General features: G+C 46.8%; 1 protein-coding gene across 1 annotated transcript; it reads left to right on the forward strand.

The window, feature by feature from the left end:
• Positions 1–6,976: 6,976 nt before the first annotated feature.
• LOC135918261 (uncharacterized) lies at positions 6,977–110,255 on the forward strand. The gene is made up of 11 exons (XM_065451929.2): positions 6,977–7,029; positions 7,302–7,402; positions 9,446–9,724; positions 19,159–19,644; positions 43,852–44,059; positions 45,164–45,311; positions 51,299–51,420; positions 56,288–56,408; positions 75,398–75,571; positions 79,697–79,834; positions 109,927–110,255. The coding sequence occupies exons 1-11, from the start codon at positions 6,992–6,994 to the stop codon at positions 110,086–110,088; spliced, it is 1,977 nt and encodes a 658-aa protein (XP_065308001.2). The 5' UTR covers positions 6,977–6,991; the 3' UTR covers positions 110,089–110,255.
• The last annotated feature ends 20,953 nt before the right edge of the window (positions 110,256–131,208 follow it).

The raw sequence follows: 131,208 nt of genomic DNA on the forward strand, positions 1-131,208 counted from the left end.
ATGACCAGATACAGGTAGACTTGGCCACTTTATACCAGGAGCACTGAAGTCGCCCATGAATTTAACATTAGCAGAAAAGCTCATTCATGAAATCGCTTAATGTATGAAGATCTGTATCGGGTGATCCTGGAGGGCGATATACAACACCATTTAAAAGGGTTTTGTTATGAAGAATAACCTTATACTAGACGGCCTCGAGCTCATCAGGTCCTTCAAGCACAGTAAATTTGAGGTCAGACCACAGGTACAGTGCCACACCACCGCCCTCTTCTTTCATCTTCGGGGTCATTCCCATATACAGTAAAAGCGGGTGGTGATATTTATGAGTCACAGACTTCTTCGTGTAGCCACGTTTTGGTGACTCCGACTGTATGAGGCGAGTAAGCTGTTGTTAAGGATACGAAATCAAAAAAAATATGTAACAAACTTCTGGCATTAGTATTCAAAAGCAATAGGTTATCACAAGAATCTTGAAATAGTCAGTATCAACCAGCTCATTGAGCAGCAGGGTGCTTTTTCGAAATAGTAGGAGTATTGATCAAAGTTGCGGCACCATCATCTCAGGTGTATTTCACGTAGTCAATGAAGGCATGACCATAGCGCAAACGGATTCTTTCACCATTCTTCGTGTAACATTTAGTAGCTCCCCACAGACTTCTACTGATCGAATGTAGGTGAGCCGATAAATGTTCAGTTATATGAATATTAGTGCCCTTCAGTTTAAATATATTTCAAGAACAACGAATTTGCTACGGTAATCCAGAAGTCTAATAATGATGGGACGCGGTCGATTGCCATTTCTTGTGCCAACCCTGTGGTATTGTTCCATTTGGGGCATTCAATCCTTAATTGTCCTGTAAATAATTGTGACACCTGAGTGCGGAAAGCTTTGTTCGCTTCTTCTGTAGGTTGAGAAACTACATGCAAAATAAGCTTCTGTATGATCAGTATTCGAGGTAGTCGTTCCAAGACACAATTTTGTTTACTATATCTTTCAAAAAACGGATTTGAACACCAATAGTATTAGTACTATCACCGGAAGTACTGGCTTTAGAAGCGGAAGAGAGGGACTGAAGATCGGATACTCATTTCTCAAGTGCATCAAAGTGATATTGGCCTGTTGTCCATAGGGCGCCATTGTCCAATACTGTGCGGGTGCCTCGGCTGAACGAAGTGAGAAGCTGGACGCGTGGCACGGCTGATGGGAATGGCGGAACGGGTATAGGCTCTGGCCGCGCTGTAGCCTCTCCATAGATGAGAGGTGCATTTACCTCGGTATCGGGAACGGGAGGCGGAACCGGCGGAGTGTCGAGGGCAGAAGACAGGGCTGCGCAAATTTGCTGTCATATGACCTGGCGAAGGTTGGCAGGCAAATGCGAGGGTGGTGGAGAGGCTCAGGGTAGCAGCAAAAGCTGACGAGCGACTTCAGCACGAACGAACACCTTTACCTGGCAAAAGAGCGGGTCCATGTCAGGAACGGTGGTCATGCACGCCAGGGTGTCGTAGGAAACAGGTGGGGGCGGCGTGAGAAGACGCTGTCTGCGGAGCTCCTCGAAACTCTGGCAAAGCTCAATGACCTGCAAAATGTACCAGGGTTTTTTGACCGCAGCATATGAACTGCATCGTCGGAAATGCCCTTCATGATGTGACCTACCTTGCCCGCTTCTGCCATCGTCGGTTTGAGACGCCTACCGAGTTCGACGACGTTCCCTATATAACTGCTGAACGTTTCATCACCTTGCTGGAATCGGCTTCGTACGCGTTCTTCAGCACGAGGCTTGCGCACGCCAGGGCAGCCAAAAACCTGCGCAATGATGCATTTGAGGGCAGCCACGTGCGGAGATCCGTTTTGTGGGTTTTTAACGCACACCTGGCGACGGTCGCTCGATAAATAGAAGTTCGCGTTGCTGAGCTTTAGGAGATTGTCCCATTTGTTGGTGGCGCTCGCTCACATACGATTGGAGCCAATCTTCAACGTCTTTCTCATCGTTGCCGCTGAAGATGTCAGGATTGCGCAAACATTGGGCACCGTCGCATACCATGGCTGGTGAAACCGGCGGGGATGCCTGGCTAGCGTCGTCAGACATAACGGTCGGGACAGTTCGGTTGCGCAAATCCATGGTGGGGTAAATTACAGTGCGCACTCGACCAAAATTTTATACGAAGAAAGGATAGAACAAGATAGCAGCAAGCAGCGCTAGCAGTGCCTCAACCAGAGCAGTCGGGGCAATCTCGAGCTTGCGCCTCCAGGACGACTGGCGATGTGGCTGGAGCACCAGGCATTGCTCTTTATTACAAGATTAATTATCCATAATCAGTGTGTACATGCCATATAAGGCGAGTGGTGTTCGTGTTTTCGTGATATAGTGTGACAGATAGGCAAAATGGAGCTGACCCGCATAATATTTCACCAATCACTGAGGGCTGATCGCAGAAATGAAATACAACCGCTTCAGAGTAAACTTGCATTATAGCGCCTCAGTGTGTCTGAGAAAACACTGGTAGAAAATGCTAACTGATGTCCACAGCGCAGGCGTAGAAATAATGAAAAAACGTAAGGTCGTACCTTTGGGCATGTTGGTATTGCAAAACTTTTACGTTTTTAGCGCACGAAAAGGGACGAGAGACAAGTGCGACGCGTACGCAACGCTGTGTGCGCGCTGCAGTTCTGTCTCTCATCCCTTTTCGTGCGCTAAAAACGTAAATGTAATGAAAAATGAATCGAACATGTTTTTTAGCCTGTCGCAGTATTAACCCAAACATAAATGGCCCTCTCCTAGGCCTTCGCCTGAGGATAGTAAAATGTGTAGCCAAGGCAATAAACACAGAGAAAATTGAAGCATATTTAGGGCAATAATTGTTTTATTGTTAGGTTGTTTGTTTTGGAGAGCATGAAATCAATGACCGATAATATACGCAGACAATATTAAAAATTATTAGCTTGGTGTGGCCACACGCAACCCCATTTCGAATGCGATGCTCATAAAATCCATCCAATCATAAAAGGTACTTATGGAGCGGTGCGGAGTGGTAGCATCAGTGAGTTGTTGGGAAAAGCGTGTGATGTTGTCCAAGCTGAAGCTAATTTCGTGTTCAGCAGTTCACTATTTTATCAATTGCAGACATTACCTTGAACGTCACGGAAAGTCGGTTGCTTATTAGTACGGTGGTGACGCTAATTCTAAGCACACTGCGGTTACACGCAAGCCGGCATCAATGCCTCAATTAAATGCTCTCCTCGTTTATAAGGGGTAACTTTTCATTGGTTTGAAAGCAAATAGTATTTCCTACCGCGACGGGTTTTCTTTATCGAATTGCCTGGGAAGAGGCGAGTGGCACGCCGGTTTCGATGGGGCCGAGCTAGCGCAGTGAACGTAGGGTACCTACGTCCAGAGCGGTCAGGCTAGTGCAGCCGGAGTCTCTGAATGGACGCTTCCCCTTTCTTCGCGTGGGGTGGCTCGTCGACGACTACGGCGTCGTGCAACGGGCGTGAAACATACGGGCATACGGATTGTCAGTGAAGGAGATTGGCCAACAGAATGTCGTATGCCTACCTAAAAGGCTCCACAATGTTACATTCCCGCGGAAAAGTTTTATTATACGAAGAAAAATCAATTCGCGCCGGCAGCTGTGGGTAGGTTGCGCGAGCGCGATCAGTGGGCAGCCATCTTATTCCTTTCGGAACGGGAAAGTCCCCTGCTATAACAAGTGCAGTTTTTTTTTGCGTAATAATGCACCTTTAGTGCGGACACGTCACTGACATAACGCGTTTCCGCGGTATTGCGACGTCGCGTGACAAACTGGCGAAGTAGGCGTCACGCACAACCATTTTCACCAACAGCCGAAAACTAATGGTGTCAAATGTGCAGGATTGGAATTAAACGATTTACGCTTCTTCAGCCTAATCAGTCATCATCAATGCGTGCGTTTTCTCGTGAAGGGGAGTAGTCGCGGTCTTTGTGACGTGTGTGTGGGCTTGGCGCCAAATACGTTTGACCAATCGGGAAGTCCTAACCAAGACATTAGAATAGAAATTGTTCGGAATAGCTGTACCGTATAGCGCACCCTGTTTTCTGCCTGTTGTTTGTTATCACCCCTATGTAAAACAATGTTAATATTTGTCAAGTTTTGTATTTTCTAGGATTTTGTCATTTTTTGTTAATTTATAACGTTTCTATTTTCCAAATTGTTCTTGTTTTTTTTTTCTTTTCCTGTTCTGGTAACATGTTTCTGCGCTTGCTGCTGTAGGTTACAGCGTGTTCCTGCTTGTCTGTATACTTATCCACTTTTCATGCAAAACCTCTCGCTGACAGGGAGGCTTTTTAAGGTATTGTAAGTAAATAAATAGACCTGCTCTCGGAAAAAATTATTCACTCTAGCTCTAATCTGTCACAGCAGCTTAACCTGATAATGTATAGTGGCCTTCTAATTATTTCCCCTGAGATGCGTTCGTCAACATCCTGTTTCTTCATGCAAGTAAAGTGGACAAGTGTGGCTTTAAATAGGTGATGCGAAAGGGTGTGTTTTCAGGCGAGCATTTCACTGTTTTGCGCAGTAAATAATTCACCCAAATACGTCAACCTTTTCGCACTTCTATTTTTCAGCTTCTCAAGTCAAGTAAGTTGAGCTTCGTCTGCTGATCCACGTTTCGCGACTATCATGCATCTGCTACGGCCCTATGAACTGTCTTTGACGATACCGTGGGGACCCTGTTTCCTTATACACTGCGACAACTTCTCTCGCTTGTTGGCACTGCATCGTTAGCATTTCATAAATGTGAAGACTGTGCACAAGAGGTACTTTTCGACACAATTGTGTTAGACACGTCGCACGTCTGGCGCAACAAACCCTTCAAGTTCATAGGGGGGGGGGGAGCAGTCATGGCTGCCTCTGTATTCTGTCAGGAATAACAAAAAATAAAACGCATCATGTGTGCGTATGCGACATTTTCGCCAACGTACCAATGGGCGATTCTCACAGCCAATGTACCAATACAAAGAGTGTGTGTGCGGGGGCGGGTGAGGTGGGGGGTTAGAAACAATTATTGTTTGACGGCGGTGCAAACCGACGCCGTTGTGCGGAGGCAAGGTGGGCATCAAGTGCCATCGTACAGCCAGAAACTATGCTTGCATTATGAACTGTGACTTTTCTTTCAGACATAATTATCAAGAGGTATGAAAGTCAGCCTTGCTTATAGCTCACTCATGTGGAAGCGTAGTTTGAGTACGCTGTCCAAGCCTGTGTAATCCATAATGTTTGTTACGCCGTGTTCCACCTGCTCCCTCCACGCATGCTGTGCCAGAAGGAGAAACAGTCAACAAACACTTTGGGGGTTTCGAGTGTGGGCCTTTTGGCTGGACCAATTTGAGTATTCGTACGCTCGTGCCACACTGTTCATTTCTGATTTTAAGGAAACAAAAATGCAGGTCTCTCCACGATGCTCCAATCAAGTAAAGCGTTTGGAAAGTCTCGGGTAGATTTTGGGCAGTTGCAAAACTGCGCCGTGGGACTTGCGGAATATGTGAGAACACCCCTGTTGAGCGTCAATTTCTGTGATGTGTGAATTTCTCTGATAGACATACATGTGCACAAGGTTATTTTTTCTGTGTCGTATCGAAAATTCTAAGAGCGGCTGTAGGTGCGTTCTACCATTCGCTTCTACCTCGTGGACATTAATAACGTAGCTGTGTGCTAAAAGCGATTCCTGGGACTCAATCGCTTATGAATAGAGTGCCCAACACTTTTGAAATAGCTTTTGAGTACTAAACAACATTATCACCTTTATTATAGAAAAGCGTTGAAATAGTATTATCTCTTGTTACGCTTAACAGTACGAAGCACGGTATATTAAAGCAGAATCGTAGCAGTCGGAATCAATTGGGATATTTATATACTCGGCATATAGTCGTGCACTGCCATAACGAAGTTCTGAAGGTTAGCAGTGGTCAAGACCGGGCTAGTTAGTGTTCCATGTGGCCGTGACCTGCAGCGGAAACCGGGACAAGGGCAAGAAGGCACGTCGCATCTCGTCGTGTCTTCCCTGTCCTTGTACCCGTGCGCGCTGTAATTCACACTTGAAAAGGTCAACATGTGACTTATTCAGGATCTGTGTATTTCTTCGACACTAAACCGGAAATACGTGTTGACTCCTGCGATAGCTAAGCGAAGAAAATAAAATTCATCTCTGTGAAATGTTCGCGAAAGAAGATGCCACTATCATAATAGATAATGTTGCAATCATCCGTATCCAGATTTATTCGGAAGCGAACACAGAGGCGCAGCATGATAGTGATAAAGTGTACACGCAGTAGAAGAAAATTTATTAGGAGAACACGAATAAAAATTGCCGCATATTATCAGGTAACGTATTAGATTGAACGACTCTGCGCGTTCTGCGTAACTCTTACTCAACGCAGGATGGAATGCATTGCATTGTTGGTTTCTTATATTTTTATTTGGGAACAACTGACGATGTGAAGTATTCGTAATGTATTCGAAAAAACATTCGCATTTCTGGATACGGGCCATACAAAATCGAGGAACGAATGCAGTAGAACACTATTTTAATAGGTATTCGAAAGTTTGAAATATTCGCGCACTCTTATTCAAATTGTGTCATATGATGGAGTGCACGTCGTTGCTGTACAACAATGACAGCACGTGCGCGCTCTGCGTGTCGCTCGCAGAAGCGATGATTCGGCATGTCCGAGAGCAGAAAGGGCTGCTGACGCCCTCAAGTGGGATTCACGACCGCGAGTGTCTCGGTAGCAGGTGTTAAAGATGGAATCCGAAGATGGTGACGAATCTAGGGCGAGATCTTGCTGATCAGCCGTGGTTACTTAGGAGCTGCAGTGCTGTGCTGCCAAGCACGACGCCTCGGCACGAAATCCCGGTCGCCGCGGCGGCATTTCAATGGGCAACACATCGCGAAAATGCCGTTGTTCCGCACATTGGGTGGACGGTCAAGAACCCAGGTGGTCAAAATTGATTCATGGAACCTCCCTGCGGCGTGCCTCAATCAGATGGCGGGTAAGGCGCGCAAACCCACCGAACTTAATTTTTCATTTGAACATCTAGCAGATCAGTCTGTAAGATGTTTTATGCTCGAGTTTACGTGGAATAAGAGTGCGCAAGGTATGTCACGGCAATCCTATGACGTCGTATGCAGGTTCCTACACGACGTTTTGTGTTGTTAGACGCCCCTAATGAAGGGGTTTTGAAATGTCTGCAATACCTAATACGCGTCCTTGCTCTGCTCAGAAATTGCCGCATTATTAACCCATGTACAATTCACATTCCAGTGAGGCGTTTGGTTGGAGCACTGTTGCAATGTTCGTGATCTGCCTCGGGTTCCTCTGCATAGCTGCTGTGTTATCCTTCCTCTTATCAGATCTTGGCGCTGGTGAGTGCCCTGCACGTCTAGCCACATCAAAGCTTTTTTTTTTCATTTGCCCGCGCGCCAAGCTGACGCAGCGCCCCTACGCAGCTATATATACGTCTGTGTATAAGCTCAGAGTAACCCGGCTTTACATACAGCAAAATTAGTCATTGAAAATGGTACAAAACGCGCATTCGAAAAGCACCCAAACCTCGCTGGAAGTTGTCCTGGAAAAATGTTTAAACTATCGCGCATTATATTTCAAAGAGGTGTTGAACTTATCACGAACGAATTATAGCTGGACTTGTTTGTGTGTGGTGCAATTAGGCGCATTTACAGAAATTATTCAAATTGCCATAATTGCAGACGTTTCGGGTATTTGTGGCTCTTTCAACAGCTCGTCCAATCAGTACAGTCAGGCATATCGAAATGAGGCCTCTTTGGAACAGCTACTCACGTGACTGCGTAAACTAACCAGCTTCTGTGCCATATAATAATATCGGTATAACGCAATGACTGTACGCTTTTCGTTTCAAATACCTTCTGCTAAATACAGTTCTGTTCTGTACCAACCAGAATATTACACAGTTTCTCATTTGCCAACATTTAGACGTCATACTTATCAGGCTTGCATATGTTCACTGAACGACTAGGGTCCTTCAGTGAACCAATATCCAAAAGCCAATATGTTTCGCAACCTTTAAGATACGGATTGCATAATTTGTGATGTAAGGAAACGTCTGAATAATTCTGCTTGAAACAAAGCACACTTGTATTAGAAGCCATGATGTTTAAAATAAGAATGAAAACAGGAACAGCGCAACACAGGACGAGCGAGTAAAGAGCACAGGACAGAACTCGGAGTAGACACCAAATGATTTATTTGCAAAAGCAGCGTATAAAACCATCATTGAATGTGATATAAAGAACAACAAAAGAAGAAGAAGCGATAAGGAGCGATAAGAAGGATAAGATTCTTTATGTCACTTGGTGGTACTTCTGCAAATAAAGCATTTCGTTTCTAGCCAGCGCACTGTCTTGTTCTCTTTACTCGCTCGTCCTGTGTTGCGCTGTTCCTGCTTTTATCTTAAAGATAAAGCAACCAGCCCCATTGAACACACTGTTAATGATGTTTAATATGACACGCTATTAGAAGAAGGGTGCAAATTAACATACACGTGCAGATGAAATAGAGTTATACTTTAATCATCAGTGTATGCATGTTAATTTTTGTCTCTTTTCTAACAGCTAGATTTGGTCAGTGAGCTCTACACGAGTACGCTTAATGTAACTAATTGAACATGTCTTACAGGCGCTTATTTATTTTCGGCGTGCGCGCGATCAAGGTTGAAGGAACCGAAATTATATACAGTTACGGCTCAGCGCCACGTGCGAAGGGAATGAAGAGGATGAACTGCAATCGGCTCTTGTGTCGGAGAATACTCCTCGACCAACCTTTACGGCGTCTCCACGCTTTGTCCCGGATAACTTTGCTTGACTGATATTTGTGGTGTCGTTGTTTTTTTCTCCTAACTGGCATAAGCCCACGGGATAATATTTTGTTGAGAAACATTTACTGAACACTTTTTCTTTATATCACTGCTTGTTTCCCCTCCAATCTCTTGATAATTTTACGAGTATCATTAAAAGGAACTTCCCAATTGCCTTTAAGAGATCTTGGTGGTTGCACAAGGAACCCCTTCACAAAATGTCGCACAGAGATTAAACGTTCTACCAAAAAGCTGGGGGCTGCAGATTCGTATGTCAGGTTTAAGCTAACAAATACCGAGTAAACATCGCCTAATCACGAATTCTGTGGCCCCTTTTGACTCATCGCTAGACACCACCTGTTCAAGCCTGAAATATTGTTTCATCGGAACGCCAGTAATATTGCCATATACGCAGTTGTTCCCCGTAAAATTGCGTAACTACGCCCTGTGACCAAGTCACATACTGACTTGGTCAGTACTAATACTGACTCATTAGCGCTCGTCCTGTCATCTTCTCTGTCTTTGTCCCTGCTATTTTGCGCTAGTCTTTTTAATAATGTGACTTGGTACCATGCAGATGACGACGATGATAACGTCGGCGGTGGTGGGGACGTTGCCAAGGGAGATACCAAGGGCAAGAACAGCAGTCATCTGGCGGTGCCGGTCAAGATCATTGTCCCAGAAGGCCCGCCTCCGCCCTCCACATCCGTACCACCTGTGTCAGCACCGGGAGGCATTCCTCCGGCACCAGAAATAATGCCTCGGGTGCCAGAAACCATTCCTCCAAAACAGCGAACCACTTCGCCTGGTCTGCCGACAGCAACACCGCGAACTACGCAACCGCAGTCATCTACAGGTAAGTACCAGTTCAAGGACCTCCGAGCCGATAGCATGATTAAAGAAAGCCCAGTCATTGAATTCGCCGCACCTTTACCTCCCTGGCTAGCACGCTCGCTGCCTAGGACCAGATGTTTGGATTTATTCCCCATAGCTGCGGCCGCATTCCTAGGGAGGCTGAAGGCAAAAGCGTTTTTATACGTAGACCAGCGTTTTCGCATGCGAGTCACTAACGCAGTACAGTACCCCAGCTGGTACCTGGCAGCGCAGGCGCTTCGTCTGGTTTGGTGCGTGGAACAAAGTCGAGCGATGAATCGGTCAATTCTGTTCAAAACATGTCAGCTTCGGAAAGGCTGCTCAGCCAGAATGGAATCCTCCGTTTATGAACTAATTTCGCTCCGCCTGCTGTCGTGTTCACAGCCAGGCACGTGTCTGGAGAAGACCAACCAAAGACCGAATTATAGGGGACCCTGACCCTGGCGCCCGATTATTGGACACGAGACTGCATTGCTGTGCATGTAACATGTGTTTTTCTTATAAGCCGCGATACAAAAAGATATTATTAGGCTACCACAGTGCCAACACCAGTTCCTACACCCAAATATTACAACCTTAGGAAATAGGTGCATTTGTCAGTGACATTGGTGAAACGCCCCCGGCACGTCCTACTTTTGCAACATGAAATGCGTCACAGTAACTCTTTTGTATACATTGAAAACAATGAATCACAGGCCCATCTACTTACAGGAGTCACAATACACCGTTTATATGCGGGCGGAAGCAATTGCTTGGAGTGTACGTAAACTGATTTCCGACATTTGGCGTCCGCCCAAGGGTGTTTTTACCTTCTGTTGCATATGTAAACATGGTACTTTGCATGAGACAATCTGACTTGCTTTAGCGTTATATACCATGGCGGCAGTCGTTTCTGCAGTTGTTTCAACAGTGGTTCTTCCACCAATGAAATTGCCAGGACGATATTTGCTGCTACTCCGTAGGAGAGGTGCCCCCTTTTTTTCAAAAAAGGTGAACTGGTCACTACGGACACAGAACAGTGTCAAACCAATATTTACAAATATATCAGAAATATTACGTTTATATCCGCGCAAAAGAGTTCGGGAAGGGAAAGGTACGGGGTGAATTAATATCTTTCCCACATTTGGCACACCGCAACAGCCCATGCAGTATAGTGCATTCACAATAGGTATGCACCGCTACATACATAAGAGCACGGTTGATGTTTTAGTGTCACAGAATCGGAACAAGGGGGAGGGACTTAGCATGGCTGTCGGGCGCTGGCTAGGACTTCGTTGGGTGATAGTGGGAGCGCGCCTTGAATACTTTCCGTCCCACTGACTTGATGAACATAAATGATGAACAGGAAAACTTTATGAATCCATAAAGTAACCTCTCTTCCACTTGGTTCGCCATCATGCCTCGAAACACTATTTAGTACTGTACCTCTAACTAGAGGTATAGTACAAAAGGGCGCACGGTACTAACTTTCGCCCTGCGTGCCCTTTTGGGGCTATACCTCCAATTGCGCACTGCCAACTAGCCAACCAGTCCGTTATCTTGAACTGCACTTTCACGATACCAATAACGCCGCCGCCACTGCACGAGACATGTCATGGACACCCGTGCGCCTGAAATATTAAGAGCCGCACAAGGAGCGGGGAAGATTTGAGCTCGGAGCATTTTCATGAGAATCGATAATGCCCATGATAAGACAGGTGCTGATGCGCAAATGTAAACCAATCAACTAACCAAAGGTGCGCAATGAGCCCACGTGAAGCAAAGTTCCTCAGAACGCTGGTCTCATTAAGATACTTTGCTGATAGTTATGGTGTGTTTGGTGTATCGCCACGTTTGGTGCCCGAACTTAAGCGTGGTTACTCGCGTCATTGAAGTGAGGCTTGAACAGCTTTCCACTAAGCCAAAGCAAGCGCTGAAATGCTGAAAAATGCGCAACTCCTACAGCAGTGTGCGCCACTGTTTTACACATGCGACTCGGCCGCGACGTCATTGGGAAGCCGTAAGCCGGGGCATGTGTTTTTTAGGGATTTTGGCTCTTTTCGTAGCGGAGTAATTGGGGAAATACGAGTGCTATTTATGAAGCCATCTTACAGTGCTGGCATGTTTCCGTTGACATCGTCCCGATGGGTGCAATCTAGTGTGCTCTGAGAACGATGTAGCTACATGCCATGATGTAACATGTACCCTGCATGCCAATCCCGAAAATACGAATTCACATTTACCAGTAAATAATCTCAGGTTACTTTTCCTATGCAAATAAATCCATATTATATGCCCCCAAGCTTTCGTTGCCAGCAGCCGTAGCCACGCAACCAACTCTCGTCATGAAATTAAGCACCACGACATTGGCCCGCTTGCCCTCCACATGACAAAGTTGAGCGATCTTGGTAGCGTAGGCCAGCTGCCTGTTTTCGAGATGCACCGGCGGGGCAGGCTAACGGCGCGGGCCTCTGTCTGACGTCCGACTGTAAAACGAGGGGACTCAAACCCTGCGTTATATTGTGTATCTCCGTCGTGTAATGTGCATATCATATTATTTTAGGTCATACTGATCTGGTAGGAGCATGCTAGGCATTCTTCCAGACAAACATCTCCAGGATTCATTTAGGAGCTTCTCTTTGACTGTGAAATGACAGGGCTGCAATAATACTTCGAAACTGAAGTCAACAGGCGATTTCCCTGATGGACAGTACGTTTGTATATACTGCATATTTTATGCCTGTCGACCTCACAGGTTATGCAAAACAGGTCGTTCTGCTTCAGGGTGCGACCTGTTGCCCTAAGGATGTTCTCTTAATGAGAACTTTACCCATTGTATGGAACATATCTCACGTAATTTTCACGTTTCTTTTTCTATGGTAATCTCTTGTAAAGGGACCCTGAAACAATTTAGACAAATATGTGCGAATGTACGTACACAGTCGTTAGGGTACCTCCTTGTGATCATTAAGTGACGCATTTAAGCGCTCCGCCTAAAGAATGTAATTCAGTATAAGGTTTTAAAAATGTACATCGCTACCAATCGCAGGGACGCTGCTCCCCTGAGTTTTCTACCGCCTCTTAAAGTTGACACAGTTAAACCAACTGACGTCACTAGGCCGAGCAGTCAATTTGGGTACCCGGGTTGCGTTATCGATAAGTTTTTCAAGCTTATGGCGAAGAAATCTTGTTTATTTGTTTAATAAAATAGTAACAGAAAAAGAATAGGGAATGCATGACGACAATTTATCACTACGTTCACGCACTTCCTCCACAGAGCGAGTGTCGTCGACTGTGTTACAGTTCTCAGTGTTCACGCAAGCTGCGCGGTCAGTGTTGGTCTCGAGCAATCTTTCCGTGAGCACCATGGATCGCCCATGCAATGTTAATGGCTGCAATTATTGTGATCCGCCATGTGTCAAGCTACCATATCGTGTCCCTGTGCCATACAACAAGCCAGAGGAGTGGGTGCGGCGAATCGTGCTGTTGGTATCCGATTGACGCAAGCCAATACACGTTCCAGGCTGTCAATTGACGCCGGAGGAGTACTACCCCAACAGAGAGTTCTTGCGCGCCAGGTCAGCTGTGCATGGGCCGTATTTCAGGGCCCTAGGTCAGCCTGTGGCCGCTGCTAGCACCAAAAGCCCGCCCAAGCCCGACAATGAACAACGAGCCCACCCGGCCCGACCCGGTTTAAAAAAAAGCAGAGGCCCGAACCAGACCGGCCCGGCCAGACATCTTCAGGGCTTTATTGCGGGGCTGTATTGTAAAACTTTATTTGTCCAACAGATGTATGGAAGGCTTTAAGCAATCCCACCTAGACGACGGCCAGGAGTCCTTGGACCCTAGCGGCGGTTTAGGCCAGTCGGACGGTCTTGAGTTGAATCTCCGGATCGGAGCTGAGTAATAAGGTCTCCCACTGTTCTAAAGACTTTATTATATTAAGACGAGAGCCTTAAGTGACTTGTTACAATGACTCATACCCCAAAGGGAGAGAGAGTGAAACAACTTTCTTCGTCAGAGTGGAGATGGGCTCGTCAGGAAGGCCAGATGGCCACCAGGCGATGCGTGACGGCGACTTCGTCGGCTCGCTCAATGGCTCAGATTTGCACGCCCGGGCTGGAGCTAAGGAGTACTTCCTCCCACGATGAAGCTGATGGAGAGGCCAGGTCATTCGCGGGGAGGGAGGTTCGCCTCAGAGTCCTAGAGGATGTCACTGAGAGTAGCTAGCTCGCCGTACACACTGAAAATGTGATGTCTATTCGAGTGATGCAAAAAATCAGTGACCTAAAAAATATCATCATCAGGGATGGCTCTACCAGCGTAAGCAAGCAAAGATGCGATGGCTAAATATGAATGAAGAAAGAAATAACGAACGCAAGAGAGAGAAGGAACAAAAGGAATATAAGGAAAGAACAAAGAAAGAAGGAACGAATGAAAGAAAGAGAAACGAAAGAAAAAACGAAATAACCTTTAGGTAGTGCATTAGGTGCCCCTATGGGTCCTTCAGGAGGTGAAACTACACCCGCATTCGTTTAGTTCACACTGCGACTCGTTATGTCTTGCAAGGAGTCTAACACATCCGGTCGTATAACTTAATGCGTTACCACGTGTGCAGCAGGCTTTTGCATTCACGTGTTACACGAGTGTACCATGCTGCAGAACTTTTCTGATGCAATGACATTTTGTTGAACATGTTCAAATAAAACATAAATAAGCTTCCGGCACTTACGACAGTGGCAATGCAAAACAAACACATTACAAGTTATGTACAAACAAGTTTTCCAATGGTTTGAGCTTTCAACAAGTACTGTGCTCACAAATCCCGCGAACTGAAGTTCCGCTCACTGCTAGCTCTGATAGCCGGGATCGCCAAGATCTTCCTGGCAAGTAAGGCAAACTTTGACTAAATTGAATGCTTGATTTTCCAAGTCTTCAGCACGTTAGATGTGGAGCAACGCAAACACTCCATTGTCAAATATTCACGGCGCTCATCTCGCATCACGGACATGGTCCTGTCATTGTGACACCACATCATAGCTTTTTTTGTGACGAGCTGTTCTGGAGCAGTACCGCACACACCTCAGAAACCAAAAGACCACGTCGTCTTACGAGCGTGTGTATTTCATCGCGCTCCTTGGATGTCAGCATTCGAAGATGCTGAGACGGAGGGAAGGGAAGTGCGGATGTCTTGTGCTCAAGGCTGGGACTCACAATTGTTTTCAAGAAGGGAGCTCGTGTTCTTGAATATTTTTACGCAGCCTTTGACGGAAGCCGGAGATGTGTATAAAGGTCTTTTTGAAACCTATCGAAATGCAGGAGAACCAGATAGAACGTTGGACGTTTCACTTCTTCTAGTACCCTCGTAGCTTCACGAAATGGCTTCAGACGTGTAATGAGCTCTTATAATGTGTTTTACCTATTTCTTCTGCGATTGCAGGATTTCTAGGTTCAATGTTTAAATATCCCCCAGCTGACCAAATGCTGACTTTATCGTAGAAACGTTTGTGTTCCAACATGTCCGAACCTGTTGACAAACGTCTTGGTTGATTTGGCTGGCTAATCCACTTTGCTTTAGAAATTTCACTACGGATTTCATGTTCTGTGGTGTCTCGGAATTGGCAAGGCTTCGTTCTAATGAACTATGCGCAAATTATGTTGCGAAGAACCCTATTGAGAAAGTGGGCGCAACAGTTCGGCCTGCTGTAGGGCTACAAAGCAGCAGTGTTCGTCCCCTGGTCGTTAATAAATCTCTTGCGTCAACTGGGGAAGCCACACGTGAAAAGATCATGAGTGAAAGCACCAATCGCCATCAATGTAATGTGCTGCAGCAGTTATGCAGGCAATTTTTCTGTAGTCATCCGTCAACGTGTCTGTGGTGACTGTACAGTGTTGTTTCGGAATGGCTGCCGAAACTTCCGAAATTAGGACCTTACGGACCTGCTCGGCTAGTTCCGTTACTTTTGTTGACACAGCTGTGTGATGGAGAAGAATGTCTCGGAGATTAACATTGCCATGACGAGCGCAGTGTGAATGAGGTGTTGAGATACTTTAGCAAATTCGCTGCCAGTGAATATGTCTTAACTTCGCATATCCTTGGCAGAAAAATGTACATGAGAGAGAGTCGGTTGTTTCTTTACAACTGCCGGCAGTTACGTACTTGTTGGCGTCCAGAAAGTAATCATAATTGCATTTTCAGGACTGGTCTTGCATCAGTGTCTTTGCAGATGCGATGTTCTCTTTCTTGAAGACTCATATGCGAGAAGTGGATCCCAGAACGTGCATTAAGAGGAAGCTTTAGCTCGGGTGCTCCTATCTAAATACATGTAAAAGGAGAATTCGTTTTTCTAGGCAACCACTGCACCAAATTTGACGGGGTTTGCTGCATTTAAAAGAAAAACTTAAAATCTAGTGACTGTTGGTTTAGAAGTTTCGATTTAGGTCGTCAATTTTTAATAAAAATTTGGCAAAAATCGCAAATTTTCAGAAAACGAAACTATCAAGTTTACAACTCCGTAACTCAGCAAGAAAAAATGATATCGCAATTCTGTCAATTGTACCTGATAGCACATCTAAAGCGGACAAAATTGATATGTTATACATGAACCTCGACAAATGGGGAAATGTGTAATTACAACTTTTGCAGAACCCTCGGAAACAACGTAACAAATTCACGTAAGATGTAAACTGACATAACAAATTTGACCGCTTTGAATGGTCTAATGGATGCCGTTTACAGAATCGCGATATCTGTTCTTGATGCAGAGCTATTAGTTTGTAAACTTCGTGCTTCTATTTTTTTCAAACGTCTAAATTTTTGAAAATCCTTTTGGCAAAATTCAAGCCCTAAATCAAAATTCCACTTCCAACAGGCACTAGAATTTAACTTTTTCTCTCAAATGCAACAAATTTTATTAAAATCGGCCCAGGGGTTATCTCAGAAAAACGTTTTTGCGTTTTTACATGTATTTGAATAGGCCGCATCGGAGTTGGGCCCGAGCTAAAGCTTCCTCTTAAACTTCCAAAAGCGAGGACGTTTTACTCTCTACCAACAGAAGAAACTAATCCAACACCGCACTCTTTGCATACGTTTTTGGTGGCAACTTGTAGCAGCCAGTGGCATGCCGTTTCTAATGGAAACAGCACTGTTGGTTGCCGTAATGAATGCCGCTTTATTCGATCTCGAGAACGGTCGAGGTTCTGAGGCATGAAAGCTTCTTACTGACAGGCCACAATACAGGGACGCAGGGCCAAAAGTAATGGCGCATGTTACGTTTAATGACCTGCCCTTACGCTCTGCCAAAACGTTTCTTTATGCATACAAGCCCGGAGAATATGCTCATTATCGGCTAGAACAACAGACGACTCGCCGGCAATATCGGAAGTCGACGTGCCAATTGTCATGTTTACCCTCCCTGTATAAAGCTTGAGCCGAACAACTGCTGGAGACGCTTTAAATTCCACAGAGTTCCATCCCTGCAAACCCGTCACCTGTCATCTGACAGCGACAGTACCATTGCACCGTACCGCCACCACATGGATGTTGTTAATTTCCCAGTCAAACGCTATCATTGCCTATAAAGGCGCCGTGGAAACTGGACAAAGGCTACAAAGGTGGCGCCTCCAGTGATCCTGTCGAAGCATGGGGGCGCATTGCTTAAGTAAATGCAATCTTTTTCACAAGGGATAGGGGAGCCATCTACAGCAAACACTTACACTGCATATTTACGAACGTACCGATTGCTTGTGATTGCACGAGTCTGGGTAAGGTACCGATGCCAATAACCAAAGGGAAATCCTACGTTTCCTTGCTTGTATTTGCGTATTTTGTTGTTATGGTTTGTTAGTCGGTATGTTTTGATTTCCTCGAAGGGAGGCTACAACGTGAGCAGTGGCCAAAAGCAAGCAGAAACGTACAAAGAAGACCCTCAGAGGGATCGTAGAGAGAAACTCATTTGCCATGCCATGATGTATCAACTCGCCCAAACCGCTACATTGGTTTCAGCGAGACAGGCCTTTCAATCCTGGATGTTGTGCCCGAAAACCAGTTTGCCATAGCGTCCATGTTTCGGGCTCGAGTCGCGCTCTGCACGTGACCCGGCCCACCCGACCAAAAAAATTTGGTGGCCTAAGCCTTGCCCGCCTCCGAGTCAAGGTGCAATTGGGCTACCCGAGTCCAGCCCGCGGGCCGCACCGCGCATTGGCTTTCGGGTCGCCTGGCGCCCGCGCACACCTCTAGTCCAGTATTCATGTAAGCACAAGCAGACTTCGCGTTTTACCGGATGAGCGGAGGCTCGTGCATGAACGGCCTTCATGGTACCATGCACCTGATGGCTCAGAGCACAACCAGACGAACACAGAGCTAATATAGCAGTAACCAATTGTAATCTAATTTGCTGCTGGTGTAAACTTTCGGCAGGAGCCTAATCAGGAACATGCCGTCTTTTAAGTGTATAGAATATTTCCAATTGGTTGCAGCAATATTAGCTCTGTGTTTGGCTCGTTAAGCTCTGCGTCACCAAGGGGTTGCACCACGCAACCTGCTCAGGCCACTCCAGTTCACGCTAAAGCCTCTTCATCACCGCGATGGTAGTATGGATAAACTTCAGTTCACGCCTCTGCCCATCCGTTAAAACGTCTATCTCGCCTACGTTTATCGGAATAGAGGGTACGTTCAGCGCTGCGACGGAACGCTCGCACGACACCATGCCACATCATGACGAAGAGCCAGTGAAGGCAGGTCTTAGTCCTGATCACTCGGGGAACGAGTTGAGGAGAAAAAGCACGACTACGGAGGAGTATAACTAGTAATCACCGCTCCACTTAAATTGTGGCGTGAATGTTTTACTGTAGCAGTAACCTACGCATCTACAAAATTTGACCAAACCGCTTCAGGATTCCTTTAGGATTGATTTCATTCACTCATAATACGGCTTTTATGAAATTAGCAGTTGCCAATATTGCAGCTAAGATGTGACCTGACAGTCGGCGAAATACATCCTTCTCTCCGTAAATAATGCGTTCCTGACGTGGAAAAGCTTTCTATTATAAAAAGTTTCATTTCGGTAGTTGTAGATTACACGGCGCTACCCTGGAGGGCAGTTTGGTGCCCCCTTAAAGGGCAGCAGAGCGCTGTGCTGCTTGAGCATCGCTCATAACGTACACCCGTGAGCAAAAGTATACGGACCACAGAATCGCCGAAAGAATTGAATTCCTTCCCAATTAGCATGCGTAAACTGAAATTAACCTGTGCACTGGAAAGTTCGCAATCCCAAGCTTAGAATGCAGTTCTCTTTTTTGAGTATTCACAGGCAAAGTAGGCAATCATCTTTATCGTGCAATCCCTGGTTTTTTGCTCACGGGTGTGTCAAGCGAGAATAGTGTCATATGTCGAAAGAGCAACGGAGCATTCACGGCTGTCTTTGCGTGTTGTCTTAGGTGTGCCGCCGCCGGTGCTGACGTCGGGGATATCGAGTACTCGAGGATACTCGAGGATATATGACGTCGAGGATATCGGGGGTTCGACAAATGGCACGAGCAGAAGTCCTACGATGAGGAGTACTACGACCACCAAGACCAAGACTGCAAGGACCACGACGAGCACTACTACGACTACTACAACCAAGACGACGACTACCAGGACTACTACGGCCAGGACTACTGCGACCAGGACTACTACGACCAGGACTTCTACGACTACCATGACTACTACGACTACCACGACTAGTACGACCACCACGACTACTTCGACCACCACGACTACTTCGACTACCACGACTACGACTACCACGACTACGACTACCACGACTACGACTACTACGACTACGACTACCACGACCACGACTACAACTATCCCAATTATGACCATCCCGACCTTGCCGACCATCGCGACCAACGCGACTATCGCGACCTCCTTGCCAAACTGTAAGTTGAGCCGTGGTTTCCATAGTGCGAGAAACGCTCCGATGCTCTTGAGCTGATCGGTGTATCTTAACAAGGGGCATTGCCCTATGGTTACAATGGTATAAAAGGCTTGCACACAAATGTTTTGTCATTTTCAGCAGTTCTTAGGGCTGCTTGCAGAATAAACCACATTTGAGTAGTGCCAGTCTAATCGATATCGTGGACTACAGGTGCAGTTTTTATTATGTTACCCTTAGAGCTGGAGTTGCCCTTCCGAATGGCTCGTGCTTTCATGTGAATAAGCAAGCAGTACCTGTGTAAAATATAGGACAAATCTTTTTGTGAGTCAGCGTCTGTCTTAGCATCCGCTAACTGTATTTCATTTAAGACACCTCCTCGTGCCTGCACTGAAGACAGTCATAGCACAAGGCAATAGCCTTGTGCCAAGATAGTAACCTTCCGAAAATGCATTTAGAGTTCCCTTAGGATTCGCAGTGAATTTATATAGAGTCTCAAGGGACTCAGTAGGAACTTGCGATCTATAGAGCCATGTGAACAGAATCTCTATACGAAGTCTAAAGCAGCCTGCCTATAGAAACGTCGTAGTATAAAGAACATGTGCAATAAAGGACTTGACATCAGGTGCACTGAACTCTATGAAGCAATTAGTATAGAACGTATTTATTTATGTCTATAAAATGGCTCTACATTCGCCCTCTATAAGGATTCAATAGAGGCTGCATTCGCATTATATGTACTAAATTGTATTGCGGAATGTTTCGGGACCATTTTTAGCAATTCTAATGCCGCCTCTGTCTTTATTGGCTCTCCACTGCGAACCTATATACGTTAAATATTGGGTGCATTGGCATAATATGCACTAAGTTCAATAGAGCAATGTTTATAGGACGTCGTGATAATTTAAAGTACGGCCTGGCTATAGAATTACTCGCCATTTTCACCCTATAAATATTCAGTAAAATGAGTTGAATACTGTTCAACAAAATATATAAACCTATTCTTTACTCAAAATATCAACAGTGCACCCACTGAAAATTTTCTACCTGGAATAAATGATATGATCATTAGTACAAACTGATTCAGAGCGAAGTAGACAATTGCACTTGCCTTTAACGTGGTGCGAGACCCTCAGTACTGACCACATACTGACATATTGACACATTATAGTAAGCTTCGCGTAATGTACCACGTTTAGATATCTTGCTTTTAGCTCGATGTACAGAGCTAAATCGCTAAGATCTAAACCACTCAGGCCAATTTCCAAGGAATAAAAAGCCTCATTATGTCAACCCCATTACAGACCTTTCTATCATCAAGCAAGAACATCTTTAAAGAGGCACTCATTCAATGAAGCAAACGAGTTACAAAACAAAAGGAGACAAACCAAAGTAACGTCAATGAACTGCGTATTAGTACATTTTGTCGCAAATACAGGTAAATCACTAAGATGACCAAGAAATACTAAACAAGATGGCGCGTAAGAAGCCACGTCTGTTTCCTAGAATGCACTGACACAAGCACTTGGGCTAAAACACATCGAACGTCATCGTACATTTCTAGCCCACACGACTCAAATGTGACGCATGCACGCTGCAGAGACATAGGGCTTTCTCGAGGAATATTCCTGGGTAGCACGATACACACTGAAGGCGTGTACGATATGAGCGTATACTGCGTGCGATAAACTCACCGACACGAAAGCAAGATACGGACGACATATGTGTAGCCTGCGCCACACGAGCAAAATGAACCATGGTAGATTTTTTTTCTTTGCGATGAACACAGTTACAAAACGCGCGAAAACATCGCACACTGCACATGTGTGCCTGGGAGATCGTGTTATAAATTTCTGAAGTTGCGTTTGATGTTGACGACAGCAGGAAGATAAGCCGAATTGACAGTGCAGGTCGCCTAGGTAACGGCTACAGTAAACGTCATGTAGGTGCTTTAAGACAGATTACCGAAGTCCGAATCGTTTAAATCACGCCGCAGCGACGGCTTTCCCAGGGTAATGGGACTAGATATCAAAGGCGGTGCTTTTTTCTGGCTGGCATCAGGCATAAGCCATTTAAACGCAAAATTACATCATAGAAATTCTTTCTGCGCCAAACTATAGCGTACAATATAAGCTGCTCAATGTTATTTTTTTTTTGCCTCGCAACGTAGTCGGGCACAAAATGGCACAAAACGTGTTGTAGTGGTTCTCATTGCAGGCATCACGGAGGCCGCAATGCTCCACAGAGTTTCTCACTGTAATGCATAGAACAAAGAAAAAACTGAGAAGAGTTCCTACCCACTGCAGGCGCGAGGAGAAAAGTGTTGAGGAAGTCGCGGGGTATTTTTCGCTGTAGCGGCCATGTTGTCGGGCCACAATTGCAGTTTTGTTATGGTTTTGTGTGCTCATGCGTGTGCTGCCCCGTAGATCTCACACCGTGGCGAACGTGTTGTGTGCAGAATTACATTAGCCTCCGTGCATTCTTCCGCTGTGCTCTTTAGGCCGTTCTATACCTGTTGTTGTGGCTAGGATGGACCAGAAGAAATAAAAAGTGTGAAGCGAGCGTGCAAAGTTGTGTAGCAAGTAGAACAGCACAGGCGAAGAAAGATTTGGAAATTTACTTGCCGTCTTCGGTGGAGTCATGCCAGCGTGACATCAGAGTATGAAACCGCTGTGCTTCACAATACGTAGATAAACGCCTTCCAGGTCAATTAAAGCCGTGCAGTGTTGCTGCAATTGACAGCGGAGGATGCATTTGTGACAGCTAAAATAGACATGTGAAAGGATGTGAAAGAAGCGGCTGCTCTGAATAAATAAGGGACGAGCCCTTCTTACGGCAGATATGCTATCTGTGTGCTCGAGGGGCGCAGCGAAGTGAAGGTTTGCAGATGTGGAGCAAGAGTGAGCAAGGCTCGTCAGAAGAACTCATGCCTGCGCGCACATCGAACGGCTGGTGCTGGCACGTAGGCCCTGTCGGCGAATTACGCGTACGCGTGCGCGCTTCCTATGCGGTGCCGCGCAAAGGAAACCACACAACTTTGTTCCCGTAACGCTTCACTTACCGTGAGAGCAACGCACCTCAGGCCGCAGTAGGTACATTTACACGCGTAACGACATACTCAGCTGGTACCTTGGTGCGCTGTGGCTAGTCACATCTCCGCGGAGCGTGGCCGCCCAAAACTTGTTCCATAAAGCAAAACGATTCCTGTAAAGGCACGACAAACATACGCGTTTGTCGTCAGAAACTGCAGATGGGCTAGGCATAGGTCGTGACGTGTGTAAAACGTGTGTTGCAGGTCATCGCTTGTGTATTCTTGCGACGCAGTGAGAATGCACAAATGTATTTTCAGAAAAGCCGGCAAAGGTTGCGGGGGATGGGCCTGGCAGTCGGCCTGACAGATTACTTAGGCAAGGGTGTCGCGATGGTATGCACCAAGATTAGACCAGTAAAGTGGAAAGTTGGGCTAGTTGGTGAGTGATCATCATACCTTAATTGCTGGTGAAACAGCGCACTGACACGGACACAGTGAAGACAAACAGGAAAAGACAACACTCGCTGCACTCGCAACTATTTTGCGAGTGCAGCGAGCGTCGTCTTTTCCTGTTTGTCTTCACTGTGTCCGTATCAGTGCACTGCTTCACCAGCAAGGTATGAAGATGAGACCCGCTGGTCGGGACACTACGGCGAACGCACTGCCGCGCAGCCTGGCACGCCGAAGGTGAGAAATGTAAAGAGAGCAGAATCGGCCCCGACAAGCTGGCGGAGTAACGCCAACTTCTGGCGTAACCGTTAATGAACTTCAATGGCATATTCGGAGTGGCCGAAGAACTCTAAGCCGGAGCACTCCGCTACGGTGGAGGGCAACAGAATGAAAATCTGCGATTGAGACACAGCCGCTCCCAAAATTCGCAAGGGGCGCTAGCGTACATCAGCTTTCAAAAGCACCCAGCATTCCTCGCGTTCTTCGCTGTTTTCGGTCTTTTCGGCTTGAACTCGTGCACGCGTTGTGTTTAGAAGTTTCGTGTTTCTTTTTTTTTTAGCCAACTGCGCTCCAATGCAAGTCATAACGCATGTCAGTCGGCTTCCCTCGTCCGGATTGGAGATGAAGCGAGGCCTGCCGTCAGTTCCGTGGGAAGACGTCGAGACAGCCTCAACAGCCTTCGGAACTGCGCTTAGTCAACAAAAGTAAATGTCGTTAAAATGCGAACTTCCGAAAAGGAGCCATTGTAAAATCTTTATCCGAGTACTGGTGAATGAGATCGTCGACGAAACGACCCACTTTCGGTCTCTTTTGGCCGGCGCCTTAAACATTATGTCGAAAGGTTGCTTTGTTACACTAGCTTCCGAACCTTTTTCATCGCTTGAGCCCCCCTGGTCGATTCGGAACTTGAGCTGGATGATTCATCGCTGTCCGCAAGCAGTAACAGCGCAAGTTGGCGATGCCAGGCCCCACTCAGAGAGACGGTAATCGAGAGATCGAGAGACTGCGAGATCGAGAGACCGCGATTCGCATTCACGCACGCGCGCTCCATAGCAGTAGGTTGGCTGTGGGTGGCTCGACATCGCGCGACTTCCAGTAGACTCCGTCAATTTTTGCGAAGTGTGGAGCGCTGCTCAGCGGAGTAGGTCTAGCGGCGGAGCTGCACCCAGTCCACCAGTGAAAGATTCGGGAGGCGCTCTCAATTTCCCAATGGAATAGACTTGCTTCGGAAGGAGCAGAAAAACTGCTACCGGAATGGCTCCGGATCTGCCATTGGATTTCACCATAAGCCTCACCAAGTGTGACGTCAGGGCCTCTCCTTAATGTTTCCTTGCTTCGGCGCTGGCAGCGCCGGTCTCTCGCGACCGGTAAAATAACTAACTGGCATCTTGTGGTATAAACTTTTTTAAACAGGGTTGAAGTACCTCAGACAGGCTGGCCAACGTTTCGATAGGTGGACCTATCTTCGTCAAAGGCATCTTTGTTATTTCTCCATCCTAAACGTGCGCACTGGTGGCACGAGCTGTCTTAATATGTTTCTTTGATCGTGTCTTTTTAGATTGGCTGCAATGAAATGCGGCTTAGTTCGCGTGTGCAAAAGTGCGAGAAGATAGCCTCTGTTTTACTGCAAACTCGCCGAATGCGTGGCGAGACAGGCAACTGCGGACAACGATTTTCATGTCTTGGATTGCGCCTTTGTCTGTGGTTGTCGTTGAATGTTTGGTGGACGTCGCAAACATATACTGCTTATTATTAATGTGCCTCAGCTCGTCCGATAAAGAACGGCATGTATGCTGGGATTAACATCATTTACACAGCACTGGTAACTTGGGAAGCGTTTTTGGACCGCGTCGTCTTAAAAAGGTGAGCACTCGTACCTGCTAACTACACGCATGTTTGCGCTCGTTGTGCGTGCCTGTCGTGCGTGCCTGTCGTGCGTGCATATAGTTTCTTGCGAACGTAAGCAATAAAGCACTCACACCCGTCGTGGCTACTCAATGGCTATGGTGTTGGGCTGCTGAGCCCGAGATCGCGGGTTCGAATCCCGGCCACGGCGGCCGCATTTCGATGGGAGCGAAATGTGGAAGCACCCGTTTGCTTAGATTTAGGTGCACGTTAAAGAAGCCCAGGTGGTCGCAATTTCCGGAGTCCTCCACAACGCCATGCCTCATAATCAGTAAGTGGTTATTGTGCGTAAAACTTCATAATTTAATTAAATAGAGCACTCACGACAACAGTAAAACCTGTGCGGATGCTTGCTGCGCGCTGGTTGTCAGTATCAGCTACGCCAATATATTGCTGCAATGCGCAATTGATAATTGCAATAAGCGTTCTCTTCTGCGGAGAAGATTACGTTTGGAAGTAATCGTGTTAATCTTGTGCGCTTGTGTGTGAGCTTCTGCTTGTTTGCTAACGTTGCATAGTAATGACCGATCTGCCCGTTCATCGATTCTTTTTTGAATGAGGTTGCTTCACTGTTAAATGCGTCTGACCATGTGCCTAATCTCTGCTTACATGGTTGTAGGTTTACGAGCACTTTTAGGGAAAAAATGTAAGCCACTCATATATTACTACTAGTACAGGGGCCGTATAACGTAAAACTATTCCAATGTGTTTTTATTCGAATCTCCTAACGTCAAATTTGCGTAACCGCCGACGCAAGCACCGGGCGGTCATCCGCAGGGTTGCCTGAGCCAATCAATCAAATGGTCCCCTCGTTCATAGGATGTCACTTTTGTTTGCTCGAAAAACGAATAACATTACCTGCACTGAGCGGCTTGTCTTATCTGATTGGCTGACAAGAGGCGAGGAGCATACTCAAGTGGAGAGGGATTCGATTGGGCCGAGCCACTACACTGAATATCGATAACTGGATGAAGAGGGTGGTGCCGGCGTCTGCGATTTCTCCGCTTTCTGTTAGCTTGCGGTGGCTCGTCGACAATCGCGGCGGCATGCAATTGAAGCTTAAGAATGACGCTAAAACGGATCCTCAGCAAAGAATAATTGGCAGAACGAGGTTTTAAACGTGCCGAAAGTTCTCAAAAACGTTTCACAGCCACACAAAAAAATTTATTTCACGCAAATAAACCCATGCTCTCCGGCAGGGCTGAGTAGCCAGTGCCTTAGCGATTGGCGGCAGCCATCTTTTATTCCCCTCGGACGAAGGAGCAGCCAGCAGCTATTCAAAAGAAAATTCATTTTGTTCGGCATATTAATGCATCTTCGGCATTAATGCATATTAATGCATCTTTCCGCGTCAATTTGACGCGGAAAGTTTTTGCGGTTTGGTGACGTCGCGTCAGAGGCAGGTAAAGTGGGTGCAGCCCGAAAACGTCTGACGAATAGCCGAGGGTTAATGGCAAAGAGTCGTCGAATCAGAAATAACTATTTTTGTTTTGTTCGGTCAAATTATGCATAATCAGTGTGTGCACGTCATATCAGATGGGGAGTATCTCGGTTTTCGTGATGTCGCGTGGCAGACAGGTGAAGTGGGGGTAGTCCAAAAAAGTTTTTCACCAATCACGGTGGGCTGATTGCAGAATTGAAATAGAATAGTTTGGAATAGTTTTACGTTATAGGGCCCTGGAACTATTCCAAGACAAAGTGCGTTTACATAACTTTGACATAACTCAACATGTCAGCGGAACGTTCCTGAAATTAAGTAATGAAAAAAAAAAACTGGAACTCTCAAATTGAAAAAAGAACATAACTTTGTATTGTGCTACTGTGGCGTTTCCAAAGTTTTACTTTAATGAGGAGGTCCCCACTATCGCGACATCCAATGATTTCGACCTTGTGCTCTCTTGTCACGAAGCACAAGTAAATGTTTTAGTGACAATATTTATATGCTTTGTGCACGTGTTCACGATATGACTGCTTTATTGTGCCACTGTTATAGGTTAACGCGTAATAATTTTTGTAGTGATGAGGCCGTGACCCACAGCAGTATCCGCAAATTGAAGGAGCCCAAGGAATGCAGACCGCATATATAGGTACCGCTGCAGCAGCACGGTATGTTATCTGGATCGTTATGTCACGTAAGTATCAACTTCCAAAATAGGATCTGGACATCATTCCTTGTTATGTTTATCGACACATTACTCAATCCAGCCGACCAACGAGGTTAGATATTTGTGCAACTTTATTCAACTTACTGATTACTTGTGTGCGTAGATATTATGTACAGATTATCGTGTTCTGTATAAAACAAGGCCTAACATGTCCTGACGTTTAGTGTTTTTTTTTCTTTCGCACATCACTTGCCTGCATGCTAAAATTTATTTTTGCTTAATACACGGTAAATTGACCTTATTTTATTCCAGCTTTCTTGTTTAAAATCTGTTTCCTATGCAGTATATTTTATTTCCGTATTTTTTTTGTGCTACGAGCTTGGGAAGTTTTCTTTCCGTGTAATAGTTCGAAGTGCAGTGCTTCAAATAAGTGACAGATCTAAGCATGCAGCGTGCACACCATCGTTTATCATTGATGTCTTAACAGGTATTTGTGTTGCTCCCAAATAGCTGCCACTGGCAAATGCACATTCGGTGAGCCTGAATATCTTGAATATAAATGTGATTGTATGTATTCACGGCACTGCAGTCACTTAAGTAGTAGATAGGCACAAACGAATGTCGATACCTTGTGATCTAAAGAAAGGTAATTTTATTCATGCATTGATAATGACCACTCTTTCACACATACCGTGCTATTTATGTGGCACGCCTCACTGATTCCTCTGGTGAACGTTTTACTGTAGGTGAAAACAGAGGAAGGATTTTAACCGGTTAGCGCCCAGGGTACATTTAAAAGTGCGGTACCATTTTCATTTGTAAAAAATTAAAGACAAAACCAACATTCTTCATTTGTACGCCACTTTGCTAAAAATGGTCTTGCAAGGACGACCGCATTGTAGTTTTTTTGTCAGCTGCATGATGTGTTGCATCTATTCATCGCCAAACTTGGAAAGTTATGAAGATAGCAAATGCTGCTGTACATGCCGCTTGTGTATTTTTTGCCAAGAATAACATACGCTCCTCGAAGCTGAAGTTTTTGGATAAGTTTTAGTAAAAACATATTTATACCGTCGGAAGAAAATGAATGCAGGCGCATGTTACTCAATTCTCCGAATGTTGTAAGGTATGCTGGGCCTATGTGTATGCTAGAGGGGTGCACTTGATCTCGAAGCACACACGATAGTTTTTGTACCTGTATTTCGTCAATTATTATTTGCTGGCTGAAAGTGCCTCAGAGACTGTTTCAGGAAAGAAATGTATTTAGAATTAAATCGACATTGGCATTTTCCTCTTGGTTCCTTTCTTGCTGCCGACAAAAATGACGTTGCTCTTATCTTCTCAGTCAATAAAATATCTAGCTGTGTTAGAATAAATTTAGATAAATAGAAACTGTTTAGATATCATATGAAGAATATATAAAACGAAATATTATTCACGCATCCTTTATTAGAATTTACAAAATGAATGGTAGCGAACAGAAAAGAGCAAAGACTATGTATATTCCTATGCCGATCGAGATGAGTTGTGCAATAAAATTAGGGCAACCCTAACCAAACGTAGACCCCACTTCTTGAAATGACAGAAAATGGTAACGGAAATGACACCTAGTAATAATACAACAGGATTGTAATGCAGGAACCTACTGTCATTAGAAGAGATGTCGCCAGTCTCTTGAATGTTTCAAATAACACTGAACCAAGCGCTGAATGCTTATGTTTTAATGCCGGTATTCATCGCCAATTACCTCGTCTAGGTCTCTGTCAATAATATATTTGCGTTGCGTGCGCCCCTGAAAGCAACAGCAAAGCCCTTCCTTGTTACTTGATGAAGTCGCGTTACATACTTGATAAGTAAAACGCCTCCATAACAAACAACATTTCCCATAAAATGCTAATTTGGCTACCAGAATGTTGTGCGGGCTTGCGCAAAATTTTGTTCGACTATTCGCTGCAAGCCTTATTTCTTTTTGGAAGCTCCACGATATACCATACACATTTCATGACTTAGATCGGGTTTCGCTCCCATAAAGATACAGCATACGTTATAAAGTGCACTATCGTAGCGTTCAAAAGAATAAAGCTCTCCTCACAAAGGTTTCACAATGTATTTACACTGTGAAAAGGTCGTCTGATTCGAAAAATCAACGAAATGTAACTGGCAGGTTTTTCGTGCGCCTTAATGGGCTAATCCAGCATGAAGCCCCATCGTGGCAATGCATGGGCAAGTCGGACGAGCATACTGGTCTTTTGAGTGAAATATGGTGATCTCTTAGGCACATGTTGAGGCACCGGCCAGTTTGTCCTACGCACATTTGACCACATGCGAAAGGAATACACTACACTGCCTGTGACACACACTGGACAAATTTGGTGGTATACCTATGAATGAGCAAGCCTCCCTTGCCTGCTTGCATTTCTGAATTCGCTTGCAGACTGTGATGCATATCACTGGAAGTGACGATTGTACCATGCATATCATGCCTTCTTTATTTTTCGCGGGAAATATGTCTGCATAGCAGTCTATAAGCGAATTGTGAAAGGAACACTGTCAACGGAGGCTTGCTCAATTAAAGATAGCGTTAAGTTTGCCCTGTGCCTGTCAGCTGTCCATTAGTGTGATCGTTTGAATATTTGGTCAAATGTACATGGGGCAGACGGGCAGGAGCATTACCCTGCGCCTAACAGAGTGCCATAATTCACTCAAGGGACGAGGAGGTACCTCCGACTTGACCATGCTTTGATGCTAGTAGGGCTCCATGTTGAATTAGATTGTTCATCTGTTTTGCTCACTTAAGGCTAGCAATCGACAAACAAAATCAATGAGGAACACCACATAAATAAAATGGGTCACAATCTAATTACCTAATTCTCCGGAACCTCCAGTAATGACACATTTGTTTGTTGCGACTATTTCCAGGCACCTTAGTTGTTGCCAAATCTCCTGCCTGTCCAATAGACCTTCAATGCAACCAACCCCCCCAAGAAAAATACACCAGCACCAAAGCACAGTAGACGTCGTTACTGCTATAATAATTCTGTGTTTCGGTTACCTCTGTCAGCAGATGGCTATACCCTACAGGCAGCTCATTCTTGCGCCTGCGCTTTACCCATGAAACGCCCAGGTGCCGTCTAAAGCAGCCTTCTAGTCACCCTACCCAGTACGCTTACGCTTATGTTTACCCGAATACCGGACATGCAACACACTATTGGGGTAGTAATCCGCCGGCGTAGAGTGACGGCCACGAACTCGCGAATCCTGGTGCCGATCGGATACCGACGGTGCGATGCGGTGCAGCCACTCCGCTCGTCTGCTGCCTTGCAGAGGGACACGATCTCACAGCTTGAGATATTGCCAGTCGCTACGCTCCCAGCCCACAACCTAAGAAGGGCGAAAGATGGTGTGCGGTAAAACAAAGATCGGGACCAGCACTGACCGCGGAGCTTTCGTCAACACCTTCTTTTATTTAGGCTTGTAGCGCAGCTCAGAACGAGCAAAAGAAATGTGGAAGGGGTTCATGAAAGGGAACGGAGAACAGAGTGATCGGCGCTAACTTCCAACTGACGGTTTACTTCGTGACACAAAAGGCTACTTATACACTCAGCTGCCTGAGCGTATACATAGCCTTCTGTGTCACGAAATAAACCGTCAGTTGGAGGTTAGCGCCGATCACTCTGTCCTCCGTTCCCTTTCATTAACCCCTTCCACATTCCTTTTGCTCGTTCTGAGCTGCGCTACAAGCTCAAAAAAAGTCATGACATGCCAACTCGCCCAAACTGCCGCGCGATTGACTCGTCAACACCGTCGTAAGACAAGCAGACGATACTTGCTGTGTTTGAGTGTAGTGATCCTTGTAAATTCTCTTTCTGTTAATTTCTCTTTATAGAAACAAGTTATCTAACATTAGAACTATTATGAACAAAATCTGTTGGCCATTAACTTGGACAAATTATCGATGACGCACCCTGGACAGCCAATCGTATAGCTCACCTTGCTTGCGTCAAATGTCACCTCGCATCACATGGTCAGGGGCGGCTGAAAACTCAGCAGAGTGGCCTAATGCGATGGGCAGCGATGTAAATTTTTAACGCCTTATAATAAATCACACGCTCCACGCGCAGCACTTACATTCGTTAATTAATAATCAGAGATACCTACCCTAATGACTCAGTACGTTTGTACCAAGTATTCAAGATCGTTTCAGTCTCTTTAATTACAAAGCAGAATTAGGTTATTTTTTTCTCAATTGCAGATCAGATGTCTCCACATAGAGCTCAGGATGCACATCAATGTACAAATACTGATCCTAGATTACAAATTGGTAATTTTTTCTGTAGCTCAAAAAGCACAAATATATTGTGCCTGTTCTATCTGACAGTGAACTGCGATTATGGTCGAAATACCACAAATTGGTAGGTGTCCCACATATTTTTGTCAGATAAACCATAAAACAGCCTTATTGGTCCCCATCCAACGTGTACTTACTTGCATGGTTATCATGATTGCCCAAAATCTCAAGATCCACTGGAGAAATCGAATACCGACATGTTAAGCATACTACGTACCATGTATGGTCACTAGCAGATGGAATACTCCTTTTGTCACCCACTGAACAAAAGTTGGTTATGAGCATTTTTATGCGAAGCATATTACGAGAGCTCAACCCAGCTCCTCAGGCGCGCCGGTGTCGCCTTGAAACCACGTGACACCGTGACGTCACGACAGAGGAGAAGTGGCTTTGGCTCAACTCTTGCAAGACGGGCTGGGTGGGAATCGAACCAGGGTCTCCGGAGTGTGGGACGGAGACGCTACCACTGAGCCACGAGTACGATGCTTCAAAGCACTACAAAAGCGCCTCTAGTGAATGCGGTGTTGCCTTAGAAACGAGCGGTTTCTAAGGCGTGCGTCTCTTGCTCAGGCACACATTTCGTTGCCGCGCCGAACGCTGCTTTGCTCGACGCTCACCGCCTCCAATGCGGGGCGCGTAGTCGCTGCCCTGTAGCCCATTGTCTTACACCCCTTGGCGGGTCGACGGGAACGCTCTCGCGTTCCACTCTTGAAGGCGAAGCAGTAATGCATGAGTTGTTTCTTCGTCTAGCCGAACCAAATATAGCCAAGCAACAGCAGTTCACCAGGCTAAACAGTGGTTCAACAACTAAAATAAAGGCTAGTATGCTTCGCATCCTGGGCTTAACCTTACCTAAGCCACAGCCATTTTTTTCTTCCGAAAATTGGTTTGCTATGTATAGTGTGGTGTTTGTATGGAGTCTTATTTCATGGGTGTTCCTGCTTGCTTCTTCTAAACCGGAATATCTTGCCATTGCAGGCTGATATGAATCTGTGACTTGGTTGCTGTCTTTTGGTGATGCTTTTTTGTCACGCGTAATGACATTCTAGTGCCAGGCACAATGGCCCGTTGCTAATGTGACAAAATCTCGGGAAAGTGAAAGTATTCTCAAAAGTGATTGTCTAGGAACTGCCTCTCTTCGCCGCAGAGTGGTCAGGGAGGTGGGGCATTGTGTCGCTTTTTAGACTCAAGCTCTTGGGCTCCTGTTCCTGCGGCGAGCGTCGACGTCCCTAGTAACCTAGCAAAGGAGCGCAGCGAAGGAGGAACGAGCGAATTAGGAGTGCAGCGGGGGATGAAAAGCGGCGATACCGAAGCGAGCGTCAGATGAAAAGCGTAGTGCCGCACAAGACGGGCTCTTCGACGACGATGGCTGCGCGGTAATGCCAGAGTCGCGAGCGTCGTCTGTTCGTCGGTGACCGATACCACGTATCGAAACTAAGCACTACATGAAAGGAGGTCTGCCTGGGGCCGCTGAGCTCAGTCGCACCCACGCGCCACCTATGCACTGCCTCTCACGATCTCCCGATTAGCGACGCTGTCGCTCCAAACTTCGCCCCGGTTGCAACGTGCCGCACGACAAAGATTGTCCGTGCCTGCCAATATATCGCGAAAACAGCCATCGAGTGGCGCGCAAATTTCGCATTAGGGAGTACGTAATCATAGGTGAAATTGCATTATAATTTTTGCTGAAGCACTGAAATGAAACTTAGATTAGTGCTAGAACCACACACACACACACACACACAGATATATATATATATATATATATATATATATATATATATATATATATATATATATATATATATAAATTTGTGGCATGTCTGTTTCCTAGTTCATTAGGGCTGAATGGATTACACCTATTTAAAACTAATTTCAATTGTCTTTTGCAGGCTGCCCAGTCGCCGAATGCCAGGCGGAGCCAATTAGGCTAAAGTCTTGCTTTCCCACGAGGTGAAATAGCGGGTGACGATGTAACGGTGAACTTGCAACATGTGAGGAGTAGCCAAAGTTCCATAGAGCTCATGCTGCCTGTGGAAACTAGAATGTTAAAACAAACCACATTATTTATTTGTTAATTTATTGATTTCGTTATATTCATTCCTTTATTTACCATGGATGCTTTACAGTATTTCAGAAAGGAATTAGGTAAAATGGGAAAGCATTGTTACATCAAAGTAAAGGTATTATTAAAAAAAGCAAGACAAAGCGCCATTCGCATAGCACAGTAGCATGATGAATTTTTTTTCTTTTTAGCCCAGTAACTTTTTAAAACAAATTTACGAAAATTCTGAATAGCAAGAAACGAGGCTCTAAAGTTGTCAACACTAACCCATAAACAAAAAGAACATATTATAATTGTGTTATTGGCACCTAATACCCTAACTAATGTTGGCGAAATTGACGTTGAGGCGTCAATCGACGCTTTAAAAACATAATCACTAATTTGTGACTAGGATTTGGCAAACGCTCGTAAACGTAAAATTTCACGTAAGCTCTAAATCATATATAATATTTCTTGACATTTGGCGTAACAAATGCAGTCTTTACAACTGCGGTAGCTGTTTTTGATGGAGAGTTGTGGAATAAAAAACTTCGTGCTTTTATCTTTTTAAAGCTGCAAATTTTCGACAATATTTACTTCCAGGCTCTCAATCAAGAGTCTTCTTCCTACAGCTACTAGAAATCCAACAAATTTATTCCGTATAAGTCCTGTGATTGTCTCAGAAGCATTTCTGCATTTTACTTGTATTTGCAGTAGGGATATGTTAGTTGGCCGTCAACTAAAGCTCGAGGCAAAATAATATTTACGGAATTCGCATACTTCAGGTAGTTTTTTTTTGCGAGTTACAGTTCCAAACTAAATAAGTTTTTTTTATTTCGAAATTTTTAACAATTTCCAAAAACATTCATAACCTAAATGTAAAAATCACGATTTTAGCACTTTGTAATGTAACAAAGCTCATCAATTTCGATCCCCTGGATGCCGTTATTAACTATTTCACTATTCACTTGTAGTAGATAGGTGCTTCCGAGCTAAGCCTTTTTCTTGAGTATTGTGTGCGTCAGTCTGGTTTGCATTTCTCACCTTAACTTGAGAATAGTGGGTCTGATCCTAAGTTTTTTTTTCCTTAGAATTAAATTCAAGCTTTGGAGACTCAGTAAATTATTTGGCATACTTATATAAGAGGAACACTGTCGGTGTTCTTTTTACACAAGCATAAACCAAAACGCTCACTATTTTTACATTTCGTGGCGTTTTGTAAGGTTGACGCATAACATCGGGTGCACATATATTTTGTGCACATTGATATTGCACTATTTTTCGGGCTTTCCTATCCAACCATTCAATGTGCACTGCTGGAAGAAAAGGTCCTGCTGAAATTTAAGTGCGATGCTTTCTTGTCCTCGTCAAGCATAGTTTTGTCAGGTGTCAACTTCCGTAGAGTCTGTGTCTGATTTCTTTTTTTTTCCTGTTTAGTAGGTCAGCGCTATTGGTTTCACAGGAGAAGCTGGTTGGCAACCACAGTTTGTGCGATCGTTGCAAGTTCTACTCTGAAGAATGTATGCAGTGTATTGTAGTATATTGCATATATCTAACACCTTTGTACACTGATGTGCAATAAAATTTAAACAGATCACTTTGAAGTTCCAGTGACAATTTTTTTGTCAGTGCATTTACTATCGACTATAGTGCATTTACTATAGTTCTTAATGCGTACAGTGTTATTCTCTTGAACCTCACTAAATTGCAAGCACTTTACACACAAAGGCATAGGTTCTATACACATTTGCCTTTGGTTTTTGAAGAGAAACCGCAGAAATCTGCAGAAATTCCTCTTTGGGGTACATAAGGCACCTCCATAGTAAGGTTCTATGGACATTTGTGTTTAGGGTTTCAAAATCAATTGCATAAAATGTTCTATAGAAATTTGACTTTGTGATCTTAAAAGCAACGACACAATCCACCGTGGTTGCTTAGTGGCTCTGGTGTACCGCTGCTAAGCGTGAACTCGCGGGATCGAATTCCGGTCATGGCGGCCGCATTTGGACAGGCGACAAACACTCGCATATTTAGATTTAAGTCCGCGTTATAGAACTCGTGTTATTAAAATTAATCTGGTGTCCCTCACAAGTACTACTGAAAAAAATCAATATAAATTCTAAAAACACAAAAGTTATTTTGTAAGGCATTGTAACATGACCTTGTCTACCTTTGTTCCGGGCTACGATAGCCTACGTAATAAAGCCGAACCAACTAGCGCCTCCCGCCGCCTACATTAATATATATGGTAGCACGTCGCTTACAATTATCTAGTAAAATACCACCATCGAAAGAGCGGAGATAAGAGGCAGATCTTTTCAAAGCCATGTTTTTTAGGGTACTATAGGGAGAGTTGAGACTAAAAGCTCTAAAACTTGCCGGTTCTGTCTCGCATTTTGGTTATCATAACGACATCAACGAAGTAATAAATAGTTAGTGTTTTTTTTATATTTACCTTTGACTTGCCGTGTCTAACAAGTAGGTTCCAGATAAAGCATCGAAGTCGTGTAGTGGTAAGCTGACTTGGTGAATTTGACTATTTTATCCCTTCCTCCACTTTCTCTTTCTTTTTTCATGAGTCCACAAATGCGTGAACACTTTACTACCCATGTCAGTACGCCATTTGCGATATTCTTATTCAGTCTCAGAAAGAATAATTCTGCTAATGTACCAGAAAGATGCACCTAATTTATGTAGTGCATTCAATTTTCTTAATTGTATTGAAGAGCGACACTTTATTTAATTTGGCGTTGTGGAATTCATTTCTAATATTCCGTTGTTATTAGCAATTCATGTAACAACATTGAAGTCATATCATCTAGAAGCTGCTTCCAATAACTGCTGGAGTTTCACTTCGCCAATTAACATTAGCTTCCGTATTTACTCGATTCTAAACACCCCCTTTTTTCACGATCACGATGCCCAAAGTGAGGTGGGGTGCTTAGATTAGAAAAATCTAGAATGACTGCCCCCCTCACTCATTTCGCTGCGAGATCACGACGAGACGGGTGCGATAAATAACAATTTATTTTGCAAACATTCAAAAGAAATATTGGTGCACACAATGAACCCACCGCTTGTGTCGAATGCTCAGTTACTATCACTGCCACTCGAGTTGTCGCACCGCTTGAACCGCCGCTCTCGGTATCCCACAGCAGGCCGTCTTCCGTTCCGTCGAAGCGGTTTGTGATCTAGCAGTTCTTAACTGATTTGACCACAACATGCACTTGGACCCGCTTCGAAGCGTCCGAAATCCACTTTGCGATGGTTGATGGGGACGCTTTCTGTAGCTTTCACCATACATCCGTACAGACCGGCTGTACGGCGTACCGGCGCCGCAGACGCCGTGCCACCTCGGGACTGCGACGGCTCCAGCTCGATGAGAGAGTGAGCAAGCGCGCTTGGCGACCTTGGCTACGCGCGCTACCTCACAAATAAGGGGGTGCTTAGATTCACATACAAACTTTTTTCCAAATTTTTTGTGCGAAAATAGAGGGGGGGTGCTTAGAATCGCGAAAATACGGTAGGTGTTTTCACCACTTTATAAATCTTTCCAGTCTGTGTTTCCAATCCATCCGAATATCTAGCGCCCCTCAACCGGCACCTTGGAAATTTCAGGTATACAATAGAAATTCCAATACACCGTCCAGGGATGGTTTCACTTAAATAATTTTTCCTGTTGGTTCAATATTAGAGGAGAAAGAAGAAATTAACTGTCATGTTACCATACCGGCCAGAAAGCAAGCGTTACTGACAACAGCAACGCTCTTTCATTTGCCTCGAGTAGCGCCAGCAGGCGATGTTCCTTCTCCGCCGTTACGCAGGAGCCGTGAGACCGCGTCGAGTTAATGTTAGGAGGCCCACGTCCGTTTTGAGCGCAGCTCTTCGGCACACGTTCCTGCGTTCCGCGTCGCCGTCGCGCCTCGCAATTGTCCTTGGACCAGCTCCATAGCCGGGGCCAGCGTGCTGCTCTAGCTTCGTTAAAGCACCTTAAACTTCGTAAAGTAGCGACACTCTCCTCCTCCGATTTCACTCCTCCTCGCTTCTTCTCTCTTTCACGCTCCCTCCTCGACCGTGGCACCGCCTATACTGCTCGAGCGTACCAACGGCGCCAACTTGGGCTCCTCGCCACTCCGTAGACGATTCTCGAGCAAAAATGGCACTGATGCACGGCGCGAGGGCCCACGTGACGCTATTAGGCCAATAGCGACACGGTGTCGGCATCAGCCAGGGCCGCTATTTTGTAGCGATGCCTTATGCCTTATTCTATGCTATTCTTATCATCCACCACACACGGCCGCCAGATCCCGTTGATAATGTGGGCAGACCATCGCTCTGACCACTGGCCAAACGCGAAAAGCCTGGAAAAGCATAGAACCGGAAAAGGCATCGCTACAAAACACCGGTCCAGAGCGCGCGAGGAGCGGCATTCTTCAAAGCGTGTCGCTACTTTACGAAGTTTAAGGGGCTTTAAGCTGCGCGTGCTCCTGGCACCATCTCTCGCGCACGGCGCGAGCCTCGCTCTCTTCGCACCTCCTGCAATGCTATCCCTGTGCCCGCCATGGAGGAAGAAAACTCAGGAGAGGCCCTGACGTCACGCTTTGCGAAGCTAAATGAAGCCGGAAGTTGGCGCTGTTCATGGCGTTGCTCCGCCTATCGGGCCAGCTCTCCTCTCTTGTTTACGTTTCTCGCGAAACCACGCCGCGCTGCGCGCAACCGTGCTGCTTAGACGCTCGCGCTACGCAGCAATACTAAATAATCACGATGACTCATTGCGTTACCGTTGCCGAAGTCATGTTGAAAGAAGTTCTTAATGAACTTCGCAAATTGGGCCGTGAGGTCGAATCGCGTACTTTTACCAGATTTTATGAAGATAAACATGCCTTATAAAGCCAGCCAACTGAACTGTTTCCCTGAGCCGCATGTACCGGCTGCTGCCCAGTTCCTGCGTGTTTTTTTTTTAAAAAGGTCACCTTTATTGCTGCCTTCTACTTGCATTTATTTGCTTGGGCTTCCTGGGGCTCTCAGACGGTTTTACGAGCAAGACGGCTGGCGTCACTGCACTACGAGAAGCACTGGAGACACGTACGACACACCGAGTCATTTGCGATCCATTTGGAGTATATGAGCACAAACACATACATACTCGCTTGAGGAATCGTCGTCTTTTATTGAACAAACTTCGGGTGGCCGCGCATCAGTACGACAGCGCGCCGGCGAGGAGACAGAATGTCATTTCTGACTCCGCGTTTAGATTCATTGACTGCGGCCTTCCCACGGTACGTTAAGCATCACGGAACCAAAGTTTTGCGATAGCCGGCGTACGGTGCAGAACAGTACGCACGTAGATCCGGCCTACATGCGACCATGGAACAGCCGTTTGATGTGTTCGCAGGCGTGTGTGCTGTGGAGCCTTGCCGACTCTTGCAGCGCATGCGCTAACCATCACTTCCCTGCGCTTCTCGCGCGCACAGATAAGATACGCCTCCGGTAGTGAGGATTCGTTCCTTAAGTCAAAGCAGCCGCTTCTTTCCCATCTTCCAGGATAAAGCGTCGGCTGACGAGCGCACGGTTCTGAGGGCAGCAAAATGCTCATATCCTCCGTAACGCTCTATCAGCACGTGTATTGAGGTACACCTGCGCAGGTATGCATGAACGTTGAACGCGCTCTGCTTAAAAGACTTCGTGCTGTCGCGAGTACTGCGAGGAACAAGCAACTGTTAAGCAACATGTGTTTTAATATGCACAAAGGCAAGTTGTTACTGAACACGAACTATGCATTCATGACGTACGTTCTACGTGCCGCAAATGCACCATATGCACTGTCGAAAGCAGGAATCACTGACCTGCATGGCGTCCATTGTACAGATTCTGAAACGCATCGGTTACGGCCTGCGATGGCACTTTAGCATGATTCCGCCAAAGAGGGCGAACTTTCCCGCTGATATTCCTTCGATCGTCCGTTGCCATTGCCGTGGCTTGAGTACATTGCGTACAGCGTTGCAAGCGCGTTCATTTCACGAACTTTAGTTTCTCCTGTCCCACATGGCCACAGCAACGTCCGGGAGAGCGCGGTCCAGATAACGCAGCGCAACAAAACACGGAGACCAACGCAAACGTACCCACACGGTGTCCTTGGCACGGTACGAAACCTGCGGAGCAACACGTGTGAGCGCACAGAACCATAAAAAAGTCGCAGTTGCGACCCGAAAGGCGTGGCGGCTACAGCAAAGAAATCAAGAAACAGCAAAAAAAAGGAGAACCTGCCATGTCGTTCCCTCCACACTTTTCTCCTAGTGCGCGAGGGGGTAGGGCCTCAGTTTCCTTCGTCCATGGCGCCAGCAATGAGAACGCTGGCTCGGTGGCGGGTGATGTCGATGATGTGCAGCCCGAGCTGAAACGCATAGCCGCTGCCGTTCGCCACTGCGTGTACTCCTTCCCCCTCTCCCTCCCACCCTCCCCCATGCCGACGACCGCGCGAGAGCGCGCAGTGTTCTGCGGTTGCCGAAGTGCCGGCCAGGTATCAGCAGATCGCGGTGCGCACTTCCCAAGCCGAAACGCAGAGCCACCTTCAGTTGACTCGCTAGCACCGTCAGCGGCGTCAGTCAGTGGAGTCGGTCGCTGCCATCTCTTATACAGTTGCGCCAAGCTACGCTCCATTTGCGGGGGCTGGCGCGATATGTTCCGCACGAGAGGAAGTGTCCGAGGCTCGCAGACGGCTTATATTATAATATAACCTGTCTGCCTATACAAATAGTTTATTCTCAACCAGTTTCTGAGCCATGAGCGAGACAACCGGTGGAAGTCCTTCGTCTGCCCCGACGGCTGAACGAGCTGCCCGAGCAGAGACCCAGCGCCGTCGCCGCCGGAATCCAGAGGTGCACTACACCAAACCTGGCATTGGTGCAGCAAGTCGAGCATGTATCCATCTGGTTCTCCAACCACACATCTTTCTTTGTGAAAATCAAGAACTGGCAGTGCAATATACGTGCAGAATAAAAAGTTGCCTGTAACTGTACATACATGTCTTGCTCGAATGTTTCGCCTCAATGAACGGAAAAGCCGAAACAGCTGAAGAGCTGCGCTCGAATTTCGCATTAGGAAGTAACGTAATCTTCAATAATTTTTTCTTCGCCTCCTCCTTTTTTGTTTTCGAACGGTGCGTTTCCTTTTCGTTTTCCGCGGTGGAAGATTTACCAAATTACGTGTCATGGTGAGTGACGTTGCCAGGACTGCGTTTTACGTCATGGCGTTCGCGTGTGTTTCCTCGACTCTCTGGCTGTGTGCGTCGCTTTCATGAGAGAGAGTACGAAGGCGTCTGGTTTCAAATTTCAGTTGTTTTCAGCGGCGTGCAGCGCTGTTATGCTAGGCAGTGTACATGATCGTCAGCGCGTGAATATGCGCTGGGCTAGTCCGTTTAAACATGCTAAATCTGGTGTTGGACCCCTTCAAAGGACGCTAAAGAGAAAACCTTGGTCGTTTGAAACTGCTGAAGCATTTCTTCCTAGCAAAGAGTATTTAACGCACGGAGCAGGTTGGGTACCGGAGGGAAGGAAAAGTGGCGTCCAAACACCATTTCGCTTTAAATATTAAACCGCGCCACTGTTGGAGCACTTTAAGCGCATCTTTATAATTTAGACGTGGGCTCAGGCACGTACCTAGGGGGGGGGGGGGGGGCGCCACGATATGAAGTGGCAATACCCCCTCCCCCCCCATCCACACCCAAGGCACCACTCCTCGCACACATTCCTAAATCGTCGACAAATCAATTAGTCGGCGGTCAACATTTTGCTGCCTTTTACAGCGAACACAGTGTATGACTATCATCGTGTTTTTTCGCGTCAGTTAACTGAAAAAAACATTATGTGGGCCGATCCTGGTGATAGTGCAAAAAGGGTCCAAGATCAATGGGGCATATTCCTGTGGACTCGGGAACCTATACCGCGCTCTTCGGAATCTTCGGGATCTACCCACGTATGGGGAGCGCTTAACGGCTGCTTCACATCCGCCGAGGGTGGACCCGGTATTGCAATATCTTCGGGATTGGCCTACCTACCTACCTATGCGGAGTTCTTAATGCCTGCTTCACCTCCACCGCCGGTCAGCCCGGCATTGCACTACCTTCGGGATGGACCCACGTGTGGGGAGCGCATAACGCCTGCTTCACCTCCGCCGAGGGTGGAGCCGTATTGCAATATCTTAGGGACTGGACTACGTATGGGGAGTTCTTAATGGCTGCTTCACCTCCGCCGCGGGTCGGCCCGGTGTTGCACTATCTTCGGGATCGGCCCAGGTGTGGCGTGTGCTTAACGCCTGCGTCACCATTGCCGCGGGTCGGCCCACCGTTGCACTACTTTCGAGATCGGCCCACGTATGCAGGGTGTTTAAAGCCTGATTCACCTCCACCGAGGGTCGGCCGGTTTTGCGCTGTCTTCGGGAGCGGCCGACGTATGGGGGGTGCTTAACGCCTGCTTCACCTCCGCCGCGGGTCGGCCCGATATTGCACTATCTTCAGGCCGACACGCAGCGCAAGTGAAACACTTTGCTTTTCGTTTGAGGGCTTTGACTGTCGTCAGCTTTCGCTGTCATCCCATCTTCACAGAGTGGAATGGTTGTCAATTTTTTCACTCCTTTCGGACTGCGGTACTTATCGGCGTCTCCTCGGGTGTGGAGGACAGTTTTCTCATCGATTCGGCGCCTGCGCGATTAACTCAAGATGAATCTGTTGTCACCATCTATTGGAGCAGGCAGGGCGTACTTTATTGTTTTAATTGCAAATATTAGTTTAGTTATAATTCCCAACAGACATTTTATGTCACCATCAATTTAACAATAACGCGCATCCCTGTTGCTTCGTTAGTTCAACCTTCATTGATTAGACTGGTCCAGGGACCAGGAAAGAGATTCGGTTCATAGTCGGCTGGTCTGCACGCTCGTGGAACCTGTTGTGGCCGGAGGAAATGCCAGTTGCGTTTAACTTTCACTTTTGCTTCATCATTTCCTCGAGTGACAGCTCCCCGTGATGCTGGCAGATCCTCGGAGCCATATATCCGTGATATGATTGTCGTCTGGTTTTCCCTTATTGTACAGCATTTCTCGAGCAAAATTGGTAACTGGAAACAAGAGTCACAAGATGAGAAATTAAGCGATCTACTAAAGGAGAAAGCCAAGGTAACAGCCAAACAGGGAGGAGAGCGAAAATTGTTTCTGAGAATATTTATGGATCACCATATTTTATTTAAGAAGGAAGTAAAGAAAGCGCCGCAGGAAGTTGAGAATAATTCCGTGTGTCTTGAATGACGCTTCTACAGTTATCAATTGAGCCGCCTGGCGCAGCCACTTCCCTGATGTGCTAATGAGGGGGTTCTAACCTTCCGCGTTGGGCGCAGTACGTCTATAACCGCAGCGTCCTGCACTCTACGCGGTTGTACGGGACTGGTGACCACGCATCGTTACGCAACTTCCCAATAACAACACGAGTCGGTTTTGCTACTTGGTAGAGCAGTAAACGATGGATCTAAAAGAACTGTGATTGTTCCGCAAATATAAATTTCTCTACAATTCTTCCAGAGCTAATACAAAAAACGTTACTAGAAATCTTTATTTTGCACTTTCGCTTGTTAAATTGTTCTTGGCAAGGTTCTGCCTGCGCATCTTTCATGTGCAAGTCCATTTGGTGTGGTTATTTGTTTGCCAAGTAAAGAAGAGGTGTATCTCACAGGCGTACCTGTGAGATACACGCTATTTTAATTCTCTTTTGCGGCTTAACGCGTGTTTATGGGAAATGGTGGGCATTATTCAAATTTGTACTAGTAAAGGTACACTCCCCCTCATTTGATTGGAAAAGTTAGCTTGGGTTCGGCCACCTACCCCCCCTTCCCCGAAAAAAAAAACCCTGTGGACGTGCCTGCATGGAGTATTAGGCAGATTTCTTAACAAAATTGGGGCATCCGGAAAGTTACCATGGACACCATTTTCTTAGACTGTATTATATTTCATTAATGACGGGGGCTTAAATAGCCTGACAAAGCTCATATTTATGACGTCACCGGGATGTTATGTGAGCATCGCAAAATAGTTTCGCCCCTCCATCTTGATTTTCCACGCCATCTCTGGCGTTCTGAGACACGCAACCTGCTTGCGCTGGCGCACTGGCGTGTATCATTAGCTTAATTTACCACTCCATTAAACATCGAACCATTATTTTAGTTTAGTATCTTTTTCGCTAAAATCTCTGAGCTCAAAAGCCTGCATCAGAGGGGAGAAATGTTTTCGGGTTAGAAGTCGTTTAGTGTATGATCGTAATAAACGTTTCGATCTCATTGCAGTAAAGGAAATTATGTGCACCGTGGGTCACTCTGCCGTCACGACGAGCATGTACCCACCCGATGGCATCTGCAAATACCTGTTCTATGTCGACGTTGTCATCGTGGACAGGAAGATAGTAGCCTCATTAGAGCAGGCCAGCTGGGAGCTATTCCAAGTGAAAACCATGAAATATAAGAAGGTCAATTCGGGCTTTGCTTTGGACTACAGGTGAGAAGCCCAAGGTTGCAGTGAGCGCATTTTTTAAGGCACCTTCAGCGAGTTGTCGCCCGGCCTTGGCATATACCTCTCACACAGGGAGATGTACGCGCTGTTATCGTGACCTGAATGTCTGCGAATTCCAGCTGGTGTACCACAGCATCCACTTCGGCAACAAATACTATACGCGCGGTTATCGCTCAGCGTGAAATGAAACTGCCGCATCCTATATTTAAAGCCAAGTGTAGCGATTACCACTGTAGCGCACTCTGGAGCTCTTTCACTTCAATAACTAACGTAGCGCCGGCAGTTGAAAGTGTTAAAGCGCTTTGACACTTGTAAGTGCATTTTGGAGAGCTTTCGCGCTACTGTTAGAAGTGCGGTATTGCTGCTCTTGGAGCAGCGGGGTAGACGAATTCTACGTAAGAGATGCTAGATGTGCACGCGATAATTGTCGAAATTTGATACGAATACGCGATGAGCGCTGCTTTAGTCAACTGAGTTCTGAATTGCGCTTTGATGTTCAACAGTCAGGTAAACTGTAGTAAAGCATGCATTTTTTCCCTATTGTCATTGGTTTGGGAAAGCGTGTAGGGGAGCTATTGAAAATGGCGACGTAATTTCTCAACATGCCGCAGATATCGACCATACCTATTAGACGTTCGAAACCTAGTTGATAGTGAATACAGGGCTTCTGGCTCTAGAGTAGAATTAATCATTCAATTGAAAATTTCTGACTTGACCAGAGACCCTGACCATCTCAGGGAAGGGCGAATGGTTACGTTTTGTGCAGAAATTATTTTGAGGAACTAGGCAGCTGCGTTCAAAACGATTGACTGTTGCTCCTTCATCGAAAGATAGCGCTCAAACGAATGTTAACTCCATCATGACCAATTAGTATCTGCAGCGTTGGACATTGGTGATAACCATGGCACAATAAAAACAGAAAAAAGCCCCAGTCAAGGAAAATTACACGTACAGCATTTTGCTTCGCAATGTGGAATAGTGAAATGAAGTACAGACAATAGTGACAGCTGGATAAGAAAGCTGGCCAATGCTTTACACCTTTGTAGAAAGCTCTAACTTATCTCACGTGCGGTTTCTACTTCACTGCAGGTACATCACAGTGAAGCGGATATTTCGTGCACGGAACGACCTCCATAGGCTGGCACTGAAAAAGATACAGAGCTACGGCTTACTGAATATAATCAGGAAGCCCAACGAACTTCGGCGAGTTCTGCAGTCCCTGAAGTCAGTTATAGCAGTAAGTGCGAGGACCCATACATTAGGCCGCAACGTGATTTTAAGATCAAAACTTGCACTTAGTGTATTAACAGCGCACGTGAAGACGCCAGTCACTTGACAAAAGCGCGAGGAAGCGCCCTGCAATTATTTATGTTATTCTCACTTCGATTTGATCGAAAATACTTTTTTAAAACAATCTTTTTTCCTATGATCCATTTTTTAATGGAATGCACCTCCTGATACTGCACTCGAAAGTCCAATGACATCTTCATTTTTTGATGTACTGGCAAACCTATGAGCGAAACTGTTTCTCGAAGAATTCGCGGAATACCAGATAGTGTACGATATTGATAAACATCGTAGACTTGCATGTGTGCTAGGCCTATGCGCTATTTGTGATTTTAGTGCTTTGTGCTCCTTTGTAAGAAAGATTTCTACTTGCCGTCGTTGTTATACTTGCCATGGCGTTTGTACAATGCCGTTCTTTCTGCTTGGACTTTTGAATTGTTTGCCATTTCTAATTTCGATATCCTATGTAGCAGTGGCGTAGCCAGAAATTTGGTTTGGCGGGAAGGGGTTGGGGGGCGGCTCACCTTATAGCTCGACCTCCTCGTCGTAGAATTTTTCTAGGGACCAAATACATTAATAATAACTGTATTGTCATTGCCAAGGATGCTGAAAATAAGTTCTTAAGCGCTACGCACTGTCAAGACAAGTAAAATGCATATTGTTTCGTAAAAGAACATACTCGTATGTCTCAGAAATTGCGCCCGAAGTAATTGATATCAATCCCTACATGTCTTCTGTCTATTTAATAAGTAAAAAAAAATATCACACAAACTTTACAAATATGTCAGTTTGAAACCTACAATGCAGTGCATGCCATTCATATGAAAAATGTAAAGGCCATGTTATGAACAGGTTGAGGACAAATATTTTAATCAAACTTTGTCACCGATGAACCTTGTTAACATTTTCGCACATATGCAACGGCCAGGGAGAAATCTCAATGACGCTGTCCTGTGTTACAATGTATTGAGGAGGAGCATTTTTCACCGGTCGTGTAATGTAATTGCACCTAAATTATAGTCGCAACAGAGACCACATATAGAAAGCAGTAGTTCTGCAGGATATACGAGGGCGAGTCAAACGAAAGTGATCCAATACGAATATATGGCTACCGGGGTGCCTCATTTAAAAGTAGTCTCCATGTCTATTTAAACATTTGTCCCACTGACTAACGAGTGTCCCACCGACTAACGTGTGATTCCCGTCTTATAAAACTGCTTTGTTGCTGCTTCAAAATGTCTGTAACTTAAACTTTCACGTCATCGTCCGACACGAATCTGGTTCTCTTGAGCTGTTTTTTTTTTCAAATGCGCCAAGATGTGGAAGTCGCAAGGTGACAGGTCTGGGGTGTATGGAGGATGTTGCAGCGTCTCCCACTTCAACTTTGCCAGTTTTGTGTTAAACACATTCGTGACGTGGGTACGGGCATTTTTGTGGAGCAGGATGACCAGAGTCCTCAGATTTCTACCTCGTTTGTTCTTGATAAAAACGACGTACAGCGCGAAGGACAAGGACTGCGAGAGACGGCATACACTGCGTTGACCTCCAACAATTATTGGAAGTCAGCTCAGTGTATGCCGTCTCTCGCAGTCCTCGTCCTTCGCGCTGTACGTTGATTTTATCATGAATTACGTACTAGCCCAAGCAACCACCCTAGTTCACTTCGTTCGTTCTTGACTGCAACAGGCAGCCGATCGGGGTTTTTACAATAACGGAAACGGTTGATAGCCTCTCCAGGTTTAGCAAATAAGATCAATAATGGCCCTTGAAGTTCGAAAAACACGTCGACTCTTTTCCGGCAGAAATAACGGTCTTTGCTTTTTGGCGGGAGTGGTGAATTCAAATGTTTCCAATGTAAGCTTTGCCGTCGTGTTTCAGGCTCGTGGTAGTGGCACCAAGATTCGTCTCCGGTCACAATTGCAGATAGGAACTTCTTACCCTGGTTGTGATACCGGATTAGATGAGTCAAGGTGGCGCCGAACCTCTCCGCCTTCTGGCGATGGTTCGAAATCTTGGGCATCCATTGCGCACACAAAGCCAATAATCGAGGTCTTCATGAAATATGGGGTGAACCGAAGAGGTTTCCGGAATTTTCCGGAGAGGTTGCGCCCAAGCGAACGCGTTGCATTCCGTCGAGTACCCGCAGGAATGGCGGCGAGCGACAATGAATTGTTTCTTTTTGTCGTCTGCTAGCCAGAAAGCTTACAAATTTCTGCCAGGCGAAAATCCACTCTGCCAGTGAAAAACGAACGTCCATCGAAGTGCGCCATGCCGTGGTCAGGACAACATGAGAAAAACACATGCGCTCTGGCTGGCTCCGGAAGCCCGTGGGTAACGAAAACAAAACAAATTGAAGAGGCTCAATGTGTCCTCACTAATACAAGACTAAATAGAAACATAGATAAGAACATATTCACTTTGGCTGGCTTTAGCGTCTTGACATGGATACTTTGGAGCAGTTGAAAATAAATGGTGATATTATCTTCTGTGTCATCACGGCAAAAGTGAACCACCACGGAGCTTTGTCTCATCGGACCTCGCTGCGTGCTTTGTCAACTTATTTGATATTGTGTTGATTTGGCTTGTCTCGTTGTATTGTCAGATGTACGACATTAGAAAATTCAATGCACCTTTGCCGTCAAATGTTTATAAAAACGTTAAACCCACATATGTCCGGAATTGCAAGTATAAAGCATGACTTTGGATATGTGAATGCAACTTGCGCATGATAATTTTATGAGAATTTCATGCCCACAAAGTTTCACATTTGAAATCCATGCACTCCGTAGATTCCGCGGCCTCCGCGAGAGGCCGGGACGAGCCCACACGCCATCAAAACGCCCTTGAAACTTCGGGCTCGGATGGGGCTGCTTGCGTTCTGCGACTACCGCCGCATGGGCCTTGCTGCGAAATTCAGCCCGATTTCACAATTTTCGGACTGAACTTACTTGTCGAGCGTGTAAAGGACATTCTAGACAAAATTCATAATGATTGCCGGCGCCGTTGGTTGTTTCGTCGGCTGCGCATGAGAGCACGAAAAAATTTCGGGGGTGGGGGCTGCAGTCCCATAAGTCTCCCTACTCCCCCCCCCCCCCCGGCTACGCTCCAGCTATGTAGCCTTTGCTCAATTGCCTGCATGCTCATCTTTTTTCCGAAATATTTTGATACTGTATACCCTCTAATTTTGTGCTTCCTACTACGCATTACATACTTTTGCAGTACGTGCTCCTGCATAGGGCCTTCTAATTTGCCTGGCAGCGCGAAATTTATTTAAAGAATAAATAAATAAATAAATAAATAAATAAATAAATAAATAAATAAATAAATAAAAAAATCGCTCTGAAAGGCATGGTGGGGCCATAGACACAATGCTGTATAGAAAATAAGCCTTAAGCACCATTTTAGGGCTGCCTACGCAAGTTTTTCGATGCGACTTTATCTCTGCTTAGGATGGGTCTGACTTCTTTCATTGACGCTTGACACTGTGCCGACTAACGATACACGAAACACACAATAATTATACATATACTGTGACTATCTAGCGATAAATAAAGTAACGGATCTGTGTAAATCTGCTGCATAATATTTCTATACTTGGTGAATAGGTATGGGTTCATAATTGCATATGGCGCAGCGCACACATGTATACGCCACGGAAAAGCACATTAGGAACGCATTTGTGTGTCCTCTCTTGTTCGTCGTGTTGTTGTTGTGCGCCATTTACTGTTATGCAAAGAAGGGAAAAACACTGCTTGCAGACGATTGTACCGTCGCTCCTGTTCAAAGAGATTACTGCAGACGGCTGCCATTTCATGCGCACTAATTCGCTTTTGTTGAGATATTAAATAACATATTACGCATTACAACATATATTCTAGTTGTCCATTTCATGCTGCAACTGCAGGAATGAAGCCGAGTAATAATGGAGGCATCAAATAACGCGCATCTTTCTAACAGACTCCCCTAAAAAATTCAGTACCGATGCAGTTAGTCTTGAGATTGTCAACCAGAACTCACTGTAAGGTATAGCTGCAGGCTAGGTAATGGGGGCAGGAGGGCGTTTTCTTTTACTTCCCACCTTTGAATTGACAATTACAACTCCTGCGCTAAAGCAAATAATTATAAATGCTCGTGTGCCGACGTCTTAAGTTAGCTATGTGGAGGTCAATCTTTTCCTAGATGACCTACGAGTAATGTGCTCCCCCACTGACGATCCACATGAACAGGCTGAATTGCGTAACGGTCGCCGATACTCATCGACTAATTCGTTCAAAAAAAAAATCCGGCATCTCCCAGTAATGACGACGTCAATGCGATTAGCAATGAGGCAATGTGTCGACCCACCGCACTGCAACCTCCGATGCGCGTCATGCTATAAGGCGCGATGCGGCCGGGTTCCTCTCGTGCGTTTCCCTCTGCGCACGCCGTGGCACCAAGCGGCGCGGCCGCGAAATCCATGAGGGGCGTTCGCGTGAATATCAATTAAGACGAGATTTTTAATTAATTTTCTTTTGTCCATGAAAATTGGCATGTGCCCAGTGGCGCCTACCCAATGACCCAAGTTGGCGTCAAAGATGTTAATTGAAAAGCGGCGCACATCAAACGACACAAATCTAGTAGACCAGGTTAGCACAAAACAGGATTATCGAATAACGGCCGATACATTGTGACAGATAGAAGCACCCGTTGTTAAAGAGGTTCATTGAATAGTGGCACACAGGCAGTAGCACATGCCTAGTGACCCAAACTGACATCAAAGTGGTACATCGAAGTGCGGCATGTAACTAGCTTACCATGTGCAGTAATCCACGTTGTAGAGAAAGAGGTTTGTTGAAGAGCGGCACATAAGCAGAGGGACATACCCAGTAACAGAAGTCGGCATGAAATTAGTTAACCCCCAAGCCGCTCTCATCGCCGCTTACATCGGAAATCAAGTGTTCGGAAAGAACCATCAGGACGTAGCCGGGAGACCCCTTTTTTAAACACGCGAACGAGATCACCCTTTCGGAGCGCTCTGGACCCCTCGAAGAACCATCCGCAGATGCCGTAATAATTAGGCATATGTTTTGGACGCAATTATTTATTCATAATGATAGTGAAGCACGCACCCATGACAGATGCGCAAAAATTATCGCTATGGCACTTCTAATAGTGCAATGTGTTGGAACTCAAATTTAAACAAAAAGGACATTTCTCCGTCGCTTTGCAGCCATTGCAGACGACTTCTTTTTTTTTTCTTGGGAAAGAGCTCTTTTTAGATTAACGCAATATTAGGGCCTATGAATGACGTCGCATCTCATATCACTTAACCAAATTCTTTAAACCTGGTCTCTTTACATCGGATGGCTTGAATTGAGTTAACTGATGAGGCAATCCCATCGCCGCTGCCACTAGAAACCATCAGAACGTAGCCGGAACACCGCTTTTCAACCATTCTAACAATCCGCGGATGATCGGTGATCCCGACAGTGTAAGTTTGAGTGTTGCTGTACTTTCTTGCGACGACTGGCTCTCGCGCAAAAAAAAGGAAAAAAAGAAAGAAAGAAAGCCACATATTACCAAACATTCGGAGAACAAATTTGGTATCGTCAAAACGTCAGTCGTCGCTACAAAAATAATGCATGCGCTAATGGAATTCAATGTTGTGAGTGATAGTATGCATGGCAGTTCTGTTCACCCACTGTGTGCGCTCAATCTTTCTATTTTTCGCTCTTTATAGTGTTTGTCACATTAAACCCATTTTTTTTATTTAGCCACGCCTGAGGAAGGTAGAAAGACGCAATGGCATGACTCAGCATCCCCGATATCTTTCTCTTTTCCCTTTCACTCTGTTTCTTTGTTAAATGCAATAGCAATGCACAACAAGTACTCCCGAAACTTCATTACCCTTTCTTCAAAAGCTAACGTGGGATACCATGACTTTCTCTTGTGCAACAGGCACTCAAGGGAATCCAAGGCAGCGCTCCTGAAAAGAGGACCGTGATTGCATTTGGATCGTACGACTACAGTGGTTCGGGATTTATGAAGCAGTACAAGAACATATTTGCAGAGGTGGTCAAGTGAGTCTCTTTTTGGCATCGCGACGCAACAAACGTCCTAGCTCGAATACATTTTCCGGGGTGTCGCCATTACATAACGGTGCGGCGAATATGGCTCGGGTGAGTTCGTCCCATCTGAAAGGTCATAATGCAACACATTTATCGTCAAACTAACGCCTACGCAACATTGTTTTCTTCAGTGGCCATCATATAACCAGCCGAGTCATGCAGCCAAGATATCCAGGCAGTATATGAATGCTTAAAACTGTTTACGCTATGACAGAACTGAATTTGTTGTAGTGTGAATGTAGCTTCGACAGCATTATGCTAAGCAGGAGAAACTGTGTTCACAAAATGCGGTTTTATACTACTGCGTCAAATCCACTACTGCAAGGAACGTGCATCAGATATTGGTTGGATTAACATAACAATCGTGAACCATTGAGATGGAACATCTCGCACCGATTGCCAAACCTAACATGGCCACTGAAGACAGACACAGAAGCAAATGTATATTTTGTTTTTTTGTGTAACGCAGATTCAAGAAGGCTGGCCTTTATTTCGGGGAAAAATAAAATCTAGCTACTCCGTTCTAAATTTCACGCCCATAATGTTGCACTATGCCACATTGAAAATGTGGATCTTGAGATACTTTTCTAATTGTAGTATTTCTTGCGCAAGTGAAAAACTATCAATTTTGCCTGAAGCGTGAATCGTCTACGGTAATGGCTAAGTACCTTAGGATGTTTCACGAAGAAAGGCTCGTCATTTTATGTGCCGGATAAGAAGCAATTACCATTCGGAAATTACACACGAGTGTGTCAGGCGCGCAATGACACATCAACAGAGTGCGTCGCGGTCGCAACGCTGACTTGATGGAGGAACGCCAGCAGCACGAGGCGCGCATACTTGTCCCAAAGCGAACTTTCTGTCTTGCCGCTCTGTCATTTGATTGTGCCGCGCTTAGTAAATCCAAAGGATGATTATGCGCTCATTAGGACAGCGACGGCCTTGTCGCCTCAACTTGGAGAACGAGCTGACCCGATACCACGAGAAGAATGACAGACTGAAGCACATGTAGCGGACAACGCGTGCCTTAACGTCTTACATTCTTGCCCCGTCGCTCGTGCCGCTTCTGGCACCCGCGGCCGAGCACGTGACGTACAGGACTCGGCAGACGAACCGCGCATGCGCTATTGAATTTGGGAAAGCATTCTGACATGGACGCCACAGCGTGCTTCAAGTGTCCATATAATTCCTATCGCAATATAAATAATCGTTGTTGCTAATGGTGTGTAATTCTGTGAAATCACCTTTTGTTTCTCCAAGTAAGCGACTGCCTGGTTCGAGAGTTGATGCGAGGGCGCTTCTTTCTCACTGATCTGTGCTGTCTACGTCTTACGGAGGGCGCTTCGCTCTCTGAGGCTGGCGCAGGTGAAGCCAGCTGAAGGGTGGCGTCGTTCTGCGGCTTACCCAAAAAGGATGCCGTGCGCTGCACTTATGCTAGCGCGTTTTGTCAAAAGATATTTCAACCGTAACTGTTCTTTCGTCGTGGTAATCCTCGTTTTTTTTTGTAGTCTATTTACCTCTGACAAGCGCTCTAAAGATAATGTCAGCCTGTATACGCTGTTTCTTTTTTGTGTTTCATTTTAGGTAAAAAACTTTCTGAACCGTCAGTGTTCGCAGCTCGTGCAAGTCGTAGTCAGTGTTCGCAGCTCGCGCAAGTCGTACTAGACTCTGTTTGCGCGGTGATAACCAATTGTGGATATCCACCAGAAATCCTTCTCCGACCTACACGGATAGCTCAGGCCTCAACAGAGAAGTATTTATGGCCCTAGTTTCTCCCACGAGCTCTTTGCTTTAGGGGAGTGAACGTGATCCTGAACATGATCAAGTGTGTTTCATTACTCTTTGTAACACGTTTATTTTCGTCATCTTATGATGTGCGTTCACGTGAACATTGAATATTTCAACTATAATGTACAACTGTTCTGGAGTGTACTTATATATTGACTTTATTTGTTCTATTGTTCCGTTGTTGTATTTGCACAACCTGTTCTTAATTTTTTTAAAATGCATTTCTTACTTGATTACAGTAAATTTGTTTTTGAAAGTATGAATCGTAATACCACTGCCATGTACGTGGGCCTTTAGGTATTTTCAAGTTGTGTTACCGCCGCTTTTCGCCTAAGGGACACCCAACTGTCATTGGAAAAAAATATTTAATTTTATTTATTTATTTATTTATTTATTTATTTATTTATTTATTTATTTATTTATTGAATAATAAAAGGTGCCGAGCTTCAGTACAATCCAAGTGTCTGCAAAGAAGCGAATCGCCGGCTTCCGGCTCAGGGCATGCGAAGGCTTCAGTTGAGGGCGCTCGATGCGATATCCATCCCCCTAAAGTAGAGGTTATTGATTTGTATACATGACCGCAAGCTAATAAAGGCCCAGAAAGACCCGCCGTGCTTGCTCAGTGGCTATGGCGTTAGGCTGCTGAGCACAAGGTCGCGCGATCGAATCCCGGCCACGGCAGCCGCATTTGGATGGGGAGGAAAACGCCCCTGTACTCAGACGTAGGTGCACGTTAAGGAACCCCAGGTGGTTGAAATTTTCGGATTCCTGCACTACAGCGTGCCTCAAAATCTGGTTTTCGCACGCAAAACCCCACAATTTTTTTTAATTTTTCAATTAAAAAAAAGCCGTGTCCCTTCGCAGAAGTTCCCAATATTATTGGGCCACGGGGCGCTGGCATAAAAATTTGCAATAATATTTTTGTTTCCTTTTGCGTCGGTACTGGCATGAGAGTGGTAACGATAAGAAATAGTGTGACGCTTTTGCATTTGCCAAAGTATAATTTATCAATGTGTTTTTTTTTGTCAACTTCTGTACAATATTCATTCGATCTACTCACTTGGTGGCTCGAGGCGCCATACGAGGCCCGAGGCACCATTTTGCCATCGTCGGCACCATACCGCCACGGTATCGACCGCACTTGCAGAGCCCACGCAGGGAGAGATAGAAGGTCGCCCTAACGACGTGAATGATGCGCAATGCGTTTGTATGCAAATGCGGCATATAATCGAAGTGAAGTGGACATACCTCGACATTCCGCTCAATGAGCCCGGCAGGAGAGACGGGGAAGCACTCTACCTCCTACCACTCGCATGAGCATTGTGCGCAAACACGCTAGCATTGCTGCTGAACAGGTGTGTGCACACGACACCGTGGGGCAGCCATAGAACAGACAATAAGCCTCGCAATAAGTTTATATGGTCCTTTTATAGGGCCCTGAATAACGCCATTTGATTTACCGACGTTGAAATCGTAATCATCACCACCATCAGCCTATTGTATGTCCAATTTAGGACAAAGGCCTCTCTCTGCGACCTCCAATTACCCCTGTCCTCCTTGTGCCAACCGATTTCAACCTTGCACCTGCCAATTTCCCAATTTCATCGCCGCGACTAGTATTCTGCCCTCAATGACTTGGCTTCACTTCTCTTGCCACCCATTCTGTAACTCTAATGGTCCATCGGCTATCTATCCCATTAGGTTTCTTTTACATACCGCCCTCTTCCTGTCTTTTAATGTTAAATCATGCACCATATAGATGATAGGGATAATAAATTTTGTCGCATTTTTCAAACGGAGTGGGGGAAAGACTTCTCTAGATTTTTCGATTTATTCAGCTTTTGCTTCATTTACCGCTATGTAGGCTTTAGCTTATCTGATCGCGATCTTTATTTTTTATCTAAAATCTATATCACTATAGTATACCATTACCTGGACTTCAAATGCATGCGCGTATGATTATTTGTTCCCTACTTTTCTTTCGCCAATACTCAAATCTAATTATTCCTTCCATCTTCTTTTAATCTCAACGTTTTTGCAATGTGGGCGCTCCCTACGGATATCCTTAGGTGAATATCTTGGCATTCAATCACAATGTGCAGAGTAGTTTTCGGCCTTTTTTGCCGCACGCATATGCCTCATCCTGTGGCGCATGCTTCATTCATTCATTCTGAGATGAGATTTCCACAATGCTAGTGGCATTGTTGGAATCAACAGAGATAATTGAAGCTGGAATGGTTCACAGACTGCGCACGGGATGCGTCAGCTTGCTATTTGTATGAAAATGAAACTGCCTTTCCTCGGACAATTTTAGACAGCATAAGTGTTTGAAGTTATTGCTGTGTGTTGTGCGAGCCTGTTGTCAAACCATTGCCATAAATTCCCTGCCCTTTTTCAAATATTCATTCGTTGAAAGTTAGCGCTTGTGTGTCTCACCTCAACTGTTCATGTATCGTTTATTGGCTATTACTCACTCGTCGTAGCGTCTTAGCCACGACAATGTATAATAAAACATTTTATACCAGCCATAATGCAAGCATAAAACTAAGCTTGGATTGCAACTAACCTCTGCTTGGTCTGAGTTGGGGTGAAGGTGGTAACAGTGAAGGCGGTGAAGCCGGTTAAGGGCAAATTTTCATTCCCGAGTCTTGTGCAGGTGACTGTCTTATGGAAGAACGTGACAGTAGACGGAACTGTCTCGGGTGCACATCAACAATGACACTCTGCGGAAGAGAATGCATGCTCCGTTAACAGCCTTACTTCTACTGGAAATGAATGCAGAAACACTTGCGTAGCAGCTTCAAGATGCTCTTTGACTGAATTCAGGTGGTAGAAATTGTTCTGATTGACCCCAAGGGTATACGTCTAATAAATATTCAGCAAGTAATCAGTCTCAAAATGAACAAGCTAATGTGGGTACAGGAGCGGTCGCTTTGCATCCGCCTTGTGTACTTTTATGGCCCATTTGCAAACGTGCACAGCAATCGTGTGGGAAGACGCGGCAATGTGCGCGTGTCATCTCCTGCTGCAGTACATTCGAGGCCGACACAGTCATCGCTATCTCGTCGGTCGGATCAATGGAGAACGAGGCCAACTGCTACGCCGCACCACCAAATGTCTTCACCTCACCAATGAGGAGGTTCCCAAGCCTGGTAGGTATCCATCGCTGTCATTATTGGTGCCACTAGTGGGTGCACCGCTCCGTTGCCTTGAATTTGAGCAACGTTGTTTGGCTTCCCACGTTGCGTAGAGGGACGGAGAGATCAGACAGACATGCATACATATGTATATACATCTCATATGGACGCACGTAAGTCGGACGGATAACTGTGCATCCATTGCAGGTAATGGCACGGATGGACAGAAGGCATAGATAACTGATGGATGCAGAAACGTATGCATTCAAGTGGTGTCGAATCTACAGATATCGGCTGAAAATTGCCGTGTAAAACTTGCGCAGTACGCTAGTACCTAGCACCGCGAAAAAAGGCATTACAAAATGCCTTGCTTATTTCCGACAGTGCGAAATAGATATTTGCCTTAGATGGCTATAATCTCATCAATGTAACTGCATACGCATTCACACCTCGGCTAATGGCTCCTCATGGGAAACGTTAAGAGAAACACCATGTTTAAAATATTTCTGCGTCATATGGTCGAACTGATGGTCACAGGTGGCAGCCACGCACGCTGCTCCTCGAGACTACGTTTCTACCATTGGGTGACGTAATGCAAACAGGCAGTGCAACTCTCCATAAATCCGCGCATTCGTTACCTTGTAACGAATGCGCGGATCGTACTTCGCTATAGGCAAAATATGCCACACTCAGTGTTCGATTTGTTTTTCGTAATCTTTCTTTAAGACATATAGAAGCCAATTAAGTGCATGTTCCCCCATTACCATCTGAAAGGCACAAAAGTGCAGGGGCGCAACCAACAGTGAGGTTGGTGACATCGGTGATGCTCCGTTCAAACGCATAACGTGCGGCGACGTTCGTCTTCTATGCGACACTCACGGCGAAAATCTATAGCCTGACGAAGAACTGGTATTTTGCAGATATGAAGTATTTATTTGAATTAATCGGTACAATACAGTACACCCAACTAGGTGTTTTACAGAAGGAGGTCCCGAAAGATGAACCGCCAGGGAAAGCTTCATACAAGAGTGTCCTAGTTGAGTGGTGTGTATCATTAGTATACCAGTTGACTGCGTATTGCGCGGTACAACACGGACACAAGACAGAGAGACGTACAAGAACAACAGGACAACCTGTTCAAAAGCAAACGGAACAGAGTTACGTCTTCTTCGTCCTTCCCCAATCTCAGCCACCCACTAGGCGGAGTCCGTTAATGCCCCCATCGTGGTTGTCTTCTAAGTAGTATACGTGCGTCACTTGTCTCTCCCTAAAAGAGCATCGCCCCAATGGTAAACCAGAAATGTCACTCGCGGAAGTAAGTCTCTCGCGTAGTTATTCACTCACATACGGCTTCATGCGGACAACGTGCACAAGTTCAGGACAATGACTCACATACGGCTTCATGCGGACAACGTGCACAAGTTCAGGACAATGCGTGCAGAGCCGCGTACAAATGGGACTATCCACTTCACCTTATTCGTCGCATTGCAGCAAAAGCAGCTGGAGCTCGTACTGATGTAGCTCGACGGTTGGTGCGTGCAGTCTTGCAGCCACGAATTTTATATCAAGCACAATTTCAACGGCTGACGTTGGCACAGCTAGCACAGTTGGAGACGATTAATCGCGATGCTATGCGCACAATCACAGCACTGCCCCGCATCACTCCGATACCAGCCCTACAGGAACATGGCCAGCTCAACACAATTGCAGAGCTAATTTTGCAACTTGAAAAAGCACGTGAAATAAAAAAGCAACTTATTCCGGCTGTCGCTGCGCTGCATGCTCATTTTCACCGCGGCTCGCGGATTGACAATCAGCCCTGTCCAATGCCTCCCTGGGAATTCACCAGCATCACAACTAATAAGCCAACGAAGTTACGACGCAGCGATACAACAGGTACTATTGACGAACACAACATCGTCGATGCATCATGCGTTAACACCTGCAATGTCTATACGGATGCGGCCATTCTCCCAGACGGCGGAAGGACATCATTCCTGAGTACAACGCATAATTTCATCAGCGGCCACCAGCGCTATTTATCTACGGAAGCCAGCGCTCTAGTAATGGAACTTCAAGCCATCCACGACGCTATGCAAGATGCGACATCTAAGCTGCCTACCATCAAGCAACTAGACATCTTCACGGATTCTTTAGCGGCTATTCAGGAACTCAAGAAGGTCGATAAGGCGATGGAAATCTGCGAGAGAATACACACTATGAATAGTAAGACAGCTATTTGCGTCAAGGTACACTGGATTCAAGGCCATTCAGCGAACCCTCACAACATTGCTGCTGACCAGCAGGCACACTGCCCTCCTAATCCTGATCCTCCACCTATTCCCCTCCCACCCCAACCCCGTAACTCGCTGCGAGCCCGTAAAAATGTTCTCCGGCAGGACACACGCGCTCTTATCCCACCGTGTGTCTGCTCCCTCCCCCTTCACCTTACTAGGGCGGAGGAAGTTGTGCTTAGGAGGCTTCGGGCCGGGGTGGCCCTTACACCGGCTGTTGTCTCAAGGTGGAACTGGTCGCATTTACCACTGGGTGCTACGTGTCCATACTGCTCCGTTCCTGTGGTGGAATCAGATGCATACCACCTAATATGGACATGTACGGGTTTACGATCGGAACGCTCGCGTCACCTACTGCAAGCCGGCCTCCGCTACAGTGTGACAACCAGCTATGACCGCTGGATACATGATAACAAATTTCACAAAACACTGCTTCAATTCATACACAACACAGGCCTCACAGCACACATATAATACACATATACGCTCCAACAATTATGCCTTAAGGGCAAGCCTTCATCGCAATAAAAAAAAAAAATGGGACTATCGGGGACGACCTCGTACGTGACATCACTGAGTCGACGCAATACTCGATACGGTCCGAAGTATCGTCCTAACAGCTTCTCGGAGAGTCCTCGTTTCCGTATGGGTATCCAAACCCACACTTTGTCGCCAACGTCATAGATTACCATTCGGCGGTTAAGATCGCAGCACCCTGCGTCGTAGTATTGCTGCCGGCAGATCCGCAAGTGCGCGAGCTGCCGAGCTGCTTCTGCGCGTTGCGTAAACACAGCGGCGTCCGTATCAGTGTCGTCAAAGTCATGTGGAAGCATTGCATCCAACATCCCGTCCACGAACAAGGGTGAACGGAGTCATGCGCGTTGTCTCTTCAAATCATATTGACCGCAAAAAAGACGGGGACATAGGAAGAAAACACATAAACAGCACAGGCGGTAACTTTCAACTGTTTATTCATAGCAGCCAGTGGGCATATATAGGCAAAAGGAACATGCGCAGATCGCGGCAAACAAGAATGCACATCAGCTTAGCGTGGCAACCAATTATCAAAAAAATCTATTTCCGCTTGAAACAACCTAATGGAGGTATCGCTAACACAATCTTCGCCTTTGTTATTTATATGATAAGCCTCCATCAGTTCACGTGCAGTCTGGTCATGGCTTCTGCCCAGAATCTTTATCTCCTCAAAAAGAGGTGCACAGCGACAGGTATTGCAGTGTGCAGGTAAGTGCGCCAACTCATCTTTCTTTAACTTTTTCTCATGCTCCCTGGCTCGATCATTTAGGCACCGTCCAGTCTGCCCTATGTAGGACTTGCCACAGGCCAGGGGGATTTCATACACAACTCCTACATTGCATTTGGCATACGGCTTGGTGTGGTTCTTACCACAACCTAGCCTTCCTTTAGGATCACGGGAGGTGCGGGGGCAGAGCCGCGCCAGCTTAAAAGGGGCTGAAAAGACAAGGGGGACTCCAAACCTGCCTGCCACCTTCCTTAGGTTGTGAGCGACCCTGTGGATATACGGTACAACTTCAGGTCTTATGGCCATAGAAGTCGTCCTCACCCTTGCTTTGCCCCTCGATCCTTTTACCTTCTGCAGGAGGGTTTCCACCACTGGCGTTACCATCGAGTCAGGGAACCCTGCCGTCTTAAGACGGGAAATCTGATTGTCAAAGGCAAGCTGCATCTTGTGCACACACGATTTGCGGAGAGCCGATTCTAAGCAGAGCATCGCTACTCCTCGCTTAACAATCTTTGACTGGAAGGAATCGTATGGCACCAAGCCCTTTTGTGCCCGAGGGAAGTACTGCCAGCACGCGTGACCTTTAGCAAAGGAAATGCGTAGGTCTAAAAAGCGCAGGGAATTGTCGAGTGGAAGTTCGTGAGTGAAAGAAAGCCCTTTGCCAAGTTGTTTAAAAACGGCTAAAATGCTGTCACAAGAAGTTAGACTTCCTTGCCCGTTAAAAACAATTAAAAAGTCATCCATATACCTAAAAACTTTTAAAATGTTTAAAAAGGCCCCCCCAAACGCCTGATCAAGCGCTTTGTCAATGGTAGCTAAAAAAATTTTACACAAAAGCGGCGCAAGGCACGAGCCGATGCAGATTCCACGTTTCTGCAAATAGAACTGGTCGTCATAACTGATAAAAGTGCTATTAAGATAGGTTTCTAAAAGGGCTAAAAAATCTTCCACCGAAATACCAGCTGCGTTCTGGAAGGGAATGGTGCCGTTTTCTTCAATACACATCCTCACAGCATCAAACAAATCTCTATGAGGAACGGAGTAGAAAAGATCTTCCACATCAACCGAAAAAGCCGGACCTATGTCCTGGTTAGCCCTTAGAAACTCAACAACCTCGTCAGAGCTTTTTGCTACAAAGGGGTCAGATATAACAAGCGTCTTTAAACTCCTTAAAATGAAGCGGCTAACTTGAACCTGCCACGTTCCACGCTCGCTAACTATCGTCCTGAATGGGATGCCGGGTTTATGCGTCTTCGCAGTAAAGAAACTAGGCCAAACTGAAGTTCTTCTGAAGCGTTGTCTCTTGTTTCGCCGTGTTATATACAAAGGTGATATAAGGTAGGATGTCGTCCCAATTTTTCTGTTCAACATCCACGTACATGGAGAGCATGTCTTCAATTGTTTTGTTTAGGCGTTCTGTTAATCCGTTGGTTTGGGGATGGTAGGCGGTTGACTTCCGATGAGACATTCCGCTTACCAGCAAGACGTGATCTAAAAGTGCAGCCGTGAATGCAGTTCCTCGGTCTGTTATTACGACGGTTGGTGCGCCGTGTCCCAACACAACGTGCTCAATGGAAGAGCGCGCCACCTCAGCAGCTGTGCTTCTCTGGATTGCCTTTGTTTCAGTGTAACGTGTGAGATAGTTGGTTGCGACGATAACAAAGCGATTGTCTGCAGTATAATTAGGACGTAGGCCCAATATATCCATTCTGATTTGGTCAAATTGTCTTCGAGGAACCTGGACGGGTCATAGGAGACCGGCTGGTTTCGACGGAGGCGACATGCGCCTCTGGCAGTCGAGGCAAATGCGAACGTGATGTTTAACAGTGGTGGTAAGCCTCAGCCAGTAGTACCTCTGCTGCACTCTGGCTAGCGTTCTCGTGTAGCCTAAGTGACCAGACGTCACCTCGTTCTGACAGGCTTCGAGTACTTCCGTATGAAGAGCTGCAGGAATGACGAGCAGATAGGGGGACCCGGTCGAAGAAAAGTTTTGTTTGTAAGGTACTTCTGCCCGCAAACAAAACAACAGCCCTCTGCGAAAACTCTAGGTGGTTTCGTAGATCTGCCCTCTAAGTAATTGGTGAGTTCAAGCAACTCAAGGACGTCCTGTTCTTGTGCGATGGCGGATGTGTGCAGAACACAAAGAAATGCCCAGTCTTCTTCGGGTGGAGCAGACGACTCTTTCGGCGATCGAGACACGCGGTCAGCATCCGTATGTCGTTTCCCCGACTTGTACTTGGCAGTCATGTTAAATTCTTGCAACCATAGGCTCAAACGCGCCAGTCGTCCTAAAGGATCTTTACGGTTTGTCAACCAACACAGGGAGAGGTGGTCGCTGATAACTGTGAAGTGGCGGCCGCACAAATATGGGCGAAATTTCATAACCACCCAAACTGTGGTGAGGCATTCTTTCTCAGTGATTGAGTAATTAGCCTCTGTGCGTGAGAGTGTTCTACTTCCATAGGCAAGTACTATTTCTTTTCCCTCCTGCTGCTGTACAAGAACAGCTCCCAAGCCAACATTGCTTGCATCAGTGTGGAGCAATGTAGGAGCAGTCTCATCAAAGTGAGATAGCACTGGAAGTGTCTGGAGACGTTCCCGCAAGTCGTTGAATGCACCTTGCTCTTCGTCGCCCCATACAAAAGCAACGTCGTCTGTCGTCAGGCGAGTTAACGGCGACGCAATGCGAGCAAAGTCTGCAATAAACCGCTGGTAATAGGCACAGAAGCCAGGGAAGCGCCTGACAGCCTTTTTATCGGATGGTACGGGAAACTGTGAGACGGCGGCAATGTTTTCGGGATCCGGTCGGACACCTGCATGGCTGACGACGTGACCAAGAACTTGTAGTTCCGCAAAGCCAAAGTGGCACTTCTCCCATTTCAGGGTAAGGCCGGCGGACCGGACGGACTGCAGAACCGCTTCAAGCCGTTCGATATGTTCTTCAAATGTTGCGGACAACACGATGACGTCGTCGAGGTGCACTAAGCAGGTTTTCCACTTCAGGCCTGAAAGCACAGTGTCCATGAGGCGTTGGAACGTAGCAGGGGCAGTGCACTAGCCGAAAGGCAAGACCTTAAAGTCGTATAGGCCCGCTGGTGCCACAAAAGCAGTTTTTCACGGTCTGTCGGGTCTACCTCGATTTGCCAATATCCGCTTTTTAAATCCATTGAAGAGAAGTAACGGGCGTGTCGAAGCCTGTCGAGGGAATCGTCTGTACTATGAAGCCGGTACACGTCTTTCTTTGTCACCTGATTCAGTTTTCCGTAGTCCACACAGAAACGCAAGCTGCCGTCCTTTTTCTTGACTAGAACTACAGGAGATGCCCAGGGACTCGTTGATGGTTGGATCACGTCGTCTTTAAGCATTTTTGTCACTTGTTTTTGTTTGGCTTCACTTTCTCTAGGAGCAACACGATAAGCATTTTGGTGAATTGGTCTTGCCGTATCCTCTGTAATTATTCGGTGCTTTGTAAGAGGTGTCCGACCGATGCTGGGCGTCGACGTAAAGCAGTCGCTGAATCTGGCCAGTAGCGTAAGAAGCTGTTCTCGTTCGCGTAGCGACAAAGCAGTGCTGACGTCAAGTACACGAGTTGGGTCTTGCGTGGGCGCTTCTTCGAGTAGTGAACAGCAGCCACGGACATCCGAAGCACCGTCAAAATAAGCCACAGCCGTACCCTTTGGGAGGCGCCATCGCTCTGTGGTAAAATTTGTTAGCAACAGGTTCGGGCGCACATCGGTGACATTTACGATTCCTAGTGTGACCGAGATACCATGATTGAATAACAACGTAGTTATTTGGTCGGCAACGCCTTCGCAATGAAACGTTGCGTCACATGCTACCGAAACAAGGGTACAGGATCGAGGTGGGATGACAACGTCGTCTTCTGTTAGACGAAAGGAGTGGTGTTGCGGCGATAAGCAAAATACTAAACCAGGACTCTTATAAAACGTCACCATGCGATCCGGAATGTTAATTACGGCGCCATCTTCTTTCAGAAAATCCATTCCAATAATCAAATATTTACAGCACACAGGCAGAATGATGAAAGCGGCCACGAAAGAAGAATCCCCGATATTAATTCTAGAAGTACATCTTCCAGTAGGCATCAGTAAATGGCCGCCTGCCGTCTTTATGTGATGTCGCGTCCATGGCGGCTTTACTTTGTTCAGGCGGAGGACGAGTTCCTGACTCATTATAGAGAACTAGAAACCAGTGTCGACTAACGCTGTCACTGGCTGTCCGTCCACCAAAACATCAATATCGGCGCTCACGATTTCTTCGGTGTTTATCGGCGTCACAGCGTTCTGAAGCGGGGGTGTTTAGGGCTTTTTATTGCCTTGCCGCGGACCTTGCAACCTTACCCCCAGAGGTAGCCGCCTTCAGTTTCCCCGGCGTGGCCTGGGCGACCTTCGTCCTCGGAGGTCAGCAAAAGTGCGCCGAGCAGGTGAAGCCATCTGACGTGGAAGAGCTGGAGAACGCGACCGACGGCCAAAACCGGACCTATTGTTCGGCACGGATTCGTCATTCGGGTGCGCTATTGGAGGTTCCCGAAAAGTAGCGTCGTCGCACGGGAGCATGGGATCGTCATTTGCACGTCGACCATAGGACCACGGACGATGTGATCGAAATAACGTGTCGTGATGCCAGCAATTACGCCAAATATGGCCGGCGCCTCCACAGTGAAAACAAAGTGGTCGCCTATCGACGGTGCGCCATACGTCGGTTCTCCGAAATTACAGCCGTCCCGTAGCGTCGTTTTGCGGCGTTGACCAAAGGGCTGCGAACGACGGCTGCTGGTATGACTGCAGCGGCATAAGGGGTGCGCACCTCGAACCGCCCTCTTGCGGCGGTGACCAAGGAGCGGCTGTCGGAGGCTGGTGGTACGGCGGTGTGGTTGTGACGGGTGGTGGGCATCGGAAAGCGGCGGCGTAAGCCATGGGACGCTGGTGATCTTGAAGATCGGCTGCCGGTAACGCCTGCCTTATTTCGTCGCGCACCACTTCGGCGATTGATGCTATGGGTATTTCCTATGTCGGCGTCAGAATCTTTTGCACTTCCTCTCTGTCAAGCTCCATGATCAATTCACGCAAGGAATTCTGATACTCGGCAGTCCCGGCGGCGGCATTGATTGCAGTGCTGGTGGGCAGTCGATCGTACTGCCTGCACCGTTGATGAAGGGCCCGTTCAATAGCCGTAGCCTCTTTGATAAAGTGAGCGACGGTGACTGGTGGATTCCGCACAAGCCTCGCGAACAACTGCTCTTTGACACCTCGCATGAGGTAGCGCAACTTCCTATCTTCGGTCATGTTCGGGTCGGCTCTACGAATGAGGCGGGCCATGTCCTCGGCGAACATTGTGACTGACTCATTAGGTTGTTGCACCCGTAGCTCCATCATCTGCTGGACGCGGTCGCATTGGTCGGCACTTGCAAAAGTATCCGTGATCTTCTGCCGAAAGTCATTCCGTGTCGTCAGGCTAGCTTCACGGTTATCGTACCAAGTACGCCCACTGTGGTCAAGGGCGAAATAGACGTGGGAAAGCTTTTGCTGCTCAGTCCACTGGTTAATCTGTGAGACGCATTCATACTTGTCAAGCCAGTCTTCAATGTCTTCGAAGATTGCACTGCGATAGCGATCGGGAACCAGTGGAAGCAGAATGGTTAGCTCTTGTGGACTGGGCAACCGGCTTCTTTGGCGTGCTTGCGGTGAGCTGGTTTCGGCCATTGCGAGATCTGTGCAGCTCCCGGAAAGAGGTGGTTGAAGAGGGCAGAACTCCGGGGCAACACCGAGCAGTCGGCGGCTAAAGCGATTCACGAGTGTCGTAACTGGTGACAATGCCTCTGGGCTAGATGAACGACTTCTAGAAGGACTCCGGCGCATCAGGCGAACTCAGTACCCAGCGCCTCCACCAGTGTCACGGTTCAACGCGCACAGAAAACAGGGAGACGTTCAAGAACAACAGGACAACCTGTTCAAAAACAAACGGAACAGAGGCACGTCTTCTTCGTCTTTCCCCAGTTTCAGCCACCCACTAGGCGGAGTCCGTTAATGCCCCCATCGTCGTTGTCTTCTAAGTAGAATACGCGCGTCAGTATTAAACAGTGTACGATAGGGACAATGTAGCATTACAGGTCACAAAGGTGAGAGCGAAAATGAAGACAGTGAGAAAACCAGCAATCAGTAAACAGGGAAAATGTAAAAATAAACAATAGAAGTTAGAATATAGGTACTCAAGTACGATGGTAAATTTTCTGGACAACAGCAACAAAAGTGGAAACCATTATTCAAGTTCCATCCAGCTTTAATTGAGACCGCGACTAAAACATGAAAGTGGGTAGCATAATTTCATTGAAATCGATAATGAATTCTAAAGAGAGCTTCCAAAGACAACTACTTTAAAGCTACTCGACCGGAGTGCATCGCCCTTTCCAGAGGCACACAGATAGCTCCATAGCTTAGCAAAACCTGTTCGATGGATTCCTAAGTTTTATCGTGCTTAATAGTACACAACACAGATGTGCAAGTTTTGGCAAGTCATACTAACGCACGGAATAGCTCCCAAAGACGTAATTTTGTTTAGATTTGGTCTGCGCCTCGTTTCCCACAACATCGCCTTCGCTGAAATGATAGCCCGCTTTCTGAGCCGGACAACTGAGATCCGGGGCTCATGATCTTGTTCTTTCTAAAGGGTATACTGGGCATTTAAAAGTAGTAGTTTTCCAACTCAATAAAGAGAGACCACATATGCCAACAAGCAATGACGCCCTAGGAAGTTATATGAAAATTATTTCCAATAAATTCAAATGTTCAAATAATTGAACATGTCGCCAGTGGCAGCCGGACGCACATAATCCACATTAAGCGTGTGATGTGCTACCGCTGAGTTACAGCGGCGGCTGTTCATCCATCAACATTGCTGGGCATTTGTGTCTAGCCCTTGTATTAGAGCCAGCGCCACTCAGAGCTACAGCGGGGAATGGGAAACTTACTCTCACCGTATGGAGAAATGAAAGCTATGGCCTTATTCACATAGTCATCACACGTTTCGTCGCATCCCCTTCACATCAAAAAGTCCTACAGCAAGCGCGACGGATCACCCTACGAATATGTGACGGCAGTGATGAGTTCCACAGGAGCATACTTCCCTGTTATCATACAGGAACCTGCGATGCCTGAATAACCCACATAGCAACTTGGCGTTGAGACCTCCATTCGGCGCTGTCCAAGTCGCACATTTCAGCACGACCCAAACGCATAGCTCAGTATTCGATGTGCCACACCTGAAACGCAGATGTAAATAAAGCTGCAGCCACTACTTTTGCAAACTTCAGCTTTGTAAAATCGCTGCATTTAGCGACAACTTCTTAATTTCTGAGTGGTCTATTTTGTGGCGGCGGGAATCTAGTGGCGGGTTTGTGGGGGCGCGCGCAAATCTCGCAGGCCATAAAGCGCCGCGCCCTGTACATTGGAAACACCTGTACACACGTTGAGGCATGGGCGAGCGAGCATAGTGGCGAGTCGAGGTAGTGGCGTCGGAAGCGTCGTAGAAGCGACGGGCTGAGGAACATCAGGCCGAACTTGAATTCCGGAAGGTCTTTCCAGGAGGGGACGGCCTACGGCTCCGGCAGTCGTCAGGTGTACGCCAGTCTGAGGGATTCCTAGTAGTGTAGGTATAACGGACATCGTGAGGTGGACTGCGATATCACCAACGCATAGGAGCAGGGCGCGTGTCAGGGCGACTCAAGGAGCAGGTGCTGGGAAGACCCATATTAGCGATTTCCTGGCGAACCACTGACTGGATCAGCGATATCGTTTCAGCAGTGTTGTTCCAAGGCGTCTGTTGAGGCGAGGCAGGGAACACTACTTCGAGTTCGCGGCGTACAATTCGAGTCACGTTTTTCTTGGTGGCGGCGAGCAAGATTGATCGGTACAGGAAGGGGTCGCTACAGTATTTGGAAGCCGTGTAAACGGATTGTATATACGGCGAGGCGACTCTTCGCCTGCTCGAAACAGTGGCATTCCTTCATGATCACGTCGAAAGTCGATGAGTTTCTAAAGACCAGAAGGTAGAATGCATCGTCCGCGATGCCTTTGATAATGTGTCAAACCTTGTCCACCTCTGGTATGGACGTGTCGATTTTATGACAGAGGGCTAGGACGTGCTCAATGTAGGAGACATACGATTCGCTAGCAGTTTGGGCACGCGTGACGAGTTGTTGCTTGGCGCCTAGTTTTTGACCGGTCGGATTGCCAAAAACGTCAGGCAACTTTTCTTTGAACTCGTCCCAGCTGGTTTGCTCTTCCTCGTGTGTATAAAAGCACGTTTGCGGTATTCCGTCGAGGGAGAACACGGGGACAATGGCCAGCACTATGGTCGGATGCCACCTCCTCGTCTTGCTGACACGCTCATACATCTTCAACCATTCTTTTACGTCAACACCATCGGGGCCGGTGAACTTGCCGGGGTCTTGCGGCTGAAATAGAGCAACGTACTGGGTATATGTAGTGAGCTTTGCAACTGCAGATGCGGCTCCCTCCACTGGAAGTATGGTCCCAAGCTGGGTGAGACGTCCGCTGCGGAGCTCCGTGGCGAAGACGCGTACTCCACATGCCCAACCCAAATGTCACTGGTATAAAACTATTTACACGATGTATTTACAAGGCGTATATAAACAGCAGCCGAGAATTCCGAGAGGCTGTTGCCCCTTTGTCGTCTGCACTGTCGATGACCTTCTTTGCTTAGCGTACTATATATATATATATATATATATATATATATATATATATATATATATATTGTAAGCATTTATGCGGACTTCATCTTCATCTGTACAAAGTCATCATCAATCATCGGCTCGTGTTCGTTTTTGCGTCGGCGCCATTTTTCCTTCTTTGAATAAAGCGTCGTCTCAACCGTGGTATTTCAATATATATATATATATATATATATATATATATATATATATATATATATATACAGGCGCGTGTTTGTGCCATCTACATGTTCGCTGCTCAGCCTTGCAGCGGCTGGAGCGTAAGCCAAAAACCATAGCAGCGCCTGCAATGACAGTACGCACTGCTCAGTCTAGGATTCAGAGCACCATGGTGTGACGCCCTTCCGGCCACCTAGCGCTGTTCCTGCTGCTGTTCTTGTTTTCCTCCTGAGCCTGTGTGGACTGATCGTGCCGTTGCCACTAGATAGCGTGGATTTGCGAAGAAAGGGCCAGAAAAACTTGCTGTGAAACTCGAAGAATTGGGTGCCGTGCTCATAATGTAGTGTATTCTTGAAGCTTTCGTTTGCGAGAAAGCTTGGACATGACCAGGCCCTGCTGTTTGCCGGCGTCTTGGTTAGCGAGGGAGCTGAACGCCGAATCGAGTGCCATGTTTGCTTAGATGAGTTTTCGTTCCTGCTCAGTGTTCGGTCAACACTTAACTGCTGTTATTTCGTCGTAACGTGCGTGCTGCACGAAGTGATCGTCGGCACACTTTTATTGCATTGTTGCTGTGGTGGCGTTAAACGCGCCTGACAGCAAATATCATTGCCACGACGGTGTTTCGTTTCTTCACTTCTGGGATTTTGTATGATCATGGGTGCTGCTGTCACTTTAATGAAGCAACCGGTCAATCAAAAGTTGTAGTATCTTGCGCTACCTTCGAGAACGACGAAGTGGCCAAGACTCAGTGGTGCTTTTGTGTATCATAGTTAAAAACCCAGGTCGGAATTCACGAAGGGCGCTTTTCGCACGCAATTTCTTAGCCACAAAGTTGTTACGCTGAGATAAAGCGGCAACTGAAGTGACAGCGCATTAACTTGCGGCGTCGTGTGAAAGCGTGGAGGAAGCAAAGCTGGCATAAACGACAAGAAATCAAAGAAGCACGGTCAACTGATGGTATGACTGCGCATCTTGCGTATGTACTTTAGGATATATTACGTGTTGTTCTCGCATTTCCGTGAGTGATAGCGCTAATGGATACATGGTGACATAACTGGCGCACGAGGACACTCAGTCTGAGCGATTGCGGGCATGGTCTGCGAGGCTAGCCCAGCCTGTAAAGATCCCACCGCACCACCTCTGCATTATCAAGCAACTAAGTGTCTTTATTTCGATAATAATCACGCAAATCCAAAAGAAAGAAAGCTCCACAATATACAGTTCGTATGGTCTCAACGCAAGGAGCCAAGCACCCGTGCGTTCACCGACATGGCAAGTGATAGCGCTACATATAGTTGCAGGAGTGCCTATACAGCCGCGCATATGCTGAATATCAGCTCCCTCAGCAGCCTGTACCGTCTAAGGTGCTGGTCTACCATGTCGTCGAGCGCCAACCAACGAAAAAACACGAGCTCCGTTCACATAGGGTGACTGTCGAGTGCAGGCAGAACTACTTAAGCACCCTAAAAAAGAAATTCAGAAAGAATCCGTGGATATCTACACTCCCGCTTTATGACAGAAACCTTCCCTACATAGCATCCGCACCTGCAAGTTTCGCTGTCAATATGACATATTATCAGCGTAATCTCTTCTTCTTGATGATTCTTCTTGAAGTTCATAATTTTTGGTGCAGTTTTTTTTCCTAGCGTCCAAGCGTCGGCCTTGCCATCACCTTGTATGTGGAATCCGATAATACGAATTGTTTGCGTCTTGGAATTAATTTTCAATTCGGAGATAGATATGATTCCAGTAGTAATTTGCTCCTTGACCCTTCTGGGTGATAAGCAGGACTTCCTGGGATGTTAACGGTGAAATGGCAAGACCGATTTGTCTGAGAGGACAATAGCTCGCTGTCTAGATCACTCCCTTATACATGCCACATTACAACTAAACAGCAGAAGTTCGACTGAGCCTGGTGAGGGACCGTTTACGGTTACATGTTGGTAGGCTCAACGCGTCGTGGGCAACCGAAACGAACATGCCATGACAAAAGTAGATGTGTTACTGCTGCCGGTGTATAATGTAATCAGCTTTTTTTTAAAGTTTGTCTATACCTTTCATTGTTAATAAAATCGATGTGCCGCCTATTAAGTATTATCGGTCACTCTCTGTCCATGCGTATTTTTTCTCAGCGAATTTTCCCTTCAAAATTTATGGGTACCTCAAGAAATAGGCTAATTTTAAAAGAAGACTTTGCAATACAGCCTGGAACAAGTTGTAACGTTTCGCCACAGGCGCACAAAGACCTGTGGTCATGCCGTCACCGTTGTACCCTCACCTTGCCGTTCTCGACACACAAGCACTCGCATAGCACAAATTCTGGTTTTGACAATGACAATGATGACAATGATGTTTGTTTGCATCAGTACATGACGCGTAAAACCTCAAAATTTAAATTTATTAGAACATATAATAGAAAAGAACCACTGAGTGCAAAGGTAAAGAACCCACGGGTTTTACAGTGGAGTACAGCGGCAGAACGCCGAACATAGCCGCTCTGCTTTCGGTTCGATGCCTGTTCTCTGCCATGTACTGTGCGCTATCTGCTGGTGTGCTGTTCAAATCTTTGTGGATCTTTTGTTTTAGCCAAAGTGTTTATGCTGACGCTGCGGGGTAGTGTCGGGATTCGCCAAAACTATCATAACTGGCAACGGCTCGAGCGTCATCTTCTTCCACAGCTGGCTCGTTGGCACCCCTCGACGCTACCGCACAAACACGCTCGTGCCACTGCTCCCGCGAACGTGGTCGTAGTGGTCTTCTTCCAAAGCTGGCTCAGTTGCTGCTTGTCATTCTGGCCTAGAATTTCACTTCTGCAGTCGTAATGGGGAGGCCGCGGTTACGGGGGTATAAGCCGTTGCTTAAGGTCGTATGAGTCATTCGTTGTCTGACGTGACGGACAGATTAAATTTTGAAGAATCTCGAGCAGCAATGGCAGGTGGATGCTGCTAACCGTGCCCCCAAACAAACTAGAGATATCGAACGCAAGCGGCCACGGCACACTGCGGGCATACCGCCGCTGACGTTGTTCTCTCCTTCGCAGCTGAACGTGTGTCTAATCTCAATAAGAAACAAAGACGTCAATTGTCAAACGAATCCAACCAATCGTCGAAACGATTGCAGTGCCTGCATCTCCACTGGCGGGCCTCGCGCTCAATGTACGAAGGTATGACTTAGCGGTTCCGCACATTCCAGCCAGCCACAACTATGGGAAGGCCAGGATAGTGCGTACTCCTGAAGAAGAAGCTCCCTACCACTAACATCAGTGAGTGTTGGCTCGAGAACGGGCTCGTCGTTGTAGGGCCTGGCTCCCGCGCGCGAACAAACACACACACAAACACACAAACACACACACACACACACGCACACGCACACACACACACACACGCACACACACACATACATTGCGAGAACGCAATGTTTTGGGTATTTCCAAAAACACTCCTAAGGCCTCCTCACCACACGACGCATGCGAAAGCGCAAATAAGTTAAGAGAATGGTGAAAGAAAGCTCTAAAATCTGGACTCCTTGCGAAGTTTGACTTGCATGGTTTAATTAACACAGCTTCGTTGTTGGACCATCTTCACGGATTGGAAGGAGCGGTGAGTTTAATTAGTTCACCCAAAGTTCTGCATTTCCTAGATGAAGTCAACTACGAGATTTAATTGCATGTTCGATTTCAAGCTTTCAGAGCGCAGCGCTTAGGCGCCTGTTCATGCGTAGGTGGCGGCGTAAGCAAGCGAACGACAATAGCGAAAGATAAAAACGAACGCAGAGTGCAGCAGGGAATGAAAGACACGAGAAGGAGAGTGGTAAGGAGGACGCTGCGGAACCATGAGGCGGTAAACGGAGGAAGGCATGACGAAAGCGTGAGAAGAAAAATGGCTGTGGCTTAGCTAAGGTTAAGCCCAGGATGCGAAGCATACTAGCCTTTAACAAGCAACCTTGGACCTGGTCATGACCTGGGAGTACTCCTACTCACTCGGAGCGGCGAAATGCAACCAAACTGGCCTCGACGAGAGCGCGCCGCTCTATTATACAGCTGTTATGACGCCAGTGCCCTAGCGGGAGGAACGGGAGTTAGGCCGCAGTGCCATCTGTGCGACCGCAGGCGAGCGCACGAGCTGAGACCCGGCTATGTAGCTACGCGGCCGCAAGCGAGCGCACGAGTTGAGCCTCCGCTTTTGCAGCTGTTATGACGTCATATGGTAGCTACGCGGCCGCGCGCGGCGCAGCAAGGAAGAGCGTGGTTGTGCGGCTAGTATGCTTCGCATAAAAGCGTCTTGCAGTGACGGTGGCTACGAGATGGCGCCAGATTAGCGCGCGTCGTTTCTGGGGTCTGTCGGCAGTGGCGGCGGCTGCTGCTGTGGATCGCTCAAACGCGTCGTCCACGCGGTGGCTGTCGCGATCTCCAGATTAGCGAGCCAGTCGCGGCGCACTTCGTCCCATTCACAAAGTGCCGTGCTAGACGGATTGTGCGCGCGAGCCAAGCTATCACGAAATGAAAACACGGATGAAGTTGCGCTCAAATTTCGCACTTGTGGAGTATCGTAACCGCTGGTAATTTTTTTTTTAGAGCGCAGCTCTTTGGCGTCCGTTCCTGGGTTTCGCGTCGTCGTCGGCGTTTTCGTCGGCCTCGTAACCAGCTCCGCCCCCCTTTCATCCCCCCAGCGCTAGCAGCGACCGACTGATACCGCTGGATGCCGCTGACGCCGCTAGAGAGTCAAGATAACGTGACTGCATAGAACACCGTCGCCGCCATGCAGAAAGAGGAGGAAAGGGTCCCCCCCCCCCCCTGTTCTTGTGTGGCGGATAGGGTGCTCTTCAGTTGCCGACGCGCCGGTTATTTCACGTAGGCCCCGGCACGTCGACGAATACGTGACCACCTTCCCACGGCTAGACCTGGTTCTTAGCGCTGCGGAAGCGAGGGTATCATATTGTTTGTGTCGGCATCGGCGGCGTTGTCCCTGAAACCAACTCCGCAGCTGGGGTTGACTCACTATCGGCGTCAGCGGCATCAGTCAGTCGCTGCTATCTCTTCCCTTCTCCCTTTATCGTGTTGTCCGCTTGCTGCGCGCGCTTCTGCCCCCATCGTTTGCCGCTGGGTGTACACGCCGCCCCCCTCCCCCCTCTTCCTGCGAGTCTCCGGTTGTCAAAGCGCCGGCTCGAACTTAATGCCTTTCTTCGCTCCTCCTCCAATGCAACCTCTGTGCGGTGGCAATCAGAGAGCCAGATCGGTGGCGGCGGATCTGTATATGTGCACCGCCCGAGCCGAAATTGCCGCTGCCGTTCGCCCTGTGCGGTGGCAATCAGAGAGCCAGATCGGTGGCGGCGGATCTGTATATGTGCACCACCCGAGCCGAAATTGCCGCTGCCGTTCGCCACTGCGAAATTATCTGCCAGTTCTTTCTGAGCCATGAGCGAGACGACCGATGGAAGTCCTCCGTCTGCTGCTGCTGCTGCTGCTGCTAAACGAGCTGCCAGAGCAGAGGCCCAGCGCCGTCGCCGTCAGAATCCAGAGGTGCGTGCCGCCGAAGCAGAAGTTTACCGTCGCCGCCGTCGAGATGATCCAGGAGTACGCGTCGCCGAAGCAGAGGCTAAGCGCCGCCGCCGAGAAGACCCTGCCGTTCGCGCCGCCGAAGCGGAGGCTCATCGCCGCCGTCGAGAGCAACCAGCAGTAAGCGAGGCTGAAGCAGAAGCTCATCGCCGTCGCAGAGAAGGAATACGTGTGAAAAATAAAAAAAAAATCTGTTATAGCGCATACATGTGTTGATCGATTTCTTTGCCTCAATCTATCGAAAAGGTGAAACAGCTTATTTGCTGCGCTCAAATTTCGCATTAGGAAGTAACGTAATCGTCGATAATTTTTTACCGGATTGAGAACACCATTGTTGATTTGTTTGGGCATAACGTTTACTACAAATAATCTTCACTTGTCTGTCTTGGCGCAGCCAAGGAAATTCTGTCTAAACACTCAGAAAGCTTATTGGGCCATCATCCGGCGTCAGAACCCTAGCACCATCCAAATGCTTCCCGGTATACAGAACGTCATTACGGAAACTTTATTATCGTTTACCGGAAACCACATGTGGTGACGTAGGCGATGTGGAGATCGCATGTAGGAGATAATTTGGTAGATGATTGGGTAATGTTTCCCTCGAACTAACTTATTGGCGGATGGCCATCTTACACGTGCAGCACGTGTTATGACAATACTGATTGCTCCGAGAGCGCACGATTCTGCTGGGCCAGTGTTTCCCTAATATTGCGCAATTTCGGTTTACTGTACCATCGTTGTTTTCGCCGCATGTCTTAAACTTTTCAGCTCTTGCCGGCGATGTTCTTTATTGTAAAGAGAAACGTTCTACGTCGTGAGTTTCTGTAACGAGGTCTGACTGTATTTGTTTTCGCTAGGATTTGAAACATTTAGACTCCACGCACCTCTACACTGCAGTAACGCCAATTATGAACTTTTGTGCCCCATCTCTGTCCTTCAAACCTTGTGCATATTTTGGTGCAGGAGACCCATTGGCCGCTCATACGCTCCAACGCGACGTACACCAGAGCCAGAACGTTGGTCGGCGTGTCGTTCGAGATGGGGACCATGATCTACGTCCTCGAACAGGACGCCCGCAACTTGAATGGCAGCGCTTACGCCAAGTGCACCAGCGTCGGCATGACGAGTCGGGACGCGGTCAGCTTAAGTGCCACCAAATTTCGTCGGTCATTCGCGATCATGCGGCGCCAGGCGTCGGCCATATAAATGTAGAAAATTCTGTCATACGCATACTGAACAGGGTTATTACCGAAAAAAAACTATATTGTTCACCTATAATGTTCTTAAATGCTTGCATTTCATTTGACATGACGCGAGATTGCCGATTTCTCGCGCAACAAAGTGGACCTAAGTTCGTTTCTGAACTTAATCACCGATTCTTGTCTAGTATCGCGGAGTTGAACGGGCTGGACAGACAAAACTTCACATTTTACCCAAATTACTTTCAGCTGCAATTCAAGAGCAGGCATCGTCTAATTGTATAACGGCATGATGACCGCCACCGCCTTTCCTTATCTTGCTCTTTGTCGCTGCAGGTTTGGACGTGGTAAACATAATATATTCACTCTTTCCGTCGTGTAGCGTATGAATGCGGATTGATATCATATTTGTGACGTGTCCCTTTCGATGGGTATGAGGTCCGTACTTCAACAAATTTCCCTTTTGTATTCTCCTGCAAACAATTAAAGTCCACTTGAAAAGTAGCAACACCCTGTTATGTGGCCTCAACTTATTTACATTACTATCGAAAATACCAAAGAAGTGGAAGTAGAGAACAGTCGCAGAACAACACTCACAGTGACACACATCAATTATACTGATTTCCCGTGCTCATTGTACAACGTAACGATTTGTAATCCATGACGTTAAACAGTTGCGGGAAGGAGTAGGTTTTTTTTTTTCGAGACATGGCATATTAAGCCAAAAAAGAATTAGATGCCGTATTAATAACGTATTAGTGCGTGTATTGCCGCAATCGATGATAGATGAGAAAGTCCTGCTTGATGTTGCAAAAAAATTATGTACTTAATAGAGCTGCTTTTGATTTGGGGTCTGATTATTTCACCCCCGCTATAAGAACAATAAAAATTATTATAAATCCACCAATGTTATTCTACACAGAAAAAAAATATAGCAATTATAAAATAAAACGAATAACTGTAAACTTTTATAGTAAAAAGATAGACTGCGTGAATTTACTTCAAATCTGAGGTTTGCCAGATTCGCACATTATCAGTGTACCTCAATGTCCAGTCTAAATTAAATGTTTGTTTTCCACCTTTACGGTCGTAATTACGTGCGTTCGAATAGCTGAATATTCGAACTAAATACGAATATTCGCAAAAAGACACCCTTCAATACTGATATCAACGCTGGATTCTTGCAGTTTTTGAACGATATGACATATCAAAGGTGCCGGAATCTTTTTAGAAAACATTCCGGCTGGCCTTATCTCATGATGAATGTTGACGTTAAAAGCGACCAGCATTGAAGCAGTGCAGTGAAAGACCGCAATGCTGCCGCCGAAACGCGTCGTGTATGTGGCTTGTATGCAGCCGGGATCATTTGCCGCGCTTCTGATGATGATGATGATGTAGGGGTAGCAAGCACCCACTTACGACGAGTTAACACAGCAATGTGCTGTTTTAAGGAGGGGAACATAGTGTAAAGCGTGGCGCACAGCGGTCCACGACTAAGACAGCCGCTTTTTGAGGACCGCTACAGCCTACCTATACCACATGTTGCGTCAGTTCACGGGAACGGTTCTTTGCAGGCAGGTCACTACGGTCTGATATATGCGGAATCTTTCCTCGGAAATGTTAGCTATATGTTAGCTATAAATGCGAAGGGTCAGTTTTTTGTCGTCAGTGTTTCGTCTGTGTCATTGGGTCGAACGTAGCATAAGGTTTGCAGCTTCGCAGTGTAAGGGCCGTCGGCGACGGAAAGAGTACGTGCCACCCAGACACGTTATTTGTATGCACCGCCCAGCCAGAAACAAGGGCTGCAGTGTAACCTTGCAAATGATATTTTGAAGCAAAATAAGTTCGCGGAAACAATGTATCACTAATTGGTCTGCGGCCGAAAAAGCGGAATCTACATAAGGAAGTAGTGAATATCAAATATTGACAGGCCCTTCCACTATTGTGAAAAGGGGGACAAGCGTAGCTCGGGATCCGCGGCTGTTCGTTGTCGTAACGCCTCAGCTTCACGCTCCCTCACGGTGAGGTAGGCACGTCTACGACGAGCCCTTTCTCGAGCGCGTTCCCGACGGCGTTCATCAAGCGTCGCGTCTTCCTCGGTCGAAAGCACGACGCGCGGCCCGCTGCCGTTCCTTCAACGCAGCCTGCTCTTCTGCAGAACGAACGAAATGAGGCCTCCCCATCTGACTGCCGGGGTTGAACTGGCGAGAAACGGCGGGCGTGAGGCGAGCGAACACGCGATGACATCCTTTCACTCCTCCATAAGAAGGGGACGCCTGTAATTGGCTCACACATAGGGCTGCGTCCACTTCTTCGTGCATATGAAACCCCGGTTTAAGGGCCCGCGTACGAGGAACCAACAGTGATTGAAACGGTTAGCATTTTCTATTTTCTATTTCTGTTCTTTTTGTGCGCGGCTTGGGTTTCTTAAACCGTCCGGCAACACCGACGCCGACATGAGTGAGGCAGGAAACTTCGACTGAATATTTAACCTAATGCAACGGATGGCAGGAAAATGTTTCAGATTCTGCAATATTGGAGCCACCGAAAGGTGCCATGTTACACATAGCGCCTCCCGGCGTGAATGCAGCCGGGATCCTCTATCGCTCTGGGCACGCGAGGCCATCTAGCGGCGGCGCCGCAAGGTCACACGCGCGTATACCACGTGATTAAGTTGAGCATAATTATTAGAAATCACATGTTGCAGATATCTCAATGTACCCCTTGAGCTGGATAATTCAACGAGGTGGACATCATTTGCGGGCCAAATTGAGGAACATATTCAAATAATTAACAATTTTGCTTTTCAACTTGCTAAATAATTACTTTATTGTGTAGAATTCTGAATGTATTACCTATATATTGGGAATTGCAGCCGGTCAGTTGGCGCCGCATCTTAGAAATAATTTTTCACGACTAAACCAATTGCACGATTTCACTTTGGCAAAGTGCGTTACAATCCACAAGGGTGGAATCCTTAAGCGTCTCGGAATTGCACAACAAAGCACACACTTATTTTTCGCTGTATAATTTCGCGATAACTTGATGCAAAGCGCAATATAGCACGTAGGACAACAGATGGGAACGAAGACGCACGAAGGGAGCGAACCCTCCTGTTGTCCTACGTGCTATTTCGCGCTTTGCCTCAAGTTATGCAGCACCAACAAGTTCAACAGTCTGTTCTCTTGAATTCTTCGATATGGTATTGAAATAATTTGGATATATATTAAACTAGCTTGCCCATTGCAACTTCTAGTTGTACACTGGTAGTTGTGAAGCGGCAACTAGAACGTTCTCTACCCGAAAAATTTTTCGAATTGGTTCGTTGTCAGAACGGCTAGCAAACATTTAAATTTCGCGTCTCTTTGCTGCGAGGATGTCAGCTTCATTGCCTAGATAAACGCAACGTGCATTTGCACATTTGCCTCCGCGATTTTTCGCACGTGACGTTCCTCGCCTGCTTTCTGCCGTAGCACAGACTATGGACCCCTTCATATTTGCGTCACACACTTTTGCCTTCATCCACCTACCCTTCCCTGCCCACCCAAACCAAGTGGCCCAAGATTGGTGAGGGGTACTGTAAGCCCGTCAATGCATCCTGCGCTAAGTTTGCGAGTGTTTATCCAAACTTCTCGTAATCACGTAATGCAAACGCAATATACGTGCCTAAGTACTAAGAGGCTGCAGTTTCACAGATTTGAGATGTTTCACAAAGTAATATATTAAAACACTTAGTCAGAAATTGTGTGTCGGCGAAACCAAATCATTTCTATTGCACTATTACCCAAACAGCCACTTCCAATCATCGCTCAAACCACCTCTGTATTTATTATAGTGATATTGCAGAGTACACGTTAACTTGTTCAATGAAAGTGCGCATAGAAGAGCTTAAAAATTGCTGACGGCATTTATAAATTGTAGTACGTGCAGTATGTAGAATGCACATGCTTGCAGAGTTTCATTAAGTATTCTGTTTCCACTCTGTCGAGAGAATGGGCTGTGGATTTCAGAGTTGATGTGGATCTCCGTAGATAAATAGTTACATGCTTTATATTCGTTACAGATTTGCGGTCCAAGAAAATCTGTTAGCAAAGAGGAGCAGTTCCTGCAGGAACCGTATGTTATATATGGCACATTCATCACCGAAAGCACGAAGCGGCACGTCGCCTTTGCCGAGTATTACACCAGCGCTCGAGAGAAGGTCAGTGGACCGACATTGTGCTTATCTGTGATCAGTGTTTCCATCGAGTCAATGCCTTATGCAAATCGCACATCTAAATAAAGCCTGAAACGATTTTGACGATATTGTGATAATGCACAGAGTCGTTCTGGTCATTAAGTGACACATTGAACCACTGAATGTAAAGCCTGTAATTTATTATATTGTTCTAAAAATTTTCACCTTTACCGATCACAGCGGCACCGCTCTCCTGAGCGTTCAGCCGTCCCGTTACCATCTACGCAACCGGCGCGTGTCATGCGAGTCGCTCGAGCTATGTGTTTGGCTGCCCACGTTGCGCCATCGATGATTTTTACAACTTCATGGCAAACAAATATTGCTAGCTATACTTATGTAAATATTTCACTAGGGTCCTGTAGGTAGAAACCATTTATAGCTACATTCTTCCGGCTAACCTCGCCTTAATTTCTTCCTCATCACCCCAGTGGCGATATGGATAGCAACACATTCTGAAGTGGCTGCCTTGGCCACCACGATGATAATATCGTAGCACCTTCCCGTACTGGGCCTGGTACATTGAAGTAAAGTGAAGTGCTTGATACAGTAAGAGGCACTGGTGGTGTAGAGTTGAGCTACCGCCTCGCGAGCAAGAGCACCGTGGTTCGAATCCCGTTGGCCCGCAATTTTCCACCGTATAAAAAAAGAATCCGCATGTTGATAAAATTGCATACACAGGCCTGGAGTGCGGCCTGATCCCGGTGACCAGAACAGGCAACGCACTCTCTCACCAGAGCAGAATTGGCAACCCTGGTGCAGTACTTCACCACCACCTCCTATATGAATACAACAATCAAACACCAGCCCTCAGTCCCCAGCAGCTGCGAAGCAACTGACCACGGCGGCGGTCAGACCTGTGACGCAGCAGACGGTGCTAAGAATCTTTGGGTCCGGACAGGTCGCTATTGCAACCTGAACCTGGCAACGTTTAACGCTAGAACGTTATCTACTGAGGCGAGCCTAACAGTGTTGTTGGAGGAATTAGCGGGCAGTAAATGGGATATAATAGGGCTCAGTGAGGTTAGGAGGACAAAAGAAGCATATATATTGCCAAAAGCTAGCACGTCCTGTGCTGCCCGGGCTTAGCGGAGAGACGAGAACTACAAGTCGGATTCCTGATTAATAAAGATATAGCCAGAGGAAGTCGTAGCATAAATGAATTCTATAGCATTACCGAGAGGGCGGCAGATGTTGTTATGAAATCTAATAAGAGGTACAAATTGAAAATCGTACAGGCCTAGGTCTCAACATCCAGTCATGATAACCAGGAAGTCGAAAGCTTCTATGAAGACGTGGAATCGGCAATGGGTAAAGTCAAATCAAAATACGCCCTACTGATGGGCGCCTTCAATGCCAGGGTGGGCAAGGAGCGGGCGGAGACAACACAGTGGGGGAATGTGGCATAGGCTCTAGGAATAGCAGGGGAGAGTTATTCGTAGAGTTTGAAGAACGGAATCATATGGGGATAATGAATACCTTCTTCCGCAAGCAGGATAGCTGAAAGTGGGCGTGGAGGAGCCGGAATGGTGAGACAAAAAATGAAATAGACCTCATACCCTAGCACCATACAACATGTGGAAGTGCTCGGCAAGGCGCGCTGTAGTGACTATAGGATGGTAAGAACTCGAATTAGCCTGGAATTGAGGAGGTAACGGCAGAAACTGGTACATAAGAAGCCGGTCAATGAGTTAGCAGTAAGAAGGACAATAGAGGAATTCCGGACCAAGCTACAGAACAGGTATTCGATTTTAACTTGGGAAGAGGAGCTTAGTGTTGAAGCAATGCACGACAATGTTATGGGCACCATTATGGAGTGTGCCATAAAAGTCAGTGGTAATTGGTTAGACAGGATATCAGTAAGCTATCGCAGCAGACGAAAGATCTGATCATGAAACGCCAATATATGAAAGCCTCTAACCCTACACCTAGAATAGAACTGGCAGAACTTTCCAAATTATTCAACAAGTGTAAGAAAGCTGACATAAGGAAGTAGAATATGGATAGAATTGAACATGCTCTTAGGAACGGAGGAAGCCTAAAAGCAGTGAAGAAGAAACTAGGAATTGGCAAGAATCAGATGTATGCGTTGAGAGACAAAGCCGGCAATATCATTACTAATCTGGATGAGAGTTGAAGTGGCTGAGTTCTATAGAGGTTTATACAGTACCAGTGGCCCTCACGATGATAATGGAAGAGAAAATAGGCTAGATGAAATTGGCGTCCCACAAGTAACGCCCGAAGAAGTAATGAAAACATTGGGAGCTATGAAAAGGGGGTAAACAGCTGGGGAGGATCAGGTAACAGCAGATTTTTTCAAGGATGGTGGGCAGATTGTGCTAGAGAAACGGGCTACCCTGTATAAGCAATGTCTCATGACCTCGAGCGTACCAGAATCTTGGAAAAACGCCAACATAATCTTAATCCATGAGAAAAGGGACGCCAATGACTTGAGAAATTATAGACCGATGAGCTTATTGTCGGTTACCTACAAAGCATTTACTAAGGTAATCGCAAAAAGAATCAGGAACACATTAGATATCTGTCAACCAAAGAACGAGGCAGGATTACGTAAAAGCTACTAAACAATACATCGTATTCACACTCTAAATAAGGGGATAGCGAAAAGTGCGGAATATAACCAACCGTTACACTTAGCTTTGATTCATTACTAGAAAGCGTTTGAGTCAGTGGAAACCTCAGCAGTCATGGAGGCATTACGGAATCAGGGTGTAGACGAGCCATATGTAAAAATACTGAAAGATATCTGTAGCGGCTCCACAGCCACCGTAGCCCTCCATAATGAAAGCTAAGAAATCCCAATAAAGAAAGGCGTCTGGCAGAGAGATAAGATTTCTCCAATGCTATTCACATCGTGTTTGCAGGAGGTATTCAGAGAACTGGCGAATGCCTTAGTAACTTGCGATTCGCTGATGATATTGACTTTCTTAGTAACTTAGTGGACCAACTGCAATTCATCCTCACTGACCTGAAGAGGCAAATCAGAAGGATGGGTCTAAAAATTAATCTGCAGAAAACTAAAGTAATGTTTAACAGTCTCGGAAGAGAACAGCAGTTTACGAAAGGTAGCGGGACACCGGAAGTGGTAAGGGAATACATCTACTTAGGGCACTTAGTGACCGCGGATGCGGATCATGAGACCAATCATCGAAAGAATAAGGATGGGCTGGGGCGCGTTTGGCAGGCATTCTCGGATCATAAACTGCAGGTTGCCATTATCCTCATTAGAAAAGTGCAGAACAGCTGTGTCTTACCAGTACTCACCTACGGGGCAGAAACCTGGAGGCTAGTGAAAGGGGTTGTAGTTAAAATGAGGAAAAAGTGTTACGGGGTTTTAAGTGCCAAAGCCACTTTCTGTATATGAGGCACGCCGTAGTGGAGGACTCCGGAAATTTCGACCACCTGGGGTTCTTTAACGTGCTCCTAAATCTAAGTACACGGGTGCTTCCGCATTTCGCCCCCATCGAAATGCGGCCGCCGTGGCCGGGATTCGATCCCGTGACCTCGTGCTCAGCAGCTTAGCACCATAGCCACTGAGCAAACACGGGGGGTAAATTGAGGACGACGCAACGAGCTATGGAAAGAAGAGTGATGGGTGTAACGTTAAGGGACAAGAAAAGAGCAGATTGGGTGAGGGAACAAACGCGAGTTAATGACATCTTAGTTTAAATGAAGAAAAAGAAATGGGCATGGGCAGGACATGTAAGGAGGACGGAAGATAACCGATGGTCAATAAGGGTTCATCATCATCATCATCAGCCTGGTTACGCCCACTGCAGGGCAAAGGCCTCTCCCATACTTCTCCAACAACCCCGGTCATGTACTAATTGTGGCCATGCCGTGCCTGCGAACTTCTTAATCTCATCCGCCCACCTAACTTTCTGCCGCCCTCTGCTACGCTTCCCTTCCCTTGGAATCCATTCCGTAACCCTTAATGACCATTGGTTATCTTCCCTCCTCATTACATGTCCTGCCCATGCCCATTTCTTTTCCTTGATTTCAACTAAGTTGTCTTTAACTCGCGTGTGTTCCCTCACCCAATCTGCTCTTTTGTTATCCCTGAACGTTACACCTATCATTCTTCTTTCCATAGCTCGTTGCGTCGTCCTCAATTTGAGTAGAGCCTCCAGGTTTCTGCCCCGTAGGAGAGTACTGGTAAGACACAGCTATTATATACTTTTTTCTTGAGGGATAATGGCAACTTGCTGTTCTTGATCTGAGAATGCCTGCCAAACGCACCCTAGCCCATTCTTATTCTTCTGATTATTTCCGTCTCATGATCCGGATCCACCGTCACTACCTGCCCTAAATAGATGTATTACCTTACGACTTCCAGTGCCTCGCTGCCTATTGTAAATTGCTGTTTTGTGCCGAGACTGTTAAGCATTACTTTAGTTTTCTGCAGATTAATTTTTAGACCAACTCTTCTGCTTTACGTCTCCAGGTCAGTGAGCATGCATTGTAATCGGTCCCCTGAGTTACTAAGCAAGGCAATATCATCAGCGAATCGCAAGTTACTAAGGTATTCTCCATTAACTTTTATCCCTATTTCTTCCCAATCCAGGTCTCTGAATACCTCCTGTAAACACGCTGTGAATAGCATTGGAGATATCGTATCTCCCTGCCTGACGCCTTTCTTTATTGGGATTTTGTTGCTTGCTTTATGGAGGACTACGGTGGCTATGAAGCCGCTATAGATGTCTTTCAGTATTTTTACATACGGTTCGTCTACACCCTGATTCCGTAATGCCTCCATGACTGCTGAGGTTTTGACAGAATCAAATGCTTTCTCGTAATCAATGAAAGCTATATATAACGGTTGGTTATATTCCGCACATTTCTGTATCACCTGATTGATAGTGTGAATATGATCTACTGTTGAGTAGCCTTTACGCAATCCTGCCTGGTCCTTTGCTTGATAGATGTCTAAGTTGTTCCTGATTCTATTTGCGATTACCTTAGTAAATAGTTTGTAGGCAACTGACAGTAAGCTGATCGGTCTATAATTTTTCAAGACTTTGGCGTCCCCTTTCTTATGGATTAGGATTATATTAGCGTTCTTCCAAGATTCCGGTACGCTCGAGGTCATGCGACATTGCGTATACAGGGTGGCCAGTATCTCTAGAACAATCTGTCCACCATCCTTCAACAAATCTGCTGTTACCTGATTCTCCCCAGGTGCCTTCCCCCTTTGCATATCTCCCAAGGCTTTCTTTACTTCTTCCGGCGTTACCTTTGGGATTTCGAATACCTCTAGACTATTCTCTCTTCCATTATTGTCGTGAGTGCCACTGGTACTGTGTAAATCTCTATAGAACTTCTCAGCCACTTGAACAATCTCATCCAAATTAGTAATGATATTGCCGGCTTTGTCTCTTAACGCATACATCTGATTCTTGCCAATTCCTAGTTTTTTCTTCACTGCTTTTAGGCTTCCTCTGTTCCTGAGAGCATGTTCAATTCTATCCATATTATAGTTCCTGATGTCCGCTGTATTACGCTTGTTGATTAACTTCGAAAGTTCTGCCAGTTCTATTCTAGCTGTAGGGTTAGATGCTTTCATACATTGGCGTTTCTTGATCAGATCTTTCGTCTCCTGCGATAGTTTGCTGGTATCCTGCCTAACGGAGTTACCACAGACTTCTATTGCACACTCCTTAATGATGCCCACAAGATTGTCGTTCATTGCTTCAACACTAAGGTCCTCTTCCTGAGTTAAAGCCGAATACCTGTTCTGTAGCTTGATCTGGAATTCCTCTATTTTCCCTCTTACCACTAACTCATTAATCGGCTTGTTATGTACCAGTTTCTTCCGTTCCCTCCTCAGGTTTAGGCTAATTCGAGTTCTTAGCAACCTGTGGTCGCTGCAGCGCACCTTGCCGAGCACGTCCACATCTTGTATGAGCCAGGGTTAGCGCAGAGTATGAAGTCTATTTCATTTCTAGTCTCGCCGTTCGGGCTCCTCCACGTCAACTTTCGGCTATCCCGCATGCGGAAGAAGGTATTCATTATCCGCATATTATTCTGTTCCTCAAACTCTACTAATAACTCTCCCCTGCTAATCCTAGTGCCTATGCCATATTCCCCCACTGCCTTGTCTCCAGCCTGCTTCTTACCCACCTTGACATTAAAGTCGCCCATTAGTATAGAGTATTTAGTTTTAACTCTACCCATCGCCGATTCCACGTCTTCATAGAAGCTTTCGACTTCCTGGTCATCAAGACTGGATGTAGGGGCGTAGACCTGTACAATTTTCATTTTGTACCTCTTATTAAGTTTCACAACAAGACCTGCCACCCTCTCGTTAATGCTATAGAATTCCTGTATATTACCAGCTATATTCTTATTAATCAGGAATCCGACTCCTAGTTCTCTTCTCTCCGCTAAGCCCCGGTGGCACAGGACGTGCCCGCTTTTCAGCACTCTCTGTATATGCTTCTTTTGGCCTCCTAACTTTACTGAGCCCTATTATATCCCATTTACTGTCCTCTAATTCCTCCAATAGCACTGCTAGACTCGCCTCACTAGATAACGTTCTAGCGTTGAACGTTGCCAGGTTCATATTCCGATGGCGGCCTGTTACGGACTGGATTTTAAGAGAAAGGAAGCGTAGTAGTGGACGGCAGAAAGTTAGGTGGGCGGATGAGATGAAGAAGTTTGCAGGGACAAGATGGCCACAATTAGCACATGACCAGGGTAGTTGGAGAAGTATGGGAGATACATTTGCCCTGCAGTGGGCGTAGCCAGGGTGATGATGATGATGATGATGATGATGATGATGATGGTAGTGTATTGTCTAGAGCAGTCCCTGCTGTCTAGCTGTATTGACGAGATTGCAAGGTCCCGCAAATGACGTTTTCTAATCAAGTCCGCTCCGGGCCCGAATCGAGAAATCTGCTTCAATTTCCAGCATCTTTGTGCAGTGTTTGCGGTCAAAATTTTCGTTCACTGTCACTCTATATTTTTGTCGCTGATGGAAAGTGATGGCATGTTCCTTTTGACCAATTTGTTTCACTAAGCCCAATTCATGATCCGTTGGCAGCTATGAGCGCGTGCCAAATGTCGCAAGATGTGGGCTGCATCCCAGGTCTGCTGTATGTGACCTGTTTGTTGTGATGTGCAATGGCTGCTTCAATGTCGCTTTTCCAGCCGCCTTTGAAGTCGGGTATATTCGTATGTACATCTTCAATCCCTTATCATTCGCTGTGCAAGAGAATTTGCTTCCGGATGGTGAGGAGCTGGGAAGTGAAGGGTGATTATTGTTTTCTCAGTCCAAAGTAGCAGTTTTTCGCTTATAAAGGCTGGGTCATCGTCTGCGAAGACAGCTGTAAAGTTCTCACATAGTTCTCGTTCCAGCAATGATATCACGCAATTTTCCTCCTCTTTTCCAACTTTGGCGGTGACAAAACACGTGCACTCGTCTACGGCGAGAAGGAATGCTTTCGTCCTCTAACTCCCTCTCGCTTCTCTTTGATTCCAGCGAAATCAAGATGAACAACCTCCAAGGCGATATCAGAATACTCTGGCAAGATCATCCTGGTGCCTTTACACTTGTACTCGGCTTTAGCAAGCTGACACGTGTGAAACGTTATGACACAATTTGTGATCCTCTTCCATGTTTTTCCCAGTGTAACGCTGAGCTATATGCGGCACGTCTTCTAGAATCAGTCGTGCCCGCGTGGCTCTGGACTAGTGTGCTGAAGCTTCAGGGCTGTTGGCACTTTGCTCTCCGAGACGTATAATTCGCCATTCTTTATTTCCATCTCCTGTGTGCCTCCCCAAAACTGTAACAGGTTTGCATCTCTAGTCGGGGTTTCGTGCAGCACGTGGAATCCAGATAGGGCGTCGGCACCTTGATCTTTCGGTCCCGGGCGATGTACTGCGTCAAAGCTGAATTGTATTTCGCAAACCCATCGAGCTATTTTGCCCTATGGCTGCGATAGCTCTAATAAGTACGTCAACGCCTGGTTGTGTGTGAACAGCTTAAATTGGTTTCCTTCCAGGCAGCTTCTGAAATATATCAAGGCTCACACCACCGCCATTGCTTCCTTTTGCGTAGTTGCATAAATTTCTTGTGTCCTCATAAAAATGCTACAGTAGTAACCTACTACTCTTGATTCCTTTCCTTGGTGTTTTGTAGCATCGTGGTGGCAGAGTGTGGCGACAACTACATAATAAGATGCGTCGGTATAGGCTCAAAGGGCAGCTTGGAGTCCGGGAGCATTATTACAGGGTCCGATGAAATGATGTGGACTAGCTCGGTGTAGCTATTCTCACACTCTTATGACAACATAAATGGCACGCCCTTCTATGTCAGTGCGGTACACATGTGGTTTTTCTTGTATATTCTCGTATGAACGCATGGAAATGCTCCGCCAGTCCCAACAACACTCGGAGGGAGTGAGCGTTATACGGTTTCACCATTTTCCTAATAAGGTGAATACTCTCTTCCTTGTTTTTTTCGTCTCACCGTCAAACACCCTTCCTAGGAAGACCACCATATTGAAAAAAGCAGCCTTCTTGATGATTATTTTAAATCGTGTGGCGCTTACTCCTTCAAGTCACTTGCACAAATGCTCGCCGTGGTTTACTCTTGTCGTGGAGGAGACAATGGTATCATCCACATATAAATTGCGAAATTAGACAATGAATTTGCTCAGCGTTTTGTTCATCATCTTCTGGAACCGCGAACCACAATTCTTCCAGCCAAACGATAACTGATTGTAATCTTAGATGTCGAATGGTGTGAGAAACACTGTAAAATTTTTAGTTTCTTCTTTCAGTGACACTTGCCAGTACCCGATGCATAAACCTATACGTGAGAAACATTCGTATACTCCAGTTCCACCAATTATGTCATCTATCCTAGACATCGGCTATGGAAAAACAGCAGTGGTCTGCTTGTTTAAAATTGTTGTTCGTCGCTTATTTTGTAGCCCTCAATGGGGGTTCGTCCCTCGTTGAGCACGACGTTGATCTTCTTCTCGGGCTCCTGACTTCGACTCCGCCATTGCAAATACATCACTAGGGTGCTGTAGGCGGAGATCATTTATTGCTACATTCTTCAGGCTAACCTGGTCGTCTTCTTCTCTTCCTAATTCACCCTGGGATGATGTCAATCGCCACAAGTTGGAATGATGGGTAGTTTCTTCATATAAAGCGAAAAGTAGCAGAAGAACACACAACGACAGTTTATTACTGCACTCAAGCACTTTATTACAAGTGTCGTCTGCTTGTGTTACACCGAGCTCCGTGTTGACACGAGCTGCGCAGTCAGTGTTGGTCTCGAGGGTTCCTCTCGCGAGGATCATGAATCGCTCTGATTGCATTGTGGGCTGCAAGTATAAAGATCGGCAACATGTCGTGCTACGACATCGTTTTGCTCTGCAAGGCAGCAGGTGAGCGGATTGGGTGCAACGTATCGAGACGTCGTTATCTGATGGGCGCCACAATCTACCCATCTGCGGCCTTCAATTCACGCCGAAAAATTACTACCACAATGGAGAGTTTAGGTGTCTCTGGTATCTCGCTAAACGGAGGCGGACTGGGCGTTTTGATGGATGGGCGGAGGTTGAAACGCGAGCTGCCTGCAGGGCGCAGCCCTCTGGATGCGCAGAGCTAAACCACAAAAATACAGAGCTAATAAAGCAGTAAACAAGTGTATTCTACTTCGCTGTTGGTGTTTCGACATCAGCGTATTAATGAATACGGTGTCTTCTTAAATGTTCAAAATGTTTGACACTTGGTCATAAGAAGAATAGCTCTATGTTAGGCTGGTCTAGCTCTGCGCCACCAGGTGGCTCCATCGTGAAAGCAGCTCTAAAATGCATAGATAGAACATGTTACCTAGTGACCATAGGCCACTCACGTTTACGCCTGTGCCCATCCGTCAAAAGGCACAGCTTGCCTGCGTTTACCGGCCATGCTCGGCGCTACCGCACAACGCTCACAACACACGCTGCTTAGATATCTCTCGTTGGAAATCGACGGCCAGGCGACAAGCGTAGAAGTTGGAGAGGATTCGCGCGTTGGCTCAAAGTAGATGACACGACGTCACATCGTGAAGCCGAAATAATGAAGGAGCTGCTTATTCTCGATTAGTCGATGAGCGAGCTGACGAGAGGACGCATGGTAGTTGAGAAGAGAAATTTGGAATTGTCCGTAGCTGTTTTAGTATGAGACACGCAAATTGTGGCGCGAATGTTTTACTGGAGCTGTATCCTAAGCGTCTGCAAAATTTGTCCAAATCGTTTCAGGGACTCTTTAGACAGACGAACCTACTTATACATCTACTGCCACGCGTCAGAACAACTGAGAGCTTTAGTGTAGAGGCCCCAAACGTTTGGGGCCCCAAGGAAACCACGTCGAAGCGACTGCGCATGCGTGAGACGCAAACTGCGTTTGGGTTTTGCGTTGGGAACGCTATTTCTCCGATTTATCGGGAGCCCTAATAGCGTCCCCAAAAGCTTTGCGTCAGCAAACGTGGTGGCACCCATCGAAGCGACGGCTCTACCCTAGCAGTAGACTGGGATCGATTCGTGGTAACGCGTGAAGTTCGCAAGCTAGAAGTGATTGCGGTTATCGCTTTCTCTCAACTAGCGTGTGTTATGAAGATAGATTCATTAGGCGCCGCTGTTTCCCAATTTGATTGCGGATATAAAGGCCCATAGGCCTAACAAGGCTAAGCTTGGTTGGTGAAGGCACGTAAAGTGGGTTTACTCAAAACTAAGCGCAATTAATTGTTTGCTGCTTACAGAATAACCTCTAAATTCTAATTAAACGCGAATACCCGCAAGTCAAAATTACTATTCCTGTCATAAAATGGTACATTTTATTTAATTATTTCTAATAGCTTTTCCTTGACGCCATATTATCGCTATCAGCGCAAGACGCTATCCGCAAACGTAAAACCCTATTCTAAAACTCTTCACTCCTGCGTGCCCCAAGGCTAACACCCGCAAAGCTTTGTGGGGCCCCAAACTATTGGGGACCCTATTTTAAACCTCTCTAATTTGCCAACGCTCCCATATAAGGCCTAAGAGAAGTTTGGCCACCAACTGACTGCCACAAAAAAAAAACACGGAAATCCTCCAGCTTTCCTCCACAGCGCACATCCGTAGTTACGGGAATTCTTCAAGGGATATAAACTATCACCATCACTTTCCATCTGATGATTACTTTTGTTGCTGACTACTAAAGCTTCGTGGATGCCACATTTCGTAGCATTTTGTTATGGCACAATATTTGTTTTTATTAAAAAGAGCTCACCAGCATGCTGTTGACGACATAAGAAGTAACAGGCGATGCTGCTAGTGGTTGCTGGCAGAAAATGAAAACAAAGATGGGGCATTAGTTATCCATGCGTCTGCTAAGACAACTTGCAATCGACAGCGAGAACGTTTATTGCCCCACCACGCACCACTCCCAGCTTATAAATTCAATAAGCTCACGGAATTCATCATTAGGCGTGCATCACCTAATGATGTCCAATGTGGCACTGATTGTCTTGTCAAAGTTCGTCAAACGTAATCTACCGTAAAATATAATTTTGAATGCCTAAGCATTTCTATGCCTACCCAACGAGGAAACCTGTCCGTTATGTGAGATGAATCACTTTAAAGAAAATAACGAGCGTTGTCCCAGTGAATGCTCTGTTAAAATGTTTGGTGATGGTGGAAAAAACCACAAAGGCTTTATTTTGCGAAAATTCCGAACGCAACACACTACCCGTTGCATTTCGGTGGTCGCACGATGCGCCTTCCGTTGGATGTACCGTCCGATGCCACCGATCTATGAGGGCTCATGGGCTTCACGTCGCGCAACATACATATAAGCATTCAATCACTAGATAAGGATGACAAGGAGCTCTGAGGGGTAATATGGATTTCATCATGGCTGATAGTAGTTCGACGTGGATGGATAAGTTGATAAAAAGCGATAAGGGCTTATAGTGGTCAGAGCAATTCTGGTAATGTTAACAAGCACTGCTAACGGTTGATAATGGACGGATCAATCCTATCAAATTGATAAGGTTGATAAGAAGTGATACGGGTTCATAAGATTTCTACTGATCGAATCAAGTTTCATAACATTAACAATGACAACGGCCTACATGGGAATGAGCAAGTGGCACAGTGCTCATGCACACTTAGACAACTCCCAGATGTGTTTCTACGTGAATTTGAGGTCTATTCATAGGAAGAAAAAAAAAGTATGTTGGGATTCCAAGTGCCTAAACCACGGTATAAGAGTAAGACACGCCATATTTCAGGACTATGAATTATTTTTTTTACCCGAAGGGGTTTATTACGTGCACCTAATGTGTGGTACACAGGCGCTTACATTTCATCCCCGAAGAAATAGGGGAAGCTAGAGTCCACCGTTATCTCAAGTAATAAAAGAAAACTAATAACACTTAGGTATTTTGACAAAAAGAAACAAAAATTAGACGCAGAATCTCCTGTGGTAGTTGTCTAAATAAACAGTAAACATTTGCAACTAATCCGATGCTGTTTCGTAGTAATATACTGCTGTGTTTGTCGTAATAATGCTTGGTATAACAATCGTAACACGGAGAAGCGCGGTTGGAACACGAAAGTGTTAAGTCAGGCCAGCATGAGACGACGAAGAAGACGCGAGTAGTAGCAATGTTCTCTCAGGCGATGGATAACTTCCAGAGGATGTGCACGTGAGATAAAGTGTCGAGCGAGATTTTATAAATAAAGAAAATATATACAATTATTATGACACCGTCTCTTCTTTGGTTCTTTTTGTTGCGTTTCTTCTTTACTTGAAATTTGATGATGATGCGTTTAGATAATGCCGCTGCTTCGTGAAAGATGAGCAATGTCAGATGCCTGCTGTAGTACGTGACGTAGCCGAACAGTATCACCTTTGGTAGACCTCGTACGCAGACGTGGTCGACGACGCTGCCTGCTCTCGATGCGAACCATAATCAACCGTACTCCGGCGGCGGCCGCGTATGGCGCGGCGGCGCGGGCCCTTGAAAGCGTACTGCAATAGGGAGAGGGTGCGCTAAGTGCTGATAGCTTCGTGTGCGCTGCGTTCACACCACTCGGTTCGCCCTGAAGCAAGAGTCGGCACGAAGGGCAATTAGCTCCCAGCTGCGGGCTCTATCTTGAAAACGATTGTCTTACCTGCCGGATGGACGGGCTTCCTCGTTGGATAGCCTTAGGAATGCCTAAAGTTAAAAAAATAGACATAGTGTCGATCCCTCTTTCATAGGAATCAGTAAAACACTAAAGTGAAACGTGCATTCACAGGAGCTGTTGCATGTTTGCTTCGTGAACTCGCGGTCCGCTCCAGTGGAAGGCGCATGATTTGAGGACCGGCGACAGTGTTGCAGGCTTGTTTGGCGCGCGGCGTCCTGCCCCTAAGTCGCTTCAGAAAAGTACGAACATTCTCGTTTGACTCCGTAGTGTCTTGAGCCGCCAGTTGAGTTACGACACGCTCAGCATTAGGAATGCGAGTGGCAGAGTTCGCATCTTGCGCCGGGAACGCACGATGACGCTTTAGTTTACGCTGGCGTGTCTCGCCAGTCCAAAACGAGACTCGCCAGCCGACGTCGTTACCTGCCCGTGCGGCTTAGTACAGCAATTTTGTTAGCTGGTGCCATCGCAAGGGCAGCAGTAGGCGGTGTGTAAGCACTGCTGATGCGTGTTGAAGCTGTACTCCGTAGGCTGCGAGGCGTCACATGCTACGCGCTTCGCTGTGCTCCCTTAGGGGCTGCAGAATCAAGCGTTATTTCATTCTGTAGATTGCTGTCTCTCACTGGTGAATGGGGCGCGAAAAACTAAGCATGTGGGGAAAGTGCGTCGTCACCTCATCAGAAGGCACACACCACCCACACTAGGCTGCACCGCGTTGGAGCCTCCGCTACATTGACACTACTGAAGCCCTCCCTGCGGCGTTCGTTAGTGCCGTGGTGTAGTTCTTCGCTTCACGTCTCCTAGACTGCGGCGCGATCCCTATTAAGAGAAACCACATGTTACACATTCGCGCCGATGTCACTTCCGTTACAGGAAGATAATCGTGGGCGCCCGCATAAAACACATTCGTGGCAAAAATAATTTTGCTCCTTCAAATAATTACAACTTATTCGGTCCACTGTCTTACGCGTAATCGTGCAAACGCAGGTTTGCGCCGGCAACATTTTTAGTTTTAGTGCGTTAAAAACAACCATTTTTGAAGAAACATCGTGATCGTGAGAATACATCGTCACTAACAGTGACGTCACTTGTTTCACCTATCTCAGTTGCTATCCTGCACATAATAAAGAATTTAAACAAAAAGGAAATAAAGGACATTTTACGGTCTTACATTCGTAATCAGCAATAACATTATGAGACACGCCGTAAAGGGGTGGTTCCGAATTTATTTTGACCACATGAATTTCGGTAACGTGCCTGAATGCTCGGCACATGGGCGTTTATGTATATCGGTCATGTCTAAGTGCGAGCCATCGCAGCCGGAATTTGCTCCTACGCCCTCGAGAGTAACGGCGCAGCGCCAAAGGTACAACACCGCTACGGCTAGTAAAAAAAATACAAAGCCAGAAATTGTAGGGAAGCCCCGAAGTAGGCACGATAGCTTGGATAATCGACAGCGCTATGTTTTGAGAGAATGCTATACTAAGCCTAGCAGAAAAACTCACATAAAAAGCACTAATAAGCTAGGAAAACACAGACAGCGACGGAGAACTCTCAACCTCCCTCCTCCGCACCCCCTCCGCCTCTTGTTGAATGACATTTGGCACGTCTTGAAGGACTAACAGAAATTTTCTGTGGGGTTCAGGGATTCCAGGGCAATATATATATTAATTCACGGCAGTGAGCATGCCTCATTAGCGCACAATTAGCCCAAAGCGCTCGCAGTGGAGCGCCGCCGTGTACATCCGTTTTCTTGCCGCCGAATGTCCATGAGCACTAACGCGGCGATGGTACTGCCACATATATATTAATCTTGTGGCGAATATAGATGACCACGACGTCCGAGATGGCACAGGGAGGCGAAGATAGGGAAGAGTACGATGACGCGTCATTCCATTCTGTGGCCACGGATGGATGGATGGATGTTATGAGCGTCCCCTTTGAAAAGGGGCGGCGGGTTGCGCCACAAAGCTCTTGCTACTATACTGCCTAATATTCTACCTAGGTTAAACAATGAAAAAAGAAAAAAAAAACGCCATGAACGACCACGCGAACTGTGCTTTTGTACGTCTCCGTCTTTTGTCGTTTCCCTACTTTTCTTCCACCAATCCTCCAGTCGCCCCTTACTAATGTCTATTGCGGACATGCTTGCTTTACCACTGCTCCCTCTGAACCCAAGGGCTTCAAGGAGGCCAGTGGTGCCTAAATCGACCGCTGGGTAGACGTCTTCACATTCTAATAAAACATGCTCCGTAGTTTCCCTAGCTTTACCACAGGAAGCACATGCTTCTTCTTCCTTCTTATATCTCGCTTTGTAGGTGCGTGTTCTAAGGCATCCTGATCTCGCTTCGAAAAGTAATGAGCTTCCCTTTGAGTTATCATAAATGGTTTCTTTCCTGATTTCGTTTTTTCCTCTTAAGTAGTTACTCATGGCACGTTTGTTTTCCATTGCCGCCACCCATGAGATTAATTCAGCTTCTCTGACTTTTCGCTTGACCTTTGTTGTGTTGTCCACCCTACTGGCCGCATACTTGCTTGTAAGCTTCCTAGTTCTTTTCCTCCACTGTGAATCAATGTTTTTCCTGTACAGATACCTGAACACTCTCCCAGCCCATTTACTTTCTTCCATATTCCTCAGCCGTTCTTCATACTCAATTTTACTGCGAGCTTCCCTCACTTCAAAACTACTCCAGCCCATATCACCCTGCACAGCTTCATTTGTAGTCTTCCCTTGAGCGCTCAATGCGAGGCGACCCACTGACCTTTGGTTCCCGTTGAGTCCTGATTGTACCCCTGATTTATAGCAAACAACCGCATTTCCACAAGTAAGTCCTGGCACCATTACACCTTTCCACATACCTCGGAGGACCTCGTACCTATTGTATCCCCATAGCGCTCTGTGCTTCATTATGGCTGCATTTCTCTTCCCCTTTACTGTTATGTTTTTTTCCTGTGTTTCCATATGTCCATTGCCTTCGTTTATCCATATACCAAGGTATTTATATTCTGTTACCCGAGGTATTTCTTGGCCCTGTATCTCCACTGTCTGTTCACTGTTTTCATTGAATACCCTAACACCTGATTTTCTAACACTAAACTTCAAGCCTAAATTGTTGCCTTCCTGTCCACAGATATCAGCCAGACGTTGAAAATCACTTTGCTTGTTAGCTAGCAACACAATGTCATCCGCATAAAATAAACCTGGGAGTTGCTGCTCTATTACTGTACCCGCCTGTTTGTATGAGAGATTAAACCCGATATTACTTCCTTCTAGCGCCCTCTCCATCCTCACCATGTGCATCATAAACAACAGCGGGGATAAAGGGCACCCCTGCCTCAGTCCCTTGTTGATATGAACTTTCTCCTCGCTCCTCATCCCTTCCCATTCAACGCAAACGGTATTTACTAGGTAAATCTCTCTCAAAAGCTGTATACAATCGTTACCTAAGCCTTCCCTTCCAGGATATCCCACAATATGCTGCGGTCCACGTTGTCATAGGCTCCTGTAATGTCTAAAAAGGCCACATACAACGGTCTGCTTTCTGCTTTTGATATTGCTACGGCACAATATGTGCAATCACGAAAGGCCAGCAGTGTGAAGACGACGACGACGATTAGATGCTAGCGCGGGCTGTTGCCTCTTGGCCTAGCGCAGCGTATTTTCCTTGTAAATATATTTGTACATAGCTTTTCGTCTGCGTCATCCTACGTAACATATCTGGTGGAGGTGGACGTTCCCTGTACCTCGTCACGGAGCTTCGCAGTGGACGGTACGTCGAGCCTTCCGTCATGGCTCCCGGCGACGACAACCCGACTCCGCCGGCTCCGACACCTGCTGCCCCTTCGACTACCTACATCACTCTTCCCGCTACCCGTGATCCTGGCGTCTTCTCGGGCCACGATGGGGAAGACGTCGATGACTGGATCAGCCTCTATGAACACGTCAGCCGCAATAACCGGTGGGACCCTACTATTATGCTCGCCAACGTAGTCTTTTACCTCGGTGGCACACCTCGAGTTTGGTATCGCACGCACGAAGATGAGCTCACCAGTTGGGATTCACTTAAGACACAGCTTCGAAACTTGTTCGGCAACCCCTACGGTCAAAAACTTGCCGCGCAGAAGGCGCTTTCCGGCCGTGTGCAGACGTCAACAGAGCCCTATGTCACGTACATTCAGGACGTCATGGCTCTGTGCCGCAAAGTTGACACCCGCATGACTGAGTCAGACAAGGTTTCCCACATCCTCAAAGGCATTGCCGATGACGCCTTCAACTTGCTCGTTTGCAACAACGTAGCCACGGTGGATGCTGTTATAAAAGAGTGCCGCCGCCTGGAACTCGCCAAAAGCCGAGGTATTGACCAGCAGTTTGCCCGTCTGCCCAACACCCCAGCGACATCTTCCTGTGCCGACGCTCCTCGTCCCAACATCACTGCCGATGTTACCAGGATCGTCCGGCGTGAGATCGAGGCCGCCTATCCGGCTGCCTTCGACTCCAGTCCCACCAACACATCTGCAGTCACGGTCTCACTGATCTAGGCAGTTGTCCGCCAGGAGTTTGAAAACATGGGTCTTCACACCATCTGCTCGGCCCATCGCCCTGATACCCGCCCGGCGTCTTCGATTTCGCCCCGTCCCGCATCTTCTTACCCACCCCGTTTCCGCAACCCATCTGAGTGGCGCACTGCTGACGACAAGCCTATTTGTTTCCACTGCCATCGAATCGGGCACATTTCTCGGCACTGTCGTAGTCGCTGGAGTTCCCCGATTCGGTCTACTTATACTGCCTACTCTCACCCCTCAGGTGGCCCTTCTCGTCCCTATGCCTCACGCTCCGATAATGCCGCCACTGCTTCTCCTGCAACGAACCGCCCCTATTCTCGTTCGCCTTCGCCCCAACGACGACAATCTCGCTCTCCTCAGCCCCGTCACTCCTATTCGCCGACTCCCTTCGGGCGCCGCTCCCAGCCGGAAAACTAGACGATGCAGCGCCTCGAGGTGACGCTGCATTGCTCCCTACGCCGCCAAATCCTCTACTGACTTTGCCCACTCATCTGAACCTTCTTGACGTGCACGTCGACGGTGTTTCCGTGTCTGCTCTCATAGACACTGGCGCGCATTTGTCCGTAATGAGCGCTGACCTTCGTAACCGGCTCAAGAAAATTATCACGCCCGCCAGGACGCCTGTTGTCCGTGTCGCCGATGGCGGAACAGCCCCCGTAATTGGTATGTGTACCGCCCGCGTCTCCTTCGCCGATCGCTCAACAATCGTGCTATTCACAGTCATCGCCCACTGTCCCCACGACATAATCCTCGGCTTAGACTTCCTCTCCGCACATTCTGCTCTCATCGATTGTTCCGCCAGTACTCTCCGCCTTGACCTGCCTGTTCTAGATCCTACTGAACCACACCCCGTCGCCTCAGTTCCGCCGACTTCGTTCGCTTGCCACCTTCGGCGCTGACCTACGTTGACCTAGTGTCAACCCCACCTGTCCCCGACGGTCACTACATCGCGGCTCCTATGCAAGACGTCCTCCTTACACACGGGATCACAGTACCCCATACAGTTTTATCTATTACGGCGAATTGCGTCTGCCTGCCAGTGCTCAACTTTGGCTTGACGACACAAGTGCTGCCACGTGGGATGTCTTTGGCCCAGCTTTGTTCGTTCGAGGATCACTCAGTAGCATCCATTGCAGTAGACGACACTTCATCCGATACTTCTCTACCATCGCAGTCGACAAATTGTTCAATCGCTGACTTACGGAAAATGATTGCGCACGACTTGCCCTCCGAGCACGCTCGTGAACTCTACCGCGTTCTGTTTTCCTACCACGATATTTTTGACTTTAACGATCGTCCATTAGCCCAAACTACAGCGGTCAAACATCGCATTAATACCGGCGATGCCCCTCCTATTCATCGCCGCCCGTATCGAGTGTCACCAGCTGAGCGTCAAGTTATTCACGCAGAAGTTCGCAAAATGCTTGCCAAGAATATTGTTGAACCGTAATGCAGTCCTTGGGCGTCACCGGTTGTGCTGGTAAAAAAGAAGGATGGCTCATGGCGCTTTTGCGTGGATTATCGGCACCTTAACAGGGTTACCAAAAAGGACGTGTACCCCCTACCTCGGATTGATGACGCCCTTGACTGCTTCTACGGTGCTCGCTATTTCTCCTCTATTGACCTTCGCTCCGGCTACTGGCAGATTGCCGTGGACGATCTCGACCGCGAGAAGACTGCCTTTGTGACACCCGACGGTCTTTATCAATTCAAGGTGATGCCGTTCGGCCTATGTAACGCTCCTGCCACTTTTGAACGCATGATGGACTGCCTTCTTCACGGTTTCAAATGGTCCACGTGCTTGTGCTACTTGGACGACGTTATCGTATTCCCCCAACGTTCGCTACGCACCTCGAGCGCCTCTCAGCAGTCCTGGACGTTTTTAGGCGAGCCGGTCTGCAACTCAACGCATCGAAGTGCCAATTCGGCCGTCGCCAGATTACCGTCCTTGGACATCTCGTTGACGCGAACGGAGTGCAACCGGACCCAGGCAAGATCCATGCTGTTACGCACTTCCCTGTTCCGACGTGTGTCAAGGATGTGCGCAGCTTCATCGGCCTTTGTTCGTACTTCCGCCGTTTCGTGAGGAATTTCGCCGCCATAGCACGACCACTAATCGACCTTTTGAAAAAAGACTCTCCTTTCCAGTGGGGCGATAACGAGGCCTCTGCATTCTCTCATCTAGTCGACATTCTCACAACGCCTCCCGTTCTGGCCCATTTCGATCCTTCTGCGCCTACCGACGTCCGTACTGATGCCAGCGGTCACGGAATTGGAGCAGTACTAGCACAACGCCAGCGTGGCCACGACCGTGTTATCGCTTACGCCAGCAGGCTCCTCTCACCCGAGGAGCGCAACTATTCCATCACTGAGCGTGAGTGTCTGGCCCTAGTTTGGGCGGTTGCGAAATTCCGCCCATACTTATATGGCCGATCCTTTTCCGTTGTCACAGACCATCACGCGCTTTGTTGGTTATGCTCATTGAAAGACCCTTCAGGAAGACTTGGTCGCTGGGCCTTACGCCTCCAAGAATATTCGTTCTCTGTCACCTACAAATCTGGCCGACTACTCAAGGACGCTGACTGCCTGTCTCGCTACCCGGTAGCCGAGCCTGACGACGCCGACAGTAGTACCGACGACGGCATTTTCTCTGTGTCTGCCTTCGCTAACATCGCCGATGAGCAGTACGGAGTCGTATCGCTGCGAGTACTCATAGAGCGTCTGCGCTCTACACCTACCGACGCATCCGTTCGCCGATATGTCCTCCAGGGCGGCATTCTGTACCGAAGGAGCTTCCTCCCTGATGGCCCTGATCTTCTTCTTGTCGTGCCAAAACATCTACGACAGGCTGTGCTCTTTGAGATGCATGACGCACCCACTGCAGGACATCTTGGTGTAACCCGTACGTACGACCGCGTCCGCCGCCGCTTCTATTGGCCTGGTCTCGCTCGCTCCGTTCGACGCTATGTTGCTGCCTGTGACCCCTGCCAGCGTCGGAAGACACCTCAGGTGCTACCTGCCGGTTATCTCCAGCCGATCACCGTCCCTGTGGCACCGTTCTTTCGTGTTGGATTAGACCTGCTCGGTCCCTTTCCCACGTCATCCTCTGGGAACAAATGGGTAGCCGTCGCGACTGATTACGCCACCCGATACGCTATCACTCGGGCGCTCCCTACCAGCTGCGCCACTGACGTCGCGGACTTTCTCTTGCGTGACATTATCTTGCTTCATGGCGCCCCGCGACAGCTGCTTACTGACCGTGGTCGAAACTTCCTCTCGAAAGTTATCGCTGACATTGTGCGTTCCTGCTCCATTCAACACAAACTGACTACTTCATACCATCCTCAAATCAATGGCGTGACAGAGCGGTTAAACCGTACTCTTACCGATATGCTGGCCAAATACGTTTCCAAGGACCACCACGACTGGGACATTGCCCTTCCTTACGTAACATTTGCGTACAATTCTTCCCGGCACGACACCGCCGGATTTTCTCCCTTTTATCTCCTGTACGGTCGCGAACCTACCTTGCCCCTAGACACGGCACTTCCTCCTGCTGCGGTCTCAACAAGCGAGTATGCGCGCGACGCCATCGCCCTCGCCGACCATGCACGCCAGCTTGCCCGTGCTCGACTTACGGCCTCACAGACCACTCAGCAGTGTCAGTACAACGCCCGCCATCGTGACGTACAGTTTTCACCTGGTGCGCTCGTGCTCCTGTGGTCGCCCTCTCGCCACGTCGGACTTTCAGAGAAACTTCTTTCGCGATACACAGGGCCCTACCGCGTGCTGCGCCAGGTGATGCCTGTGACTTACTAAATTGCTCCTGTGGGCTCAACCTCGTCCTCTCCTGTGGCATCTAGTGATGTCGTACACGTCAGTAGGCTCAAGGCCTACTACACTGCTTCCGCGTCCGATCTTTAGTCGCTCCGGGACGGCGCTTTTGCAGCCGGGGGTAGTGCTACGGCACAATATGTGCGATCACGAAAGGCCAGCAGTGTGAAGACGACGACGACGATTAGATGCTAGCGCGGGCTGTTGCCTCTTGGCCTAGCGCAGCGTATTTTCCTTGTAAATATATTTGTACATAGCTTTTCGTCTGCGTCATCCTTCGTAACAATATTTCAATACACTGGGTAAGAATAAACATGTTGTCATTCAAACGCCTACCTATTCTAAAACCATTCTGAAGCTCTCCCAAAATGCCATTATTCTCTGTCCATGCTTGAAGCTTTAATTTTATTGCCTGCATTGCTAGCCTGTATATTACCGATGTAATGGTCAACGGTCTATACGAGTGGATTCTGTCTTTCCCCCTTTCCTTTATAAGTCAAATTCATTCTACTTTGTCGCCAGCTGTCTGGTATTCATCTATCTTTTAAAGTTCTTTCCGCTGCTTTCACCAGAGCTTCCTTACTTTTTGGTCCTAGTTCATTTATGAGCCTAATGGGAACCTCGTCTAGCCCTGTGGCTGTACGCTTAGGAATTTTCTTTTCCGCTTTCTTCCAGTTTCTTCCATGCTCTTTTTATCAACGAGTATAACGTCGTCATTGCCTTGGAAAGATTCGGCTGTTGCTTTTCGGATGTAATTTGTTGCCGCTTCTCCTTCGAGTCTGTTTTCATCTTCGTCTAGGATATGTTGTTGTATTGTTGTTGACTTCCTGCGTAATAATTTTATGCGGTTCCAAAATATTCTAGGTGCGGCCTTCTGTTTCTCACGTATTTCTGACAACCAACGTTCACTCTCACGTTTTAATTTTGCTTGCACCAGTATTTGAATCATACAGTTTTTCTCCCGGTATATTTCCCATTTACTAGCTACTTCAACCTGTGGCAATTGCGCCTTCTTTGCCTGCCTGTGGCCTCGAGATGCTTTCTGTCGTTCGGCGATCGCTTCTCGTATCTCCTTGTTCCACCAGCTTTTCGGTTTATTTTATCGTTTCCAACGAACATGTTGGTTCTCTTTCCGTATTTTTGTCTTTATTACACTTATAAGCTCACCATATTCCCACTGTTTACTTGGTCATTTGCCAAGTTCTTCCTCAACTCTAGTGACTGTATTTGCTATTTGTTCAGCGTTCAAATTTGGATTGGCCATTTTGCTCTCCTTGCTCTCTGTCCCAACTACATATCCCATTTTCAATATGATGCGTTTATGGTCACTCCCTGTGCTGTTAAACCCTTCCTCATCGATGACCATTTCTCTCAAATTATCATGGATTCCTTCTGTCATCAGACAGTAATCAATGGTCGATTGCCGGTTTCCCACTTCCCACGTGATCTGTCCTTCACACTTAAGCACTGTATTCACGATCAGGAGGTTATTTTGCTCACAAAGGTCCAGCATTGACTTCCCGTTATTGTCTGTATAGCCATCTAAATCCTGTAGGTGGGCATTCATGTCACCTAACAGGACACTTTCAGCGCCACTCCCGAAACCCTTAATATCAGCGCTTATGCATTCCACTAACTCTTTATTTTTCTCTGTGCAATTTTTTCCGGTCCACAAATACGTAACGCCCAGCCAAGTTTCTTTCCCACTTATTGTACCTGATAACCAAAGATGCTCTTGACATTGTGAATTTACTCTTTTCCATTTGGCTCCCTGATGGATGAGTGTTCCGACGCCCCCTCCCTTTCTTTCCGACTTAGTTCTGTTGCACCCTTCCCAAACATAATTGTCAATAACTGGTGGCTCTTCTGAGTCTCTAAGGCGCGTTTCTGTAACCGCATACACCCCTATTTGTTCTCTGTGTAACTGCTCCTCAATCTCTGCCCACTTTTCCTTTCTTCTGCCGCCCGGCATGTTTATGTAACCTATTGCATGGCGAGCTCTTTTTCTTGTTTTCCTCCTTTTTCTATTATCGACGGCGATGCTCTTCTGATGTTCCCCTAGGGGACCTTCTTCATTACTATGTACTCTGACCTCCTGAGCGCCCGCGGGCCCCCTAAAAAAGCAACAGCGCGACCACCAAGTAGCCAGCCCACTTCTCGTGCTAACATGTAATTGAAGTGGATCCCGTCTCGTTTAAAACCACCACAACTTCCCACTTACCTGTTTACTTCGACAACCTCGAAGCCTTTCTCTCGGCTCATTTCTATATTGCCTCATTAGCAGCCACTACAGCTCTTTGTACGTGGCTGTCAAGCACAGGCACCTCCGGCACCGTGCACACCACGATCTGCACCTGAGGGGATAGCTCACGCAAGTCATCCACCCCCTTCGCCAAGCGCTGGGCTAGTCCGGGCCCTTTCCTGTTTAGGACGTCATTTAGCCCACCTGCTACTATGACGAGGTTGCGCACGTGGGCATTTTCCGCGAGCTTTTCTTTTGCTCGCTCCATGACAGAACCCAGTGTGTGCCCTGGAAATGTCCATACCGCCACACTTTTGTCGCCTTTCACCCTCTCCACAATTGCTTTTGAGCACCCAGCCAGGTTTGAATCTCCTGCAATAATCACTCTTTCACTCTCTCCTACCTCTCCCTGTTTCCCTTTGTCATTTTCCGCGTGATTAGGACTCGACAAGGGGCATTGTCCCCTCGGCTCCTGTTTTTTCCGCGTAGCGGCCTCAAGGTAGGTGCCACTCTTTCCAGCTAACCCATCATCACCCTGCCTGCGTTCCGTGTATTTCTCTGACCCTCCCGCGCCTGTCGCGTCGGGTGTCTGCGTTCCATTGTCACGCACATTCTCGGTCACAATGGCGGCCCTGATCAGCTTTTCGTCGGCTGCTTCCAGTCTCTTTTCAACTACCTTCCGTGCCTCAGGCTCCGTGTTTAGCTCATTTTTGAGCTCTTGCACCTGTTTGAGAAGCTCTTCCTGGAAGCTCTCCGTTTTCTGTATCCTAGTATCGACATCACATTGTGTGCCGGTTGATTCGACGCCTTCTCCATTCTCACCCGTCTCCTCATCTGCCTTGAGGGTCCCACCCCGTACTGCCTGCTTTACCGGCTTTCTCGCCATGTATTGCACGGCTTTTTGCAAATACTATAATACTATATCAATGCAGAGCACGTGCCTTCTCGAAAAAACCGATACGCACAGGATCCAAATCCTCGAAATGCCGCAAAGAAACTCTCACCACTGTTTCAAAAACAATCAATGCCGCGGAGACCAAAGGTATGACGCGCTCAACCACGCGGTCACGTTCGCACTTTTCTACCAAACACGCACAGTAAAACCACTAATAGCTATTTCTCTTGCCACTTACAAGCTACTACTTAAAGACTACAAACACTCAACGTCCACTAGGCTGCACATGTTGGAACACGTGGCATGAAAGGACGCTCTAATCATCCTGCAAAACAAACGTACACGAAGCACACCCGCGCACTCGAAATACGAGAGACAAATAAAAAAAAGGAAAGAAACGGAAAAACCCCCAATTACTACCTAAATGCAAAAAAACAGCAAATAAAAACAGAAGCAAGCTCAAAGCATGCACAGAAACTTATGATTTCGTCGTCGCCACGGAGCCCCGAAAAGCACATCCATTCGCCACAAAATCCAAGCCAACTCCTGACTGCGGGGTGCCAGTGCCACCGCTGAGAGGCATTTTGGTTTAGAGGGCACAAGATCACCTGATAACTGTTCACAGTTGGCGTTTAATATCAGTCTCATTGCTGAACGTGATCCCCACGTGACAATACAGTTATGTTTGCAACACTCGCAGAAGAGACGGTGGTCAGAAAGAACAACATGGGACATAAATTAGCTCCCAACTGATTATCATTGCAAAGTACAGCTAAAAGACACGTACACTTGCGGTGGCTAAGCAACTGAGAAGTATTATCAAAATACGTTCCATAATAATGTAGACACCGACAAAGGGCATGCATTTGAAGGCCAGACCTCTGTATCCAGCTCTGCAGCAGTGGCTGACCCAGTACTCGGACACTATAGGAATGTACGATGTACGGTTGGGTGACCCATCCTTCCTCTTTATTCTAAAGGCATCGATGATTTCTCGCGATAGTTTCGCTCGGTGTCGTTAAATAAGATGGTGTACATGCACATTTGCTGAATGATCGATTAGATGGCATGACCTTGCCTCCATTTGTGAGCGCTTCTGCTCAATGCATTTTATCTTTCAGCACGTGCCTTCTCAGTATCTGTGGACAACGACGGAAGCATGCCTGGTGTTGGTACACATGCCATTGACGTAACGTTTTCCTTATATTTCAAGTGTTTGGTTTCTATGTTTCTTGGCTTTACCTGGTAGGGATATAGAGTCATAGCATATCGCGAGTTTGCATTACAGTCGGTCCCAACTCCAAGGTGCTGCACTTAGTGCTATAACCACCAATAGAACGGCTCAAATTTCAGCACTTATGCAGTATCAGTTTTGTTTTCTGGCTACTGACTTTGCACACCCGTTCAAACTAAGAAAGAGAATACGGAGAAACTCCTCTGGGAGTTGTCTAAGCATACGTAAGCATTGCGCCACTTGCTCTCCTCCACGCAACCCGGTCTCATTATCAATGGTATGAAACTTGATCCGAACAGTACAAACGACAGCGCCACGCGGACACGAACTGCTGCTGACGGCGACGCAAGGTGAATTGATGACGCAAGCAAACTACTGCAGGCGGTGGTGCCAGGTGCGCTTATGATGCCCCGATCATGATAAGCCGTTATCGCTCTCGAAAACGTTATCCGTGGGCGTCGGACCATTATGAACCGTAATCAACCGCATTCCGGCGGTAGCTGCGTCTGGCGCGGTCGCGAGAGCCGTATCTTGAAAGAGATCTCCAATGGCGATAGAGAGCGCCGATAGCTGACAGCCTCATGTCATCTGTGTTCTTGCCGCTGTGCTCGCGTTGCAGACAGACGCGCGGGCGCGAATCTCGAAAGTGATCTGTAATGGCGACAGAGAGCGCCGATAGCTGAGAGCCTCGTGTAATCTGTGTTCTCGCCGCTGAGCTTGCGTTGCACGGAGACGTGCGGGCCCCAATCTCGAAAGCGATCTGCAATGGGGGCTCAGTGCGGCGAGCGCTGACCATTTAGTGTGCTTTGTGTTCACGCCTGAGTAGGTCGTGTTTAAACGAGAGGCCACACGAATGTGACTGTCTTGCTGCTGCGGGCGCCACCTCGAAAACGATCGTATTACGGGCCAGATGGACAGTTTTCTCGTTGAGTAAACATAGAAATGACAACGCACAAAAAAGAGCTTGCTCACTCTCGAAAGTATGCCATCCTAGCAAAACGTTCCGGTTAGCTTGAAGCTCTAATTTATCAGCTACATCTCGGCATACACACAGATAGTAAAGGGACTCCTATTACTTCCACTTACAGCAATTACTTTTCGTCATTTTAATCATTCCGTTTTAAGCTTTACTGTACACTTTAACGTTTTCTTTGCTTGCGCCTGAGCTGAGTCAATTTATACGCTTGAAGGCGTACTAGAACTCTCCGATACAGAATTAAATGTAGCGAGGCAGCCGCATTTCGAAAAAGATGTCAGCACTAAAACAGTTATTACAGAGTGAACAAAGTGAACGCTAATTTAGAAGTTGCGCATTTAGGTGGGTTCTGTGTTGCCACAGTAGTTTCACTTAACGGAATAGTACAGATTCGAACAAAGTCATCAATGTCCCGGGCAGAGTGCGCGCTCACCGGGGAGCACTAACGGCTTCCTTAAATAGAGCTAGGCACGGCAAAGACAGATATTTTTGAAAAACTCAATGCCTTTCCGGTCTGTGAAGACGGCTGAAGACGAACGAACATGGCGCAACCTGATTACTCGTCAACACAAAAAGAAACTAAACTGTTCTATTCAGTACAAGACAGTTTTCCACTCAACTGGATATACATATATACATAGGCACTTCACAGGTATAGTTTGTAGACACTGTCAACATTTTAGTAGCAATTTTTAACAAGACCATGAGCTCGGACACTGGAGTTTAGTTCATTCTGATTAAACTGGCAAAGTGCGCCGGAATTCTCGCAAAATTTAGGCAGTTTCTGCCCGAACATATAAAATTATTTGCTTACAATGTGCTTTTTGTATCCCACCTAAATTATCGTTTCTTGGTTTGGGGTACAAACAATAATAAAATGTATATGCTTCAAAAGAAGGCTGTACGATACCTTGGAAATGTCGACTACTTTGCTCACACCCAGGAACTGTTTGCGCGTTACGAAATCGTGCCGAATAATACCATGCACGAATATTACTGAGCAATAAATTTATGCGATGTATCCAAAATAACCAGCTTAGTTTTCATCAATTGCTCTGCCTCAGACGAAATATTTCAGAGTACTCTTTCCGCCAGAAGGAAATTTGGCACATCCCATTCTCCCGTATAATGCACGGGCAACAGATGCTCCGACGCACCCTGCCCACTGTTTTGAATAAATTATTGCCAAGGGGTGTTATTCCGGAAACATGTTCACTAGTTGACCTGAGAAGTATATTGTTTGACTCATATCTTCTTTTCGAAAGCCGCGTTTATGTATTTTTTCTTATCGTGCTGCGATGTAACCTGTGTTTATTGCTGCGATGAATTTCTGTATTTCGTTTTTTTTCCTGTAATATGCCGTGTTTTTTCTTTGTTTTTATGCTTGCTCATGTGCTTGCACGTTTTCATGTGCTCATGCTTGCATACTCATGTGAATACGAGATGTTGTTGATCTTGTTAAATAGCCAGAACAATACCACATCATTTACAATGCGCGTTTTCGTTGTATGCTTTGTACAGGGGGGCCCAGGCGTCCCTGAAGTGATCTTGTTCACTTTCTTCCCGGCCCTACCCGCATCGTTAATTATTGGCGATGTAAACAAACTCCACTTTGACTTTGACTAACCAGGGAATCGGTGTAAGTGGGCCCTTTAAAAGACCCCTCGCCAGGTCCCATAGCCAACTTTAGTTATACGCTGGAAGTTGTCGCGTGTCCTCTAGAGAGCGTTCTGCCGCAAAAAAAATGTTTCAAATCGGCTCATTAATTGCCGAGGTAGAAATACTTCAGTGCCGCGAACCCATGATTTCAGCAGGCGGGCTCCACTGCCAAGCAAGCCGGTCTCTCCCCTCATTCCGTCTAGCCTACGCCAGTCAAATTCCTTCCCTGCGTTCTCTCACACCGGACCTCGACGATCGCGTGACGCATACGTCACAGGCCCCACCTTCATTTTCTTTTTTCTCCTTGCTTTTCCTTACGACGCTACGCACTTCTGTTGTCTCGTTCCCGCCGCGCACGATTATGCTCGCTGTGCACAAGGAAAGATGACTAGGGCTATGATTCAGAGCTACACGAAAACGGAGGCAGAACAAGCGGATCGCAGAGCATGATCACGGCGTTAGAATACGACGAAAAATTGCATATTTTCGGCACCGGCGCACGTGACCGCACGACCGCAGGAACAAGCAGACGAAGCGCAAGTACATCTCTCTTAATTCGGTGCGAAGTAAAACATAAAGCAGGCAGACATTTCGTTTGTGTGTTTTATTATTTCACTAATATTCATTTCGTCCATTCAAGCAACAGATCGCACAGATAACAGATGTTGTCTTGAACAATTCTCAAAGTCACGTGTCACCACGAGCGACATCACACTGCGGACACGACTACGTAGGCACGACTACGTCACCGTCTGGCTTGGAGCGCGGCCGCCGCGTGGAGAAGGGAAAACGGCATTCAGTTTGAATTTCAGATCTTTCCGCGGCGCGTAGCGATGTAATACTTTGCAGACACGATCGTGATCGCGCTATGTATGCTCTGCGCTTGTCAGCTCAAAATGTCTAGACCTGGTATGGGGTCCTTCAATGGCGAACTGAACCTCTGCAGCAGGTCGGCCCGGTATGTTCGGGGTTGGCGCACGTGTGGGGAATGCTTACACCTACTTCCCCTCCGATGCGGGTGGGCCCAGTATTGTACTATATTGGGGATCGGCTCACGTATGAGTAGTTTTGTGTCTACATGCGGACCCGATCCTGTGGGCACGAGTCCTTAACAGCTTCGTTGTAAAATGGGCTACGTCATGGTGGTATTTAATAATTTAAATCATTAATTAATTACGAAGACGTACCCGGTTGCAGTTGCAAGAGCGCATTAGCGCGGTAGCACCGAGAGGCGCTAACGAGCCAGCTCTGGAAGACGAAGACGAGCTGATCCTGATGATAGTTTTGTGTCTACGTATGGACACGATCTTTGGGGAACTAGCCTTTAACAGCTTCGCTGGAAAAAGGAGCTGTCATTCTATTTTAGCCGAGAGCTAAATGTAGTGCACTGCCTACGTGTTGAATGAAGTCAGCGCTCATTTGTGGTAAATGTTAGACCTAACCGAGCGGTCGGCATTCACCCGCAGGTCACTCTGGCACTGCGGAAGCTCGGCTCCCTGCGTAGACGAGCGGCACTGATGCTCTTCAACGTGCACCTTGGGGATGTAAAGAAGAAGTGCGGGGCGGACGCTTTCACCCTGATAAAATGGATCTGCCAGGACTTCAAAGGCGTTAGAAGATGCAACTGAACCGGCACCGCTTTGACCTGCACCTGGACGTCACACCTGGAGGTTTTGTTGTAAAATCGCAAGAGTTGCCTTTACAATGTTTTAATGTCTTTCTCCCTGTGTGTTCTGCAACACCAACACCAGATACTGTGCTACTTAATGGAATTACAGACACGCCAGTATGGAAATGACAGATACCTAGTCGTGAAGAGTTTTTACGGCGAAGCTCTATATGCCTAGACAATTCGTCCGTCCGTCCGTCCGCTCAGCCCCATGCGCATGCGCGAAAAAAGAGAAGCGCGCGATTAGCCATCACCACCTAGACAGCACAAGGCCTATTTACTCCCAACCATAACGTCACGCTACCTAGGCCGAAATTTCCATTGACGAATCTGACGTGATGAAATAGGTGACGTCAAAATCACTGTTGCCTGCTCGGGAGCATCCCCATTAGATTCTATGGAAGTCCCGCCAGATAACATGACGTCAGGTATCGGAGTGAAAAGACCTTGTGCTATTTAGGTGGTGTTAGATTAGTTGCGCCAGTAGTGAAGTCGTTGCTCTCCAACGTAGCCTATCGCGCGCGCAGCAGTTTCACTCCGGCTCCGATATGGGTAGGTCACGCGTCATACGTACGCCTGAGCGCCAGGCAGCTTTCGACCAGTCACGCTGCGAGCAGGAAAGAGAACGAGCTCGTCTACGCGGTGCCGATGCGGCAGCCGTGGCACAAGAATAGGCTCGTGCAGCCCAGCGCAAACGGCAACTGCGTACTGAGGATCCAGCAGCCTACCAAGCCGTCGTTAATTGAGTCGTCAGGATAAACCCAGAGAAAAATACCGGGGCCGCTAGCTTCAGCTTTGCTGGTCAACCATCTGTACGGAGTGTTTGGGTGGTGGTATTTTTGTTATTCGCGTTTGCATTCGTTTCCAGCATCAGGACGATGCTTTTGAAGATGGGGGTATTGGCACGTGTACTTGTTTTCCTTTCTTCGGGTGAGCGCGTTTCGTGGTGTAACAAATGGTATTGCTCAGCGCAGGACGCGCCTGCACGTATCGGAAGTTTCTTGAGTACTATCGATGGTTCTATCGGCTGTCTGTTATCACCGAACCTTGTGTAATCTGATTTGCATATACGCGGGACGCGAGTAGTGTAGTACTTTCTGGAAGAAGCGCGGGCACCAGCAACTTCTCTGGAACCTTCGATGAGTCGATATATAAAAGCCGACGCGCTCGACCCGTTAAGGTTTCTGACGATCACCAACTGCGTTTGCCGGTTTGGTTGTGGCTTCATTCTCACTTGCTTTTGTGGGCATAAGTTCGCCCAATAAAAGTTACTTTCGCCATTCAAAGTTTTCGTACTGTGTTCTTTGTGGTCACTACAACGGGACAATATGTATCGCGCGATCACTACAGACCACGATCGCAAGTTACTTCCACAGATTTCTTCAAAGAAACAAGCCGGACAGCAGGCCTCCTAAAGTGAATGAAATGTGCAACATCTGATGCTGTTGAAGTTGTAGTTCTAACTTCGATCCTGTATTTAGAAATATAGTATAATAAAGCACGCCCACAATGCCGAATGCGTGATTAAGTGATAAGCGACATACAAAATAGTGCCCGCCCTCTTTCGTAGGTACCCGTGGCCATACCACTCACTAGAAGATCTGTCTGGAAAACGGTTATCTGCATGTTACATGGGCTACAACAAATCTGGCCTTCGAACAAGAAGGCGATATTGCACCGGCTTGTTTTTGTCTGGCCCCGTTTTTAGTTCTGTTCATTTGTGCATGTCATGTACAAGCTAAATCTTTTACAAACATCATATAAATGCCACCATATAACATAATATATTATATAATATAGTAAGTGCCACCAGCGGAGGTGAAATTCTCAGGGTCCCACTTTTTCTTCTTAATTTGTGAGTCTCCTCGCTTGACCTCAGCACGCAGATGCCAAAATTCGGTCGACGACTTCGCGCCTGACGAGGCGGCAGAACTATTGGCCTCCTAGTCATACCACCGGCAAACAAGGGACCCCGTTCTGCCCAGCGCATGACTGATGCAACTGGAGATATGAATACTACAGCAGAAGAATAACCACTCGCTGTGCAACGGGCTGGCAGTGGCCGCTTGAACCCAAGTGCAACAAGGGATGGTGACCTCGAGGCGAACTCTACCAAGAGGGCACGTAGTGACGGTCTTGAGCCGTACAGCGATGCCACAATAGTTGAAACCACCGACATGGAAGCGGATGACAGATCTTTCACCACGGTGACGTACAAGAAATCACGCCAAGCGGAAATAGCAGTGATTTTCAAGTTCACCGACCCGCAAGCGTCGTTTTGGGAAATGAATGCAAACAAGTTGGCCAGTGCGGTTATTACCACGGCAAGAGAGAAGGTACAATCATTTCGATTAACGACGGAAGGTAACTTTTCCGTCAATGTGTCTTCTCTGGCTGCATCTACGAGACTACTTGAGTTAACTCATGTTGATGGCCTTGCAGTGGAACCATACGTGCCAGCATCGTACACGAAAAATCTAGGCAAAATAAGAAATGTTCCAATTCAATACGCTGAAGACCAACTACTTGAGTACCTACAAAATAGCGGCGTCATTTCCGTTAAGACGCAGACCAGATGGCTCCTGCGAGAAGATGGAGCAGTGGAACCACATGCACTTCAAAGCGTCATCCTACAATTCTTGCCTGGCAAACCATTGCCAACACGCTTCCTGCTTGGATTCACGAGTCATCCTGTCGAATAATATTTAGAATCTGCAACTCGCTGCTGCAATTTCCAGTGATTTGGCCACGTTGCTAAGTCCTGCCATGGCCAATTGCGATGCAAGATCTGTGCGGGAACGCATGGTTATAACGCCTGCACCTCTAGAAACCAACCCAAACGCACCAACTGCAACCCAGACCACACAGCTTCATACGCTAGATGTTCCAAGCATCAAGCGGCTTCATTACTCAAGCGACAAGAAATATTACATGGTCGGGGCCCGAATCAAGGCTCGCCTCCTCCGAACTTAGATGCTGTCAACCCAGTGGAAGCAGCTCCTCCGTTACAATCAGCAGAGCACAAGAAAACGTATGCGATTGTGGCTAATGGTTTACAGGAGATGAAAGGCAAACCAAGCAAGAAAGAGAGCCAAGGAAAGACGTCGCCAAGTGCTGTCGACCGCCAACATGGGTTTCGGCAGGCATTCATCCCTTTGAGAGCATATGCCCCTGAAGCGGAATCACGGGAATCGGGATCATCTTAGCAGCATATGGTGATGTCTATGCTTTTTTCTTGCGTTAAAAGCAATTCTGTGGGCATTTCCTATGGCAAACAACCTTCCAGAGGTGAGCGTCCTTATTCGTTAGAACCGCTGGTACTACAAGATTAGCTTACAACAGAGCATAATGCCTCGCTAGATGGATAACTGTTTTCGAAACACAACCGTATTTCAATGGAATGCAAATGGCATTCGCACTTAGAGTGCACACTTCAGGAAGCTTGTTTCGCCATACAGGTTCCCCATTGTGTGTCTTAACGTAGCAGCTGTGGACCCTAATTTCCGTCTTTATAACTACGCAATTTACCCATCTTCACGAACTCTGAACCTTAGCCGAACTATGGTATGTGTCAGACACGATCTACCTTCCTGTTTGCTCTTCTCCTCGGGCTCTGATGTGCCTGAGTTCGTTGCCTCTAAAGTTCATTTCAAAAAGATACTAGTGACCATTGTTTGTGTCACGAGGATCCCATCTTCGTTCCCGGTGTCACGAGTATCCCATATTCGTCGCCAGGGTCACGAGGATCCTATCTAGGTCGCCAGTGTCACGATCCACCCGGGTTCGTGAACAAGGGAGGGCTCCGATAGACGGACGCTCCGCAGCGTGGCGGTGCTGAACGATGACTGACCGCCGAGCAGTTGTGCTCGTCGGTGTTTATTGCAGTGAGGTGACCAATGTGGCCTGCCGAGCTTGGCAGGCTACTGAGCCTCGCCTCGGTAGCCTGCCTTGGGACCTGGCCTCGCCTCGGGACCTGGCCAGCACCCTCGACTGCCACTTCTGAGTTTCGGCCCGCAGGAGGACTGGCGGCAGCACCAGTCGCTTCCAGCGGAGCACCACCCACCTCGGATGCGGCAACCGTAGCCAGTGGTGCGGCACCCGTTGGACCGGTGTCGAGCACGGCACCACTCGCAAGGCCGACCACTACGGACCCTCCGGATGGAGCGAGGCTGGCTCAAGCAGCACCCGGCGTTGCAACACCCGACCCATCAACACCGGTGCCCAGGCGAAGTACTCGAAGGCGGAAGTCACCGGACCGTTACCCGCCTGGACAGCAGGCAGCGTTGACTCAGCTAGGGTGGAGGCAGAGCCTCATGTTTTTGAACATAGACGTTTGTTTTTTATTTAACAAAGAAACTGGGGGTAAGGGAGTGTAGCAAGCATGTGCCGCCCCCTTAGGCATAATGTTCGTTCGCCGCCAGGCTCGGTGGCCTGCCAAGCTCGGCAGGCAACATTGGTCACCTCAATGCAATAAACACCGACGAGCACGACTACTCGGCGGTCAGTTATCGTTCAGCCCCACCACGCTGCGAAGCGTCCGTCTATCGGAGGGTGCCTCGAGCCCTACCTTGTTCACGAGCCCGGATGTATCGTGACAGTTTGCGTTTACATGCAACCAGCATCGCGCATTACTGAGTCAACTTTCATGCATTTCTTTCAAAGGATTCAAGGACCAGTCCTTTTCTGCGGGAACTTTAATGCTCATAACGTAACCTGGGGTAGTAGCCACACTAATTCTAGCGGTAGGTCTTTAGAAAAGGCTATAGACTCATGCGGCCGTGTTGTGCTTCAACGATGGATTGATTACTTTTTTGAGAGGCTACAATTACGCTAGTTCTCTTCATCTTACATAGCTTCCCCTGACCTTACGCGCAGTATTATATGGTGCACAGATTATGAGACACGGGGTAGTGACCACTACCCAATTCTCATAGTGCATCCCCTTATGCATCCGGCAAGATCTCCCAGACTAACTAAATTTACTAATTGGGAACTATTTCGAGAATATAATTCTGCGGTACTGAATCAAGTATATCACCTGGACACGTTCATGTCAACGGTACTAAGTAATTACTCCAGGGCTACGCGATACACAACTGTTCCGGAGGGACAAAAGAGTGTCGACGCAGACTATGAGCGACTCCGAGCTGTTAGACGGAGAGCAGAACGTCGGTTTCATCGTTCCGGACGGCTTGCAGATTATCAAGAAAGTCAAGCTGCATACAGAAAATCTAACCGGGACATGCAAAAACTGGGGCAGAAATGGTGGCGTGAGTTCTGTACGTCACTTATCTTCTTCACTCCCATGCCGAAAATTTCGAAAATAATAAACGCCCTTGGCCATCCAGTATCACAATGTAGTCCCTTCAAAAGCTTTGCTGCATCTCTTGGCGTATCTGAACGCGAAATTGCAAACAGATTCTGCGCAACACTAGTAAATTTTGCAAATCCTGTATCAATTCAAGATCAGTATATCTTTTCGGTGCAGCAACAGATTGAAAATGCTTGCAATTTACCTCATACCTAGTTGGATATTCTGTTCTCTCTAAAATAACTGCAGCACGCTCTCTCGAATACATGCCAAAGAACAGCGACTGGTCCTTGTCCCTCGCTGTCTGTGTGGTTCGTTTGTTCGCGCAGTTAAACAATGTGCTCTAATATCTACCAACTCGCCCAACAACAAGTTCTACTAAACTTATTATACCTTGAAAAACCTTTGCCCAACAGGCACGTCCACTCTCCTACACGTCTTCAACAAGATGTGGGAGGAAGCACAAGTTCCTATGAGTTGGAAGATTCCTAACGCAGTCCAATTTCTAAAATCTGGCAAAACGCCACTGTCCGGACTCCTTCCGTCCTGTTAGTTTAATGAGCTGTGTTTCAAAAGCGACCAAAAAGATGATCGATATTAGACTGAAATGGTGGATAGAATCCAGCAGTTGTCTACCAGATCAAATGGCTGGCTTCAGAAAACGCAGATGTACAATGGACTGCATCTTTGACTTGGTAACATTTGTTGACCATGAGATTAGCTGTGGGAACATTGCTGTTGCTGTGGTTATTGATATTGACACGTGTACTTATCTTTATCGGGTGACCACGTTTCGCCGCCTAACAAAAGTTATCGCACAGCGTGGGACGCGCCTGTGTAACTCCGCCGCCTAACAAATGTTATCGCACAGCGTGGGACGCGCCTGTTGTATCCGAAGTTTCTGGAAAGTTATCGATGCTTCTATCCGCTGTCTGTTGTCGCCGAACCTTGCGTTATCTGATTTCATCGCGTGACGCGAATGGTGTAGAATTTTGTGGAAGGCACGCGGGTCCCAACAATTAGTCTGGAACATTCGACGACCTCTGTATAAAAGCCGACGCGCTTGACCCGCTGATCAGATTTTCGACGATCGCCGACCGTGTTCGCCGTTATCGTTGTGCTATAAATGTAGCCTGTTATTGTGGGATTAGTTTCGCCCAATAAAAGTTAGTGTTATCCTTCACAGTATTGCTACTGTGTTCTTCAACGCCCCAAGAGTGGAAATTGGCTAAAATAATCATGATCCCCAAACCAAAAAAGAATCCCTCGATTGATACACTACGGCCGGTGTCGCTCACGTCCTGCCTAGGTAAGCTCTATGAAAGGGTTATCCATAGCAGATTGCAGCGATACCTGGAAGAGCGGAGCTGGTTCCCGGACTCCATGATAGGATTTCGCCCGGGTTTATCTTGCCAGGACGCATTCCTCCTACTTAGAGACGAAATTCTAACTAATATACCGTACGGCGACGAGAGACTAGTCCTAGCACTAGACCTTAAAGGAGCCTTTGACAACGTCTCTCACGCCGCAATATTGGAGGAACTCGAACTCGCGGGTTGTGGTGAGCGCACATACAATTACTTAAGAGCGTTTCTTTCCAACCGCGAGGCGAGCATCAGTATTGGCCAAATCACTTCGGATTTATTTAAAATGCCTGACAAAGGAACACCTCAAGGAGCTATATTATCTCCTCTTCTCTTCAACATGGCGATGTGTCGCCTCGCGCGCGATCTGGATCGGATACCCGACCTAGGTTACACGCTCTACGCAGACGACATCACGCTGTGGACGAGCAGAGGTTCACTAGGGGATAAGGAATATACGCTCCAAAGTGCAGTATTAGCGGTGGAGAAATTTTCTAGATGGAGTGGCCTGAAGTGCGCACCCGAAAAATCTGAGGTTATCCGGATACACGCGAAAGGCTACAAATCCAGAGGATCGATTAACATTGTGGTGGAGGGCCAATCAGTCCGAGAGGTACCCACGATGCGAGTCCTGGGTTTGTGGCTTCAGAGCGACGGGAGAGCACTACAGACACTCAAGACCCTCAAATCCACAGCCAACAACATAGCCCAAATGATACGTCGCGTGACGTATCGAAACGCGGGAATGCGAGAAGACGACACCCTAAGGCTGGTACAGGCATTAGTGGTTAGTCGAATAACCTATAGCTTACCGTACCAAATCCTGAACAGGGAGGAGGAAAAGCAGGCTGACACAATAATCCGAACCGCTTTCAAAGCTGCTCTGGGCCTGCCTAAATGTACTTCAACGGAGCGCATGTTAGCTTTGGGAGTGCACAATACTTTCGACGAACTGAGGCAAGCCACCCTGATGCGACAGAGGGAGCGCCTCAGCTTCACAAAAACTGGTAGGGCAATATTGGCTAGACTCAATATCCCAGCATACCCCATTTATCTCACAGAGCAGGCCGTACCTCTCCCTCCTTCTATGAGATCCAAAATTACAGTAGCCCCAATTCCAAAGAATATGCATCCAGAGTACAACAAAGAAAGGCGCAAAGCACGTGCACAACACATTCAATCAGCCTACTCTAATAACCATAGGTACAACACGTACTACACGGACGCAGCTCTGTATGCAGAGACGACCGGGCAGCGCTACCAAAGGAGGTACGCCCTCGCAGTCGTGAACGCTATCAGCCAACAGCATATTACCGCGTCGGCCACGGCGGGATCCCCAACCTCGGCCGAAATGTTAGCAGTGGCGATCGCACTCGCTCACGCGGAGCGTTCGCAAAGGGACTCGGTCGTGGTCACGGACTCCCAGGAGACATGTCGCATGTTTCTCAAGGGGCACGTGACTGCGGCTAGCCTCGCGATAATCCCCAGATCCTTCAACCACCATCATCGCCTACTCTGGTGCCCGGGCCACGCGGGGGTACAGGGGAACGAAAAGGCTAACGCGTTAGCTCGAGAGTTGACTAACCGAGCGACGGCGTCCTCTTCTAACCCCACCCACCCGCACTACCCCTCACAAAATTCCACCAATTTAAATGCCAAAGACATCCTTGCTCATCAGCGTGGAGTCCGAAGAAAATACCCGCCGCCTCACCCACAACTTAACGGGGAAGAGGCCGCCGATTGGCGTAAAATACAGACCGGGGTGTTCCCCCATTTAAAATTGCTGAACGCCATGTATCCCACTCGTTATAGGGCCAACTGTCCTTGGTGCGGTGGCATACCTACCCTAATGCACATAACCTGGGAGTGCACTAAGCACCCTCATAGGCCAAACACCAGTAGGACAATGGAGCAGTGGGAGGCACAGCTCGCCCGCTCGGACCTGGCAGGACAAAAGTCCTTAATTAGCCAGGTCAGGCAGGCGGCAGAGGCCAGTGGAGCCCTGGACTGAGAGGCTCCGACCACCCCTCCTTCAAATCTTTATAATTACAATAAAGTTTCTCTCTCTCTCAACGTCACCACCACGTGACATGTGGTGGAGGTGCTTTCTGTTCATGTACCGGATGCCCCCGACAAGCCGTGATCCTAGCCCGGACCGCAAAGAGAACACCCACGTAGTCCCGGACCATCGAGCAAGCCGCCGTCTTCAACAGCTGCCCCAGAGCACGGACTTCTAACCTGAGAAGACCAAGAAGATTGTGGCCAAGGCAACCCCAATGGCAGCCCCAGCGTCCCCCATCGTGCTGCAGCAGCTCAGGGAGCCTCCGACATTCCTCGGTTCAACATTCGAGGACCCGGAAACCTGGCTCGAGACTTATGAGAGGGTCGCGGCATTTAACAGCTGGAACCGCGACGACAAACTGCCACATGCCTTCTTCGCATTGGAAGGCGCTGCCAGGACCTGGTTCGATAATCGAGAAGTCATCTTAACGACGTGTGACCTGTTCCGAAGCGGCTTCTTGCAAACATTTAAAAGCGTGGTGCGAAAAGAGCGAGCCCAAGCTCTACTATAAACCAGAGCGCAGCTGCCCAATGAGTCGATCACGATCTTCACGGAGGAGATGGCCCGTCTTTTCCGGCATGCTGACCGGAAATGCCGGAGGAGAAAAAATTCCGCTTCCTGATGCGGGGCGTTAAGCAAGAACTTTTGGCCCGACTTATTCGTAACCCACCAACGAGAGGGGCTGAGTTTTTTGCAGAGGCATCGACGATCGAGAAAACTCTAGAAATGCGCACCCGGCAATATAACCGCCAGGCGCTCACGCCACAGTACACTATCCGAGGACTGGGTTCCGACGGCCTTCAAGAGACCATCAGGGCCATTGTGCGCGAACAACTGCGCAAGGTCCTGCTTTCGTCTAGTGGACTCATCGGCAAAATCAGCCCATAAAGATGCAGAAATTCAACTCACCCCTTTATCACCAATGGACACTAAACGGATATTGAGAGTACTAAAGAAAACGTGTTTGTCAACATAGTTTAATGAAAACACTAAGGAATCAATCCTTTACGAAGTAGACTCTCAACTCAAACACCAGCTGGATGTAGAACTTTCTAAAAGTACCGAGACACTAATTCATCGACGGCGCCTTGTGACACCATACACGAAACATTTCCTACATCGCATCAAACGGGCTGCTTCCCCGGCTTGCTTTTGTGGCCACGACAATGAGAATGTTCGCCATCTACTCCTCGAATGCCCCATATACGAGATGCAAAGACGGCAGCAAGAACTAGAGCTACACTCCATTGACCTTCACCGGCATTTCTCACTCGTAAAATTGCTGCGCCCATGGCTATGGGAAATAGCACAGCGAAATGCATTGAACGCACGTGAACAATCTTATGAAGACGCAGGCATCCTTAACAAATTCTAGCTATCACAATGAGTAATCACACGACGCCACTATAACCTTCTTGTATTATTTGCAATTATTAGCGGTTGTATATTGCGTGCTATACATTTTCTTGTGCGTGAATTGTTTTAACACTGCGTAATTCGTCATCTGTTTATATGATCACCGAAGTCTACATCACGGCCGTTTATGTGTGTTTGTGACTTTCTTTACGAACTCATTGTGGTGCAACTTGTGTTTGACTTTTATACTGTTATGCTCATCGGCTTATAAGACTTTGCTGTGGATTTCTGACCGTATGAAGTGATTTCTTTTGATTTTCCTCTATATTTTATATCGTTGTTTCCACTATGCGAAAGGGAGTAGCAGTCACGAATATAAGGTGACTACACGTATCTTTGTATTATTATTATTTCAATAAAAAAACTGCTTCCTTTCGTAAGCGAAATTTGGTTTTGTTTATATTTCATCATTAGTACATGTACCTTAGTACAGTACATTAGTACATGACCGGGGTTGTTGGAGAAATATGGGAGAGGCCTTTGCCCTGCAGTGGGCGTAACCAGGCTGATGATGATGATGATGATATTTCATCATATTTAAGAATGGCATAAGCATGATAGCCTGCTTTTATGCGAAGTTTCTGCATGCCTTAGCAATAAAATACTTTTGTTACCGAGTTTTATGGCCCGGATCAGTGACTGACTTCCAGCGCCGTTTCTTTGCTACTCTTGATGTCGCTGTTTGATAACCGCTCACAAAAAATCATATATACAAGGTTATCTAAGTTTTTTGAAGAACACAACCTCATTACGTCATCACCGTACGGGTTGCAGTGTGGTGCGCGCTTCAACTGAATGTGCTTTGCTATACCAAAAAGAAATGTTCCTAAAGAACACAGAAGCAAAATAAATTACTCTAAGAATGTAGTTATATTTCTCATAGGCATTCGATCGAATTATTCAAATACCCTATTGGATAAGCTGTATTGTATAAATAATAAAAGAAATGTACTTATGAACTGTTACGACTTCCTCACAAACAAATTGAAGCGAAATTGATATCTCGTGAATCATATCAGAAGTTATTTCTCGACAGTAATAATATAGAACATTTCCCATGCAAAAAATTCTACTTTAACTAATACTTGTTATGAAATTATCAAACTCAGCATATACGTCATAGATTTTCCAGAGTGTTCGGCATATTGCATAGGTGTCACCATATGCTACATTTAGCTCAAAAACTATAAGTGTACAATGCGCTTTTTCTTCTCATCTTCATTATTGTTATCTGCTTTGGTAAAGAGGCTCGCAAAATATTTTAATGATTTAGTCTCCCTGCATTTCCGAGCCTACACAGATCCAGCAAAATGTACCCACAAACATATTGCGGCATAAAGACGTCCACCATCCTCTTTATACCCACACCAGGCTAACCACTCAATACGGACAACCTCAGGCCGATTTCACTCACACCATGCGCTCGCAAACTGATGGATCACGTGGCCCTAAACCGTCTCAATGAACACATAGAGGACAGGGACGAGTTACCCCCTCTACTTGTTTGGTTTCAGGCCACATCTGTCCAGCCATGATGTACTCCTTCAGTTAAAATGACAGGTGATGCAACCCGAAAGTCCGGCGGACGCTCTCTGGTTCCGGTGCGTCTTGGCCCTCGACCTGAAGAAGGTCTTTCACAATGTCGCCCATGCAGCGGTGCTCGAGGGCCTCACCCAACTAGGGGTTGGGAACCGAGCATACCGATACGTTCGAAACTTTCTCAGCAACCGGAAGCGCTTGATCAAATTTGGCGAACATGAAACTGGCATTATAGAGCTGGGGAACCGAGGCACACCGCATGGATCATTCATCTCCCCATTTCTCTTTAATGCGGCGGTGCGCGGGCTCCTGGACCTGCTGTTCTCTATCCCCGGGCTTCACCACAGCCTGTACGCTGATGACGTGGCCTTATGGGCAGCAGCGTATGATACACAAATTCTTCAAGAGATCCTGCAACGCGGCATCGACGTCGTACAAGCTTATGCGGAGTCAAGGGGCCTCACGTGCTCACCGGGAAAATCCGAATACTTCCTGATCGAGCGCGGTAGAAGTACCTGTCCCGGGGATCGCCATGGTGGAGGCGCTTGCTTGAACTTAAGGTCAGAGGACTCACCATCCCGGAGTGCCGCACTATGAAGATATTGGGGCTAGACTTTCAGAACACGATGCGCTGTGGGCTCATGGTAAAGCAAATCCAGAGGGTGACCAATTACACACTATAGCTCATTCATCGAGTGGCTAATCGGCACCTCGGCATGGGCGAGGGCGAGTAGCTTCGAGTGGCGCAAGCATACATTACCAGCAGACCCATGTACTCGACACCATACGTCAAACTCGCACCCACGGACTTAGCTAAATTAAACACAATGATGAGAAGAACCACAAAGACAGACCTGGGCCTTCCGGACCATGCAGCCACCGCAAGGCTAGAGGCCTTAGGCATGTACAACACGATCGAGGAGTTCTTAGACGCTCACCACACAGCCCAAGTCTGTCGTCTCTCGCTAACCCCGGCTGGCCGCGCAGTCCTCCGAAAGCTCAGTCTCGAGACATGGAACCCGAGTTCCTTCAGGGCCGTCGGAAGGCTCGTAGTGAAGCCATTTAGCGACGCTACTGCTCGCACGATGGAGTTGTCTACAGAGACGCAGCGAGACGACCTCGCGGCGACCTCATGACCGTGGTGGTAGCGGATCACAACGGAGGATTGATAGAAGAGACAGAAATCACGGCTAGCCGAGTGGTGGAAGTGGAGGAAACCACGATCGCCATGGTCATGCATGGGGTAGCGCATACCGTCATCAACGATAGCAAGCAGGCCATCGGCAATTTCGTCCGCGGTAGAATATCCAAACCGTCGTACCATGTCCTCACGTAGCGCCCCCTAAGCCGCTTGAAAACCCTCGTGTGGAACCCTGCTCACGTGGCTGTGCCCGGCAGCGTATCGGCTCACAGTTTGGGTCGAGATCTCGCGCGCCGAGCCTCGTCCGCGGATGCGAACGGCCTGAAAGAGGAGGAGAGACACGAGGAACCTTGCTGGACTTATCGCAAAATATCCCATAGGCATCGCTTTAGCGTCGCGCGCTCCCACCACCGCCAAAGCGACTCGATAAAACGCAAGCGGTCGCGTTTAGGCGACTGCAGAAAATCACATACCCACACCCAAGGTACATTAAGAAAATCACAGGGTGCAAAGAAAGCGACCTATGTAGGATTTGTTCACAAACAGGAATACTCACATACATAATGTGGGAATGCTAGTCGCTCCCGTTTTCTCTTCCCCCTGTCAGCAGTGAAACTGACTGGACAGCCTGGCTCAGTTTCGGGGACATCGACCGACAGCTTGAACTGGTGGACTGGGCGGAGAAGGCCAAGCCGGCTCAGGGCCTTACTTGAGCCCGATCCCGCAACCACCTCCCCCTTTACCCTTCCCCTTTTCAATAAAATTTACGACCACCACCACGACCCCTTCCTTTTAGGTATATTCGTAATTTTCTGGTGGAGAATCAGGGTAGCTGTGGAAACCCTGTAGATACTTTCCAAGATATTTATGCAGGCGTTCTGTGCTCCTTGATTGCGTAATGCCTCTATAACTGCTGATACCTCTACTGAATCAAGTACATTTTCGTAATCTATGAAAGCCTTATAGAGAGGCTGATTGTACACTAAAGATCTCTGAATTACCTAATCGATGACGCGGATGTAATCCATTGTAGACTACCCCTTCCTGAAACCAGCATTTTCCTTTGGTTGACTGAAGTCCGGTGTTGCCCTTATTCTATTGGAGATTATCTTGGTGAATAGTTCATATGATACTGGAAGTGAGCTAATGGGCCTACAATTCTTTAATTCTTTAACGTCTTCCTTTTTGCGGATTAGTACAAATTTGGCATTCTTCTAGTTCTCTGGGGCCCTTGATGTTGATAGACAGTTCGTATAAAAGGCCACCGGTTTTGAAGCATTGTGTCTCACCCGTCTTCTCCCACCGGTCATCCCTGATTCGTGTCTTGAAAGGCCCTTCTATCTTCATGGCTAGTTACAGAAGGAGCCTCTATAACCTGTCCATTACTACTTCGAATGGAGGTATGGTGGCTGCTTAGGGTACTGTACCGGTCACTATAGGATTCTTCCGCTGCTTTCACTATAACGTCGAGATTACGGGTGATACCGTGGTGCTTTTCTTTCAGTGCATACGTATTAACTTTTCCTATGCCAAGTTTCCATATCACTGGTGCCATACTGCGTCCATATTTTACTGCTTCCTCAGTCTTTGTCACGTTATAATTTAGAATATCCCTTATTTTCTCCTTAGTGATCCATTTTGACAGTTTCGCGAATTCTATTTAATATCTTGAGTTGGGCACTTTTATTCTTTGTCGCTTTCTTTTATTAGGTTTTGGTACTTGGGAAATCGTACCTACGGCTTGCGTTGGTATACCTTAACTCCCACTTCAATTGCTGCTTGGGAAGCCAGCCTAGTTGCGGTTTCATTCATTGCCTGTATGTCATCTTCATCTCTCTGTTCTAAGGCTGTATATTTGACCCGCCGTGGTTGCTCAGTGTGCATGGTGTTGGGCTGCTGAGCACCAGGCCACGGGATCGAGTCCTGGCCACGGCGGCAGCATTTCGGTGGGGGCGAAATGTGAAAACACCGTGTGCTCAGATTTAGGTGCACGTTAAAGAAACCCAGGTGGTGGAAATTTCCAGAGTCGTCAACTACGGCTTGCCTCATGATCAGAAAGTGGTTGTGGCACGTAAAACCCCCTAATAAATTTTTTAAGGCTGTAAATTTGTTTGCAAGTGCCAGCTGAATTGGTTTGCTTCTACCCTTACTGCGTCTAGGTTGGCCGGTTTCTTCTTGACCCATTTTACTCTTTCTTTGTTCATATTGAGGTGAATCCTAGCCTTCACTGACCTATTATCACTGCACTTCACCTTACCTGAAACTTCTACATCCTGCACTATGCTTGGATCCGCAGAAAGTATGAAATTCCTTTCATTTTTTGCTTCACCATTAGGACTTTTCCAGGTCCACTTCTTGTTCCAACGATTCCTGGGGAAGGTGTTCATTACTCGCAGTTTATTCATTGCCGCAATTACTACCAGCATCTCTCGCAGAGTGTTCCTAGAATTTACGCCGTTTGTTGCCAATTGCTTATTGATGAGGCTGCTTTTACCCCACTTCTGCATTGAACTCACGGATAAATACAGTAAAACTGTCCAATATATATAACGTCGTGACTGGAGGTTGGAGCGTAGGTTTGTACTACCTTTATTGCATACCTCCAATACAGCTTTATTACTACTACTTCTATCCTCTCATTAATGCTGTAGAATTCATCAGTGTTCCCCGCTATAACCTTATAGATTAGGTATCCCACTCCGAACTGCATCTTATCTGGTTGTCCTCTATAGCAAAGGACTTTGCCATTTGTCAGCACTGTATAAGCCTCACCAGTTCTTCTAAACTCACTAAGGCTAATGATATCCCAAACAATGCCTGGTATTTCCTCAAAGAGTCCTGCTAGGCTAGCTTTTCTCAAGAGAGCTCGGTGTTAAACGTTGCAAATATCTGTTTCCACTGGCGGCCTGTCCGCATCTAGAGATTCTTAGCACTCTATGCTGCGTCACAGACCAGACCGCTGCCTTGGTCAGGTGCTCCGCAGCTGAGGGGGACTGAGAGCCATTGGTTAATCGATTGAGTCATAGGGAGGGAGTGGCCAATACTGCACCAGGGAAGCCAATTCCTGTTGTTCTGAGGGAGTGCCTTTTGTCGAAGCTTAGCAGGCCTTCCTAATTTTCTCGTACTTCGATAAGTATAGCTGCGCTAGCTCTCACTGTTCTCGCCGGTGTCAAGCACCACTCCAAGCCTGGAGATGAAGTTTACTTGAGGAGCTGAATTCGAGCTTCGTACCTTCAGATAAAATAGAAAAAAGAAAACAGGGCACCGCGAGGATTCGAACGTCTTACTAGGGTTACCGAGTATCCAAGCTACATCAGTCAGATAACCCTGCTGGCTGTTACGCCACCTTGTGTCAGAAAATTCCAGCCCATACGATCCTACATGCCTGAAAAAATGCTTCCATTATTCGCGATATGCCGGTTTTGCAGATCGCAATCGGTTTTCGATAAGTGCAGGTGGTACAACATAGTATTTATGAATGGTTCTAACATCGTGGTTTCGGAATCTCCCGCACGAACCTGGCCGTCAACACGGCTACGCACACGATATATTTCGGCGAACTTGAACCGCACTTTAAACTTCTGTGTAAAAAAAAAGAAAATGACAAAAGAAAAGAAATTTCAACGCTTATCGGAAATTTACCAGTGGCGTATGCATGAAGGTAGTTACATAAATCGCCATGCGCTCGCATATGCCTACCTAAGGCATCTGAGACGTCCTTTCAGAATGAGACGGAACCCATATGCCCCGTCTTTTGCGCCGCCGAAGGCCGAGACGCCACGTGTGAGAAGGATGCATTGGCAGAAAGTTTCGTTAAAAGGGCAAATCCTAAGGGTGGCGAGACGCGCTGCCAGAACAATATCAGCCGCGTGTCAAATAGGCAACCTTGGAAGCGGCCTTGCTGTATGCTTGCACACACTTATACGATGTCTCCTTGAAGTTTTAAGAACGCGTCTGCGATCAGTTAGACATTCTACTTACACTTCGCGCGGGAGTGCAATTGACGTCTCTCTTGCCGCCACACTTGCAATACTTGCAAGTGTGGCGGCTTGTCTGTGGTATTTGTTTCCTTGTGTCCTCGTCTTTTTCGCGCTGTTTCACCTCAGTTCTAAGTATGAACCAACTAGCCCTCATCAAGATCTTACTAATGTGAATACACCTTCGTCATCTAGGGACACAAACAGAAATACGCAAAATCGAATATAAGTGCAAATGTAGGAAAAAAATGGACGCGAACAACGACTGCTTCTGTCTTGATAAAAATCTTTATGTGAGTTTTACTGCTGTCGCTACGTGATTTTAATTCCTTATATGTTGCGGGATTCCTCAAACCTCCTCCTCATTTTTCTCCCTTCCTTGTGCGCGACAATTTTTTGTCATCCCTTAAGCAAGCACATTACGGCAGCACGCTGCCGAAGTCGCTGCGCGTACATTGTTCTGCCTTTATCATGTTGTAATGGTAATGTATATCATATATTTGTTAAGATGGGGTTCGGGGAGCAGGTTTAAAATTCTGAGTCAGAAACACTTCCTAAGGCAGCAAGGGACGAACGGCAACAATCACGGCACATAAACATATATTCAAACATCCAAAAGACAAATACACAGGCCCAGGGCATGGGGGCAAGCAAGATCAAGCGTCCCTACACAGCGTTCCTAGCAACTACCTCTGCGCAGTCAGAGCTTGGTTGACGTTGCGTCGCTCGACGAACGGTAAGTGCCGAGGCAGCAGGTGGGCTCTCGAGGACAGGTTGGTGGGCTGGTTGACGGGAGCGGAAGACCTGTCAATTAGAGTACACCTCGTGCGTGGCCACTCGACCGGGTCCCTCGGGTAGCGGTTGGCCTCCAGAACGTAGACATCGGGCACAAGCCAACGCGTCTTCCTGGCTCCTCTTCTCAGCTCCGTCTCCCCGCCGACTCTCCGCCTTCTCTAGGCTGCCTGAGCCACGCATTCCTTGTCAATTCGCTGAGCGCTTTGTCCACGTACTTGCAGATTCGTCGGCGGAACGTCGACGAATATATATATATATATATATATATATATATATATATATATATATATATATATATATATATATATATATATATATATATATATATATATATATAGTTTTCATCGTTTAATGAACACTAATGAAATTGTTGCCGATATCACAACCATGACCCCACGGACGCTATATTCTATCGACGGTCACAGTCACACACATGTACCAAAAATACAAAACGGAAATTGTACAAAAAAGCATATGAAACCACATGACAATGTGAACCATCAGTACAGCTGGGCTGGTATTGTCGTTCGAAATTTTCGGAGGACTCTACCCTCGACATCCACTCAGGAACATGCGCCTGCAGCCTTTGAATCTAAACAAAAACTGTCACCCACTCGCGGAACGACAGCCTGGCAGGTCGTGTGCTCGCACTGAGAGTGAAATCCCACCATGTGTTAGCGCCATACACGCTTAAGCAAAATTACACCCTTTTGAAACAAAACAAAAATCGTCATCTGTCTTGCCCGCATTTTCATTTCATTTCATTTCGTTTATTGATACTGTGAATCCCATCAGGGATTGTAACAGGAAGGGCTGTATGTTATACATAGGAACATGGTATAAGGTGTTACTTACTAAATCTTATACAATAAAAAACTTCGGCATATAACAATTTGATTACGGGATTATACAAGAGAATAGAACGGAGAGGTTATGACAAAGAAAATTGCAGTTACAGAGACCAGTTACAAGGTCAGTATTGACGTAATAACAATCGCGCAAAATCAAGGTTAAAATAATGCCAACAAGAAAAGAAACGTATTGCATCATTGCCGTGATTATAGTCAAGCACAAACACCGTTAAAATAATAAGGCAACAAGGAACTACGTAAATAATGTGAATAACGTGAAGAATTATTGCTGTAATGCGTATAGTTGATGCGCAATCAGGGTACCAAACGTATCTAAGGATGAGCTGTCAGTGGTACTTGTGCTAAGATTATTCCATTCGCGTGTCGCCCTTGGAAAAAAAGAGTATTTGAAAATATCAGTGTGGAATGGAAATTCGCTTAATGTGTGTGTGTGTTTATGGCGAGTTATTCTATTCGAGGACGTTGATATGTATTTCATAATAGGCAGTTTAAGTTGATTGTGTATTAACTGATACATGATTTTTGGTCTAGCAAGCTTAGCTCTGTTATGCATGGTTAGGAGTTCTGCCCGTTTCAGTAATGCTGTTGGTGAGTCTGTGATGGAGTGTTTATTATATATGTATGTCAGCGCTTTTCGCTGTACCACTTCAAGTTTTTTGATCTGTTTGTTAGTAAACGGGAACCAAACGGTGTTGGCATACTCTAGAACCGGTCTTATGAGTGTTTTATATGCGAGTAACTTTGTTTCGGATGGTGCTAGTTTAAGGCGTCTGGTAATGAAGAAGAGCTGTCTTATTGCGGTTGATGTGATATTGTTAACGTGAGAATCCCACCTGAAGTCAGATGTTAGTGTCACACCAAGGTACTTATGTTCATGAACAGATACAAGAGGAATGTTGTTAAGCGTGTACTGGAAGGCTGATGTATGTTTTTTCAGGTTATAGATAATAGAACAGACTTTTTTAGATTTATATCCATCTACCAGTCCTTGCACCACTGGGAAACTGCTGTTATGGCGTTATTTAAAGTTCTATGGTCATCAAGGCAGTTAATTTCCTGGAAAAGAACGCAGTCATCTGCAAAAAGTTTGATATTCTGTGAAGCATATGCGGGTAAGTCATTAATAAAGATTAAGAATAATACTGGGGCTAAGACACTTCCTTGGGGTACTCCTGATGTAACGTTAGTTGTCGCGGACCTCTCGTTGTTAATTTCAACAAATTGTGTGCGATTACTAAGATAGTTTTTGATCCAATCAAGGATAGGGCCGCTTACCAAAGTTAGATATAGTTTTGCAAGAAGTTTAGTGTGTGACACGCGGTCAAATGCCTTCGAAAAGTCTAAAAATATGAGGTCTATTTGTTTCTGGTTATCAATGCTCTTGGATATGTCATGTGTTAATTCAATTATTTGCGTAATAGTAGAAAGGCCTTTACGAAAGCCGTGCTGACAAGGGGTTAGGATATCATTTACGTCTAGATATGCATTTACGTGTTTTAAAATAATATGTTCTAATATCTTGCATAGTGTACTGGTTAATGATATGGGCCTGTAGTTTGAAGGATCAGATTTATTTCCTGATTTGTGTATTGGTGTTATTTTGGCAGTTTTCCATTCCGTAGGAAGGGTGCAGTTGGATAATGATTTGTTAAGAAGGAGTATTAGGAATTTTGCCATCCACTCGGCATATCGATGAAGGAAAATGTTAGGGATGTTATGTGGCCCTGGTCCTTTTTTTGTGTGGAGATTTAGTAAAAGATATAGTACTCCTGTTTCTGTTATAGTTAATGGTTCCATCTTCACACCTGTGCCGGAGGTTATTCCTGGTAGTTCTCCGTTATCAGATGTAAAAATAGAGCAGAAATAATTATTCAAAGAAGTCGCAGCGTTTTTGTTATCCCCAGGAGATGTCGTTCTTTCGTCTCGTTTTTTAGGGTTTAAATAACGCCAGAATTTTTCGGGAGAATTTTTTATAAAGTTAGGAAGCGTGTTTGTAAAATAGTGTGATTTGGCCTTCTTAATTTTTGTTTTCAAATCGTCCATGGCGTAAGTTAATTGTTGAGCAGTTCGTTGTGAGAGATGAGATTTTTTATTTATTCTGATTCGGCGAACTTTCCTTTTTGCATGAATAACGGTCCGAGTTATCCAGGGTTATGTTTATGAGTTTTCTTAGTTTTCAAAGGGACGTAGTTACTGATGCAGTATGACACAACGGACTTAAATTCGTGCCATAAAATTTCTATGTCTGTGTTTCCATCATGTGCGAGTTGTTTGAATGACGATAGTTGAATTGACAGTGTATCAATGATGCTTGTATCATCAGCTCTGTTGTAGTCTTTGTACGTAATGGTTGATTGTGAAGAGGGTAGCGAATCTTGATACGGCACCTCACACAATACTAGTTTGTGATCTGACAAGCCGGTTGAAACTTCGAATTTAGCGTTATGGGTGGGGAAATGATTGCTTAAATATACTAGGTCTAAAATGTTAGAACTGGATCCTTGTACACGCGTGGGTTCAGTTATTATCTGGGTTAGGTTAAAAGAGAGCATAATGTCGAAAAGAATATCTACGCAAGGTGAACGGTGATGCAGTGTGTGCC

The sequence above is a fragment of the Dermacentor albipictus genome, chromosome 2, assembly GCF_038994185.2.
Source record: "Dermacentor albipictus isolate Rhodes 1998 colony chromosome 2, USDA_Dalb.pri_finalv2, whole genome shotgun sequence".
NCBI classification, from domain to species: Eukaryota; Metazoa; Arthropoda; class Arachnida; order Ixodida; family Ixodidae; genus Dermacentor; species Dermacentor albipictus.

Coding starts and splice junctions, on each gene's coding strand:
- LOC135918261 (XM_065451929.2), top strand. CDS start 6,992: ATGGAACCTCCCTGCGGCGTGCCTCAATCAGATGGCGG. Junction 7,030..7,301: donor GTGCCTCAATCAGATGGCGG/GTAAGGCGCGCA, acceptor TTCACATTCCAG/TGAGGCGTTTGGTTGGAGCA. Junction 44,060..45,163: donor GGCTTTGCTTTGGACTACAG/GTGAGAAGCCCA, acceptor ACTTCACTGCAG/GTACATCACAGTGAAGCGGA.